Source organism: Neopsephotus bourkii, unplaced genomic scaffold (genome assembly GCF_033783945.1).
Source record: "Neopsephotus bourkii isolate Nb327-2 ecotype Australia unplaced genomic scaffold, CSIRO-AGI_Nbou_v1 NB_940, whole genome shotgun sequence".
Lineage (NCBI taxonomy): Eukaryota > Metazoa > Chordata > Aves > Psittaciformes > Psittacidae > Neopsephotus > Neopsephotus bourkii.
The window spans coordinates 670,779-814,957 of record NW_026901434.1 but is presented as its reverse complement, the minus strand read 5'-3'; the positions used below and the strand labels follow the sequence as shown (position 1 = coordinate 814,957).

General features: G+C 41.1%; 3 protein-coding genes across 17 annotated transcripts in view; 2 read left to right on the top strand and 1 right to left on the bottom strand.

Annotated features, from left to right (window-relative positions):
• RBFOX1 (RNA binding fox-1 homolog 1) overlaps positions 1-8,117 on the bottom strand; it is a 1,299,775-nt gene extending 1,291,658 nt beyond the window's left edge. For 3 of the 13 annotated variants that reach the window (XM_061358250.1, XM_061358254.1, XM_061358261.1), the window contains exon 1: positions 7,821-8,116. In XM_061358250.1, coding sequence (XP_061214234.1) covers positions 7,821-8,054 — 234 coding nt within the window. In that variant the 5' untranslated portion in view covers positions 8,055-8,116. Of the gene's footprint in view, positions 1-7,820 lie in introns of all 13 variants that reach the window. The other 10 variants (XM_061358249.1, XM_061358247.1, XM_061358243.1 and 7 more) reach the window with 8 other exon arrangements.
• A 46,721-nt stretch (positions 8,118-54,838) lies between these two features.
• On the top strand, positions 54,839-68,474 carry IL20RB (interleukin 20 receptor subunit beta). Its single transcript, XM_061358305.1, is given in 8 exon segments — positions 54,839-54,919; positions 54,922-54,991; positions 60,343-60,469; positions 61,205-61,395; positions 64,227-64,351; positions 67,043-67,193; positions 67,517-67,662; positions 68,221-68,474. Coding segments are annotated over 8 exon segments (1,026 nt in total). The 3' UTR covers positions 68,356-68,474.
• A 10,992-nt stretch (positions 68,475-79,466) lies between these two features.
• On the top strand, positions 79,467-135,878 carry GSG1L (GSG1 like). 3 transcript variants are annotated; one of them, XM_061358236.1, is made up of 8 exons: positions 79,467-80,448; positions 97,126-97,173; positions 111,957-112,109; positions 116,232-116,343; positions 121,040-121,207; positions 126,765-126,832; positions 127,399-127,482; positions 133,932-134,095. In XM_061358236.1, exons 1-8 carry the CDS (start codon positions 80,148-80,150, stop codon positions 133,952-133,954), a joined length of 957 nt encoding a protein of 318 aa, XP_061214220.1. In that variant the 5' UTR covers positions 79,467-80,147; the 3' UTR covers positions 133,955-134,095. The 3 variants fall into 3 exon arrangements, with proteins under 3 accessions (XP_061214220.1, XP_061214222.1, XP_061214219.1); XM_061358238.1 differs by lacking the exon at positions 127,399-127,482 and having other exon boundaries at positions 79,472-80,448; XM_061358235.1 differs by lacking the exons at positions 121,040-121,207; positions 126,765-126,832; positions 127,399-127,482 and adding an exon at positions 135,043-135,878 and having other exon boundaries at positions 79,479-80,448; positions 133,932-134,534.
• Positions 135,879-144,179: the final 8,301 nt, after the last annotated feature.

The window sequence follows — 144,179 nt, the reverse complement described above, 5'->3', positions numbered from 1 at the left end:
ACTGAGGAAGTAACACACCACAGCCACTCAACTTTGTTCTCCTCTTGCAGTCTTTACTTTCTTGTTTGATGAAGAATAACTAAAGTCCATTTACCAAATACTTAAAGAATAATATTTTTCTTTAAATAAAGGACCAGAGTTGTGTTACTTGCTAGGGATCCTAAGTGATCTGTAATACACGGTAACTTTTGAATCACAGTGATGCACAACAAAGTCTACATTCCCTTGCAGGTACCTGAGACAGCAAAACAAACATTCACATTAACATCAGACACAACTCCATGTAATGTTTAATCAAATACAGCTGAAGTACGTTATACTGTAAGCATGTGGAAAGAAAACAGCAGGTAAAAGACAAATTCATAAGAATTTTTGTGATTAGGAAATTTTTTTCACTTTAAACAATTTTGCTTTTAGGACTAGAATGAAAGTATCCTTTCCAAGGACTCCAGCTACCAACATGTCCTCTCCCGCCACTTCATTGATTTGTGAATCTTAGAATGACCTTTATTAATTAAATCTCAGTACAACTAATTGAGAATTACTTCATTATCTACCACTTACAGTCAATGACATTAGGTTAAGTTACTCAACTGTTGCATTTTCCTACACCAAGCTATTAGAAGATTGCTTCCCAACTGTTGAAGGCGTTAAGTCCGTTTTAACAATAGCTTAAGATGCCAAAAGGAAAGAGTTCAGGACACAAGACAAATATTAAAAGTAAATGTTCTGTATTTTTAATTTAAAATATAAATTTCTTCCTAGTGCAGTCAGGACTATGTATAATTCCTTGGGCTGTTTAAGAACTGCACAGCAGACAAAGCATTAGAACACATTAAGTGCATTCTCCAAGGAGAAATTAAAGGGCTGGCAGTGCATCAGGTAGTAGTCTAGTTTAATGGAACAAAACAGGCAACTTTAGTAATAATGCACTCACAAATTAGTCTGAACATTGAGTATGCCACAGGAAAGGGAAATCTGGTGAATAACCAGCCTGCTTCCATTTTTGATTTTCACACTGCTCCTATGGCATGCTCCCCAACATTGCAATCCAGACTAATGACTAAGACTGCAAGCATTAAAAAAATCCGAAGCACCCAGTAAGTAAATATTTTTTCAATTTCTCAGTCATAGAGACTTGAAATAAAAATATTTTTCATAATGACTGGAATTCATTCAATGCACAGTAACCTATATTGGGTTACAGAAAGACTGTAGCAAGAGCAATGCATACGTACCTTAATTTCACATCTCCATTAATTCAACTGTGTAGACCAGAAATGTTGTCTTTCACACCCCAGAAGACCTTTGGATTTCAATCGCAACTAGTATTCCAGTTACTCTACAAACATCAATATTAGCTAACTGATTATTCAAACTGAGATAAATGCTTCATGCATATTCCTTACCAATGAAATGAAACTTCCAATGGGTAAATACAAAGAGCTTATGATACTCTTGGCTGCAATTGCATATTAAAAGTAGGCAGCCACTCACCGAATATAATTAAATTTCCCCCATGTAAAAACAGTCAGGCAATCCATATGCAGTCCTCAGTTTTGTACACTTACCCCCTGCCATCTAGTGTTCTGCCCCAATAACTACAGTAAAAATGTTAAAATGAGGTCATCCATAAGGGTCTATTTCTGCTGCCTTTAGTTGTCTTAGTCAATTCCTTACTTGCAGTTATTCCTGCTCAAGACCCAGAGACACTGTTTACATACACAGGAGACAACCAGCAGAAGGTTAATAGGGAGATAAATCAGTTTCACGGAGAACATTTTCCATTGACTTGTTCTTGGACATGGAATCAAGTCCAAACCAATTTTTGAAGATCATTTATTTACATATTTCTACAAAAGGCTCCCTTACTAGCATTTATATTAGTAAATATTCCTGTGGAAGTAACTCCAGCAGCTTACATCAATACAGCCATTCACTTCTTCTAAAGAATTATTATCTCCTTTCCGTTTCTAAAGACTAATAATAATGCCAATGTCCTGGATCACATAATTTGATTGTGCTCTGAATCAAAGCAACAAAAAACATTAATTCCAGTTATATTGCAATTTTTGACTAACAAGTAAATCCTTAAGCTAGCCTCTAATTAGGTAACCAGAGCCAAAAATAGGCAAGAGAAGAAAGGCAAACAGATTACTTCATACAACATGTTACAAATGTCATGCTGTTCAAAGCATTACAAATCGACAGCGCCCTCTTAGAAGAAGTCTATTCCCTTCCATAACCTCTGAGGACAAAAGAATTTCAATGGATTAAACATTATTACTAGAAGGAGAGAAAAAAACCTAAACCACAGCCTTGACAGTAGGATGGTTCAATCTGCTTAGGATTTAGAGTCAAAAATCAGCACCTTAAATTCAACTCTCAGTCCAGTATGAACTCACCAATTGAGGTTCTCCTCTGTAAACATGTTTTCCCTTCAGAGTAATATTCATAAATACCACCAAGAGCACAAAGCCATGCACACACAAACAAGTTCTCTTAATAAACCAACTGGAAGGAGCGAATACATTTTCTAAACAAAACAAAACACCTGTATGAGTAATGGCATTAATACAGTGCAAATTTTGTGGCAATGCACAAACTGTCAGGCTTCAGATCCACTTCTTAGATTTGACTCTATGCTGATGCATATATTTCATGAAAAAGAAATTACTGAGCCAAAACACTACTTTTCACATAACCTGTACTAAACATAAAAGATAGTAAATGTGCATTTCATTTACCTATATTAACATCATTTTCATATTCAATGCCTCCTTGTATCTCTGCTACTTCAGTACTTGCATGACAGCAGCTCACAGTGCTAAAGTTACATAAAGTTTCTGCCCAAAGCCAGATGCAGGGCTAAGTTCCTATATCCTCACCTGGTCTTTATAGAATTTTTAATTTGATATCGTGAATCCAGACCTACTCCTCACATGAGGGAATTTCACCTTGAACTGAACATTAGGACTTTTAAGGTCTAAGCCTCCTCTCCTCCTGAGAACTCCTCCTCTTAAATGATCAGCTTTCCAAGGTGGACTTTTTTCAGCTTTCCAAGCTGTGTCTACAATTTGGGAATAGTGGTACACAGCAAAGAGTTGAAGTAAAGCGCTTCTATCAGATGGGCCCAATACAAGTTCAACATGAAGCAGCAGAAGATGTTATGAACAATGAAAGAGGGAAATTTGTCTTACTCCTAACCATAGCTCAGCCAGACCAGGTGCCCAGGATCTAGACAGCACCTGATAGTGCTACTGTGGAGAACAGAAAAAAAGGCCTTACAGCAACTGGAGAGAATCTTTATTCCAAATGTCTCATGCATGCAGTGATGAGCAGAAGAATAGCATGCCAAACATTTAATCAGACATGAAAGGTAGTTTCCCCATAGACTTACAGAATCATTAGGGCTGGAAGAGACCTCTGGAGATCATCTAGTCCAACCCTCAATTTCAACTGACCCAAAATTCTCAACAAATTGGTACCTGCTTTTAAAGATTAAGTCTTTTTAAGGAGCGGATCTTCCAGCACTTGACAAAAAAGTAACAAGGCTCAATTTGTTCTGTATGCAGAGATGAGGACATCACACAGCATGCCACATCTTCCGTTCTAACCTGTATTTAAAATGATAACATCTGATATTTATAAGGCTGAATTTGTCACATGCTACAAGTTTAGTGTAGCCAATTCTTCAGCAAAATCAGTTTTCTCCTCCTACAAAGGTATTAAAGAGTAACTTTTCATATACACTTCTCACTTTCATTTACAATATGACCGTACCACTAAAGACATTACTTTTGACATTAACAAAAAGTTGTGAATTTTCTTCATTGTATTTCTACACTTTCATCGTCACAAAGGCAAAGGTTATTTTTGTAAACATTTGAAGCAGTCTTTTAATTCCCAAATGCATTAAGCCTTTCTGAAAGTTGTTTAAAAGGATAAAAGTTCAAGCTCTCTCCTACACATTCCTGCACAGGTGACATCACATAGAAAAACACAGTTAAAACTATATGAACCACTAGAAAAATCAAACCCAGGAATTTGGTCTTGTTCTATAAATTTTGCACAAATACTTAGAGGAAAATAAGTTTGGTTTTTAACAGAGTAGGCATTATGAATACATAGATATCTTCACATCAAAAGGAGGGATTTAAATTAGATAGGATTAAATTAGATTTAGGAAAAATTCTTCACTGTGAGGGTAGCGAGGCACAAGCATATGTTGCCCAGAGAAGCTGTGGCTGCCCCATTCCTGGAAGTGTTCAAGGCCAGGCTGGATGGGGCTTTGAGCAAACTAGTCTAGCGCAAGGTATCCCTGCCTGTTGTAGGAAGTTGAAACTAGGTGAGCATTAACGTCCCTTCCAAACCAAACCAGTCTGTGATTCTATGAAAATCCACCTGGCCAGATCGACTAACAGTCAGGTAAGGAAACCATACAAGACTGTATCCTGTAAGTAAAAGGATTCCAAGGGTACACATTCTTAATGACCATAACTCATGGATAACTCATATAAGCTAGTCAGTGGGAGAACATGTCTATCAGCCTAGGAAAAAAATCATTACTTGCATGCTTACTTCTCACATGCTTTTTATTTCAGTAAATACTATTTTACACTAAATTAGTGATTTCCATTATGTGCTGGAGCACGTGCAGGGTGACAAATGACCACAGAACATTCTGCAACTGATAGTTATGGTCATCCTCCAGGCATACAAAAGATAGGTTGGATTCTACAGAGACCCTAGTTAAATATTTTTACCCAAACTTTTGATAAAAAGGGTGACTCACCAGCTCTTCCAAATGATAATTCTGCACCATCTGGATCAAATGAGAAATTTCTCAAGTTGAACCTTACTACAAAGACTGCATTCCATTTTGTTTGAACCAAATACTTCATTCTGATGATATGCCAAAAAGAAACATTAGAGGGAAAAATTACATGAGCTTAGACTATGTGATTCATACCTGCTGTGAGCAGTTTCCTTACTATAAATATAAGTAAAGAGGAAGGCAAGAAGCAAATTATTTTAATAGATGTCTAAATTAACAATTACAGTTTTACCCCAGGTTACTGCATTAACTAGATACTAGTAGTATGTGAAGGAATCATTCCACGTACCACTGAAAACTAGTTATTGGCAAAAGCAGCCCTTCATTCCCATGGCAAACAAAGCAGCTCTGTCCAGTGAAGCTAGCAGCAGAAACATCCTTCTGCAACCAACTTCTGCACAGCAGCAGCTACTGTTATAAATACACAATGCCAAGTAAATGCCCAGAAGTATTCTGCATCATTTCGCAAGCATGAAATATAGATGGTGTTTGCATTCTCTCATTATACAAGATTCCATAAAAAGTGAAGTGATGAGTTGGAGCAGATGACCTAGGTAGATCTCTTTCTTCTAAACCTAAGAATGGATGCTGAATCAGGCACATAGCAGTGGAATAAATAAAGAAATAACACACTTACTGTGCTGATTTTTTTATTACTAGTCCAAAAATGAGTCAAAGCCTATAAATTTTTTTAATATCCTTCTTTAAAATAGAAGACATAATGGACTATTAGGAAATGTTCTTCCAGTGCATGCATTGATTACCCATACCACTATGCCTATTAAAATATTCTTCTAAGCACAGAAATGAAGTCATTCCAGTGTTTCCTAAGGGCACACAGTCCATCTTTTCCAGCAGCTTGCTCTCTACAAAGTGACAGACACTTAACAGTGATTGTTGAACAAGGTTTTTTATTGGTTTTAGAAGTTCTATGTTAACAGAATTTCAAATGTCACATAATTTATTTCTAATAATGTCTCTAGTGACACTGCTTTAAATGGGAAGGGGAAAAATTACTGGAACTTTATACAAAATGTAGTGCAACATCCCAATGGAGAGTCTATTGAAGTGAGTGGAAAGAGTAATCTCAGTGAGCTTCAATGAATTTTGAATCAAACTCCATTTAAGAATTGCTATAAGAAACGTCGTTTTATCATAAAAGTATTTATGAATATTCTGGGAGAGACAAACAGTGAAATAATTGCTCATTATCACATTTGCTTTGTTAAGGAAAAAGAAAAATAAAAAAATTGACAGATATTCATCACAAGAGAATTTCCTGTAGTGGTAGATGAGTGGTGGAACAATAAGAGCAAACCAAGCCCTACAAATGGGGCAGTGCCCAGTGATTTAGGTATGCATCATTCTATATATTCTACATTCTAAAATTGATCCCGCAAAAGAGAAAGTAAACCTACTCAATTCAGGCTCTTTTTCAACAACTGCCTAGTTAAATATATAGTAACATATACTAGCAAAAAGACACTGCACAACCTGTAGTGGTAGTCAGGGATACTTATCCTGAAATGGAATGGATTTAAAGCCTTTTTCTCTGAAAAGAGAAAAAGTAAAATCAACCCAAACAAACAAAAACTAAACCAGACAAAAGCAGGGTTATGATCCGATCAACTGACTTGCTCATGTATTGTATAGCTTAAATCAGCAGGGAGAAGAGTCTTTGTAGCGGAAGTGGTATCAGAACAAGAACACTACTTTGATGCCCGAGAGTTAAAACGTGTGCCTTCATAAGCTTTTGAAGCCCAAAATGCAGACTTGGAACAAAATGCAATTACATGCAGTTACATGGACTGATTAAAAATGTACTTTTACTTGTATAAGCTGATGCCTTAGACATTTCCTGGCTCTCGTGAGTCAGGAAAACTGTTGCATTTAGAGATGATGCATTAGAGATGCCCTTCTGACAGAATGAGCTGAGTAAATTAACCTTTCAAATTATTTGAAAAATGTAAATCCTACTGAAATTTGGAACATATACTTGACTCCTTATTTGAGAGGAATTTCTTAATTCAGGACATTAATTCCAGAAAAGAAAGAAAAATACATATTTTGGAAAACTTCTAGTAAAATATGTATGCTAAAATTTCCAGCAGCTCTTATGTAAATTGTACAAACTATACTCTCACCTTATGACCACTCAAACAGGAAATATGTACACACAAGACACTGTTCCCCCTCCACTTATGATTGAGGGAAGCAGCCTGTATGCGTCCAGAAAAGTACTGGCCAAAACAGCACCACAGAAGGAAAAGCTTCAACTGGGTGAGAATCCATATGTTCACCCCTCTTCTCCCCAGTTTTCTGCTAAGCTTCAGAAACCTGCCAACAGGCACAGCAGCTGAGCTAAACAACTAGTTAAGAAACGCTGACAGAGTTAACCTCATACAAAGATCTGGTAACAGTATATTTCTATAGACAACTGTTCAGCAGCTCTTTTTTTGTTACATCTCAACAGATGAGATTTGCTCTGTCACCAGATGAGATCTCTAACCACCAACTCTCCTCTTCCCTGCAGGCACTACCCTCACCCCCAGCTGTAAAATAGTATTCCACAACATAAATGCAGTTGAAAATCTGAATGGACTGATAAACAATCCATGATGTCCAATTCAGTGTATCAACCATTACCCAATATAAGAAGCTGAAAAACAAGCTTCAGCAATTAGTATCCCTTCTGACCTCCCCCCCCCCAAAAAAAAAAATCACTTCTGACATACACATTTTGCAAGCAGCCAACAGTGAGAGCCAGATTAAAATACACAGTCCTGCACTAAAAAGCATGTAGCCAAGATAAGAAACTAAAGAGTAACATTCTTATAATCTCAGTGAGACGGGACACTTGATCACATTTGTCTTGCACTTCTTGATGCCAGATTAACAACTTCAGGGTGACAAATAATTTCAAAGGCAAACTCATGGCCCTTCCCCCTTTCCCAGCTTGGAGCCACTAAAGATTCTCACTTACACTTTTGCCTTCACCACCTCCTTCAGGCACAGGCTCTTCTCTGTCTAAACAAGGCATTATTTCTTCTGCTGCTGCTACTGCCGTTCCTCTGCCCTTCCCAATGTTTCCTCCTTCATTCGCCAGCTTCAACCTCTTCCCCTCAGGTTGAGAATCATCCACGTCTTCCCTTCTCATCTTGCCATCTCTGCCTCGTTGCTTCACCACGTCTTCTGGGCTGCCACCGGAATTCGACATTTTTAAAGTGTTATGGACTTTTGCTAAAGATTGATGAAGCTGCGTTTTTGAAGGGGATATAGCTTCTGAGAGCTCCGATGTGCTCTCGCTCCTCTTAAAAATTTCAGTGGTGTTTCGAAGCCTTTGCAGGAACTGCACATAGCACTTTTGTTTCTCTGCCGCCCTCTCCTGATCACTGGGTAGCACTGTGCCCGAGGACAGCTTCCAGTGCACGGCTACAGACAAGCTTCTTTCTATACTCCATCCTCTGCACCTAATAAAAAGTAATAACTTTTCCTATATTGATTGTATGCACAATCCTACTGCTTACATTACCAAAACCCTTGTATTCCTGTTCTAACTGATCCACAGTAATAGCTTTTCCTTAAAGCACAAAATATTTTCTGCACCTTCTTTAAATCCAAATTTATCTCTGCCCAAGGGACACAGTAAGTTTTTTTTTTTTTTGTTATTATACTGTTACTGATCTCCCAAGAATGATTAACCATTAAAAGGTAAAGATTGCTTTAGTTCCAAATAGCTTCTTTCAAAATAATTTCATTATAGGTTTTTTCTTTTAAAGGGTGCCATTACTTCATAAATTACCATTGTATCTTCTGAATTCACATTATCACATCAGTTTTGCACAATGTGCTCTGGTCCTACAGCTGCAGGAATGAGATTAAAATGAGATTAGAACAATCCAATATGACCTTTTGAGATCCTTTCTGCTCTCAACCAATTTATGAAAAGCACCAACACATATCAAAGGACTGGTGTAACATCTGGGCTTTAAGAAAAAAGTAACCTACTGCTCTCACATATAGACTACAATATGCTGCTTTACCTCATTTTTTCCAATGATCTTTCAAGATGATGCATGTCACATTAAATACCCTCAGCAGGCCAATCACAAGATAAGGCAGAAGAACATGGTTCTGAAGCTGGCTAACCAAAAAAAACAAGTTGTTGAAGGACATTTTTCCACAAAAGAAGGCAATATAAAGTAGAGTTAAAAAAATGTAGTATTTCTGTTTTCTCCTGCTTAAGGGCTTGTAGGTTTAACTGAGATTCTTAATAACTTGTAGAGTGAAATAAATCCCTAAGGAGCCCTCCACAAATATCTAGATATGCTCCTGTCAAGGGCTTAGGATTAGGCTTCAGAAGTGGTGACCAGTCAATTGTGGATGAATGAATACCATCAAACTGCCCGGTATTTCCAGTGTTCAACAAAGTACGACTTCCAAGGGCATTTCTCACTTTTCCCTCTGGCTTGGAGCCCTTTCAAGAGTTCTGCAACTGTTCAGATCTCCCCCACACTGGAAGGTGCAGCTCTACACAGAAGGAGTGATCAAACTGCAAAAGCCTGAAGCTTTCCTTTTTCACCATTCGCACCTGCTTTTTCCATTACACTTGTCCCACCACATCCTCTAATCCTGTCTTCTATTTCCATTTAGTTTATCATTTCTACATAGTCCCCAGCCTTACTTGAAACTAAAATGTCAGCTTAACTATTATACTATTCAGGCAGATAGCAGTAAATTGCATCAATTTTGCTTGGATCAGTTCTCCATCCAAAAGCTTTGATTTCACAGAATCCAAGTGCTTTGCGAGGACTTGCCAGTTCTACCAGTATTTTATTTGTTTTTGAAGCAGAACCAGGCAGCCACACAGGCAGGACCATTCCAGCCACATTCCTGCCAGTGTGCTTGCCAGGCAGCTGCCTGGCTCCTTGCACGCTTCTGTCTCCAGGCCTGTCTCGATCATAGGCAGAGTCTGCTTCTTCCAAATTAAAACAAAATATCCAGTTCCTTGTTTCTACAGCATAGCTTCTGGTTTTGAAGCAATTAAAATTTACAGAGACAGATACTCTATTTTTATTTCTAATTAAAACCAAATATTTTTTTCAATGTCAACATTTTCAAAATGTCAACATTTTCATACAAAGAAAAGGAGAAACGATGAGACAACAAATGAATTCTCTGTTGGTATTCAGGGAAGGGAGACTGACCAGGACTTTGCTTCCTGTTACTTAGCATGCAAATACTGCCTGGCAAGAATAATTAGTAATCATATTTTATGTTTCTACAGCATGTTGAACTAAAAGGATCCCTGATATAAGGCAGGTCTGCAATACATTAGAGTACCCTGAAAGTTTGTTGGAGCTCCAGGCTTTATGCATGGAGCTCACTTCAGGAACGTGGTTTAAATCTTTCAGATCATTATAAACTTCCTAAGATGATAAAGCAATCAACCTGGGAGAAGAGTCAGTGCTACAGACATACCTAGCTGCCTTCATTACTCTGTACTGCTGCATCTCCTGCTTTACGTCAGCCTGATTTACTGTTTCACTTTCCAACTTGACCAGCTAGCACCTGGGCCATATTCACTCTCTTCCTTTCTTTCAAGATAAGTCACTTTACATCTAATAAGCATTTTTAGATTCCAAGTCTCATGTTGGTTCCTCACAAAACCCTTTACAAAACTGATCATGAGCCAAAGAGAGCAATTAGCACAACTCACTAAAATCTAAGAGACCATTAACAAAGAAGGTATGCCAAACTGAGTAACAAAGTGCTTTGAGCCCTTGGGAGATTTCGCACAAGCTGCTTTCAAGACATTTCTGCTTGGAATCATTGCCAAAATATGCCAAAATGTCAACAACAAAACAGAAGGGCCAGACTTCCACAGGTATCATATGCCATACAATACACAGCAGTCAGTCCAACTCTGCTATCTCTTTCTGGACTGTATAAGCATGTTAAGTACAACAAGTACATTGAGCATCCTATAGCACCGTACTGAGACAGCAGTGCGCCAACTGAGAGAGAGATAAACACATTCCAGGATGCAGGTTGTCAAAAGTAACTCTAAAATTCCATTGCATCTTTGTTTCTCCCTTGTTTACTTTCTCACAGAGGTGTCCACTCTTAATATCAAAGAAAATATAAGATCAATGCTTACCTAGAACGAAACGGGGAGCAGCGGCTTGGAGGAACATGAGGGATAGCAGCTATTCTATTTATGTTATGCTCTGGATACTCGTGCACATGTTTGCATGGTCTACGACACTGCCAAAGAAACTTGCACTTCTCTGCCTCCACCTTTCATTCAACAGCAAAACACACCAAGCTATGTGGCAGCCGGAGGCATGACAGAACTGTGTTGTCTCCTGCTGCGAAGCCTGGACTCCACCAAGCACCACAGGATTTGGATGCAAGTAACCAAGGAGTAGATAGGGGTTTGGGCAGAGGTAGAAAGAGAAAAAACCCTGCTGACTGAGTCTCATCACACTCAGATGTAAAGATTTATTTTACCACATCTACCCTACAAATAAGCAACTGAAATACCAGGAATCATTCAGGGGGTGAACTTCATCTCCTGTAGAATGCCAGGTTTCTACAGGATGTGTCATTTTCATCCTACTTAATGTCTCAGAGCTCAAATGTGGCAAAGATCCCTTTGTTGAACTCTTCTAGAAAAAACAGTGAATTTTGGGTTTCAAGGACAGCTCAGCCAAGAGATTACATTTTCACCTAACTGTACTCCCACTGAAAGCAGGCAGGTTCAGCCTAAGCAGAGTTAGACCATTCCAAAGTGCTTCTGCAATTCAGCTCTATCAGTTTACAACCACCATGACGTAGAATTTTGGAATATTCACATATTTCAGTGTCTTAGTGAGTAAAATGATGGTTATTACCTCAGAATGACATTTATATCAGAGCACTATAATGTTTAATGGAATACTTGTTGCATTCCCTTAGCTCGCCCTCACTTGCAAGCCAACGTAAGACTAATACTCTGATTTAAAGCCCTCTAATATATGCCTTGTTTTCAATGAAAACACAGGCTCTGTAAGTCTATTCATGTTCCAAGAGAACATAAAATGCCAGTCCTGCCAATGAAAGGCAATATAATCAGCAGTAAAAGCTCAGATCTCTTTTCATATGTAATCTGATAAATGAAAACCAACAACAGACAACTTACCCACTTACAAAATTCCATTAATGGGAGGAGAATGGAACTGTACATTTACCTTGATCAGGTAATTTGGCACATTTTACTGTTACAAGGAAGACAAGTTATTTTTTTAATAAGCCTGAAAATGAACCAATAATTATGGAAAATTAATTTTTCATTTATTGTGCTGTTGATTCCAAATTATCCTCCCCATCTCATCTTTGTAATTACTCCTAAAAGCTTATAAATATTTTATTCTTTATTATTATGTTCACTGAGAAATATAAGAGGCACTGACTCCATTGTTTATAGCACACTGTTTATAGCTTCAGGTTTCCCTATACACTTCTCTGTTCTGTACTAGGAGCAGAGAGAGAAATAATCTTTTTACATAGTGGCTTCTGTATTCCACATGCCCTCATATAAATCAAAGTGATATCTTTGTCTAGAACTGTTGGGACACTTGAGTTTCTAGGGGCATGATTCCAAACTTTCGCAAAGTTCTTCAAAAAGTACAGGAACAGGCTGTAGGTATTTGCAAAGGCCTCTATATCTTTCACGAGTGCTTTGGAACTAGATTCATGCCAAATATGGCAACTTCAAAATAGCCCCTTGCAGATGACACGTAATAGGTTAGATCTGGCAAAAGGCAGAACTGTAGAAATCACCAAGTCATAAAATGGTTAGGGTTGGAAAGGATCATCTAGTTCCAATCCCCTTGCCATAGGCAGGGACACCTCACATTAGAGCAGGTTGCTCCAAGCTCCATCCAACCTGGCCTTGAACACTTCCAAGGATGGGACAGCCACAGCTTCCCTGTGCAACCTGTGCCAGTGTCTCACCACCTTCAGAGAGAACTTTCTGCTACATCTAATCTAATCCTATCTTATCTAAATCTCCCCTTCTGGTGCAAAGACATTTACGTATTCATAATGCCTGCTTTGTTATAAATCAAACTTCTCCCTTTTCAAATCATCCTTCCTAATTAACAGTCCCTGCATGCTATTTGCAGTTTAGGTAGAACACTTGAAGGCAACAGCTATATCTGCTATGGTGGCTATATGATAAAACAAAATAGAACATGTTGCTCACTATTAAATCCTTCAGAACAGATCAAACATCAAAATATCCCTACCAAACTTCACCACAAATGTGCCAGGACTTCAGTAAGTATTTAAAGATGCATGGTTACCCACAGACAGCGAAGTCTTGCATCTCCAATCGGGGATCAAATGATATGGTTTCTACCATCTGCCCTGGTGGATCAAAACAGGCCAGTATTTGCACCCTCAAGTTTCTCTTGAAAGCCACAAGCTGCATTCTGCGCAGGGTAACATATCAATTTAAATTCCCACTGCAACCATACTTAATTGATGACAAGACAATGTTCTACCTTCAGGATCATTATGCAAGACAAGCACAGCTATGGCTGATATATACATGCACATTTTAATCCACTTTCCAAAACTCTTTTCTTAAGCCAAAGGAGATTAGAAACAAAGACACTTTGTTTCTACAGTTCAACAAATTTAAGTCAAACAAAAATTGTACTTATCATTAAATACAGTTATTAAGACAGTTCTTCCCTTTGTTGACCCAGTACTTTTCTTGCTACAAAACCATTATATGTGTGGGAGTTCTCTCTCCATTACCCTTACCATGCCACGAACTCTGCAGGTAGAGAGCGGACATGAAATCTCTCATTAGAAAGTAGATTATTCCTGTATAATTTTCTGTAGCACTTTGAAATCCTTAACTAAACATCTTGCCTATCACTAGTCAGCACTATGGACTTTAATTAAACAATGTTTAACATCCAAGTCCTGAGCATCACATTATTAATAACCTTGAGCCTTAATAATGTTGAATAAGAGTAGAGAATGTAAGCATTCAACTGGAAGAGCTGGTTTATTTTAATGTCACTTATCTGCCTATAGGACAGAATATGGTATTTAATTGAACAATAGCATTAATTTTTAACCAAAGCAATTACTGTTTTCCCTGTGGCTACATAAGGCATACAAGATGTATTGCATGATCCACCTCCATCCTTCACATCAGTTTCAGCACACCCAAACCTATTCATCCTTTGAATATGCTTGTCAAACATCCATTCAAGTGGGCAGTTATTGGTAGGAACTACCGATACATGTCACCTACTGCCCTGCTTGAATTTTTCAGCTCAAATTTCAGTCTCCCATTTAATTGATAACAGCACCTAAAATGTTTTGAGGAATTTGGTCATCCAGTTCTCAAGCTGCTGCAGTGAACAGTCAGTCTTTGGAGAGGAGAGTAAGAACATTATCACTTATGTGGCTCATATTAAAACACAGGCCAGGAAAAGGCATTTCAATTTTTACAAGAAGCCATCTCAAATTATCTAGTTTCATCCGGAGATTCATGGATTCATCATGGATTCACACCTGCTGAGTACAAAGTAGATGATGCCATTATCAGCATTACCCTCCCTACCATAACATTCCATCTGCGTAACCCTTAAAAAACTAAGTTTATAAACAGAACCTCTTAAAAGGCAGCCTATTACTATAGGCTTATTGAACACAGTCTATCATATTTAAAATTATATAGAAAACATCAAAATCCCAGGTCTTTCCTATCTTTGTTGGTTTGGCGTTCATTATTTTTTTGTTTGGGTTTTTTTGTTTGTTTGTTTTTAAGAGAATCTTAAATTGCCAGAATGCAACAAACCATTACTGAAAGACTGCAAGCACAACAGGTGATTTTTTTTTTTTCCTGAAAAACATCTTTTCTTCTGAAAAAAACATTGTATAGAATTTTTGGGGGTTTTTGGTTTGTGAGTTTCCTTTTTAGTGATTATACTTATTGTTTCAGAAGCCCAGGATAATGAGTCAGGTAGAAAAATATATAATATTATACTATAGCTGACATGACACAAGACCATATTCAAGTGGCATCCCAGACTTACACAGATCAGAAGGTCAGAATTCATTTTGGCACAACTATACCTTGTAAACTCACTGCATAGATTTACAGTCTCCTAAGTGACAGACTGGCTGGCAGAATTACATGCGACCAAACGTGTTGGTGCAGCATGCATGAACCCCCTCAGCAAAGCCTACCCAATCAACAGGATGGGGTTACATAAAGCCTGAAAACATTGCTTCCAACTAATTTAAATCCCTTCAACAAACAGAAAAATCATGAGTAGATAACAAAAAAATTATGTTTTCTCTCATGCTGTTTTAAGTCCTCTGGAGGAAAGTTTTTCTTAGCCATTTGCACAAGCCTAAGTGCTTTGATGTCAGCTTACTGAAAGGACCCTGGCTGTGACAGAATACTGCTTACATGATCACATTAAACATACCTAAGCACAAAATTAATTTTTAGTTTACATGCCCTAAAACTGTAATATTTCTCAAAAGATTATTTTGAAGTATCTGGACTACCCATTTGAAAACAAAGAGAAACAGTAGAACCTGAGAAGCATCTCTGCATTCTCAGTTACTAACCATTTGTGTTGGCTAGTCCTGTACTTCTGTTGTGCAATTAAGACTAGACAAGGGTGCAAAATATGCCATTCACAGTTTAATAAGGAATTCCTAATTTGCAAGAAGTTTGGACTTGATATATCAGAATGATAGCAGTTTAATACAAGTTTCAAAGTAACCTTCATTTCACAGCTCTAACAACATGCTTCCTGAGGCACCAATTTTGTGCCAATTAGCCAAAGTTATTAAAACCACTTTCTGCAGGTTTTAGTCCTTGAAGGAAGTACAGGCCATGTGCTAAGCATTCTTAAGGGTGATTCTGCATTTTCAGCAGATCTCAGGTTGGCTCAAAATTTAAAACCCTTACAGCCTGCATTTTGCATTCCAAAGAAAAGCTTGAAGCTGGTTCACACTTTTCTTCAGCAAGTTGTTGCTTCTAAGAAAATCAAGTTACTACAAGAAACACCCTACCCCAATTCAGGGAAACCAGACCTGTTTTTCTAAATTAATAGAGAGGAAGTTCAGACACTATCATGCCGTAAAACTGCTTGGCAAAACAACTCTACAGCTGTGTCACAGTAACCTCTATGTCCCCTGACCAACCAAACACTGCAATGCAAGTCATTGATAGTAGCAGCCTCAAGGATACACATCTCTGGATAAATCATCCAGAGTACCTTTCTGAGTATAGAAACCAGGCAAAAGGTACCTCACCCAAAGAATGCAAGTAATAGATGCTAATCAGGAAACTTGTTACCTTGAAATACCTCTCAAAAATGAAATATGCTAAATGCTCTGCAAACATTGTAGGGAACTAGCAAGCTTTTGCAATTGGTGAATTTCTGGAATCTCTATATCATCCTGACAAATTAATAAGACTGTCTCAGAACCACCTGTACACCATCCAGCAGGCAGGAGGAGGACAGCTGAGACTGCTCAGTGCAGTTAAGGCCCACTACTGCTCACTCAGGGCCCTGATGCTTCCTTGCTGGAGTCAAAACAGATTGGACAATGACATATTTACATCTGATTTACTTTTTATGACCAGCACAGGAAGTGATTAGGTTCTTCCTTCAGCATCCTAGGTCATAAAATGAACAGCTTCTGCGCAAGATCCTAGTAGACTGTATAGTTAATCTACAGATCTGCTTATATTACCACATGACTAAGCCTCAGGCAAGAGGACACCTAACTTCTGAGTTCTCCACCTTCTTCTATTCCCTCGCTGTATTTTAATACAGGTGAAGTAACACTCCCAGAGAAATAACACTTTTCTCCTCCCTGACAGCTTGCCTCACTTGTTTCAAACTGGCTTCCAATTAGTTGTCCCCCATCCTATCCAGGCAAGTGCAGAAGAGAAAAGCAGAGAGAAGATACTGAAAGGTAGTTTTATTTTCTCTTTTCCACTTCAGCATCCTTGTAAAGTTTCAAATAAACAGTATAAGCAGGAACATGCAGAAATATGGACCAGCAGAGAGCAGCTTCATGAAACTGCCAGGTTTAAAGGTCAGGTTTTCCTGCATAGTACCATCAAGAAAACTGTTTTCCACAAAACTCTTTTTCCCTTAATGATTTCTGGTTTGTAGTGTTTTCTATCCCACCATCTGTGTCTGAGGCCTAATACTGTACTGGCAGTTCCAAAGCCTTAATTTCATTCACCATTAGGTTTCAAGCTAGGAACAAACTTCAGAGTTTTGGCAGCAACAGCTGTCATGCATTGAAATACACTTATTTGTATTACCAAGGCATGTGTCTGAAGGAGCTCAGACATACAAAGCTGCCCTTTGCTCGTTTCTCCTCAGTCTTTGAACAAAAATTCACTTTGCAACTCTTACGTATCTCCCAAATTCACTGGCACATCTGTGAACAGTGATAAAGCACAGGACTGAAAGGCAGTAACTGACAAATCAGAACAAGCAGCTTGAAAAATGTAGCAACTGGTTCTCACTAAACTCATGGGGGGGTTTTGGGGGGGTTGGTTTTGGTGTGTTTTTTTTTGTTCCTCCTTGCAGTATTACTCCAGTTTACAGTAAGATTTTGATCAGAAGTCAAGAGAATCAGTGGTTTTTGAGATAGTCAGCTCAAAAGCTAAGATTATTATCATAATACTAGAAATGCTACTTACTATAGGAGCAGGAGAAGACAAAGGCATAAATTAGAGGGCTGGAAGGGATGAAGTAACTGCTGTAACATTCAGCCACCATTCAGGCATGGTGACTGTCATCTGAATATTCTTTCAGTCCACCTAGCATCTTCATCTTACAACCACTGCTGTCTTCAGTGCCGCCTCCTCCTTCCATACCCTCCTCCGATCTGCACAGCCTCGTTAAATCCTCCTTCAAAAAGCTTTGTTTCCCTCACACAGACTGTAGCTCTTGCTTTGCTTGTACATCACATCCCATTTGTCTCTGCTTTGTATCTTTCTGAAGAAGTGGTGTCATGCTTCATGCTTTAAAATGTTTAAAGCAACAATTCCTTGATCATAACTAGGGCCAACAGATAACTACCATAATCCAGGTACATGATAAATGGACTCTATCAGTCAAAAGCAATACTCTTTGTCTATACTTACAGGAGTAAAGGGGAAGTCAGGTCAAAACCAAACATGCTAAAATCCAATAGCCAGTTTAACCAAATGAAGACCTATTAGAGTCTGAAAAACAGGTCAGTTTAGGTCAACCTGGAAGCAACAGAAGTAGAAATAACTGAGCTATAGCATTTCTCCATAGAAGATACCAATCTTCTCATCACAGCCAAAGGAAGAAAAAGTATAGCTTTGGGTGTCTGTTACCATCTGAGCCACAGGAAAAAAGATGAAGATCCAAAGCAGGAGGTGAACCTTACTGCCGTCTATGCAGGTAAGTTACTATCACAGATAATCTAGTGGAAAAGAAAGCATATGATCCCAACTGGTTTTCAGCAAGTTCACTTTCCTCCAAGCATCAGTCCTGAAAGAAAGAGATCCCATTTCCTTCAGAAACAGAAAGATGCAGTCTCTGCCTTTTGTGAAAGTCTCTCATGATTGATGAGGGTTCAGCTTTATATGGGATTGAAAGATATCTCCTGATTCATCAGAGCCTTTTATGACACAGTTACAGAAACCCACCTAGTGTCTAGCAAACATAGCTAGATTATTTGCCTCCTCCTGCTCCTATTATCAAACAGCAAAGGCAAGGCTACTATCTAGTTTCCTTTATTCATGCTTTATCTCATGTGCCCAAGTGCTGTATAATCAATTCACATTAGAGAGGAGAAATTTCAAGGAAACACTACAGGCAGTCTCTAATACAAGGAATAGGCCACAACTAACATCTGACTATCTGCTATTACGTACAGCAGGCTGACGGTGGTCAGTAGTTATAAAGCTGCCTGAAGGCAATAGAAAAGATAAATCCATATCTGCTCATATCAGCCTCAAAATGAGTCTGGTATTTCAGGTAAAAGACTCCTAACCACTTAAGCATCTATTGTTCATTCTTAGTATCACTTATTTCATAGACTCATAGAATCATAGAATAGCTAGGGTTGGAAAGGACCTTAAGATCATCAAGTTCCAATTTCATAAATAGGTTATATTTGCAATGTAGCCATGATGAAATAAATATTTTGAAAGGCACACCAAAGTAGAGGGTGAGATGGTCCAGTGCAGAAACCAAACCTGGAATGCAAAGAAAGACATTTCACACCTACATACGTTCCCTCTCTCTCATGCAAGTACTGGTGCTGTGCAATCACTAGGCTTCATTTAGATGGTGCCTTGAACTTCCAGAATGTATTTTTTTAAGCAAGAGAATTATCATTTCTCATATTCACCTTTATGGAAATAAATAAGTCTAACACCCTCTACAAAACAGGACCAAGGGAAGGAGTACCTTATTCCTTTTCTTTAAAAAGGGAAAAAAACAATACCAAAATACCAAAACAACCAAGAACCCTAAGATAACTGCTGTGCCTCCACAGAACTAGAACTAAAAGAAGCATATTTAATTTAGAGTTAGGCCTAAAGTAGAACAAGCTCTATAAGGTACTCGACACATCAATGACAACGCATCAGATAAGTTCCTGGACAACATATGTGTCCTACAAGAAGAAATTTGCCATGGGAGTTAAGACACTAAGAAATTACAAATATTAAATTATGAGATTATGCCAGTCTTTACAAAGTTCAGATTAATTCACTAGGTCTAGCCTGATTTTACCCTAGGACCTATACACCTCTGCAATAAGGCTGTCCCTTAGGGCAGAAGAGGAAGAATACTTTAGAATTCAAAGAATGTGGCTATATTAAAACAGGGAACTGCTAACTATTTTTATGACTGACAGAAACCCATTGGACATGTAATTTTTATCCCTTACGTTGGTTCTTCAAACCACGGTAAGGAGCAAGTGTTTGATCAGCAGCAGATTTCCCCAGAGCTCGCTCAACCCACCAGAAGCCACACATAAGCAAGAGCCATTTGAGGGGAGCACCATGACTCTTAACATGACAAGGGCACCAATGGCACTGAAAAGCATTAGCTGGGCAAGAGCTCAACCAGGACTTCAGAGCCCAGGGATATCAACTGACCAGGAAAGCGGCCCCAGGGATCATTCTCCATCTTGCCAGTCAGACCTGAGAAGGTGCAGGTCAAGGTGTCATGCAGACCAAAGCCTCACTTCATGGCTGATGTTATTGTAAGGCAATTAGATTATATTATATGATAATAGGACCTTCTTCAAAGAATGCAGATAAAGGGGGAGAGATGGGATCCAATTTAGAAGAAATCCAAATCTTTGCTGGCAGACTGTCTGACTTGGCAAATCATGCTTTAAACAAACAAACTTGGGTGGTAGGGTCTAAAGCCATGACACTTGTGAACTCACAAGCAACAGCATATATGTGCATACCTACCAGAGTAGTGATAAATACCTGCAACTCTCCAAAAACCTCTCCCCAAATGCTACCTGGTCCCAGGAGGCTGCAACCATGCTCTGAGGACCCACACCAGCACCCAGGTTTCATAACACAGAAATGTGCTTTGCTGGCATCTGCCAGCATGCTCTACAATAAGGACAGTTTTATTTATTGCATTTTAATGAGACCTGAATGATCTGTTTTAAATTGAGACATAGCCTCTACATCTCAACGGTTTTAAAGGTCTCCTCTTTATTTATCAACAGCGTTTAAACAGCTGTACCTTTGCAGTGCAAACCACACAAGGAAGTAATTAAATGCCATAGAATATGAAGTCCTGGAGGGAAGCCATTAAATTTAATAATGATGTCAGCTTCTACAGCACCTAGAATAACACATGCAGTGTTAGCTATTATGTTCTGATTGATCATTTCTGCTCCACCTAGGCAAAGCATTACGTTTAGGTATCTAGCTGAAAGCTATTACTCAAAATCTTTTAAGAAAAAATGAATGCTCCACATTTCAGCTTTTACAGTTTCATAGTTGTTGGATGGTTTTCTTTTTTTCATTTAAGTATTTAATACAACTATAATGCCTATGTGATTGAAGAGATGGATTTCACCGTACTTGCTCTCACTATATATCTCCTTCTTGCATGATTTTCCTCAAGGATCATCTGGGAGACTACAAATGTATATATCACAGTATCACAGTATGCTAGAGATTGGAAGGGACCTCAAAAGATTACCTAGTCCAATCAATATCCGCTATAGCTTCACTCTTCACTCTACCTTCAGTGCTCTTGAAGATAAAGCCCAGCAGATCTGCAAAAACCAGATGAAAATATTTCAGCATTTCATACTGGTGACTCAGTTAATATCATAGTTGTGTGCAAACACAGTCCACCAAGTTACACTACAGTGCATTCACCTCTGGATATTTTTTGTGAATTTCTGCTTTTATTTTATCTATGATTTTCTTACATAGTAATCTTTGCTTTTAACTTATTCAATGCCTGTTTTCCTGTATCAATAGAAACATGAGAATATCATGTAGCAATAGAAACACATGGACTCTTGAAACCCATCTGCAATTCCTCTGGATATTTGTACCTAGAAAAACTGCAGCATAAATTAACAGACTGACATGCTAGTCACTTCAGATAAAGGCCAGTGCAAAGAACAGAAGTCTCAAAAAATCAGTTTTCTACATAGACAAAGTGTGTAAGCTTATATTAAATAAATGCTACAAAACCGGGTCACTCAAGGCTCAGTCCAATCTGGCCTTGAACACCACCAGGGATGAAGCATTCACAACTTCCCTGGGCAACCTATTCCAGTGCCTCACTACCCTAACAGGAAAGAATTTCCTCCTTATATCCAATCTAAACTTCCCCTGTTTAAGTTTTAACCCATTACCCCTTGTCCTGTCACTACAGTCCCTATTGAAGAGTCCCCTCCCAGTATCCCTATAGCCCCCCTTCAGATACTAGGATCATAGAATCATAGAATCATAGAATAGTTAAGGTTGGAAAGGACCTTTAGATCATCAAGTTCCAACCCCCTGCCATGGGCAGGGACACCTCGCTCTAAACCATATCACCCAAGGCCTCGTCCAACCTGGCCTTGAACACTGCCAGGGATGGAGCATTCACAAACTCTCTGGGCAACCTATTCCAGTGCCTCACCACCCTTACAGGAAAGAATTTACTCCTTATATCCAATCTAAACTTCCCCTGTTTAAGTTTTAAACGATTACCCTTTGTCCTATCACTACAGTCCCTAACGAAGAGTCCCTCCCCTGCATCCCTATAGGCCCCCTTCAGATACTGGAAGGCTGCTATGAGGTCTCCACGCAGCCTTCTCTTCTCCAGGCTCAACAGCCCCAACTTTCTCAGCCGATCTTCATATGGGAGGTGCTCCAGTCCCCTGACCATTCTCGTGGCCCTTCTCTGGACTTGTTCCAACAGTTCCATGTCCTTTTTATGCTGAGGACACCAGAACTGCGCACAATATTCCAAGTGAGGTCTCACGAGAGCAGAATAAAGGGGCAGGATCGCCTCTTTTGACCTGCTGGTCACGCTCCTTTTGATGCAGCCCAGGATACGGTTGGCTTTCTGGGCTGCAAGCACACACTGCCAGCTCATGTTCATTTTCTCATTGACCAGCACCCCCAAGTCCTTCTCCCCAGGGCTTCTCTGAATCTCTTCTCTGCCCAACCTGTAGCTGTGCCTGGGTTTGCTCCGACCCAAGTGTAGGACCTTGCACTTGGCATAGTTAAACTTCCTAAGGCTGGCATCAGCCCACCTCACAAGCGTGTCAAGGTCCCTCTGGATGGCATTCCTTCCCTCCAGGGTATCAACTGAACCACACATCTTGGTGTCATCGGCAAACTTGCTGAGGGCGCACTCAATTCCACTGTCCATGTTACCAACAAAGATGCTAAACAAGATTGGCCCCAACACCGATCCCTCAGGGACACCACTTGTTACTGGTCTCCAGCTGGACATTGAGCCATTGACCACTGGCCATCCAGACAGTTCTTTATCCACCAAGTGGTCCACCTATCAAATTGATGTCTCTTCAATTCAGAGACAAGGATGTCGTGTGGGACAGTATCGAACACTTTAGACAAGTCCAGGTAGATTACATCAACTGCTCTACCCCTGTCCATCAGTTCCATAGCTCCATCATAGAAGGTCAACAAATGGGTCAGGCAGGATTTCCCCTTAGTGAAGCCATGCTGGCTGTCACCAAGCATCTTGTTGTTTTCCATGTGCCTTAGCATACCTTCCAGGGGAATCTGCTATTTTCCCCTATTTTTAAACATTATTTTATTATAGATATGCAAAAAAAAATAAAGTTCTGAGTGATATCAGTTCAATTGATTCAGTTGTGATTAAAAAAAAAACAAACAAACAAACAAACAACCAAAAAATCAAACCCAAACCCAACCAAACAACAACAGAAATGAACACCCCACAACCAAAAAAAAGCCCACACCTGTTCTAAAGGTTGTTGAAAAGGAGCCCTGGCGTCACCTAACCCAATCTCTCACTTGAATATGAGCTTTTTCAAGCAGTGTATCATATTACCAAGCATGAAATTATATTCCTAAAGCCCAGAGTTTTGTAATAGAACTGCATGTTTCTTCTCTTGTTGCAAATCTGTCCCTAGCACGAGGCACCCTGACCAGTAAGAGGTTTAAACCATTTCAAGTACTAATTGTGTAACACAGCACAAGCTATTGCCATTGTAGTGCACACTGCTAATTCTCCACCACCACACAAGCAGCTGCTTCTTTTCAGCCACAAAAATCTAGTTCTATTTGGTTTTATATATTAAACAAATTCATATACAACTACCTAAAAGGACATTTTAGAGAGGTGAAGGTCGGTCTCTTCACCCAAGTAACTAGCAATAGAACAAGAACTAATGGCCTCAAGCTGTGCCAGGAGAGGTTTAGAGTGGATATTAAGAAAAACTTCTTCACAGAGAGGTCGATCAGGCATTGGAACAGGCTGGCCAGGGAAGTGGTGGTATCACCATCCCCGGAAGCGTTCAAAAAACACACAGATGAGGCCATTAGTGACATGGTTTAGTTGTGGTCTTGGCAGTCTGGGGTAATGGTTGGACTTGATGATCTTAAAGGTCTTTTCCAACCTGGATGATTCTATGATTCAATAATACTACTGCAAGGAAAAAGCGTTTTTTAAATGGAAATTGAGGTACTTCATTCTTATTTCTCTCCTAAAAACATGCATGCTTTGCATAAACTAGCTCTGGAAACTGATTTCTGATAGACTGAGTAAGAGGAAGAAATAATCCCTCAGGTTTCAAGAGATGCTTGTCTAATTCTCATTCCTGTTACCATGCATGTTCTACAGCTACTTGTGATAACAGTATGTTAAGCTATGGCTCTTTAAATAAAGAATGAACTACCAACAGATCTTGGACAACTATAACGTTCCTAACCACTTTGCACACCACTTAGCCTTGCCTGTTTCTCCCTTACATCTGTTCTGCAGGATTAAGCTAGTAGAGATTTAACTCGTCATAGCTTGCTACCAGACACTTCAGATGCTGTTAGTCTACAGGCACTTCACCAGGGCACAGACCAAGTCAGGCTAGGTAGTCCCAGTAGCTGTACTAACCAGTGCAAAATTCATTTTACACATCAAAATCTGAAGAAAAGTTACTCCTTACCAATTAACCTCACTTTTATATTATAGACTTGATTATTACATTGATGAGTGGCCAAGAGCCAGACTGTCAACTACATCTGACATTGAGTTTTTCAGTGGAATAAAGATGGCCATTTTGCAGTATAGTTGTCTATCTGGAAGTCCACATCCTTCCACTATGTAAAAAATTAGTATGCTTCTCTTTTATCTAGTGGCATTAAATCATTATTTTGCAGTCCTTTTCCAGGGGCTTACCTTTTCACAGGATAAGAATAACAAAAAAGTAGTCAGTGGCACCACTCAGCATGATGACAGCAGCCAAGGTTTTTACCATGAAAATAAGGCCAAAAAAAAATTGTGAAAGACCAGCAGGTAGTTGCTGAACCTAGACAACATTAATGCTAAGAAGAAACCTAGCATAAACACTTGAAAGCTAGCCTGTTGATTTAAAGCTTGTTTACCTAGCAGTAATATCATCCATTTGTACTGAAGATGCACTTTGGTCAATAAGCACAAATGCTTAAGCCACAAATGGGGCTAAAGGGATTTCTTCAGAGAAACAATTAAAGACTTACTGTGTAATACCTTGACTAAATAATCACATAGGGGAACAATAACCTTACTGAAATACATGGAGGATCAACACACGTGGGGGGGAAGGGATACGACTCTTCAGGGATTGAGCTAATAGGATTAAAATTTAGAATATCATAAACTTTGTTAGTGTAACCTATTAGCCCATGGAATAACTGGGATCACCAGAGCAAAGAGGCATTTCATTAATATTATATAGACAACATACAGTGGGACTGTGGAGAAAAGCAACAAGACCTTAAAGGGGGGTTTTTGTGGCATCATTTTTAAATAGATTTATGAGTCTATTATTACATTATTTAAAATATTTTTGAATAATTAATTTCAAATAATTGCTGGCATTTTAAAATGAAAGTAAGAGAAGACTTTTATCCAATCTTCCTATAGGGAAAAACTTCTTCAACAGAAGATTTTCCTCACTCTGGTCTGTAGGCAAAGAAACTCCCACTTTGAAGGCAGCTGTATTTTCCCCACACACACATGACCTAAACTTTAAGCTTCAGCTAACACAGGCCATATCATCTTTCATTTCTCAATGAAAAGTAGTGTCTGCATCATTTCCAGAACATGCCCAGTTACATGCAATGATGGGAATGCTAAACTGAGTGGTTTTGATTTGGTTTGGTTGGTTGGGTTTGTTTGGGGCTTGTTGTTTTTTTTTTTTTTAAGATCAAAATCTTTGTTGCCCCATAAAACTCTGAGAGACTAGTAAAATGCAGTTTCCAAGCTCCAGGGAAGATTTGATTACTCCTAGCAGGAACTTCCACTCCTAATATATAGCTGCCCTGCATCAGATTTATATACCTTTAATTCAAACAAACTAAGTTTCCTACTCTCTTCACACTTGATTACACTCAGTACATAAATCCCCCAAATCAATAGTTAATTAAAAAGAGGTGGCAATTTCTACACACAAAATTAGCTCCTATGTGGGATTCTACATTCTCTGTTCCAGGTATGTGTATGCTACTGGAAGAAAGAAAACTGGAATCAAAATGCCTATTACATTTTAGGAGGCTGCATTTGTTTTGGGGAAAAATAAACGCCCAACAACAAAAAACAGCCAAACAAAACAAAACCCTGAAAAATTCTTATTAATGAAGAACTTCAAAGAACAGATCACTGCTGGGGGGGGGGGGGGGGGAAAGGGGACAACACAAAAAAAACTGGAATAAAAAAAAACCCTGGAAAAAAATCCCAACCAAACAGATCAAGACTGACAATAGGAGGGCTCCACAAGCTGTTCAAGTTTTGACAAGCCTACACAAAATAGACATATAACTGTAAAAAAAATAAAAACAACACACCAAAACACACAGGGAAGGAAAAAACAACCTTTGCCAACATGTCAACCTATATGCAACTCAGTGCCACCTTATTCTTAGATTTCATAAAGAAGACTACATGGGTACAACAGGGATTTTATAAACCATGGTAATACTTTGGTGTTGTACAGCCAGGACAATAAAGCTAATAAAAACTGTCCTGAATTCTTTCTTCTTCTAGTAGACCTGTGTAGTTGACTTTTAATTGGAGCCATTCCTTTCTCATTTCTTTTCCTTCCTATGCCCAACTCAAAGCAAGTATCAGACATTTCTCTCCTCTTCAGGAGTTTCAGAACATTGCCACATATGGCAACTCATTTTGTTCTTATAGCCCAGCAACCCAAGGGGACTGACTAGTCTCTATTGCACATGAAACTAGTCAGCCCGAAGTTGCTCTACTGTACTCTGTGGGATTCCTTCACATGAAGCACAAAAAACAAAAACAACCCACAAAACACAAAAAAACACACCAACACAAAAAAAAAAACAACCAAAACAAAAAAACAACACACAAAAAAACACAACCCAAACAAAAACCACAACAAAAAAACCACCCCACAAAACACCACCCAAACCAAAACACACCCCAAACACCACAAACCCCCCCACCCCCAAAAAACAACACAGTCTTTGCCAGCTATCAGAAACTAGCAGATACAGTTGGTTTCAGCTAATTTGTGATTACTGGGGCATCCAACTTTGCAAAAGGTGAAAAGTGCACCATGAGGAAGACCACTTACTGCATCTTGAAGACCCCTGCCCACGACCATCAGAGGGCAGTGCGTAAGTGCCAAAAAGGAGGAGACTTATCATAATGAGTACCTCAACAAATTGTAATAACCCCACCGAACTCTCAGAAACCTAATGAATATGCTTGTTTGTGTATAATAAATATCTTCTTGCTTAACCCCTTGGTGTGCAAGTTAGGAGAATCGATCCCCCTTGCACCTGGTGCTGTAATAAACATACATGCTTTATAACTCTCTTTGAGTTGTAGACTCTGATTTCGTGCTTCACAAGTGAAATACAGCCAGCTACTTGAACTTGCCAGCAGAATGCCTTCATCCTGTTAGGATATTTCTGCAACTTTATTAGTTTAAATATCTTTAACTGTTTTAACCTGAAGAAAATAACCATTAAGTATACCAATCTGGAGCTAGCAGATGTAGGGACACAACTTGTTATTTGCATTATGATAATGTAAAGCAGTTCAAAATACACAGTTAAATTGCAAGTTCAGTAGGCATGTTAAGTTTGTGTATGCCACCTACCCCATTAGGTCTCTCTCGCCTGACTAAGCCTCAAGAACATTTGCAATTCAAATACATATGTCTTCTGCTCCCTGCAGAATTTAATCCAATTTGAAGAAAGGCAACACCTGAGTAAGACAAGAAAGAAATAAGAGGCTAGGACTGTTCACATGTTGCCTTCAACAATGTATTTCCTCGTAAGTATCAAATCAGTAGAATCTCTGTATTCTGCAAAAAAACAGTTACCATGGAAGCTGGAAGAGCTGACAGCATAGCTAGCTAGTACTCCTGACCTGCCTCCTTGCCTGTGCACCCTACTCAGTTTACATGAGTGAGCTGTTAGATTTACAGATTGCCCAGATCATTCTTCAAACAAATGTTTAATTTGTAACAAGTGTAAAGGCAAATCTGAAATATGTTCTCTCACAGCGGGACTGTGGAGAAAAGCAACAAGACCTTAAAGGTTTTTTTTTTGTGGCACCATTTTTAAATAGACTTAAGAGACTATTACTAGATTTTAGATATCTAGTCCAGAAACGACCCATCAGTATTCTTCATGACAGGTTTTGCATAACTCAATAAGATATTTTGTTTCAAACTCAAGCTCTCTTTGACACTTGAATGTGATGGGGGGGAGCTGTGTTTTGTGGGTTTGGAAGGCAGGTTTCTTGTTTGTTTGTTTTTCCCTTTTAACTGTACATAGAATGAATTTTATGCACCACACAGCTCTTTCAATCTGTTCTTGACTACCAACAATAACACAAGCCAAGTCTGGCTTCATTCCTCTACAAACCAGCAGTACTGTGACTAATTCCCAACAGATGCTCTTCCTCCAGCTTTGCTACCCTAAAAAAATGTTATTATTTTCCAGAGGGCCTTTTCCAGTTCTCTTGTATGATCTTGCAAGACACATCCTCCTTTATAGTAACTTCCCCACAGATTACAGATGTTTTGTTACTGTAGAAGCAGACTTTGCTACTTCTCTGCCATGATCTCTTGCAGTCTTGTGATAAAGGGAAGCAAAATCAGGGGTTGGAACAATATGATCTCTAGTCCTTCCACTTTATGCCAGCAGTGTGACAGTCATTCCAGAAGGAATCAGGTATTACACCTTGGTGCTATTAGTCCCATTGTCTCCTCACTAACATATGCTCACCTTTGAATTATGTATTTCCCCAATACGTTCATAAAGCATTTTTAAGGTAACAGAAAATGTATTTCATATCAGAGAACAAAAAATAAGAGAAATTAATTTGTTTCTTTGAATTGATCTTACATGGTAAGGACAAGGATAAGATGGCAGATTGATTTGTCTACCGAAATGGTTTAATAGTTTTGAGTTTCTCTGGAAGTATCATCAAACCCTTTTTCATGAATACACTTCACAATATATTCTATTTGTGGGTTGTTTTTTTGGATTTTAATAATAAAATTATCAGCTCTTACCCTGTGATATCCTTAAGCTATATATTTTTTCATCTCTCCTAACTGACCCAAAGAATTAATACTAAAAATCATTTTTCCAAGATTTCTCATGTATTTTACTTTCACTTGAAGGTGAGTTTAATAATTAAGTTACCCTAAATATATTCACACACAATTCAGACGAGGGAAAAATTATTCAAAAAAGTATCACTATTTTTTCTACTATTGTTAAATTGTGCCTTTGCAACACATGGCCAGTTCTCATTAGCCCAATGAAAGACTTCTAAATATAATCAATTAATGGATGAATAGATCCAGAAACACAGTTTCATAGTTGTGCAAAGAATAATATGTATCACATCACTGAAGAATACATGGGTCTGAAAAGGCAGAGTAAGAGAATTGCAAAGGCTGGAGACCTGAACAAGAGAGATACAGTTAGAAAATCAGCTCAGAGGGAACAGATTTGTTCCATTTTCTTCATGGCATGAACTTTAAGAAAAGTATTTTCCACAGGACTGTTCCAGAGGAACTGTAGTAAACAGAAAATGGCAAACAGGAAATGGTTCCAGTCAGATCAATATACATGATGTGGGCCAAATATATTGACCAATTATGTTAGTTTACCTATTTGTCACCAAATAATTGCAATAAAAATTAGAAAACACTGATCCCAAATCAAGTAAACCCATGACTTACCTGATCTGAAGTTAAAAAGCACATGATAGGATCTTGTGGTTTTCTCTCAGGAACATCTGGGGTGTAATCCAGATTTCATCCATACTGGTAATCCTGGAACAGATGGATTTACTGGTTGAAATGGTTATTGGTTGGAGAAGGTAAGAATAGAGTGGCCCCTTTAAAAGGACTGCAATTTGTAATTTTTCACAGGTAATATAGCTTAAAAAACAGATTAGAACCTAATAATATTAACATTAACCACTGTTACTCTGTTAGAAGCACCTTCCTTATGTTCTGCAGGAAGCACACCAAAGGTCACCAGGCCCTAAATGTTTATTAAAATAAACGATGAATTTAGTATATGAGCTCTATACTATGAATGATCTCTTTACTACCTCTTTACTTAGCACTAAGTTTTGAAACAGAATTAATGAGATTTTAAAACAACTTTCTCTTATGCCTATTTTTCTCTGTCAAAGATGTATCCTTTACTTCAGCCTGCCTTTCTGCACCCATAGCTTTCAGGCTTTTCAAATTCAGTACGCTCTTAGGTATTTCCCAGACATGAAAAGTCTTCCCATTGCTCCTGAAGCAGTTACTGACATGTTTTGCAGTCAAAGGAGCTTGCCTGCCACTCTGGTACATCCCCATGCCAGATCCTGTCCTTCTTCCCCCTCCTTGCCTGGCTGCCTGCAGGAAGCACCACACTTCAGAAAGGAAATGTCATCCAGGGGCATGTAGGAACCTGCTCCTTCCAGGATGTCTAACTTGATTCAGAGCACTCCTAGGACCTGTATACCAGAAAATCTTCCTGAACATACTTTTTTTAACTACACAGTAACACACATTGAAGAGCTTATAGTACCTTTCACATTTGTATGACAACTGTCACTCACACAACTATCCCCTATCCCTGCAGGGGTTGCAAATAATTTGAAGGGATAGTAGTAATTAGTTTTTCTCAGTCAGTAAAATACAGGCAGCCCCTTCACCTAACTTCACCAGACTTTCAATTGTTTTTTGTATAGAGCTATATCGTGTGGCTATACAAGGGGCTTTTACATATCATAGAGCTAGGAAACACAACTTAACAAATAGAATTGTCAAAAAACCTTGGATTTCAAGAGGATTAAAACTGTAGTCAAGCTTGGTAAATAGCTCAACAAGAAGGGAGAAAGCTTCTGAGATACTGAAATGTTTCGAAATTTATAAATTTCACACTCTTTTGTCTGCTGAAAACCTTTTTTATTTTTCCTTTCCCATACTAGTTTTGTTTTTCACACAGAAATTTTAGTAGTCAATTACAATTTAGATATCAAAGTTGAAAATAAAAATTGAGGCATGGCTGGTTTTGAAAACATCTGGGATTTGATCACTGTTTGTAGGACAAGTAAAAACGCTTCCCATATGTTCAACAGTTGCTGCCATGAGCTTTACAAGACTTCTCCAGCATTTCCTTTACACGCTTCCCTCTCACATTGACTAAATGCTGCATAACGTTTCACAGAATCATAGAAACAGCCAGGTTGGAAAAGACCTTTAAGATCATCAAGTCCAACCATTAGCCTAGAGCTGCCAAGACCACTACTAAAGCATGTCACCAATGGTCTCATCTATATGTTTTTTGAGCACTTCCAGGGACGATGATTCCATCACTTCACTAGGCAACCTGTTCCAAAGCCTGATCACCCTCACTGTGAAGAATGCTTTCTTAACCCCCAATCTAAACTTCCCCTTGCACAGCTTAAGGCCGTTTCCTCTCATCCTATTGCTTGTTACTTGGGAGAAGATATCAACCCCCATCTTACTGCAACATCCTTTCAAGTAGTTGAGGATGCAGTAAGATCCCCACTCAGCCTTCTTCAGGATAAACAACTCCAGCTGTCTCAGCTGCTCCTCATCAGACTTGATCATCAGACTCTTCACCAAGTTCATCACCCTTCTCCAGACCCCCACCAAAAAATGCTTTCATGCCTCAAAAACTTCCTAACTGTAGGTCGTACCCTGCTCTCCTCAAGGCATCAGCAGCACCTCTCTGACACGCAGATACTGATCCTGAGGGAGAGGGAAAAAAAACACAAGGCGTGCGAGAGGGTCCCACCACTCCCATCAGGCACACACCAAGGTTGGAAGGGCAGTACATCTCACAAGACTTGTGCGGCACGAGAGGGACGGGACAGTCTCGCCGGCGATTTGAAAGGCCGGAAGCGGAGGAGCTGTGAGGTATTTGAGGTGTGGGAACGTTTCTTCTGGGAAGCTGCTTTAATTACGGGTGGAGAAGGTTTATAAGAAGCTAGAATTGAATGGAAAGCATAATGCAACAAAACGGTGAATGCTGCTGTGTTACTCAGTGACAGCTTGCAGGAGAGCTCTACAATGTTACATTTGTGAAAAACGTGCTCACTTCTAAAAAAAATTATTAGGGACAAAGTCAATGGATCAAAGAAAACAGCGCTGGGCGCATGACCATAGCCAGAGGTGCACCGTTATACCCGTACACAAGCTTTTTATCCATTCCATATTGCATCAGCCAAATGCATATTGATAGTTATCCCAAGAACAGGGTGGAATTATTAAAATTGTTTCTCCAAAAGGATTTCCGTAAGTCCGCCCTGGTCTCCTCCTTTTGGCACATGCTCTCTGCCTCCTGGTGGTCGTCTCAGGGGTCTTTGGGGATGAAGTAAGACGCCTTCCTCTAAGGTGAACTTAGAGACACCCTGGGTCTTGAGCCAGTCCTGACCAGTCCTGTGGGGTGTTAGTTCTTTCTGTTTCTTTCACTGGTGTTACATTACAGGATGGTCATGTTTGATAAGCCTTTATTTTGTGCAGGCCACATATGCTTGGCAAAAGCAAAATTTCATTAACACTTTATTACCTCCCACACATTTGTCAGAACCCTTAAAAATGTTTGATCTTTTCACCTAGATGCACAGAGGGACAGAAGAAGTTCATAGTAAGGACAGGAGAAGACCTGCCTCCTGAAGCAAACTTCAATATTTTATATCTATTTAAATAATTCTTAGCCTGTTTCCAAAGCTCAATTTTAATATCGGGTTGAGTTGCTCTCATTTTTTTCATTGCTTCTTCCTCCACTCTCCATCACTGTCTGAGAACCCTCATTTGTTCTTGTTGTGGGTCTTCTTTGTAAGCACTTGTTCTCTGAAGGCTTGCTAGAGAATGGGAAGGGGGGGAAGAGAATTCTACTTTGTTCTTTATGTGCTCCTAAGTTATAGCTCCCAGAGACACTTGTGTGGTATGAATTAACACTGATGGGAATTATGGGGCTGTAGTCTTCCACAAGTTTTGAGAGCTTAATGCTTAACATATATTTTATTCTGAGTTTTGGTGCTTATTTTATTGTTTTCCCTTGACATCAAAGCTTAGATAATGCAAATCTAATAAAATATATTTCACCTCAGTTTTACAGGCTAACTCCCATAAATTGTATATACCTGAGAGTGGAAAAGAGAATAGAGGAATTTCAGGTAAGCTTAGAAATTAGAAATAAACCAAAGGGGAAAAAGAATGTTTTTTTCCCAGTGGCCTCAAAATAAAGCAACCCAATGAAGTACTTGATGGCTATAAAGCAGTAGTTATAGAAGTTCTAATAACTGATTTGTAGACTCCTCTAGCTCCACTGAAATAAAAATTCTCTCTTAAAAATACTCCTCTGTGTCAGGTTCTTTCTAACTGCATGTGAACTCATACAGAAGTCCTGCTATTTATTCCTCCATTGTTTCCTGGGTAAATGCCATTAGGGTTGGGACTGTTAAAGACTGAGACATCTCAAAGATAGTGTCAGCGAACAGCAAGGGCAGCTTCTTCTAGTGGAGGAGCACAAGGGATGGTGCACAGTATCACTACAGAGGCAATAGCTGCAGTAACACATTAGAAGATTTGATTTCTGGATGTTTGAGACACAAGATCCCAGTTAAAGCTTAGGGCCTGTAAGGTTGCCTAATAGCGGGTGACGAAACAATCCTGAGACTGTTTGTTCAGATTGTCTCAGGTCAGCTGAAAGAAGCAGCTTAAGATCTGTCCTAACTGGCTGCAAGTCCCAAAATTCCACTCCTAGAGGTTGCTTGCAGTAAGATACTATGACTAAAATATAGTGCGTCCAGGAGTAGTAAGGTAGACTGCTAGTATCAGTTAAAAAATCTGAAGGAAACATATTACTGCTTTGCTCATCGTTATGCACTGTTTTGTCTAAAATCAGTTTAATTACTGAAATGGTGCTTAAGAGAAAGATTAATATGGTTTAGTCAGCTATGCCTGTATTTAAAAAGTAATACAGGTGCACCATGTATAAATACCAAAGTAATGAAAAAAAAAAACACAGTTGACAAAAGGTCACATGAAATGAAGTATTAATAGCTATGGAACAGGGGAAAACGTAAATATAACATGCAAACCTTATGTCCTGATTTTTGAGACTTACACTAGTGTTGGTACTCAAAGCTAAAGCTAGTCTAAGAAATGGGCCTTTATCATCTGCTACAGGTGGAACCTCAAGTTTGTTAAAATAAGCCTTTTCAACAGTTCATTAGTAATTCTTACAAATATATCACCTTTCGCTGACATTTGCTTTAGTTTAAACTGGGAATCAAGCTTTCAGAACAAAATGGCTGTTGAGGTTTAAGCCCTGTCTGCCAGCCAGCCACACAGTCTCTCTCTAACCCCCCCCCCACACACACACACACACACTTCTTGCCCTCCCCCTGCTCCCAGAGGGATGAGGAGGAGAATCAAAAGAATGCAACTCCCACGGGTTGAGATAAGAACAGTTTAGTAACTAAGGTATAACACAAGTCACTACTGCTACCACCAATAATAGTAATGATAAGGGAAATAACAAGATAACAAGGGAAGAGAATACAACACCTCACCACCTGCCAACCGATAACTCGCCCCACCCTGCCCCACCAAGCAGCAACCCATACCTAGTCCAACCCTGCAGTGCCCTAGCCCTTCCGGGTAACTCTCAGTTACCTCCTGGGCATGACGTGCTGTGGTATGGAATACCCCTTTGGTCAGTTTGGGTCAGGTGTCCTGTCTCTGCTTCCTCCCAGCTTTCCCTCCTCCCTGGCAGAGCATGAGGCTCAGAAAGTCCTTGGTCAGACTAAACATTTGAGCAGTAACTGAAAACATCGGTGTTATCAGCCATGTTCCCAGGCCGAAAGTCAACAACACAGCGCTGCACCAGCTACTGAGAAGCAGAAAAAATGACTGCTACTGCTGCACCCAGGGCAATGGCAAACAAAATTGCTCTGATACGAATTGTTAAATAAAGAAAGGCATCTACCTCTTCACATGGTTTTGGATTGTCATGTCCAGAGTGGATGTCATACATGACTATGTGTATGTATCAAAGGGATTCCTCTCTTCCAGGAGACCTTAAATAACAGAATAATTTAAATATTTCTAGGTAAATAAAAGGGAATTGCACACCATGATTTATGGAGAAGAAGCAGGTTGGTTTAATCACTGGAGTTTTTAAAACTCATTACACTTCCTGCGATCCACTGAGCAAATCTATTTGCATAACTAGGTTTTAAATGCAAATCAGATAGAGTTTTACTAAGTGGATGATTTGTGCAATACAGCCTCTAGGTCTCTTGTGGAATTACTTTAATGTGGGAATGTTTCTTTAATTATGCTGAAGGCCGATTACCCCATTATAGCCACATTGTTTTGTGGATTGCATATAATTTTGCTGTTTCCAAAGATTCCCTGCCATAATTCTGAAGAAAATGCAAACAGCAAGCAGACACTTGAGACACATTAGGCAAGTGATGAAGATGCTTTAGTGAATTCAATTTAAGCTGCAACATTGAAGTGATTTTGTTGAATAAAACATAATGCAATAATGAGTCTGTGTATGTCAACTCTGCGGAGAAGATAATAGCTTGAGAGCTGGCTTTCCTTTCCTCCTTTCTAGACTCTTCTTTTCTTAGACTCATTAGTCAGAGACAATGCTGCAAACAGAAACCTTTTTTGTATATGCTTTATTTCAGTTGAAATATATTTCCCTACACTTGTATTTTAGAGTTGCATTTTACAGTTCAATCACGTGTTAAAGGAATTAATTTGTCAGCTTCAGAGCAGCACTAATGAGATTACATGCTGCATATTTTTTTACCCTTTTATGCCTGATGTTAGTGATAATGATGTATAGATCACTTGAGATCACTTGGTGATGTTTGCTGCCTTTTTTGAGAAAGAATATTTACAAGTTTATGCAATTAAAGGAAAATAAAAACCTCAGTTCTACTCTGTACACTTTTTCCTCATTCTACTTTCTTACATCCTTCTCTTTATAGATAACTACACTGCTGCAACAAGGCCATGAGCTCATAATGTCAAGAGTAAGGAATGCAAATGACACTTAGAAGGCTTGAAGTCTGGACCTTCTTCGCTCTTCTTGGAGGGGCTCAAATCTGAATTACATACAGGTAGGTCTTTTGTGACTGCAAGGACATTCATCTTTACCAGGAACAAAAGAAATATAGAATGTTAATATAAAAGTTCAGTTAAGTATAGCACAGCTATCATGTTGGGGATTTTTAAAACTTACCAAACATCTATAATCTGATATTTGTAAATAGAGAAGCAACTCCTAATCCTTGTCTCTGCACCGTTTTTTCAGTTATTTCTAGCCTGAGATTTTATAGAACAGTTTTAGAAAGAACTACTGTCTTCTTTGATGGCACAAAACCCTTTGCTACAGAAAACTTCCTGGACTCTATAATTGTAGTATACTGGCAGTATTTCAGCTTCAAGGGAAGTCCATTCATTTATTCATGAAGTCATCATTTTCTATGGAAAAGAATGTTAATAAATCAAAATCTTAGCCATTCATAATTTAGAGGGGTGCCTCACCTTGCAAATTCAAATGGTTTTAATGGTCTGGCACCATTTTGTTTAGTCTCCATTGAATGAAGAATAGCTAAGAACAGCCAAGCTCATACATCATTACATTTGTGAATCAAGGGAGAAAACAAGAATGAAATCTTTCATAAAGACAAAGCAGCAAAAGGAACTAAAATATTATTTATAGGAAAAAAGAGGCAGACGACCTTTTTTGGTTTAATTAAGATGTTTGAAAATACTGTGCCCTTGGAAGATAATAAAATTCTTAGGATCTGCAGGATGCTGAGAGTTCAGTTTGGAAGTTGGTTTACCCCAGAGGTCTCTGGCATATCTGTCCATGGCAAAGTTAATATCCATTTGCCTTTGGGGTAGGCTGATGAATTTGGGTGCATTGGTGACACAGACAATGTATTTGCCATTGTTGCAGTGTAATGGCCACACTCTTGCAAAATGTGTGCAGGGACTCCAGGAGAGCAGCAACTACACAAGAGTTTTAGAGCTGGTCAAAGCTGTCCTTGCAGTCTTGTTTGCTCTCATCTCTGTTTCTGTTCTCACAAGCCTCATTTCTTTGCTGTTTGAGTCTGCAGAATTTAATTTAAAAATCGGAACAATCTGAATTCAGAGTTACTGAGAGCAACTTTATAATTTAGGTGGGGCAATAGGAAAGATGTTATGAATTCCAGGGGAGTTCTTAGCTTGTGCTAATTAAAAGAATGAAGATCCATCACAGGAAAGAATATGCACTATTAAGAGAAGATTGTAGGAACTACAAATGATAGTGTACATGTTATTTCAGCAGAGGAATAAATAAATGAGTGCACATTCTCCTATTTCTGTATCTTACTGCTCAGCCCTTAGTAAGGAACAGATCATGCTGACTGCAATCAGATGGAAAGTATCCACTCCCATCTCTTGAGTCAGAAACGTACTACATTTTCAAAAGGTAAAGAAAGAAGCAATTTTCAAACAGATGTTTGCCACAGGAAGGTTAACTCTAAACTTGTTTATGTCATCACATCTACTGTGCTCATTACCTCAGATGGTAGCAGAAATGAAACTTCAGCAATGGCATAATAAATGGATGAGATCTGGCTATTAACCCCTTCTAAAAAAATACTGGAAATGCTGATCTGTTTTCTGCTTGGTACCATTTTGTATCCCCTGACTCTTCTCATTGACCTGTTCTGAAAATCCTCCTCGTGTCACTGATGTTCAGAACAGTGAATCTGTGCTTGTTACACATGTAGAGGCTGAAGTTGCAGACAGAAAAATGTATTGGGATATGAACATGGCTCAGTAGCTGCAGGACAGGACATCTATTCAATCCTCAAATTGTTTGTGCATGACCCCTGTTAGCTGTGTCATTTGTGAACTTGTTTTATTGTGGTAGCCCCAAGGCAAGGATTATTGCTTGCACTTTGGTGACAGATGGTGTAGATCTTGTGGGGAGTTGTAAAGTAATCAATTTTTTTCTTCTTCTAGCTGTGCAAATAATAGTGCCTTTTACCTTGTACTTGCTCCTGCTTCATTTTATTGTATTTTTAGACCATTTCTTCAAAATTCAAGATAGTTCTAACCTGCTAAATCTTTGCAGCTTTAATGAACATCTCTGATATCTAGGTCCCAACATGTAGACCAGGAATGAAAACACAGTATAGAATCAAGGATGCTTGAGTGGCCATCCTTCTGATGAAAGACATACAGAATGGAATCTGCACTAATAAAGTATCAGCGGACTGGAGTACTTTTTCACAACATACACAAATTCACATTTCTCTTTCTCTTAGTTCATTCACTTTAATGAAAATGTGGTTGTAATGACATCAGCATGTATGGATATCTTTGATTCAAGTTTTTGTGGGCTTTGCTGTTTCACCTGTGCTTCAGAGTGTCTGTTATTCATCAATAACAACAAAAAATAAAGTGTTTATAAGAATTAAAAGATCCAGTATTATAAAAAAAAAGCCCCATGTTCAACAGAAATCAATCGCATCTAGTAAAGTATAAAATGGTCTGCTAAATAATATTTAGCAGCACATTTTTTGTAGAAGTGGACCTTCAAACTCAAGGGATGCAATGGTGGTTAGTATCCTACAACAATCTGCAGAACTTGGCAAAATGTAAAGAACTTTTAGAGACTGATTATGTGTTCTTTTTTGTTGGTGACATGTTTGTAATATTTGTTTGTCCCTGGCTGATGCCACAGTACGTGATATAAAAAGACATATGAATAATTTATAAAAGTCAGCAGTCATCAAAGAGCATGGCTCCCATGATGTAGTATGCATGAAGGCATTAGATAATAGATTACAGTGCAAGACACTGGAAGATGCATTTTGGTTTGTGTTATTGTACTTCTAGAAGTACAGGCACTTTAGTCGTCTTTAGCTACAAACAGAAATTTTTCAAGTAAAAGCAGTTTAGGTCTCCAGTTTCTCTAAGTCCTTAAAACAATGAACTTGATGATAAAAAAAGATCACTGAAATTATATTGGTTTTCCTTAGCAGGTTCACTTAGATGTCATGACGCCTTTCCTCAGAAAGATGTAAATTCTGATCATACATCAGTATAATCTATAGATGCTTATTCGTAATTAGCAGGATTAATTTTTTTAAATCCATACTATTACTCTAACTTTAAAAGGGACGTAAAATACTAAGGTGGTTTCAGTTCCACAGAACCAGCTGCTGCTGTCACTCAGCACAATAAAGATGAGAAGGGATTTCTCTTTTGGACCATTGAATGCAATAGAATTATTTTTTGAGATGAGAATCTGCCACATGTAAAAGACCTTCTGTTGGGACAAAAGCTGAAGCAACCCCTCCCGGTTCTTCCCCTTCTGAACCATAGGAAAGAGGTGTGACACAATCAAAGGCAATAGTTCAGAAATTCTGATATATGCTAAGCATAAGATGACCAGAAATACAAAACTTTAAGAGGTGTCTAGCTTAAATTTATTGAGAGAATGTTGAAGCATTTCTCTGTGCCAGCACTGTTTCCTGTACCTTCAGAGAAAAAAATGTGATCCTTTCATTAATGATTCAAAGTGGCTAAAGCTATTTTGAAATAGATCAATGATCTGTGAAAACTGACACTTTGGCCCTTAGAAATTCAGGCTTTCCTCAAAGTTATGGTTGCTTTAACTTCTCTTCCATGCAAATGTTAAGAAAATAGGCAGGTTTCTTGAACAAAAGCATGAGACAGAACTGTATTTTAAATCTTATTAAGGTCATTTCTGCTAACTTGAAGATAATAATTCAGTACATACTCCTGGTGCTCATTCAACCTTATGCTCATGTGAAGTATTAAGAAATCATGAAGTTTATACTAATGGCATATTAGCTGTTTCCAAAGTTTGTGATTGTAGCATAGTTTTAAAAGAGGCTAAGTCTCCTTATCCCTATAGGCCCTTGTCTCTCTTACCCTTCCTTTTTCACTTCTGTACCCATTTATTTAATGTGTGGTGTCTCGCTGTAAGTCAGGACTGCAGACACATGTCAGCAGATGGTGGTGGACCTGCATAGGTAAGTGAGTTCACCTCCTGTGTACAGTCAAGAACAAGAGGTATCAAGTAAGTGGGCTGAACCTCAGGCATTACCACATGGCAGAGAGCTTTGTCCAAGCTATTAATGCCAGGCAGAGGTCAGAGAATCCTTCTGAAGTTTCTTCTCAAACTTCACATGGTGTAGAGCAAAATGGCCTTCCAGGAACTTTGGGAACTTTTGTGACTGAAGTCAATAAACAGCAACAGCAGAAACTCCAAGCCAGTATTTTTTGAGCAACAAGTATTACAGGATAAGGGATTTAGGAGTCTACTGCCTCAGTAGCAGTTGCACCATGTTATGGAATAGAAACTTTTCTAAGGGAAGAACTTCATGATCTAAACAGCCTGTGATGATCAGAAGAGAAACATATGAGCCTATGTATTGGGCTGAAGTAGAAAATGTAATTCTGAGCTGATTTGGTAGAATTAATGGGCTTGCATTTAAGCTGTCCAGAATACAATTTTTGAATACCAGGTGGATTATTTTCACTGGTCACAGATACGATAGCAGACATCTTTTTTCTCTTAATTTTAATTCCTGAAGACATCTTCAACACAAACGGGGTTCTCTTTAAAAATTCTTATATTCTTATCCTTAGTCCCAATGGCAGGCTGAGTGAGAAGTATATTCTGAGTTTATTTCCATATTTTTCTACCAATATCTGACCATCAGGCCAAATATGGATGGTGTCTCATAAACTGACGAACAGTGAGAATCAGACATCTGTATGCAAACTCCTGCACCTGCCCAGACTATTCAGTATGGATGATCTTGCAAACCTCTACAGGCAGTTACTGAGGCCATACAGAGATGGCTTTGGAGTCTTTTTAAATTAAAAGGAGATGAGTAAGAAAAGAAACATGATTTAAAATAAGAATTGTCCCTTAGCTGAATGGTTACATATATAATTTGAACTCTACGGGGCTTTTAATACTGCAGTTTGGCTCCTACACCTGCATAAATATTTCAAACCATGTTTGCTTCTTTCCTATTAACTCATTTTTTCTCAAAATCCTTCTAGGTTACATTTCTTTCAGCCTACACTCTCTTCCCTTATTTTCTTACTTCTGGAAAATCTAGGATGGTATTATTAAAAAAGTGTAACTGCTGTATACACAGCAAAACTCTCAAAACCATCTAATTATTAACCATGTTAATTGTAGCTCTGTGTCTTGCAAGATTCTTGTCACCTGTGCTTGGGTGTCTTGGACCAGTTTGAATTATTTAAACGTTAATCCAACCCAGAGATACTTTCCTCAAAAAGGAAAATATTAATCCTCACTAGAATATACATTAAGCTTGTTCCCAAAGTCAGTACTCCCAGATCACCTTTTGCCAGTGAATTGCTGGACGTATCTTTTAGAGCTTTCCATAATCCATTCTACCATTTTTTTCTTATAAAAATGTGCCTTATTTTGCTTCTCTTGGACTGAATTTTGGAAAAAAAAAATTATGTACTAGGTTTCTTCTATTTATAATTTCAGATAACATACCAGAAATTAAAGGGGGAGGGGGGGGGGGGGCAGGGAAGGCTCCTTGGCTCCTTTCTTATTTAATCTTGTGGACAGGTTTAACATAGTGCCTGCTTTATCAAAATTAATATTTTTTTCTTAGCTGATTAGTTGGGGATAGGTCTTATCCAGAAGTCAAGTTATCTTTGACAAAATAAGTTTCCTGCAGCCTTTTGTGGAACAACAGTGACATTTAGTGGCCATTGAAGCAATTCCTAAATCCTGTTGGCCCTTTATTGTCTTTTTGACCCCAGCAACACGTAATGTACACTGTCATCTTCCCTGTGATTCACAGTTAACTTCCCCTTCCTTCTATCACTGTGCTTTTCTATATTGCAATATAGTATTTGTAAAGGATTAAAAAGCTATTTTCTCTAATAGATTACCACAGGCTTTTTGACAACATAGATTTGTTTTGAGGGTCTTCCTTGGAAGTCAGCTCTTCCCCATATCACAATAAAACACTTAAGAAAAATTAAATAAATTCCAACTTGTTTAGGAATTAGACCAAAGCAGTTCATTGTCCAAAACAACTTGCACGGAGTAGATAGAACCATTATTTCCCTTCATTTTTCTACTCGTCATATCAGCATTCTGGTATTAAACTCAGATCGTTCATTTATGGTTTTGATTTGAACCTTGAGGAAGAGGTACTTGCTCCTTCAGAGTCCCTGCTTCCTGCTTCACTTCATAAGAGTTGCCCCTTTTTCCAGATGTCTGTACCCCTGCTGATACAATTTTAAGCTATGGCTGCAGAACTTGGCAAACTAAACTGGAAGAGGATCAGAGCTAAAACTCTTCTAGCTGGCATGCTATAACACCACAACCATCTCCATTCTTGACCTTAGACCCACAGGATTAGGAATATAAGGCTTCGGTTACTCTGCTGCACATTCCAAGCCATGGTCTATCATCACAGAGTAAACAACCAGGTCTAACGTCCAGTACAATATTTTGAAGTTATTTTCCTTTAAAATAAGCATAGGTTCTTCCTGATGCAGGTTTTAGGAAAACTTCTGCAGAGCACCAACAGAAGAAATGACCCACACTGAGCATGTGCAGCCTAATGCATTACAATGAATCACAGACTCATAGAATGGATAGGGTTGGAAAGGACCTTTAGATCACCTAGTTCCAACCCCCCTGCCATGGGCAGGGACACCTCGCTCTGAACCATATCACCCAAGGCCTCGTCCAACCTGGCCTTGAACACTGCCAGGGATGGAGCATTCACAACCTCCCTGGGCAACCTATTCCAGTGCCTCACCACCCTAACAGGAAAGAATTTACTCCTTATATCCAATCTAAACTTCCCCTGTTTAAGTTTTAACCCATTACCCTTTGTCCTGTCACTACAGTCCCTAATGAAGAGTCCCTCCCCAGCAACCCCATAGCCCCCCTTCAGATACTGGAAGGATGCTATGAGATCTCCACGCAGCCTTCTCTTCTCCAGGCTGAACAGTCCCAACTTTCTCAGCCGATCTTCATATGGGAGGTACTCCAGTCCCCTGATCATTCTCGTGGCCCTTCTCTGGGCTTGTTCCAACAGTTCCATGTCCTTTTTATGCTGAGGACACCAGAACTGCACACAATAATGCAAATGAGGTCTCACAAGAGCAGACTAGAGGGGCCGGATCACCTCCTTCGACCTGCTGGTCATGCTCCTTTTAATGCAGCCCAGGATACGGTTGGCTTTCTGGGCTGCAAGCACACACTGCCAGTTCATGTTCATTTTCTCATCTACCAGCACCCCCAAGTCCTTCTCCGCAGGGCTGCTCTGAATCTCTTCCTGTAGCTGTGCCTGGGATTGCCCCTACCCAGGTGTAGGACCTTGCACGTGGCATGGTTAAATTTCATGAGCTTGGCATCAGCCCACCTCACAAGCGTGTGAAGGTCCCTCTGGATGGCATTCCTTCCCTCCAGCGTATCAACTGAACCACACAGCTTGGTGTCATCGGCAAACTTGCTGAGGGCGCACTCAATCCCACTGTCCATGTCAGCGACGAAGATGTTAAACAAGACTGATCCCAACACCGATCCCTGATCATAAGAGCAACTCCCCCTCCCCGCCTGCCAGGCCTGTCTTTTCTAAAAAGCCTGTAACGTTCCATTCAAACACTCCAGTCATAGGAGCCATCCCACCATGTTTCTGTGATGCCTATTATATCATACCCCCATAGACGTGCACACATCTCTAATTCCTCTTGTTTGTTCCACATAGGACTTGTTACTGGTCCCTGTGTGTGGCCATCCAGCCAGTTCTTTATCCACCAAGTGGTCCACATATCAAACTGATGTCTCTCCAATTTAAAGACAAAAATGTCGTGTGGGACAGTGTCAAACGCTTTACACAAGTCCAGGTAGATGACATCAACTGCTCTACCCCTGTCCATCAGTTTTGTAGCCCCATCATAGAAGGCACTCAAATTAGTCAGGCAGGATTTCCCCTTAGTGAAGCCATGCTGGCTTCACCAAGCACCTTGTTGATTTTCATGTGCCTTAGCATGCCTTCCAGGAGAATCTGCTCCAAGATTTTGCCAAGCACGGAGGTGAGACTGGTCTGTAATTCCCCAGGTCATCCATTTTCCCCTTCTTGAAAATGGGGGTTATATTTCCCTTTTTCCAGTCGTCAGAAACTTCACCTGACTGCCATGATTTTTCAAATATGATGGCCAGCGGCTTAGCAACTTCATTCACCAGCTCCTTCAGGACCTGCGGATGGATTTCATCAGGACCCATGGACTTGTGCATGTTCAGATTTTTAAGATGGTCTCGAACCAGTTCCCCTCCTACAGTGGGCCCAAGGTCTTCATTCTCACAGTCCCTGCATCTGCCTTCCAAGACTTGGGTGGTGTGGTCAGAGCCTTTGCCAGTGAAGACCGAGGCGAAGAAGTCATTCAGAACCTCATCCTTCTCCAAATCCTGTGTAGCTAGTTCTCCCGAGAGCTTCCTGAGGGGGCCTACGTTGTCCCTAATCTGTTTTTTATTTGCTATGTACCTGTAGAATCCCTTCCTGTTATCCTTAATATCCCTAGCCAAATTTAATTCTAACTGGTCCTTGTCTTTCCTAACCTGGTCCCTAGCTTCCCGGACAACATCCCTGTACTTTCCCAGGCCACCTGTCCTTACTTCCACTTTTTATAAGCCTCTTTCTTCATTTGAATTTTCCTCAGCAGTTCCTATCCATCCAAGGAGGTCTCCTGGCCCTCTTGCTGCACTTCCTTCTAGCTGGGATGCAACACTACTGAGCTTATAGCAGATGACCCTTCAATATCAACCAAGAGTCTTGGGTCCCCCTGCCCTCTAGGTCTATATCCCGTAGAACGTTCCTGAAGAGGCCAAAGTCTGCTCTTTTGAAGTCCAGGGCAGTGAGCTTGCTGCATGTTCTTCTCACCGTTCTGAGGATCTCAAATTCAACCATCTCGTGATTGCTGCATCCAAGGCTGCCCTGGAGCGTCACATTTCCAACGAGCCCTTCACTGTTGGTGAGCACGAGGTCAAGCATGGCACCTCTCCTTGTCGACTCCTCTATTACTTGCAGGAGGAAGTTGTCTTCCACACAATCGAGGAACCTCCTGGATTGCTTGTGCCGGGCTGTACTGTCACTCCAACAGATGTCAGGCTGGTTGAAGTCACTCATGATCACAAGGGCCTGTAAGCGTGAGGCTTTTCCTATCTGCCTATAGAGTGCTTCATCTGCAGGTTCTCCTTGATCAGGCGCTCTGTAACAGATCCCCACAGTAATGTCTCCCATAGCTATTTTCCTTTTAACCCTGACCCACAAACTCTCTGTTAACTGCTCACCTGTCCCCAGACAGAGTTCCATACTCTCCAGCCCTAACATAAAGAGCAACTCCCCGTCCGTGCCTGCCAGGCCTGTCTTTTCTAAAAAGCCTGTAACCTTCCATTCCAACACTCCAGTCATAGGAGCCATCCCACCATGTTTCTGCGATGCCTATTATATCATACCCCCATAGACATGCACACATCTCTAATTCACAGTATCACAGTATCACAGTATGTTAGAGATTGGAAGGGACCTCAAAAGATCATCTAGTCCAATCCCCCTGCCGGAGCAGGAACACCTAGATAAGGTTACACAGGAACGTGTCCAGGTGGGCTTTGAATGTCTCCAAAGAAGGAGATTCCACAACCTCCCTGGGCAGCCTGTTCCAGTGTTCCGTCACCCTCACTGAGAAGAAGTTTCTTCTCAGGTTTAAGTGGAACCTCTTGTGTTCCAATTTATACCCATTTCCCCTTGTCCTTTCATTGTTTGCCACTGAGAAGAGCCTGGCTCCATCCTCGTGACACTCCCCCTTTATATATTTATATACACTAATAAGGTCACCCCTCAATCTCCTCTTCTCCAAACTATAGAGACCCAGCTCCCTCAGTCTTTCCTCATAAGGGAGATGCTCCACTCCCTTAATCATCTTAGTTGCCCTGCGCTGGACTCTCTCCAGCAGGTCCCTGTCCTTCTTAAACTGAGGGGCCCAGAACTGGACACAATATTCCAGATGCGGTCTCACCAGGGCAGAGTAGAGGGGAAGGAGAACCTCTCTCGACCTACTAACCACCCCCCTTCTAATACACCCCAGGATGCCATTGGCCTTCTTGGCCACAAGGGCACAGTGTCGGCTCATGGTCATCCTGTCGTCCACCAGGACCCCCAGGTCCCTCTCCCCTACACTGCTCTCTAACAGGTCGTTCCCCAGCCTATACTGGAACCTGGGGTTGTTCCTGCCCAGATGCAGGACTCTACACTTTCCCTTGTTATATTTCATCAAGTTATTCCCCGCCCAACCCTCCAGCCTGTCCAGGTCCCTCTGGATGGCAGCACAGCCTTCTGGCGTGTCGGCCACCCCTCCCAGCTTAGTGTCATCAGCAAACTTGCTGATAGTACACTCAATTCCCTCATCTAAATCGTTGATGAATATATTAAATAATACTGGTCCCAGTACCGACCCTTGAGGCACTCCACTAGATACAGGCCTCCAACTAGACTCCGCCCCATAGACTACAACTCTCTGGCTTCTCTCCTTCAGCCAGTTCACAGTCCAGAAGTTCATGAACAGTCTAGTTCATGAACATTTGATAGAAATAGTAGTAGATTGGGAAAATGAATTCCTCTTGTTTGTTCCCCATTCTACAGGCATTTGTAGAGGCATCTGAGCCGAGCTCCAAATGAAGCCACCTCATTGGCTGGAGCGGCTGGAATATATATTGCTCCAAGCATTTATTATAGGTGCTGGCAACTGACTGGGAGTGTTGGGATGGAATGATGCCCCCCTCCCCCAACTCATCTACTTTAAAGCCTCCTTGACCAGTCTGGCAAGCCTCCTACCAAAACTGCTTAAGGCCAGCTCCACAAGCCCCCACTAGACCTGGCATACAAACTTGGGTCCCCTGTTCAAGAAACCCAAACCCCTGACTCTGACACCACCCTTTTAACCATTTATTAACCTGGCTAATCCTCCCAGCTTTTTGTAGGTCCTCCCCTGTATCCTGGAGAATTGACAAAAAGACTTTCTGAGCTGCAGAGCCCCTAACCACCTCTCCCAGGGCTCTGTAGTCTTTATGTTCCCCAGTCTACTACTATCTATATCCCTAGCACGCACATTTATCACCAGAAGTGGGTAATAGTCCGTGGGCCTTACTAGCGCAGCCTCTCTGCAACATCGCTGATCCGTGCCCCTGGTAGGCAATACACCTTCCTTGAGACCAGGTCAGGCCAACAGACAAGTGCTTCTGTCCCTTTCAAAGTAAAGTATCCTTTTTCCTGGCAGCACCGGTAGAGATCTTCCTTGCAAGTGCATCAGCCGGCTGTTTCTGGTGCGAGTGAGTTTCCTCATTAGCCTCCTGCAGGACAGCAAAGCAGTTCTGCATGGGGACAACAGATTTAGGAGGAAGCCCCTTGCTTTTAATTATCCTTTTCCTCCTTTTTTTGTTGGTTTTATTTGTCACTAACTCCCAGCTTACCAAGTTAACGGCTTCCTTCTTTCCTCCATGAGCTAGAGGGGAAGCTTGAGGCCCCTGCACAGTTTGGGCCTGGAGCAAGCATTCCTGCTTCCTCTCAGCTTCTCTGACACCTTTCACCCTATTGACAGCGCCCCGCAGGTCAGCCCCTGCTGCAGGAGGACCTCACCAAGGGAGCACCGAGTGCACCCCTGCTCATTCTGCACCTTTCCCTCACCAGACCAGTGCAGGCACTGTCTACACTGCGAGCTCTGCACTGCAGCTGCCCCTCTCATCGGCTCTGTCTGGATGCCTACACCATCCACATAGGGGCAGCCAGAGCAGAGCTCCCAGACCGGGCCCTGGTGATCCGACGAGTGCTCACCATCCCATGCAAACTGCCTCACTGCGCTCCCTGGGGCAGGTTTTTACCCAGTCAGGGCTGGTGCCGCTCCTCCTGGCTCCACCACCTGTGAGTCCCTGCTCGCGTCAGCGGAGCTGCCGGCTCCGGGGCAGGTCCTGCCGAGGACTTGGGGCTCCCTCCGTGGCTCTTGTCGCTCGGAGTTGAGGCTCCTGGACGCTGAGCTTCCCCCCGCTCAGGTGTTGAAGATGTCCTCTGGCGAGCTACTCACTTCAGCAAATTAATACCAGAACATCAAAGTGCAGTCTTGAACCTACACACTATTCCTCATTTCTTTCTGGAAGTTACAGCCTGTCCAAATTCAGTGTCTACCAGAAGTTTCAATCCCTCATACATACTCGTGTGCACATTACTATATATAGACTTCACTACACATATAGAAACAGCTTCAGCAAAGGGTTAGTAGACCATTGCATGTGAATTTAAGTTTATGAGCTGCTTTGGGACTGCAAGCATTAAATAAATGAGTGATTGTGCTGTTTTGTTTCACTCTGATTTCAGGGGTGCCATATATTAACAGTGGAGATCAGGTGTTTGATAATGACCATATGAATACAAAAATGACATTCAGAGCTTTGGCACTGTTTTTAAACAGAATTATTTAGCTCAGCCTGATGACAGGATTCACATAACTACTGACGAGTAAACTCCTGAGAGTCCATCCTGTGTCCCGTTCTGTGTCTCTAACATTCATAAAGAAAATGCTTGCTGAAAGACCAAAGGACAAAGTCAGACATTCAGCTACTGTCATTTTGAGTTCCACAGCAGCAGTTCTTGTACTGATCTTGTCTGTGTTATACACTGCTATTTAATGGAAGGAGTAAATTAATACCTACCCAATTGGAAGCATTGACAGACGTGAGGATCTTAGGAGAGAGTTGGATGGGTAAACCAGATATTTTTGCTATTTGACAAATTATAGGAAAGCAGGACATGACTACCTCTTCCTCAGTCTGCTCATTTCACCGAGCACTTAATTCCTTCATTTTCCATTTAAGGCAGTATTTGTACCAGTTTGGAGAAAGCTTCGTATTACCTGTATGCTCAAGCAGCTCTGAAAGCACAGCACTGCAGTTTTTCCAGCTATGTACTAAAGTTATCCTTCAAGACTCCTAAATTTAAAGGGCTATTTCTGGGATGTATTGCCTGTCCTGATCAAACTTCTCCTCTATAAAGAGCTTTGAAAATGTTTTCTAGATTTAACTACAACCAGGACTTTCTTTCAGGTAGTGTTATAATTTCACTTTGAAGAACTTAAAATTATGTTTTAATATAGCACTTCTCTCTCTAGTAATTTATTTTATTCTGTCAGCCTTGTTCCGAGCTCGTAAACAACAACAGTAGTTGGTAAGCCACTGAAGTGCAGTGTGGAGACACTTGATTCAGCCAGACTCATGCAGCTTACTCACCAGCAGCAGGAAGCTCAGTAGCTTATTTATGTTGATGCTTGGCTCTGGTAGTCCATGCTGAGCTTTGCCTTGCCCAATAAAATAGTTGTAGGATCAGGATTACTGTATTCACAACCTGGTCAGCTAACCCTCAGCCTACTTTTCAACAACATTGCAGTCACATCTCCAATAAGAAACTGATTTTGAAATTATGAGGAAGGTGGAGTAAGAGCAGTTGCTAAAAATGTTTCCAATCCTGAGAATGGTAGCCACACACTGCTTCCCAAAGTATGGGTTTCCTCTTCCTCCTATCCCTTGTAATGGTTTTGCAATGTTTGTAAATGCTTAAACAAATGTTCTTCAATAACAAAGTCCTGCAGAAGTCTACAGAAGCCAGTCTATAAACGTATTGGTCAGTTTTGCAAGGATTCATGTCTTCTAATCAGAGTGAATTTCTTCCTCAGTGATTGGGTCCAGATAAACTACTTTTCTAAACTACTCACATTTATTTAGGTTCTAGCACAGGTAGGCAGCTTAACCTTATCACAACATTATTCAAGTGTTTTAATATCTACCAGGAAATCCAATAAGAGGCTGTGATAGGTCCTGTCCACTTGCTTTTCAAATATGACCAAAAGCTTTCTTTTCAAATTGCCATCTGGGTCTTCTCTTTTCCCTTCCTTCAACCTTTGCAAATAACCACATGTGAATAACCCAAATTGAATTGCGTATGGCTTCCAGAGTATATTGCTTATTTGCAGTATGCGATAAGAGCCATAAATAAATTTCAAATAATTTCTTATAGTTCATATGAGAACCAATGTAGCTATGTATTTTTTATCTAAATTTATGTTCTAGGACTAAGTTCTTCATGCATTTCTTCATATGTTTTCTCTTCTGTCTTTTCTGCTGATAAGTGGTGAGAATGCTACTTAATCTTGTATCCTGCAGTATCAATCATACACTCCACCGGGGTAGTACAACCTGCTCTGTATATGAGAACAGGTTTCTAGGCAGACCGCTCTACTTCCTGACATTGCAGCAACTTGAGTTTTCAGTTTTGTGTCTCAACAAACCCAGAAGGCATTCTGGAAGAACATGTTCATCTGGTTTTCTCTTAAACTTACTTGGCAAGTGTTAACAAGGCCCTCCAGTTCATGTTCTGATACTATGCCTTTTTACTGTTTGCATCTCATTCAAAAAAGGCCAAGCAAAGCCAACAGGTCTCCAATATTGTTGCTTTAGATGCAGAAGAGGTTTGCCTGAGGCTGCAACTTATATACAATCTATTCCTCTTTATCCTTTGCTGGAACACTATTCTTGGCTATCACACTGGCAATGGTCCCAGAAGTCTGTCCCCAGATGCAGGATCATTCATCACTGAACAGTCTTGTCAACTTCTTGTTTGACCTGATGCACATTTTTAAAAAGATTTTCCTCGGAAATAATTTATAAGATACCAGCTGTGCCTTTATGTATGTTTGTTATCATAAAGAAACTTAAGCAAGTATTCTTAGCAGGTATTTCTTGATATTTCTTCTTAAGTTCTAGCAGTGCACATTTCAAATCCATTTCTGAGTAAATTCCTATTTCATATATATTTTCTCTTCCTTCACTAAATCCTAGTGTTATGCAAGAATTAGTGTAACTAATTCTTCCTCAGCACACTTTGTTTTTCTCAAGCTTTCTTAACCCATTCTGTGATTTCTGCTCACCTAGCAAATGTTACAAATACTCGCTAGCCTCACAGCTAAACTTGCTGTGATTTGCCAAGAATGTAAACATGTCAATCAGATTTACATATTTTGCTTCGATATCCTTGTAAATTGGGTATTCACTTAGGATATGTTGACATATCCAGCAGCAAGCCTTATGTCTGTAAATGTCTTTCTGGGTTTTGAGCTTTTTTTATTTTTTTTTCTCCAGAATACTATCAAATAATTGAAATGTTTTCCTTACCTTTTGCATTACTGCTGATTTCCTGTGTTTTAAAAACTGACAATTGTTCCAGACATGTCTGGCAAATGTCATCACCTACTTTAGAATTGCCCTGTTCAGTCAGATGTTTTAGAAACAGAACTATACTCATAGGTCATAGGGCGGTCAATTTGTCCATTTCCTGGTCTCGGCAGCTTTTTTTTCCTCATGAGCTGTTACAAAAATTGTTAAAACTCTATGGCAAATTCCACAGTTTCTGAGTATGTCTTTGTCTTTCTTTTGCTGATTTTCACTTCAGTTTACCCAAGTATTAATAAATAAATTTATTGCCAATTTATTTTAGGAGTCTTCATTTGTATCACACATGCCAAAAGCTCAACTTTTTACATGTTCTACCTATTTCTTTTCTGTCCAGGATCTTCTGGCAAGGTCAGGCTGGTGGCTGTCTTCTAACAGCCTGTACAGTCTCTTTTCTGGATGTAGATTTTGAGTATCTGCAAAATTATATGAGTCAAATTTGATGCAACAGATAGATACATATTTCTGTCTATCTCCTGAGCCAGTGATTGTGATACTGACGCTAAACTGTACTAAACTGGCCATCCAAACAATATTACAACATTTTGCGTTGATTTGTATGAGCAGAAATGACTCAAAATACCTTCAAAGTAGGCAACTCTTGGAAATTACCTGTAGTTTCTTATTGTTCCAGTTGTAACTGACTTCTACTGAGCTGTGAATTTTTAATCTTTCTCAGTGTTTTTGTTTGTCTCCTTAAGTCATTGTTTTAACTAACTTCACTGCTTTGTTGTGTGATGAAAAACCAGGTTGCTTATTCAAGATCTGCAAGTGACGGTCAGACAGATATTTATCTTTGGAAATGCGTATGTTTAATAGCATAAAAATATTTCAGAGAAATGTTCTTGTAAGCATAATTGTGAAGAAAAAGTAATCAAAACATTTGTTTCAAGTTCAAAATGTCTTGTAAAACTGATAAAATTCTGAAGGCAAAACAGTAAAATTGAGTAAGTACTTTTATTTCTTTCAAGCCAAGTATTTCTATACAACATTTAAAAAAAAAGGGAAAATCTCGGAAGGTATTTTGTCACTGTTTTTCTATTGTAGCTATAATCTGAATAATCACTTCTATCCCAAGCTTCTTGTTTTGCAAAACTTAGTCCTGTATATGCAGTAGCTTGGCTTCTACCTCAAGTTTTCTTTATATGCCCCACAATCCATTTCTATGTTTATGTTGTGCTTTAGGTGTCTATAATCAAGGAATGAAACATAGTATAATACTACTGCAGTTTTCATTTTAGAGTCTTGCTGTTAACTCAGGGCAGATGCAATCATTATTATGGCAGACTTACTTTACCACTTCAATTGCTCATAACTAATAAACTGTGATATGGGGCCGTATTCATTTTCCTTACCTTTGGAAAGGAGACTGCCTGGCTCACAGACAGCAAGAAGTCTTTGGAAAGGAAAACTAGCTATGTACCTAATCCAAATAAATTTCCTACAAACTGAATGCAAACTTTTCTGTGCATCTGTTCCAGTAATAAAGTGAATGGTATGAGACATAATTCACTAGATCATGTGGGTTTTGAGATACCTCTCAACTCATGTCTGAATTTTTAATCAGAGTATATAAATCCACATGTTTATGGCAACACAAAATATTAAGCAGTGAAAAAACAGATACACTACCCAGGCTGAATTGAATAATTCAAAACTCATGATTGTCTTATTTACATCTTGGTACAACAAAAGAACAGATTTTTTTCATCTGATGATCAAATTTTGCCTTTCTTCTGCAAATACTCATTTTCCCTCCCAGCAAAGGCATGGTATCTTATTGCTAATACTGTTAAACACATCCATATTTCCCTCTTGGACACTGCATACATTCCACAACAATACCCACCTTCTAGTTCATGAACATTTGATAGAAATAGTAGTAGATTGGGAAAATGAAGAAGATAAAAGTTTACCTGAAACCCATTAAATACTTTCAGAGAACATCTTTCTAGCATGGAAGGATAACATGTACGTTTGGGAAACATACAGAAGCATGTGCCTTTCACTATGTCCCAAAGATGGAGGGAAGAAAGAAAAGGAAGGATGGAAGGAAGGCAGGGAGAAATGGAAGAAGGAATTTCAAGGAAAGATGGAAAGAAAAAGGACAGAAAGAACAAAAAAGCTGAGAAAGGGAAGTGAAGGCAAAGAAAGCAAAGGAAGGAAGAAATTAAAAGGAAGGGAAAAGATGGAGGGAAGGAAAAACCTTTGGGGTGTAGTTGCTTGTGCTGTTCTGCGTGTCTGGGAACCTGGAGACCTGTGATTAAGTGAATACTAATTTTATTCTTTCATAAATAAACAAAAGATCCTTTCCTCAGAAAATACGAGCTACACATGTTTTGACAGATCCCTTTAATTCACTACTGAAAACAGCAGCCATGTATTTGCTATTAAAAGGTATCAGAAAGGAAATGTTTTTAAGACACAAAAGCCCTTTCTATAGTGACAAATTGTAGTCAAGTCAATGTAGTGCAGAATAAGAGGTTTTAGAGGAGAGGTTTTAATACTCACTTTTATCAGACCTGAAAACATTTGGTAGGATTTGGCATTATTTCCTCCATTATCTGTATGGTCAGAATTTTATTTAATTTAAATAGCTCTTTGCATAACATAGAAGAACATGTCTCACTTGGCCTCTGAAGAAGCCAGCCTCACAAACACAAAGCTTGCTGCTGCTGCAGCCTGGGAACCAGCTGGCAGTTTGGGTTTCTAAAAAGGTCTCGGGGCTGAGTCCAGCTGAAGAGCTTGCCGTTGCTCAAGAGGCAAGATGGAGAGCTGTGGACCTTGGAAGATGGATAAACTTTTGGAGACGTGTGCCTGCACCAAATCAAATCTGAAAGCAGAATGTCTTCCTCAGTACGCACCCAACATAACTGCCATGAGAAGTGTTATTTGAAAACAAATTGGAGCACACAAATCCCTTCTGCCATCCCAGGGGCACACAGTCCTCCATACAAGGTCTGTGGCTACAGGCATGCCTTAGTAAGAGAGGGGAACTTTCCTGGTTCCTAGTTTTGAGGTTGAGCAGAAAAAGTGAGTACTTAGAGCTATATAAATTACATGGAAATATCCGCTGAATACTGTTTCCTCCTTACAGTGTCTTTGTCTACCTATAATTGCCAACAATGTGAAACAAAGTTATGCCATCTTGTTCAGCAGTTGCACAGACCTGTCAAGAAACATTGGCACCAGCTTACCTGGGCACTCCCTGTAACGACGCCCTTGCAAACAACATAGGTATGTCTTGGACACTGGCGCAGACAGGCAGAAAAGTGGTGTTTGCAATACTCCCCTGGAGTCTCCACTTTGCTGGCATCATGGCTCGCTCAGATGGGGCTCCCGGGCTAGAAGAGAAGTACCTGATCTGCACAACAGGGTATGAATGTGGGAGAATGTGACAAGTCTGAGCAAAATGTTACTAAATCTCATCTGCTTCTTCCTCTATGCTCTGATTGCACCAAATTTCACAGGTAAATGGCTAAAATATCTTCTGTTGACTTAAGTTGGAAGATGAAGGGGCTGTGAGAAACAAAGTCTTTTGTCCTTTTGTTAAACATACCGCTACAAAACTGAAGTCAAATAGTATGAGGTCAGGTACTGAATTTTAATTCTTTATCTAAAGTTACTACTAGAATAAGCAAATGAAAAAGGCAATAAGCAAATTCTGCATTCTGCAAGTCAATTCTGAAACCTAAAGGGGAGTTTCAGTTTGAAGGATATTCATAATATTGTAGCTGTGTCTGCTTTTTTGCTGTTCTGTGAGAAGCTGAACTTTCAAGTCCTCTTAATGCTGATCAGTTTGAGCACAGGGGATGCCCCACCTGTGGAGTAGATGTAGGGTCAGAGAGGAAGGGTATAAAGTGTTAATAGCTCAAAAATGTTCATTGAAGATCTCTTTACCCTGGAATGAGGCTGTGCAATTTGTGTTCTGCTTCTCCAAGTAAATGCTAAGCTCCAAACCCACCCCCTAAAAGGAGTTTGGCCTTGGATCTCCTGACTATACTTCAGCGTTTTTATGATGGTCAGTCCTCCAGAAAACAAACGTGGCTGGCCAGTGTGCTTAGATTTTGCTCAGTTCCATCTTTCTAAATGTGCTATCTTAGCTTTCGAATTAAGGTTGTGTCTTGCTCCATTTTGTTCTCTGCCTCAGAAAAAAAAAGAATAGTTTTAAAGTTTTCTTGGCCAACAAAACACAACAAACATCATTATTTATAGTTCCTTGTTGCTGGGTATTGAAACCACTGACTCAGCACCAAGTTACTTATGCTCTCAGTTTCTTCTGTGGAATACAGATGATTATGACAAATGCTTTTTAAAAGCTGTCAAAGCAGGGCTGCTATTCTTTAAAGAAGTTTAGGTTTGTTTTTATTGTGTTTTTCTGTAAGACCTGGCTAGCTGTGTGATGTTTCTGTACAGGAGCCATGTTGCCTCTGTACGTAGTGACTGCCAGCCTGGCTCAGCTGCTTACTCATTCAATTTTGTCTTCTACACTGTGACAGACAGTAGGAGAAAAAGATGGGATAACTTACACTGTGTCCCCCATTCTTTTGGCCTTGACCTGAAACATGAAAGTCTGTGTTGTAGTCTGCTTGTTGTGCAAACATTTTGACTGAATGTTTATGTCTAAACCTGCCACTGTGGTTGCATAGAGGTTGCGACAGGTCAGGAGATGCCGTGTTCGTGTCCAAGCCTAGGAGTCCAGGCTTTGTATCCCATGTGATGGGAAGAAAAACAGGCAAGGGGGTAGGTACTGACATTTTGCAGTCCGTTTGTGTAATTGGGATATGAGGGAGGGGATGTTCCCAGATTTGTCAGGTTAGAGGTACATCCAAAGATATTGTTTGGCATGATTTACTGTTGTTGTCTAAAATGCTTTCATTTTCATCACTTAGATTGCATAGAAATTTCTTTACCTTCATGGGGTGTTACAGACATTTTTTTCTCATCACCAATATTTAGAGTTCAGAATTCCCTTTTCAGATTCCCCTTCACTGAAGTTTCCTCATATGCAGAGGCAGACCATGCTTGATGATACAAGAAGCTGGTGACATTGTTGTCCTCCAGATTCAGAAAAGGAGATTAAATGCTTGGAAGTTAAAAGCTAATGCTTATTAGCACTACAGTAAGGAAGGATTTCTCAGCCCTGTATATAAAATTTTAAGGGGCATGCCAGAAAAACGACAGCTATTGCAAAGCACTTCTGAACACTATGCAGTGCTGATTCTGGAGTAAATTCTTGTGTTTGTTGAGCCCCTGAAAGGAGAATAAAGAGGTAATTTTCTTAATATTTTGCAGTGTTTATTGACATTGAACAATAAGTAGTGGTGATAGTAGTGAACAGTAAACTAACAGAAAGAAATGATGGAGTAGTAGAGATGAAATATTATTGCATTCTATATTCACAGAAAAAGAAGGGCATAAGACTCTATCCCAGAGCAATGGAATTTTATCAGGGTTTATTTAAGGCATTTTTAACTGAAAAGTAAATCAGACAAATGTATTGGACTTGATAATGAATTTTAATTTTTTTTTTAATTTTAGATTCTGTAAGTTTAACGCAAAGGGGAAAAATATTAAACAAGAAGTCATCACCAGTCTAAATGGAAATCCATTCTTAGCGTAGCAAAGAAAATGTAGTATATTCCTGATAGCTTGGGAGGCAGAAATGCTATTTACAGAGAAAATCTGGACATGTCTTTTCTTTGGCATGATTGGAGATGTTAGGGGAAGAGTCAGTACCCTGACTTGAAAGATGAGCTTGGCTTTTCCTGTGAGGCTATTTACATATTGCTTGTGAATCCAAAATCAAATGGAAGTTGCACACAGCCCTAGGCTAACAGCCTTCTGGGTCCTGCCTGCTCTCTCTGTCCATTTGTCTCCTGCACTTTGTATATTATTTCTTTTTCCTTCAAAATGCATAGACCACAGATAATGGAGTATTTCAGTACTAGGAAACATCCTTCATTGTTTGTGCTTTCCCTGTTTGTATAACCTCAAATTGTCTTTTCTCCCTGTGTTAAACACGTTTGCTTACAATTGCCTTGTGGGCTTTTGCAACAGACGGATTGGAGAAATGATGAATGTAATTTGTTTCGCTACAACACAGGATATGCTATGTCTAGATCAACATCATTTTGGAAGAGCATAAACTTCTCTTCCAAACTACAGCCTTCAGTATGGCTCTGGCTCCCAGGCAGAGTGCAGGGAAGTGCATCGTTGCTTTTATTGCTCAGGAACCCCATTTAATTTGTGTACTGGATGAAAAGATCTCAAGTTTTAGCTTTACATCTTTATGATTTACTCCTGAGGGCTGCCCACTGTATTTGGAGTAGGGCATGGTTATGCAGTTACAAACATTCTTATACAAACAGTCAAGTAAGACATACTAAAGCTGAATTGCACATTTCACTTTAGTGTATTTGTCATTTAATTTGTCATTTAATTATTTAACTTTATGAGCACAAAATCGTATACTGTTTACATGTAACAGCTGCACACACATGCAGGTATATGTATACTTATGCCCATACAGATATCTGCTTCTGTATTCTTTAATTATGAAGGGTAAATACTACATTTCTCCAGAGATACATTTCCCTTCATCTGAAGGGAGATGTTCAAATTAGTGTACCCTTCATGTGAACCATACATCCATAACACTATACCTCACCACCTGCATCTATATCTCACCTGCAGTGCTGGAGACTTTGCTTTCTCATACTAAAGTGCAAACACTCCAATAGCTCTGTGTGATCTGGCTTTGCCACAGTAGATATGTGGCCCTGTACAAATCAAGAAATATGCTCTGTAGATAGCATACATGGATATTAGGTTTTTATTTACCTTATTTTTCATGGAAAAGCATTCTTACAAGTAGCAGAATTTGTGCTTATCCTGAATCTATTAATACCAAACAGAAACTTAAATCAGTGAACTTTTTTTCATAGAGACATATACACTGTAATTAGGCCCAGTTTTTCCTAATGAAAGGAAGAAAGAAACCTTAGTGCCTGTATAAAATCTTTGTGGTTGAGCTGAAGTGAGGTGAAAGGTCTCACTGTGCCAGTAGAAGACTCACTGGTTTTGCCAGCAAACCAGGGTTCAGTACTTCTGAATAAAAGAAAAATACATACCCAAAAAGTCCTAAATCAAGGACTTAAAATATTCTGAAACACTCCAGCACAGCTCAGCCCTGTTCAGACATGATCACTGTGCGTGCTGAGTCATGGAAAAACTATTGTCTGATCACATAACTGAAGTCTGTTATGTAAGTCACACACTTAGGTATGCCAACTCCCAAAGCATACAAGAAAAAGTGATGGCAAACAATCTAAATGTTGGGAAGCATAGACAATACTAGAGACCAAATGGGTAGTTAAGCTGCAGAGTGAAGGTCAATAAAGACAAAAAATGCGTTGAAACTGGTATGGACCCCAACAAGCCAGAAGTGCTGGTATGGCCACCAGCGACTCTTCCGCTATCTAAATTGCAAGGAAAGCTCCTCATCCTAGAGATAGCTGACATTTAAAGAATAGCTAAGCATTGTGCCAACAGATCCATATAACATGCCAAAGAATCATAAAGCATTGGCATCAAGGTACTCCACATCATTACTGATTTTATAATGATATAAACACAGGGAATATTCTAAAAGCATAAAGAATGCCAATGTTCTTATGCTCTAAAATAACCACCATGAAAATGTTGCTCATGGACTTGTCAACCTGGTTTTGATCCTGAGTAGAAAACTGACATTAACTGTTTAACTTTGTAAGCACTGTTTAAAAGAAGACACCTTCTTTTAATGGCAGTTAAAAACTAATGAAAGGTAGGCCTTGTTAAATGAAATAGATGTCATTAAAAAATAATTAGGAAATAATCCTTGGTAACAGGTATTGTCATAGAAAGGTTACCTTGTTTCTGGGAAAGTGTCAAAATGACCACTGCTGCACGGCACTGGTTGAAACTGCTCCATCCATTCCTCCCTTCCAATGGTTCCCTGAGAGCCATTCCCTGCTGAACAGAGAGAACATACTTTACTTGTGACTGGAAAGTAGCAGAACAGAGATAAGTCTGTTCCCACAGTGTAGTGCAGGGCATACTCATTGGAATTCCTGCCTTCTATGAGCTGGTCCAAACATCTCTAAGGATATTACATCAAGATGCCATAGAACAAAATTACGTATATTGTAGGTACCATCCCACATGCTTTGATTATTACATCAAGATGCCATAGAAAAAAATTACCTATATTGTAGGTACCATCCCATATGCTTTGATAACCTCAGAATAATGTAATGATTTCATTTATAGTCCATTAAATAAATCAAAGAGGTACTTTGATTACAGTCTACAAGCACTTAGATTATTACAATCCTGCAACATGAAAAAAGCTGCACAAGAGCTAAGATCTTCTACAGTGTCCAGTCGAGTCAAGTCTGGAAAGACATAACACATTTCCAACCATGACATTGGAAAAGTCTATAGAGTGCAATAGAATATCTGTTACTTGACTTCATTAAATCAAATTGAACGGCTTTATAAAAGCTTGACTTGTTTTACTGATACAGTGAAAAGCTGAAATAATGAAAAGGTGTGCTTTGCCTTTCTGTAAGCCTAATTACTCTATCATTTACACTTTGGTTATCATTTCTTCTCTAAAAAAAAATTTCAAATGCTGAAGTGACAGTAGTGAAATAAAGAGTGTGTATTTCTAATACAAACCATGGTTTTGTGGTACTGTAAGCTTTTTCCTAGTACATTCATATACATTCATACATCTTGGTTTGTTTGGTTTTTTTCTTTTTTCTGGGAATTTTAGGTGAAGATGCTTTGCTGCCAGCACCTCAGAATATCTCTATTCATTCTACCAACATGAAACACTTCTTATCTTGGAGTCCTGTGATTGTCCAGGGAGAAACTGTGAGATACTCCGTTGAGTTTCAGGGGTAACTTCTGTTGTCCTTCTTTGTTCTTTGAACACTGTTTACTTAGACTTAAAATTTGGCTTTTTTGGGCGTCTTTAGCACTATTCAGTTCTTAGACATAGGAGAAGTTTTATACTCTACACGTTAGTTCATTACATGTGGGGGAAAAAAGTCCTTTTGCTCAAGTTCTGAGACTGCTTACAGGTTAATAGATACCAGAGTAATCCAAGCTGTGCATTAAGCCCAAATATTAAAATATCTGGGCATTAAGCCCAAACATAAAAACTACCTCTGTCCAGAAAATTCAAAAGTTAGGAGGATTAGCAACAGTTTATTTAGAAAAGGAAAGAGATTTATTCAGTGATCATCTTTTAAACATCTAACACACGTTATAAGAGGTTTCTGATCCATCTTGAGTTATGACTTGTATTACAGTATATCTTTGGAATTCTGGTTTACCAGGGATAATCAAGTGAAGTGAGTGGGCAGGATCTGAGGCATCAACACTGTGTTGGCTATCCCCACCTCCTACATTATCATGCTCCATTTGACTCATGAATGAGGTGGCTCTGGGAGATTTTGTCTAGATAGGATCTAAACCACACCTATACTGGTTTCATACACTCCTGGTATTCCAGCTCTGAAGCACCCCAGTACTGGTTTTACCTGGAAAGAACGAGCAAGCAGCCTTTGACTATGTTACAGATATTCATCCTACCAGACTGTTGCCTGTTTGCTTTCTTTTCCTCTCCTCAGGGAGTATGAACGAGACTATGCCGATGAGAGCTGGATTCCCATCTGTGAATGTTCACTCACCACAGCCACGGTGTGCAACATCACAGAGGATATCTCAGCCACTGTGGCCTATAACCTGCGTGTAAGAGCAGACATTGGCACTAGAAGATCAGAGTGGGGCACCCTGAAAGGTTTCTTCAATCGCATTACAAGTGAGTCCTGCTGTTTGGCTTAGCTACATTGTGTTAGTTTCTCAGTCTGGTGTTGAGGGATTGCTCATGCATATGTTTATGTACTGTGCATGTCACACAAAGCCAATGAATGCACAAAGCACATCCTGCTTCTCAGTTTCTCTCATTTTGGGTTGGGATATTTCACTCTTAGTTATACTGTGTTCATGGACATAAGTTCCTCCTGAGGCAAGGCCAGATTTACAGGGCTTGAATCTCCAGGGCTTCTAAGATCAGTAAGAAAACATTTCTTTTGGCAAGTTGGCTACTCCTGCCTCTGATTTCAAAAGATTCGGATCAACCAGGGTTGCTGTCAGTGCTCCATCTAATCCATGTCTTCTAGTCACTCCCGAGAGTACAGAACCTGACCCTATGGAAGCACTTACTCTAGAAAACAGCCATGTCACCCTCCATCTGCTTCATGCTGTCCTGAAAATCCCAGTTCCTTCCAGACATGATTCCCTCCTCCCATGTTGTCAGATATATGAAGTGACCTCAGAAGAGGAAAATAAAAAGTAAACTGTAACATTGCTGCAGTTCTAGCCATGCAGGTATTTTGTCCATATCCTTCCAATCCCTGCAAAGTTTGAGGTCTAGCTCAACCTAAGGGTCATGTTGCAGCCTAAAATTAGCATGCTGTTTCCAGTGTTCCTCTGGAATCATTGCCTATGTTCTCTGCCTATGTTCTCTGCTGTGTAGTAAACTGATTGCAGCGATAAAAAGGGGTGGAAAACCCCTGTCAAGGTCACTATTGGAGTGCAAGTCTCAGTCTGGGATGGGCAGCAGTAATCAGTTTTAGCCAGAAAAGAAATTGCCTGTCCAAGATCAGAGCTGACCCAATCTTAAACCTTCATCAGTCGTTGGAAATTATATACTACTTCATAAGTCAGCAGTCCTCACTCATACAGACCACTTAATCAAAGCAGCACCATGAGAAGTGCCACCTAAGATGGTAAGCATGTCTCTTGGTGTGGAAGTGTTTTCTAGATAGTGCTTTAGATGAAAACTCCTTCCCTTTCCTGAGATCTCTGGTGACATAGAGTTGAGCCATGGACCACACCATCAGGCATTTATATGGAAGGGTATTCCTTAGCTTGATCGTCTTCATTAAGAAAAGCAGCAACTTTCTTATGGTATGGTGATGTATTTGACAGCTTAGTCTTGTGTCTAAGAGACCTCAATACAATCTTCTCTCTCTAAGCTGTGAAAGTTCAGAGGATACAGCTTGCAATGGGCTGTAGTATGAATGTGCATATATGGACAAGTATTTAAAGGAGAAAGAAAAGTCACTGTACGTTCTTGTCCTTCTGCATTTTTACTGCTCACTTTTCCTTGCCTCTGCTATTGCCTCTCTTAGGAAATGTGAAATTACATCTGAGAGGACCTAAGGAATTCAAAGCACAGCCCACAGGTTCTGTATGTAGCTCATAGACAGGGAATCAGCACAGCCCACATTACTTGTGGTCTAAATAGCTCCAGTGTCAAAGCCTTAGATGTAGATACACATAATGGTGACACATGGAAGACACTTTTAAAAGACCTTCCTAAAACTAACAATTTAGTTATGTCTCTCTTCTTTTATCAAAATTGCAAGAGTTAGTTGGTATCCAGTGTGCCAACATAGAGATAAATCTAAATGCTTCTGTTTGGTAAGTAGTAGCATCTTGCAATATTCATTTGTTAAAACATTATTCCAATATTTGTTTTTAACCTCCAAATAATCTTAAGACTTTTTGTTTGTTTTTGTTTTGAGACATTGTTAAGCAGATTCTCACCTTTCAATTCAAAAGTATAAAGTAGTTTTCCAGGTGTCTCGTTTGTGGCATGCTCATTATGAACATATTTGTATTTTATCTTTTCATACTGCTCAGTATTAATGGCAATTCACGGGATGTAAGAGCAAATTCTATTAAGAACATCTCTTCTGTATGTGGCTATACATTGCTCTCCTTCCTTTCTTAAAAGCAAGGAAGTTAAAACCAGCTTCAGCCACAATGGAGTGATAAAGAATGTCATATATAAGTAGTGCAGACATGATCTTTGTACTGCCTTGATTCCCAGTTCACGAATGTTCAGTATGTAGTTTCATTCATGCTTGATTGACTCTGATTGTTTCACTAATACTCCTCACAGCAGAATCCCAATCTGAACCAATCTTTGAATATCAAAGTAAGCATGAAGCAAATAATCTGCAGATTTACTTGCATACATTTACAAAAACTTAGTCACAGCAGGTCATCAGCCCAAGTCTATCTAAAACCATATAGACACTAGAAGAAAATCAGCATTCATGTGAACTGCCAGAGTTACAGAGTTCCACTGCCAGAGGATCATACTGCTTTTTCCTTTACATTTGAGTAACTGCCAAAATTCCCATGAAAAAGCAATGGTTTCACAGCTCCTGCCCTGTATGTTAGTGCTAAACTAACGCCCAGGAGCAGAACTGGTCTGATCTGGTGTCTTCTGGTTATCCAGCTGGTTCTGCTGCTGTTGTTCACACGGGACTCTTAGGCCAGATGCTTCCTCTACTGGAGAAAATTCAGAAGCTTTCAAGTTCTGTGCAACTCAGCTTTTGCCAAACTCCCATTTGCAATGCCAGCCATGGTCACCCTGTTCAAACTCTGCTAGTGTATCTAGTCATAGTGGGAGGCAGAACAGAGAGAAGCTTTTGCCCCACTGAAGCAGCTGCCTATTATTCCAGAGTAATGTTACTGTGCTCATGATGGCACCTTCTTTCCCTCTCCTAGCTGTGAACAGGACTATTTTTAAGGATTGCCTCAGATGTGATAATGGTGCTCTCTCTGTGTTGGCAGCTTCCCTGACCCCACCTCTGATGAAGGTCATAGCAGATGGCTATCATTTATTAGTGGAGCTGGAAGACATGGGGCCAGCCTTTCAGTTCTGTGTTCTCTATTGGAAGAAGGGCCAAGAGAGTAGGGTGAGTTTTATCCTCGGGTTTTGGGCAACAGCAGAGAGCCTACATACTTAAAGTGAAAGCATACATACATTGCCAGGGCCTCTTTGCCAGTCCAAACTCCTGCTGTGAGGCTGGGGGACATGTCTGGAGTCAATGTGTGCCATATTCCTCTGCACATACCAGTGCATTGGTCTTACCTTTGTGGAGAAGCTTGTGTCTTCTTTCCACATTTCCTTCTCTGGGAAGAGGAATCTCCTCAGGGACCTCAATCATTGAAAGAAACCAGAAGTCAGGAACTGAAGGTGTTTGTGCTGACTTTCTTCTCTAAACATTATTTGGATTACTCAGACAAGATTAACTTGTCACACCGAGGTGCCAGCATTTTTCTCAGGATTTTTTTTTTTGTAAAACAGCTTGTCTGTGACAGTGAGCTGCCAGTTGCTTAGCTGAGAGCATTGCTTATACCTGAAGCAGTGACAATTTATGTTCCATTGAGGTCCTTCTGTTTTCACTAGATATCAACATTTTTTTTTCTCCTGGGAACTTGTGCTTCCACAGCACCTAAGAACATAAAAGCATGAAATTTCAGCAGCTGTATAAAGTCAGACCATGAGACCATCAAACCCAGCGTTTTCTCTCTGCCAGTGGGCAATAGAGATAACCAAGGAAATTAATGAGGAGAAAGCCTGTGTGTAATTACGCTCAGGTTATTTTCTGAGATTTCACAGACACAGCTCCAGGAAATTCCTGAACCAGAAATGGTATCATTATAATAGTCCTTGATGATTTTTTGTTCCATTAATTTCTCTGTTGTCGTTTTCAAGTTATGTAAACTTTTAGCACATACATCCTGTACTCAGGAATTCTGCAGCTTAACTGTTGTGCAGTCTCAATCTTGGTTTAGGGGAGAGAGAGAGAGAAGAGAGAACAGTTATTCCCTAGTCACTTTCCCTGCCACTCTGAGTAGTTTCATATTGTGTATCTTCTTCCAGGCCAAGGACTCCCAGGCTACTTAGTTGTTCCCTGTGGAAGCCTTTCCAGCTACTTTTGTTTTTACCAAGGTGGTTAGGGAGTAAACCTGCACAGTTGAAGGTGCAGAAGCATTACACAAGTCTCCACATTCCTTTATGTCCCCAGCAGTTGTTAACAAGGATGACTACCACAGAGCTGACTGTTCCAGAAAACCTGAACCCCAAGTTCTTGTTTCTGATGAGGGATGCTCAATTCAGGGAACACTCGCTGGCTGTAAAAATGAAGGGGAAAAATTCTCATGGGCACAATTTAACCAGGTTGGAAAAAGCCTTGGGTGACCTGGTCTATGAAGCGTCCCAGGCCATGGCAAGGGGGTTAGAACTGGATGATCTTAAGGTCCTTTCCAACCTTAACCATTCTATGATTCGATGACAGGCACAACTCCAGCATAGCTCAGACTGTGACTGAAGGTTCTGGGCTGAGCTTAATGGTGCTTCTGGGCCATGGAGAGGAGGGTGAAGATGGGGGAGCCAGACAGGACTGGTCAGGGCCATTGCGGCCTGGTTAGTGCAGTCCCATGCCTTTTGATCCCATGGCTGTTGGCTTAGCAGGCTTTTGAAGTAGATCTTGACTATCTTTCGGAAATTGAAGTAAACAAGATCAACCGTGTTCATGGGCTTAACAAAATGTTAACTCTTCTTCGATGTATGATATTAATCACCTGAACATTAATTCCAGACTTCAGAATAGTTTCTAACTACTGGGCTGTCCCAAGCACCAGGTTTGCTGGTTGCTACCTGTCCAGTTCTCTGCTGGGACTCTTTTAATTATTTATTTTTTTTAATTGTCACATTTGGCATGTCTGATTTGAGGTTGTTGCAAGAGGTTACACACCACACATAGTCACTGACCTTATTTCACCCTTGAAATCTTTACAAACTAGTGGGCCTCAAGATCACCTTTCTGTGGAGAGGGATATTTTGATGGAGAGAAGGACTTGCCCTACAAGAGAAGCCCTACTGGCTTGTTGGAAGTATCCATATGTGCGTGTAATGCTGGAGGCTGATCAGGCCTTCTGTGAGTGCAGGCTCTGCATCTGAAACTCAGAAAGAATTAATTAATTGATTAATTAATTAGTTAATTGTTACCTGTCCTCTCTTGACTGGGGAGACTGGAAATATTGACTGCTTTTTGCTAGCAGTTAATGGAGTCCTATTTATTGCAGGAAAATTATGTACTGGTGTTGATATGCTGTTTAAGAGTTGCTGAAGTGTGTTGAGTTGCACACACTAAATTCACTTGCTCCTCATAAGCATGGTCTATCCCCTCTCAGTGCTCTAGAGTTACAGCAGAGCTCTCACACCCCTGTCACAGCATGGTTCTGGCAGTCCTATCATACCACACTAACACAGGCATGATTTTCTTATCCCAGCAAAAACTTGGATCAGTCAAGATCTTAGTCATCAAGTCCTTACACCAGGTCATAGCATTGTGGCCCAACATCACCATTATACCTCTTAGGCTCACTGCTCTGTTTTTCCATCCCCTTCAACAATGTGCGTGGTCTCATTCTGCACTCCACTGTGCTTCCTTGTTTGCTGTTTTTCTCCCTCTCTTACACCTCCTGCTGTTCCTTCCCCTTCTCCCAGTAAAGTCTGGGCTAGCATCATATCAGCAATCCTGTTCACAATTAGGTCCTTGCCCTGTCTTCTGATGCTCTCTCCCCTGGGCTTGTGGCAGATGCAGCGGAAGATGGTGAAGGAGGTCAGCTCTGTGGTTCACCTGGACACCATGGAGGCAGGACCTGATTACTGTGTAAAAGCTCAGACATACGTTGAGGTGATCAACAGAAGCAGCAGCTTCAGCCAGACACAGTGTGTGAGGGCACAAGGTAACAGCCACCCTTCCTTCCTATTCCCCTGGTTTAGTCATGTCCAAGGACACCCCAGCAGCTCTTCCTTTCATTTCCACCCAGTACCTCCTGTCTTATTTGCAAATGTGCTGCCCATTTGTTCCTTGGGGAAGGAAAAAAGAAAGACTCTGGAGAGCAGCCGCCTACACTGGCACAAGTATCCTTCCCTGGAGTGTGCCAACAAAGGATCTCACCAGGGTGGATGGAAAGATAAGCCACAGAGAGTGCAGGCTGACTGCATTGAGTGGTTTATCCTCAAAAGGTTTGCCTCTCAGAAGTTTTGCTGCTTCTATTATTTCTAGGTGATACATCCATGTGGCTGGTCACTGCCCTCCTCATCTCTGCTGGCTTTGCCGTGGTTGCTTTGACCCTGCTTTTCGTTACCTGGAAAACAAGCAAAATCCTTCAGTATTCCTGCTGCCCTGTTGCAGTCCTGCCAGACACACTGGTAACTTTTTTTACTGTGTTTTATTGTTTTTTAGGGTGTTGGATATTCACAGGAGCATGAGGCAGGCAGAAAAAGCAGACACATGCACAGGATGCCTTGCTCATTACAGTATGATGAGCTGAGCAGCCCACTTGAGTTGGCTGCATGGCTGTCACTGCCTTTGGCCTACAGCCCTGATTAGGGAAGATGCTCCTGATGCTTGTGGGGAAGCAGCTTGGGAGGCATGGACTGTCCCTGCTGACCAGCTGCTCCCTGAACAAAACAGCTGTGTCATTGGCAGCACTGCTCCATGTCCCCTGCTATCAACACTGAGCTTCTCAACAGCTTGGTAAGGAGAAACAAATCAAAAGCAGCCTCTTTTCTTGCTCAGAAGTATGTTTGAGTCAGGAGCTGACATGTACTGTGCAGTTCAAGAGAGAATGAAGGAAGCAGCTTTTGTGGCTGTGGGTTCCTGAGCACTGGGTCTGTGGGCAGTTGTGGCAGGAAGGATGAGAGGAACAGTCTGTGGGGAAAAGTGGAAGCCTTGAGGGTGTTTGAGCGAACACATTTGTTTTGCAGAAAATATCAGAACCCCCAGCCCAGCTGATACTGTGTGGCAGTGAAGAAGCTGAGCAATGTGATCTGATGGTGCATGTGATACCCTCAGAAGAAGTTCTCCAACTGTGGATTCAAGAAACACTTCAGATCTCATAAAAAACCAGCCTGGGGAAACAGATCTTGTAAGCAGAGCTGGCAGATGGTACCCCAGCCACTTTCCTCACAGTGCCAATAAGTAGCATTTGTGTCTAAAACCTCTGTGTCTAAAAACTGCTGCAAACCAAGTGATACGAGTGTGTGGCCTGATCTGTTCCTCTGTGTAGCATCTTCATCCATCTGCATAAAAAGCAAGTAAAGGTCACAGGTGACAATCGCTATCTTCTATAGTTTATCTTCATACCCATACCCATGACCAAGTGTGAGTTAACTCACGTTCACTTTACTTCTGTCAGTCACATCGACAGTTCCAGGGCAGAGACCACCCTTCGCCACCAGGATTTCACCAGAGCAATGAATGCAGAGACCAGTCCCTTTGTTCCAAACCATTTCAGCCTCAGTATTTTTGCCTTGGTATTTTAAAAAGAAATTAAGCAGCCAGTAAGAGCTTGGTTAAATCAGCTGGAAAGAGCAGGGAAAAAATTGCTTTAGGACTGCAGGCCCTGACCTGAGGTTACACTCATTTAAAAGGATGCTGACAGAGACTGGACACAACATAACAATTTGCTGCTTGTGGCAGATAGCCATGTATGGTGCCAACAAAACACAGAGACAGACCATGAGGGGCAGCTGGGTTTTACCGGTGCTTGGTGGTGATGGATGTAAGAAATAACCAGACTTCAAAGATGGGTGGAAGGATCTTTGAAAACCATTTTGGGGAGCAGAGCTTTGCAAGACCAGAAGCACTGCTAATATTATGTAGGTGCAAGATCACCTAGTCAGGGTGTCAAAACCATGAATTCATACGGGCAACGGATGCCTCTGCACCGGGAGGCACTGAGCGCCACATGTATGGATCAAGCATCACAGCATTACCATATTAGTGACAATTACAGGCCTGATGACATCATTATCTTCCAGATATCTTGTCCTTTTAAGGGACAAAATTGTTCCTTTAAAAAACAAATTCCTTTTAAATAAGAATAAAATATTTTTGTTGCGTATATTGCAATTATGGCTGTCACTTTGAAGAAAAATAACTTATTACCTGTGAAGTGAAGACTTGTGTTAGGAGGGCATGAAAAGACTTTGAGCTGAAAAGGTTGAAATGGTTTTTTTAAAGCTAACAACGAATCTGATGAAATGCAAGACCTTCCTCACAATATGCCAATCTGGTTCATTCTTGCAATCTTCCATCAAGCCATCAGGTGGCAACAAAACACCGTGAAAGAGTTAGAAGTGACTCAGGGTGGCTCATACCTCTCTTCTCTGTAGGCAGTCCACGCCCTGGTTCCTGGCTAGCATCACACTTCGGTATTGTAGCCCAGTGGTTTGTTTTATTCCTGTCCCACTAACATCTGCCTGGACAGTATTAGGATATAGTTCTCACGTGTTAAACAGTAAGATTGGTACTGCTCAATATGAGGCAAATTACAGGGTGAGAAAATCTGTGAAAATTTGAGCATTGAAGATTTGGGGTTGGTTTTAGGTTGACAGCTAACTAGGAATACCTATATGATGGTGGGCCCTGACAAGGAGATCTGGGAATAGAGAGGAGGAGGGCATGTACACGGGCTGATACAAGTCTTGAGGGATCCAGCAGGTCTTGTGCCCTCCCTGAACTGAGCTGGGGTGGCAGCAGGAGGCAACCAGTGGCTGACTGATTCTGGCAGCAGGCACTAGTGAGGACCAGTTTTGCTAAGGACAGTCAGCACAGAAGAGCGCTCCCTTGCAGGGCTGTGGGCTCTTGGTTAAACATCCCCTTAGCTTTGCCCAGTGCTTGAATTTTCAAGGCATAGCTCCTCATTACAGAAGCCTTGGTAGTAAAGCTGGTTTAGAGAGCCCCTGTGTCTTGCATTTATGCTTATTTTATTCCCTATTGATTTGGATGAGTTCAGTGTCTTGCTTTCTAGTGTGCCCACAGGGGTGTCCCATACAGGAAAATGTCCTGTTACTTCTCCATTCCATGGCTATAGGTCTGAAAAGCCTTAGTAGTTCCTCCAATCTCTTCTCCCTGACATAGTTTCATCATGGCAGTACCAATTGTTTAGGGATACAGAGTAAAGCAGGGAAAGAAAAGGCCCTTGAATATGAAGGGCTTTTAAGAATTGTTCTACTGCATATTTTCCAGCTGCATACTAAGTATACGGCATATGTTTGTTTCTCACTTGCAACAACAGATTTTATGCCCTTCCTTATTGCCAATAAAGCAGTTAAACAGTTGTACAAAACCGCACAGACAACGTTAAACAAAAGAAATACCTGAAAAAAATTCTTAAAATAGGGAGATGAAATGGAATTAAGTGCTGCTGCTGTCATAGCAAGATCATATTCAATTTGCATCAGGATATTCCAGTTTATGTCTGTGGAGACTTGGAGCTAAATTTTGGATGCTGATTGAAAGTCCCTGGAAACCACCTCACTTTGAAGTACGTACTGCATTTTGTTAGGCCTGAAAATCATGGTATACAACAAGAGCAATTCCTTTGCTATCTGTGTACATAGTAGCACGGTAGCATTGGCATAAGCAGCTGCTCTCAGCCACTCTTTTTAGTTCATTTCTGTGCATTCCAAGAGTTAACCATGCCTTAGCAATCATGGCAACAGCTGTCTTTCTTTGATAACTGATTGTGCTCCTACAACCATGATACGACATGTCAAAAAAGGACCAAAGAAGAAAAAGCAGGGAAGAGCAAGGTGTGCTGATGAACTTTGCTCCGTTTCTTTCTCTTGATGTGGTCGTGAGTGGCTATATTTCTTTTGAAAATGCACTACTTGGTTACTTTCCTCAAAAAATGTTGCATGAAAATAAAGCACAAACCTGCATCACCTTTCTAGTGAGTTTTATTTCTGTGCTGCATGTAACCCGTCAGATGTGACTCTGAAAAAAACAACTTATTCCTGAAGACTTTGTAAGAACAGAAGAAAAGCTGATAAGACTGGTTTGCAAAGAAAAAAATGATTCAGTCTATTAAATGCAGACCAGCATAAAGACTGTTGATTACATGAACATTTAAAAAGAGTTATGTGATACTACTGGCTTAATAAAAAAGCAAGGAATTCAATTATCTGTTCCATGACACTAAATGGCTGGAATAGAGCCTAATTCTTCCTGTGAAGTATATTTTTTAGAAGTACATTAAAGTTTGTAATTTTTACAGACTGATATTAATATACAGTCCAATTAAAACTGAGATCTTTAACTGGATAAATTACCATTTAAAGTGTTTTCTGCATTATTGCAGTATGTTTTGTCTCTTTAAAAGTTGTCTTTTTTCCTTACAAAATCAAAAAGTAAGCTAAATAACTACTTTGACTACAAATCGATTCAGTTTCTTGTGAAGGCAGTACTGTGTCCTGAAAACAAACTGCTACGAATGTATTAAACATCTAAATCACTGCAGATAAAGGTATTTATTGTTTAAAGAGTTTATGTGCAGATGATTCTGTTATTACTGACGTACAAAGTTGCAGAAATAGAAATTACTCAGTTCAGGTCTCTTGTGTTCTTCTCAATAAGAAGAACTATAAAAAAAATCAAAAATTACTAAATTGAGGTGTAAAAGGAATTAAAAGATGGCAAGGTTAAGTGAAATTGCCCACATAAATACTGCTCACAGAGCCCTAGTTTAGTTTCATTCAGTGTAAGGGCTATAATTTAGCTATTACTACAGCAATGGCTCCTTCTGGGGAGTTTAATGTCCGTGGTTCACTCAGGATCAAACTCAGACCTTCATTAACAGCTGAGGACATGCTCTCACAGTGCAGGCCAGCAGACAGCGAGCCTACCCCAAAGGCATCCTGTTCACCCCTTCAGCTGCAGAGAGAGGTTTGACAGGAGCTTGCACTTTCTTTACAGATCTTCAGCATCGGAATAGAAGAATGAGGAAACTGCCAGTCTGGACTTCCCTGATGTTAGCGACTTACTTTGCCTACACGAAAGTCTCCTGTGCTACCCCAGAGTCTGTCATTCCTCACTACGGACCCAAGAGGAGAGCAGCGGCACTGCAAGGTGTGGCTGCGGGCAGCAAGGTGGGGAAGGGTTGCTATCACCCAGCATTGGAGCAGCTCCCCCAGTGACTGGTGTTGGGACCAATTGCTGAACAACCTTGCAGTAATGAGGCTGGTGAGTCAGGACTGGAGCATCAAACGTGGCCAGGGCTACAGCAGAGCTGTAAAAACAACCAAGCTAGAGTATGGCTCTGGCAGTGAGTGCCAGAGCTCGAAGTCAGCTCCCAACAGAGGGCGGGTCCTGGTAAGAATTTCCACTATCCTCTCCCACAGCGGTCTGACCATGGGTGACATGGGTGTACCGTATCAGAGCTGGTCTTGGGCACAGGCCCTCCAGCCACTGACCCCGGGGGGTTTACCAACCAGGCAACTACAAGCAAGCTGAAGGACCTTTGTCTTCATTGTCCCTTGGGACCATAACAATATTTGATTATCTTTTTTTATTTTTACATTATCCTGTATTTTTTATCAGACATTTGAATCAAGAGCATGAGGCCTATTTAAAGACACAGCAGAGGATTAAAGTAAATACATTTCACCTGTCAAAAAAAGACTTTAGAAAGAGCAGAGAAGTGTTGGCATGGTGAAACAGCAAGGTGAGGGATAATAGTGTGAGCAATAAGGCATCCTTCAAAACCCTGAAGTCATAGCCAAATGAGAAAAAAAAAAAAAAGAGGGAATCACAATTTCTATCTATCTGATTAAATGTAAATGCACAGTAAATCAGGGCAAAAAGATTTTGGGATACAACTTCCTACGAGCATCTAAAATAATAATAGATCCTAGAAACGGGACACTTGCCAGGGAGTCTTCAGGGCCACATGATCAAGTATCAAAGGAGCTCTCAACAAAGTTCGAGCAATGGCAGAAAACCAAACTGAATTTGTAACAACTCTGCTTACTGCGAAGGAGTTTCTGAAGGTTCCAATGCTGAATCTTTATGTCTGAAAGCATAGGATTGCATTTCACAAGTGGATGTGCTTGAAATGTTTGTACATTAGGACCAAAATGGATAAATTACTCCAAAATTAAGCCTGGAGTTCCTGCATGTGGGTGGGAGATTTGAATACTAGCTGTTGGTTCATAGGTCCTCATAGGATCCTAGGATAATCCAGGCTGGAAGAGATCTCAGGAGTTCTCTAGTCCAACCTCCTGCTCAAAGCAGGGTCAGATCAGGCTGCTCAGGGCTTTATCCAGTCTGGGTTTGGAAATCTCCAAAACCAGAAACTGCACAACCTCTCTCAGCAATCTGCTCACCCTCTTGGCTGTCCTTAGGGAGAAAAACATGTCTCCTCAAATCTGGACAGAAGCACTCTTGCATTATACAGGGCATAATACTGAACCTGTCAAAGGTCCCCAGTAGTTATGATCTAGGTTTGAAGTTAGCTTGGAGTGAGGTGGTGGATCGAAAGAACTCCAGACAGCACACCCAACCCCAAATATTCTATAGTTCATGTTTGGCAAAATTATTTTAACTGAGTGCTCTATATCTACATCAAATTATGCAGTCCATTTTGTTATGGGGGTTTTACCCATATATGCAGAATAACAGAATTCTATGAAACCTGAATGATTTGGAGACTGACTACCAGTAGAGCACATGGCAGAGAAAAGGGGGATCTCTTCAAAGATGCCCACAACTTTAGAGGCCAAGTGGAGAGGTGAAGTGCTCCCTACCTGAGACCTTGTAAGAAACTGAGAATAAAAAGGACTTTTCCCCATCCAAAAGTCAGTCAAGGAATGGGTTGGAAAGAGTAAATATTCATGATCAGCTCTGAGCCTGGAAATACAACCCCAGGCTCCTGAGCTGAGCAGGCAGTCCTTATGCTACTGCTGAACTTTTTCCCTCTTGCAACTTCATTCCCATTTAAGTTCCCAGATTTATTGCATTTTTTCCTTTAAACAATTGCTCTTTTATTTTGGCATCCCTGCTGAGACCAGGCAGTTCACATAGTCCTGTGAAAGTGGTCTTTGATACAAATCAGCTGCAGCTCTATATTTCTTAACATATTGTGGTCTTCAAACCAACCTCCCACTGTATAATCCCTATCCCTTCACTGCTGTGCTTTCATTCTGTTAAGCAGCGTCCTGCTTGTCCTCCAGGTTGCTCATATATCTCATCTCTCCTGCTGTTATCCAGACAGGCTCATGGCTAACATTTTCCTTCTTTTTGCCAAGTCCTGGCCTTGAATTCCTTTTCTGCCATCTGGTACAACTTCATTGTTAATTTTGACATTGCTCCTATCGCTCTGCTGAGTTTGGTGCTACCTCAAATGTCCTGAAGTTTGGAGGATGTCTCTCACCATGACACTGTGTGTTATTATAGAATAGTCTTATTCAGGCATTCTCAGCTTCTTGTATTGCCCATAGAGTTTGGCATTTTCTTTGCCACTTCTGCATAATCATTCATTTTTCTGCCAATGCTCTGTGAAATATTGTCCCCTACTAGGCACAAGCTTTCTGTGCACCAGTCTGTCATCTGCCTGTTGACCTTTTCTCTTCTACTTGGAATGGTTATGCAATTACCTAGCTGTGCCATGAAGAGATATATTTTCCTCTCCATTTTGCTTTTACTATTGATCTCTTGATTTTTACTTTTGTTGCTTTGTCTTCTACCATCTTCCCAGGGCAAAGGAATTCTGCTCGAAGTGTGATTTGGTACCAAAAGTTAAAAAATCTCCTTGCTGAATGTAAAAATTTGCATGTATTTTGCGCAGTACTTTGTAAGGTTCAGCTTCTAGAGCCAACCTGACTATCCTGCCTTCCTGTAGTTGCCAAACATTGCACTCACCTTCAGGATCAGTACCTTGTTTCCATTTGTCTCTGAGTCAGCAAGACTACTTGAAATCATGAGCACAGCCTAGGGACTCTTGATGCATTGGAATATGTCTTCAGTGACAGAATGTATGCTCAGTCTCTGCCAGTCATACCAGCCCCATGAAAAAGCCATCCCTGTACATAAGCAGCCTCTCCTGCTCTGCTCTGGTAGTCTATTTTCCAAATGCATTTTGTACAGGGTACAGTTTGTGCAGAGAGCATACAGAAATGTAAAACCCAGGGTACAGAACTTGCTCAAGTAGATCTGACTGGCCACCCCTTTCTACACTAAAATCTCATTGCCAAATCATATTCTACTACTTACAATGGCTCAGCATATGGATGAATTCTAATTATGACAATAAAATGCATGGATATATAAGTATACAACATTATTCTTCACATAAAAGACACCAAATGTACACAGTTTCCTCCTTTGCCAGGCAGAAACTGAAAACTGCAGTATTTTAAACATTCTAGCTTCTGCCCCTAAAATATATTGCTAATAGAAAGGAAAAATATCTTAATAAAAAAAAAATAATAAAAAAAGAAAAAAGAGGGGGAGAGCAAGGTGATACCTGACAGAAGTCAAAATAGTATTTTAGGTCTCTGGGTCTATTTTGAGGAAGAAGTCCAATTTTCATGAAACCTGTCTCAAATTTGGTTGCTTTGCCACAAGGGCTAGAATGCAGTGTTTCCGAGATATGTAAGATTTCAAAAGATTTTGATCAACTGTCAGTGATCAACTAGCGTCAGTGTAACCCTAGCAATGTGTCAAAAAATGGAAATGAGATAAATTCATCTGTAGTTAGCAGATTAGGCACATCCAACAGCACAGTGGGATATGGCAATATAGAACTATATGTGAATATGGAAATCAGATGCCTGGGTTATAAAAGAGCATGTTTGTGTAACAGGCCCTTTGACATTTCCCAACATTGCTGTTTCTTGTGGCTACCTTTGCTCTGGGGCTACTATTTTGCCAAGCCAAGGAGTCTACAAATACTGAAAGGCTCAGAAGCTGCCATTAAAGCTCTGCTGTACAATAATGCTTCTCTAATTGTAGGTGACTAATATATGTGGTAATGATCTGAGAAAAGTATATAGAGCATTTCCATCCTAACCCTATTCTCCAAATATAGAAGTCAAACCCACTATGTGACTGACATAATGAAAAAATTGCCATTTTGCTGGACAGAATGAGGATGGGGTAATATATTGGGGCATACCAAGAAGTTGTTATTTGACACAAGAAAAAGGTGAGCTATGCAGATCTCTATGTCAAAGAAGGAAAATTCTGACTAGAAAAGGAGATTCTGAACCATTCACAAGACTAATTGATTGAACAAGTGGATTCTGTGGCTTTGTAGTGCTGAGGAAAAGCAAAGGTGAGCTACCAGGAGAGGTCCAACCCAAGTGGCAGAAGCTGGACAGTCCAGTGGTCAGCTGAAAAAGACAATGCAAAGACATAAGAAAGCCCAGGAGGACAGACCTGTAAGAAATAAGAGTTTAAAGAAAAGCTATAGGGGTTTTTAAATGTTGATTTAAAACCAGCATACAATCCCATGCAGTTGACCCTGCTGGTATCAGATAAACAACCAGGCTAAGCTCACCATGACCTCATCATCACTAGAGGACCTAAAAGTAGGGCTTCCCCTCATTTTAGTGAATGTTGTTTCTGTTTCCCACTAGTGAAAAACACAGCCTGATTGAAAATGTTTCTTTGCAAATGCTATCATTATTTTAAACCTTCTGCGTCAAATTCTTTTTGTACTCAAGTAAATACTGAGTAATAACAATTTACTCTGATCCTATAAGAAATAGTGAAGGAAAAGAGGTTTAGCTATAACTCATGAAGGTAGTTTATCTCATAGAATCAGTGAAAAGCTATTGCTGCAAAAAGGATTTTAAAGGTTCTTGTAGCCACATTATGAAACCTATTCCTCCATAGCAATCAAACCCTTCTGCTTTACTAGTAAAGATAATACCGCATAAATACAACTTAATCCAGGCATCTGAACTTCCTTCTGCAACATATGTATGATCTTTCCATTTTTATACACAACAAATCTGATAAACAGAGATTATATAAAGATAAATCATTGGAGCATTACAGCATGAGTATAGCACAGACTAGTTTCCTTCTTTTCAAGTAATCCCAACATATACAAACAGAGGAGTCTAATAATTAGAAAAAGAAATACTTGTTAGAAAAAAGAAAACAATGTTAAAAAATTCCCTGACTTTGAACATACTTTACTTTGTGCTGAATATTTTTAAATGCTTACATTTCTAAAAGCTCTTTATCACTAAAGAAACCAAATTTGTGCTTTATTTTGCTGCCTTTTTTTTTTTTAATACACACTGCCACCATCTCTTTCTCAACAACCCTTTCAGCTCAAAAAAAAACCAAACAACTAAGAGTAAAGAAGGTAAGGGGGAACAGAAATAGCAATATTTGTTAGGATTAGGAGTAAAAACAAAATCCAAAAAGTATTTGGGACAAAATAATCACAGATAACCAAACTCTTGAATGCCCACTACTCAGAGACATAGGCACAGGGAGAAACAGGGTGCAGACATTGATGCTGGTACCAGAAAACACAAGCCACAGAGCAGTAGAGATTCGTCAGTAAAGACCTTTAGAGACCTGTGATGAGTCAGATATTACAGCCTCTTGAAACATAATCCTGAGGAAGAGCACTAGCTTTCTTGTGAATGCATTCTGACAAAGTTTAAAGTGCATTGTTTATTCCTCTAAGCACATATTGTTTATTCCTCTAAGCCTGAGAAACACAGGAACATACAAATGCATTACTAAGTAAGTGGAATGCCCTGAAACATAAAAATAATTGAACTAATAATCCTGTGGTCCTCTAAATGGCTATCATCTGTATTTCTTACATGTAATTAAAACCAAGCAAATAATGCTGATTATTTTGCTGCAAGATGTAATGCGGAAAGGACTGTAACAGGGAAAGGTGTGGTGCAATTCCAGCAGGAGAAGGAAGACTGCACAGAGGCACTCTGCTAGCCTTGCCCACTGGAAAAATCTGGCTCTGAGGAGATGTAGCAATCATGAATACAGGCAGAAGTGGCCAAAATGAAGGGCACTTAGGAAGGGAAGTATCTGTAGTTCAAAGCTATTTCACTAACCTTGCAAAGTTGCCATCACAGTTGTTCTCCCAGAGCAGAATTTTCTAGTAACCTTCTAGTTTAGTTATAACACAAAATGGCTAAAGCCAAGTGACTCTGCATAAAGAATGAAAAATCTCATAAAGAGTTGGGACCAGACATTCAGGGCAGGCACGAGCAAGAGGCATAATACAGAGCCCTATGGGTACCTGTAAGGGGGACATGATGGTCCCTGAAGTCTTGTGTGGTGGCTTGCTAAGGATAAACTTCACATGGTGCTTCCCGGCTTTCTTCATGGAGCTGGAGAAACTACCATACCACCACATTTCCTGTCTGCAGGCAGTAAGGCATAGGATGAGCTTTCCATATTGAGTTAATGTGCTGACTTAACAGAATAGAGGGTGTGAGACGAGAACATTGGCCCATCTATTAGTATGAGCCTGTGTAGCTGCATGGTTATTTCCAGGGCTTATTGGAAACCCACTCTGAGAGGCCACAAGCATCCCCATGGCCCTTGCAGAGAGTCCAAACAAGGCTGCAAGGAAATATCAGTCCAAAGCTCAGGAGGTATGTGCAGCTTCTTCACCACAGAAAATTGCACTCATCTACTACGGACACAGAAATGCTGTGTGATGGACGTGGCCAACCTCAGTGCTGGATACAAGGTCTTAGAGATTTTACTACAACCTACATCAGGTGCCACGGTCTCCTTACAGCACTCAATATTTACCAGATAGCTCTAGGCAATATGGAAAGGGGTTATAAGCATTATGAGACAGCCAACCAACTAGACAGGGCAGTACACTTCTCTGGAAACGGGATATTATGCAGTGTTCCCTACTCTTGCAGCATTGCCATCTGCAAGTGAAGGCCAGGGTTTGCTCAAATTAGTTCTCTAGCCAGGATGTACAAAATGTCCTACAGACCCACTTCAAACAAAACATCTCTGAGCACTGTGTCTGGAAACGAAAGCCTGAGAAAGGGGCTCCAGTTAGTATTTTGAATGACGTGGGTTTTACTCATTATACACTTTCAAATCTAAATTCCTCTGGGGCTTTGCTGACTGCCAGAGTAAGCCCCTGAAGATAGAGATTTACACAGGTATTTTGATAGAAGAATCAAACCCCTCTTTACTACTCCTTAGCTCAGAGCAGAAACGCTAAGCTACCACTCCATCCTTCCTCCTCCCGGACAAATCTCTACTCTCCGGCATTGAGAGAATGTGTTTCACAGCTCCAGATAAGGATTCATTTTGGGACTAAGATGTGACGCCTCCCCCCAGCCTAACTGAGCCGCCAGCGCGCTGCAGTGGCCCCTGAGGTCCGCGGAGGAGGGTGGTAGCAGTCAGCAGCTGGCCCTGACGCCTGCCTCCCGCCGAGTTGCTCTTGCTTCATCCTACAAGAGCAGAGGACAGCGCGTCCCGCAGCCTGCAGGTGTCTCCCAGCGGAGACAGCTGCGGAGCCCCTTGGGATCATGTGTGGTACCAGAGCAGATGTTCACTTGCTCTTGGTGCTCTTTGTGAGACAGACCCTCTCTGATCCTGTCAGCCCGCTGAAGCACACCGACTACAAGAGGACGGCCGCACTCCCGCGCCTGCAGCTGCTCCTTTAACGTACAAAGGCAGGATTTCAAGTGAAGAGAAGAATGGGAGTCTGGCTGCAGCGTTTCTTTCATTGCTACAACAACAGATTGGAAGAAGCTGAGAGTTTTGATGCCTGGACAACTGGATTCTGAATCGTGAGAAGCTTTGACCCCCCTCCCCTCCCCACATAAAACAAGCCCCTTTGACTTCTTCTCTCAGCAGGAGGGGGAGGGAGGGCGGATTTACCATGAAGACAAATCGAAGATGCAGAGCCCTGCTAGCAGTGAGTCTGAATCTGATGGCTCTCCTCTTCTCTACAACAGCTTTTATCACGACCCACTGGTGTGAGGGCACACAGAGGGTCCCCAAGCCGAGCTGTGGGAAAGAGAAGAAGACAAACTGCCTCAACTACAGTGGGAATGAGACTGCAAATGAGACAAACCAGAATGTGGTTCATTACAGCTGGGAGACTGGAGATGACCGCTTCCTTTTCAGGTATTTCCACACTGGGATCTGGTACTCATGTGAGGAAAATATCAATGCTGCTGGTAAGTATAAAACAACTTCCTTCCAGCTTGTGTTGCTTTGTGTTTGGCTCAGTGTGATAAACACACAGGCAAGCTGTTCTGTGTTGTATCTTAAAGCAGATTCACCCTGAAGAGAAAGGCAGGATTTTAACAGTTCTTTGTTGAAAAGCAACCTGTTTCCAACAAGAGCAAAGATTTGCTTGTTTACCTGCTGGCTGATGCAGGGTCTGTGCTCTGAAGCCAGCTGCGCCTCTGATAAGCAGTATGTGCTACCCTCATGGGCACTGCAGCCAGTGTGGTCAGTGCTTCCCTTCTGAGAGCTGCTCCATGGAGCGCACAAAGAACAGTGGCTGGTAGTTGTTAAGGAGGTTCTGACATCGAATTGTAATTGCCCCTGAAATAACCTAGGACAGTGTCTGAATGACAGGGAAAGCACAAAAGTCACAGTTGTTATCATGCCATAGCCTGGACTGCCTCTTTTCTGTTATCTCTTAAACAAATGACCACCCATAATCCCTTCCTGGTGGCTGAATTGCATGCTTATTGAAGGAGAGTAGTGAAATGGCAGTTAAAGGGCACAACCGGGCACAAGAAGGCTCATTCCTGTTCCCCACTCAGCCATTTACTTGCTGAGAACTGCTCAAGAAGATGTCTCTTCAGCTGTTCAGAGCATTCATTTCCTCTGCTGTAGCCTGGCACTTCTACCAGGAGTAAAACACTGGAGGGTGGATGGGAGGTAGCAGCCATGGGACTGATTTAAGTCTTATAAGATGCAAACTGACAATCCCTACTCCCAGAGCTGTCTCGTAGAGCTAACATCCAAGCTCTGCTTTTGAAAGCTTTTTTACTAGATTATGTGATTGGAAAATAAAGTTTACAAATGTGACACAGTGTAAAATGGTGATGGCTTGTGGCATTGCCCAAAGAGCAGACTGGGGAGTTGATACTTTACCACTGTTGAGAGAGAAAAACAGTTAATCATCCTACATGTTGTGTCTCTGAGGACATAACCTCCCTGATAATGAGAAGTTTATGAGATCATGGTAAAACTTCTCTGTAAGGATGTACTATAAAGTGAGGCAAACTTGGGGAGAAGCTCACAGTCCATTTCATCACAAGGTGCTGTGTATCTTCACTGTTATTTTTGTGGATAATGCTTAAGAATTAGTTGGTCATTAAAACCCATTTTAATGTATGGAAACGCAAGTTGATGAACTTCAGCCTTGGGACTGTCAATAAACACTACCATGCTGAAATGAGGGCACCAAAGTAACCCTCTTGATGTTAGAAAAAAACTACAGAAAACAAAGATGATTTGTCTCACTGCTTTAGAAATAAACATAGGCCACAGCAGCCTGAGTGAGCAGCTTAATGCTCTGACTTCTTGAGCATCTTAGCTGGTATTGGGACAATCAAGCATGCCCAAATTTCTGGCAGATATTGAAAGCTTTCCAAGCCAAGATGTATGTGTGAGATAAGTTGTAACTGTGTGACTCTAGCCCACTCAGAAAACTGAGTTATATGTGGGAGAAGAGAAAAACAGTGATCTATTCTGCACTAGGTAAACAAAGCTGTGCTGTAGTGGGTGATTTCAGGAGATAGCTGGAAGCCAGCTTTAGAAAGTTATGGTGAAAGCAAGAGTGAAGGCGTTGTTTCTCCCTCCTCACTCCACCACAGCAGGCACATGTGTGTTTCCTCTTATTTGAAATACTAAGTTCGTGAAAAGTACTCTTCAGTTAGCAGACCAGAAGTGACCAGCCTTTGGAAAGAATCCAGCGAGCTACAGGAATGTATCGGCTTAAACAGTCAGCTGCCTCATTCAGGATTTACCACAGTTATTTTCTGCTAAGGAACAATGTAATGGGCACAGAGGTAAATTTGTCCCTGAGACTGCCAGCATAAAATAACCATGAAAGGTCTTAATTCAGACTTATGGGTTTGTAATACCAGACTGTCAGTTCATTATTATGGCCTTTTGCAAACTGACTGGTGATCACTTTACCTGACTTCCAGGGTAAGGAGGCACCAGGCAGCCTCAACCAGCAGCACTGAGATCAAGCTTATACATACACTCTGATGCTCAATATATCTGTTTGTAATCTGTCCCATGGGCTCATCACATTGTCCACAGCACACTTACTGATCACAGTCTTGTAGGTATCGCAAGTCATAGTCATCATGTTGGTAATTAATACCCAGGATGCCAAGAGAACATCCAGAAAACACCACGAAGCACGCAAGTACTCATGTGTTAAACTAATCAAAATCCCTAGTTTGAATGCACACTATACTTTCAATGTCATCTTTCTCAAAGCTTTACCAGTAGCATACTGAAAGTGACAGCAACAGCCTTCTTCCAGGAAAAGTCCTTCTGAAAGCCACTCCATAGCCTCACACCTGTCAGTAGAACCTGTGGCTACAGCCTATAGTCAGCAGCATTCCTCCAGCTCCTGACCTATCCATGATTTCTCACTGCCAATGTCTGAAGCTAAGCAACGTGAATCCCACCAGGAACACATGAATGCCAGTAACACTCTCTGTGATTCCAGTGCTGTCAAAACCTTCTAGAGACTCATAACTTTCCCAGCTGTAAGCTGCATTCTTCATCTACCCATCAAGCATTTGACTTCTCTCTCCCTATAGTGACAGTGCTGTCAAAACTTTCTGCTCCCTCCACTGGTGCAGCTGCAACCCAGCTGATCTTGTAGTGCAGACACAAGAGGACCAGTTCCCAGAGGGATGATACTGCAAGAGCCAGCACTGCAGGGCTTCCAGTTGTTTGGAGTGGCTGGGAGTCAGTCACACTTTAAAGTGACATTTAGGCTGCAATCAAATGAATTTTGAGTGCCCTCTCCTCCTGCTCTTTATCTGAAATGTCCATTTAGATTCCAGATGTTGAGGTGCAAAAAGCATGCCATCCACTCTGTGCAGAGACTAGCAAAGTGGGACTTCATCTTGAGGCAGGTTTCTAGTTTTCACTGACATCTCTAAAAGGGATTGAATGCTATGATTAGTTTTGAAATAATTTGCAAATCTAAAGTTTATTTTTTATTCAGCATGTCTAGGAAGATAAAGAATCCAAAAAGCATTTACTACCTGAGAAATAGAATTGTGAATACCCTCTGGGAATAGAGGGACTGGAGCATATTCATTTAATTAGTGGGTATGTCCTGCAATTATTTAGCACAATTTCTAACTCAAAAGTATGCTGAATCCCAGTCTGTCAAACAGAGGATGAAGGCTCTCCTTTTCAGAGTAGGTTCATGCTTTGGATCCCACACAGGTGGAGGCACCTTCTATACAAGCAATGAACCTGAGCTCTGAAGGGGCATGAAGCTAGAGCATGTGCTATGAGCTTTGTAGATTGTGGTTATGAGTCCTGTTCTGCAGTCACACACTGCACAGGGCACTTGATGCTTCCTCGTGGCTCATGAATTCCTTGTCTATGGCCAACCGTCTCCGAGCTGAGTTCTCTATAATTTAATTTATTTTTGAGTATGACTTTGAGTGCAAATATTGTTTCACACCTGCAGCCTAGGTCTGTGCTTGTGTCAGTCCTGGACACCCCACAAGATACCAGACAAGTGAGGTGCCACAAGAGTGGCAGTGGTAAACTATAGTTTCTGTGACTCAAGAACGTATATGTGAAGAAAAAATAAACACATGAAGTAGGTAATGTGGCATATCTTCTCCTAACACGTAGAGGAGTTTCAGAGCTGGGAAACAGTAACAGTAACAAGTTAGCTGAGTTTTCTCAATAGTGTGTTTGCTTTGATTTTAATAGAAAAAAACTATGAACTCAGATCTTGTTTAAACAAGATCTTGTTTAAACTTAAGTTACTAATGATCAGTCTCAGCAATAACATCCACATTCAGAGGGAAAAGCAGTTGCCTAGGTGCCTTTTAAAAGTACTATCCAGTTGAATAAAAACCAAGCCTTTCCCTCTTGCTCACCATGCTCCATAGAAGCCAGGGAGATCAGAAATGGGTACACATAGGCTTGTTTTGTATTCTTGGAATAATGCTTTGAGGCTAAGGGGTCTGTCTGTATGCTCTGTATTACATATTCCTTAGCACTCTTCAAGAAGTAAATGGTAGAGTAGAATTTAGATGGTATGTAAGGATGCATCAAGATGTGTCATAAATACGGATATTAAATGCACATTTGAGAAGGAGCCAGAGAACAAGAGAGGTGTATCTTGCAGGAATGAATAAATCTGTGACATAGAAAGACAAGAAGTAGCCATACATTGTCACAAATGCAGAGCGGTACTGCATAACCCTTCTTCCTGGCCACCATGGGATAATAAGCATATGTGATTCACCATAGGCTTCTGTCCAGAGAGAGAGACCAGGGAGAAGCACCTTGTGAGTATATAATTAAAAGCAAGAGGAATTGGGAATTCTTGCTAGATTATGAGAAATACAATATAATTGGCATGACTGAAACCTGGCGGGTTTATTTGCATGACTGGAATGCAAAAATTGCTACTTATAAATTGTGTAAGAAGGAAAAAGTGGTAAAAGGAATTGAGTAGGTAGAGCTCTATATTAAAGGTAAAATTTCCAGTGATAGAGGAACTGAACCCAGGGGGCCTGGATAATCTCCATCTGAGGATGTTGAAATAATTGGCACATGAAAATACAGGGCTAGTAGCAAGAATCTGCACATTGCTGTCTTCAAAGAAGACTGGAAAAAAATGATACAGGCGACTTGAAGCAGCAACCTTAGAACAGTTTTCGGGGTCAACACAACAAATGGGTTTTATCAAAGGCATAGTTTTATTAAAGGTAAACCTTTTAACAAGATGAATCACTTCTTAGACAAGGGTAATAAACTAGGTCCAGTCTGTACGGATTTACAGAAAAGCATTTGATGGAATGTCCCACTGAAAATTTTTTTTACAGAACTACAGAGAGTGGAGTGAATGGTAACAATGTGGTGATAGATATAGATATGCTTCACATCAGAGAATGCTGAAGAGCCTGAGCCTCATCAGGCTGGAAGGAAGGCACAAGGTACAGAGAACTGTGATATTGGTGGGGATCAAATGGGAATGACAGAGATCAGACAAAAAACATCACTGATTGCTTGTGTGATTTAAGAACAATAAGGCATAATATACAAAAAGAAATACTCCTTCCTACAGAGCTCCCTACCAGGGAATGTTGTGAAGGCCAAAGCTGGGGATTGCATGGACCCAGGAAGCAAACATCCATTTGTGTTACTGATATGAGAGCAACCTCTGGCCAGGAAGTCCCCAAACTACTGATGCAGTACTGATATTACAAAGGGAGTACATGAGCAGAATCACCCTATATCCATCCCTTTGTTCTTCCTTAAATATCTATCATTAGATGATACAAAGATAGTGAAGTAGGTAGACCTTTTGCTTGAATCTGTGATGCAGATTTTACTTTATTACATGGGGATAAATAGAAAGGCTGTCAATTGACTAAAAAATAATATTAGAAGGAGGCTGTGGCAAGTAATATAAAACCAGAAACAGTCACACTGGAGATCAGGTATTTCTAGTTATCACCTATTTTGGGTTTGGGACTGGTTCTGTTATTGCTGAGATTAGCAATCTAGGAAAAAGAAAGAATTAGGGATAGAATTCATGTAGCCTAAAAACGCAAGATGAATCCTACAGCAAACCTGTGGACATTATCAAATGCAGATGTCTGTTACTAAATTGATCAACATCATAACTGCAATCAGTAGAGAGTAGTGAGTACTTCCTGGGGAGATTAAATTCCTCCTCAAACAAGGTGAACTGAGCCCTGGGATTATGTATTTTCCTCATTGGCCAAAAAGGAATCTAAGAAGTTGCCATTTCTAACACAGAAGCCTTAATTTGAAGAGAATAATCCTACTTTAAATGCACTCCTCACATATGCTATGGCACAAAGTCTGGGAATATTGGCGTTACAGAGGAGACATTTTTCTGCATAACTCAAAATGTGAATTGGTCTGATAGAGTTATAAGAATAGTTTAAAAATTTAAAAAAGGTTAACAGCAGCAATCACTAAGGCATAAAATTCTGTGAAGTCACAGGCAGTTATCAATTGCAGGTAAAAGGTAGGAAATAAGTTGTGGGGCAATATTTGTCTCTGGGGTGACTGTGAACTGCTAAGTGCTGTGATACAAAGGAAAGGTATTCTTCTAGGAAAGAGTCAGCACCACTTTGCAAGGCACAGGTAACACCTGTGCGTTTTGTTAAAGCCATCATGCAGAGTTATGGTAGGAAAAAGAGGGAGGTGAAATAGATGCAGACTGGAATTTCCAAGGTTATTAAGGAAAAGAGAATCTCTTTTGAGAAAAGAAAAACTGGTCCTCTTTAGTATAATGTATCAAAGACCTAGATGTGATGGTACCTTATATATATATATATAATATATATAAATATCGATAAAATATTTATATATATTTCTTTATGTATATTTTTATATTTTATATATAAATATATATATGGGAAATATTAAAATAATATGACTTAAGTAACTTATCATTGAGAAAAAAAGTGAAAATCCAAGGAGGGGCTCCCAGAAAGTACATCACTGGACTTCACCTCCACAGAGGGCAGTGTGGGCAAAGGAAATTCATAGGCTGAAGTGGGTACTTCTTAAAGTCACAGAAAGAAGTGTAGGAGGGGAAAAGAATGTTTCTGGCATGAGGAAGCTTGGAGTGAGTCCTGCATAGATGATTTGTTGGTATCTTAAGGAGATCTGAAATGAGCCATCTTGGTTTGACTGCCTTGCTCATACCATGTCTCTATTCTGTTACATGACATCCATGCTTTGGGGTTGCTACTGGTCACCAGTGAGAGCCAAGAAAAAAACAGTTGCTGACTTAATGCATATCGCATTTTCTGAAGGGTTTTATGTCTTCTCCAAAGCATCAGAAATTGGCTACAGGTGGAGACAGTATATGAGGAGGTTGCTTTGCTGCCATTGACATTATTACAGCTTCTCAGTATCTAATTGATATGTCTGCTCATGCACTGAACATTAAACTGAGGATCTAATTTGGGATCAGAAATCTCCTTCAGGCTATATAACAGCGATAGTAATAAGTTTTTGCCTTCATTTACAACATGGGGAAAGGTCCGTTTCAGAAAAGCACTTATGAACTCCTCCTAACAAATCCCCCTTTTTTTTTTTTTTGCAACAGGAAAAAAATGGCTTGGCCATAGTAATTTAAGCTGTAGGAGTCTTCAGATCTGTTCATGTTCCTCACAATATTCCTGCTCTCTTCCTGTTGGTACATGATAGCTGTGGTTACTGCGGCGGTGGTTCTTTATTATACACATTCAGTTTTTTATAGGGTGTTGGGGATATTTTGTGCCTGCAGTGCCCTGGGAATTTTGGATTTTAGGTCCTCCTGATTCTGCTAGACAGACTATGCTATTCTGCTAGCTCTATGAACATCTATCATACATAAAATGTGGACATAAAGTCCCTGCAGGCTGAGACCCATAAGAGAGGAAAGTAAGGGAGTAGGCGATGAACAACCCCTTATATGAGAAATTACACACTACATCATGAGCAAAAACTGTTCCTTTCTCTTTGGAAGTGTCTGTCCTCAACCATTTAATCCAGTAACCTTAAAGGAGCCATCTGAGAGGTTCTAGTAGTTCTTTGTAAATTGAATAAACTTCAAAGTTCTAGAAGACTAACACCCAAGACTAAGCCCCCATATTACAAACAGAATAAAGATGTTTACCCCAAAATCAGTTAGTGAAAAATATTAATAGATGCATTTAGGACTACAGAAATAGATGCAAGATGGAATATCATCATGGTATCACTATGGTTTTTAAATTACACCAGACACAACCCTGATTTTAAAACTTTCTTTGTATAGATTAACAGAACTTGCTTAATGACAGATCTCAAAATGAGGACTTACCAGGGAATAGGGTTGCTTATAGCAGGATCCTCTGTTAATCGTCAATTGGTGTAATGTTACTCAATATGCTTGTCTGTAAACAAAATAGCAATATAAATCTTTGCTAATCTAGCTTACAAATGACTACAGAAGACAGTAAATACAAGAAGCAGATGCCGTTATTATGGAATAACATGGTTTCTAGAAGAGTCACAGGCAAACAAAATTCAGTGTAAGGTATTCCACCTTGAACTGGCTGCATTTGTTGTGGAAAAGGGCACAAACCATGCTTACAGTGAGGGAAATTAACTGAGAAAAAGAGCCATTCCACCATTTCTAGAGTCACTAGATCCAGAGAGACCAAAAACCACATCATAATATCATTCAGACTGATTTCACTGTGCATCATCTGGCCAGAAAAAAGAAAACTAAATGAGAATTTATTGCAAAGTTATTAGGTAGAAGCTTGAAATTAAGGTTTACAAGAATAAATGCAAGCACAACTTTTTTTTTCACTTGATTTTAAAAACTGGATATTATATTTAACCTCTTCGTCTGTGGCTGAAAGGTTAAAGTTATCTCAGTTTCCACACTCCAAGTCAGGTGTGCCTGCCTGGAAAAACAGGACTCCTCAACCCAAAAAAGCATCTTTGCTTAGGGAAGGTGTGAGAAGTTTCTGGACTTCACTTTGAAACAGGCAACCTAAATTACCATGGCTAAAAGGAACAGGTTGCAGATAGATGGGCAAACCAGGGAAGAAATACTGTTATAGTGTTAACTGTGGAGAAGAAATACAGGTTGATGTAGTACAGGCTCTGACATTCAAGGTTGCCTCTCCTCCAGCAATCCCTTTTCCTCTTACCTACAGTCACTTGTGCATGTTTCAAGCCACAAACTGAGGACCTGTGTTCATAGCAATGTGCCATGCCATCAGAGGAATGCTCTGTCCTGAATCTGTCTTTTCCTCCATTTTGGCACACATCAGCTTTTGATGTTTCCATTGTCTACAGTAATCCCAGTGAAAAAGAGTTTTCTTCTTTGTTGTCAGTGACTTTCATCTCAGCCTGCCTGGCTCATGTATCTCTGGAGCTAGGGAACAGATCCAATGCAAATACTCTGCTTGAGCATTATCTGAAAAGAAGCACTTGGCATGTTTAAAAGAGAATCTACATTGATCCACAGCTAGTAAGTGGAAGGAGTGGGAGCTGTTGAACCACATTTCTTCTACAATCAGGACTTTAGGGTTTTATTGGCTATTTAATCCTTTGATCTTTGCTAATCACCAGCGTAAATGCACCTGCTAATGCAGTCACCTGGGAGTGTAGAAAGCATGACATACATCATAAAATGATGTAGTTCATACAACAACGTACATACAATAAGTACTTCATACAAATACATTATCAGCTACATCTTCTGTTAAGAACGTCCTTTCTAATTTTTCTCAGTTTTCTCGGGAGACCTGATAGTCCCGCAGATACTGGACTGCAGATAACTAGTTTATTTTGGCACATTTACAATTAGCAGAGTAAGCACAGTGTGGCAGATGGTCACCTGTGGGATGAAGAGGTGAAAACTCTCGTCTTCCCATTCTGTGACTTGAAATGCTAAGAGCACCTCAGAACTCTGTTGATTTAATGTTTTCTAGATTATAAAGTCAGGTCAAATTTGACACCAGAATAATCAAAAGCCTCCCTCAGCACCACTATTTCCTTGGTTCTCCCAATCATTTAGAAATCTGAACTACTTTCCAGCTCTCCAAGTGGTAGATGTGTGTACACCTCCATCAGGTCTTACCAAGATAATCAGATGAGTCTTATGACTTGGATGTGTTTCAGTCAGACATGATTTGAGAGCAGCCTGTGGAGATGTTTGCTTTCAGATACTGTGCAAGATTTTTCACATCAGGAAGAGTTTAGCACAGAAAATGCAGTTTCCATGGCACTTAGTCCCAGTTAGCACAGGCGTGCTAGGCATTGCCTGCTCTTCCCACACCTCCTGCCCTCTACATAGCTCTCTACTGCTCCAACGAACCAAAGAGGAAACTCCACAGTGGATTACACCTCCCAACAGAATTATTACCATTTCTTTGCAAATATGTGAATTGAGGAAATTTTCATTTCATGCCTGAAATGAAAAAGTGGAAATCTTTAAATTTTTCCCCTTTAAAGGGTAGAAAGTTTTAAGACTGAAGTTTGCTGAAAGAGAACAGTAGTGTAGCAGTCAGATTTAGAAACAATCCCAAAAGGGAAGAAGATTGTGAATTGTTTCAGCAGAGGCTGAGAAATTGAACAAATTCTCAGGTTATTTGAAAGTAAGAGAAATGTTGATGGGCAGTAGCTAGAAATGAGAGCTATGAGAGTGAGATGAAGCCAATTGTTTTCATAGTTCAAAACATATTTTAGTGTAATTCTGTATGAACTTTACTTTCCAGCAGAAAATATTGCTCCAGCCAAATCAACACAGTCAACTGGAAAATGTTGATTTTGCAGCTGAATACTCAATTTTTCATTAGAAAAAATTCAATTAAATACTCTGTCTGGGATCAGTTTAATCAAAAGTGTAATATTTCAGTCATTATTTAATCTGATACGGCTCAGTTTGAGTGACCTCATTAACCTGTATTTTCCCTGATGTAGTACTTTATTTCACTGAAGTTGTGTTGGAGTCCTCAGTCTCGTCTAGGCTGGGATCCCTTGGGGGTTATATCTTTTTTTAGACAAATACAATGATTTTACTCTCGGTAGATGATGTTGGATTGCATCAAAATTACATGACTCCAGATATAATTGGAGAGATAAAGATTTGTTAGGGCCTGTTGGGAAAAAAGGGGACCTTGTCTTTCATAGGCTGGGAGCCAGAGTGTTACTAAAAGGGAATGCTGTTCAAATGAAATGTAATCATTTAAATTTTCATCAGAACTGTACTTTTGAACTCATAAAATTTTATGCAGAGTAAGTGAATACAGACAGCTTTTTCTTTTTACTGCAAGATGAAAAGCAGAGTTATAACAGAGATCCTTCTTTCAGTCAGAACTACCAGAATTCTTTTAAGTCAAACTATTTAACTAGAATGTTTTGAACCAGTGTAGTTGGAAGACATACAAACCAGGATTTTTCAGAGTTGTTTTTATTTTGCTGCCCTGGTTATTAATGAGGCATTTATCACTGGTTCAGAGAGGAAAGGCCCAATATATGTAATCCAGGATATCAACTTCTGTCCTTATTATTGCAACAGCCATGTTGTAAATTTAGATTTTTGTCTTGAAGCCTATGCGTTTTGCTGTGTTTTCTGCCCTTTTCCCCCTTTCCAGTCCAAACCACCAGTTTATTAAGGTATACTCTGGACAAGTCCAGCCACTGCTGTGCAGTGAGGGGTCCTAAAGTCAGGAGCAAGCAAACCACATAGTTCAGACAACTGGTGGAAGAAACAGTAGAATACATTTGGGTCTCACAAAGGCAGTCATTCCAGTGTGCACCCTGGGCTTGGAAGTATACCTGTGCTCTGTAATTTAGACCTAATCTATGTGCGCCTAGACCTGTCTTTCCAGCTTCCCTATGTAGCTCTCTAATTGCTCCCTAGTATCTTCCATAGACCCACAGAAGAATATCAGCCTGCATCCACTTTGCAAGCTGCAGCTAGGCACATCTGGTCTGTTGCAATGTAGTTTCAATGCCCACAGGGTGTGCAGAGCTTAATGGGGCAAGTGGCCTAGAGCCCTGGGGCCAGTATATCATGCAGACTTGATGGCTCTATGGGATCCATTTGTCTTAACTTTCTGGCAGGATTGAATTTGGAGGATTTGGAAAAGCCACTTTTCTTTCTTAGCCTTTGCTTTCAAATTATTGTTCAGGCTAGGGAGGTACAGATGCCTCTGAACTCTGCCTGAGAAAAGTAAAAGGAACAAGCATTTGCTTCCAGCACAGAGTCGCAGCTGTACAAAGTGTGTCTGACACCGTGAACTAGGACCTTTCAGTGGAGAAGGTAAGAAAGCAAACCCCCCTATCTCCACATGCTAGAGAAAGGGAGGTGTCTGGGTCTACCTGTTTGAGGTGACAGGACACATTGGTAACCACCCCACCATATGTGACTGCTCATTAGCAGTGTTCTGCAGTGCCTCTTTGCCATCCCTGAAGCAGCCTTACTCTTACCAGCTCATTTACTTTCTCCAGAACACAGCTCAGTCAGATTAGTGCCTGCTTTTCACACAGCACCCTACTTTTTCTTGAAGCAATTTGGTTTTGCAGACATGAGACAATTTCCATGAGAAGTATCTGCCAAAGACAAGGAAGGGCAGGAAGCTCAGGACTTCCCACCATGCTGTGAGCAGCAGAAAGAGAAAAAAGAGTATGAGCCTCATGCTGGAAGCAAGACAGAGAGACCATCTCATTATGCTGCCACAACTTTCTCTGTTTTCCTGGCACTGACACATAATAAAATCCACATCTTCACTGTTTCCTAAGAATATACAGAACTCAAAGCCAAGCTTTCTTCAGTAGAAACTACTGAGGAGCTTGAAAGCATTTGACCTCCAGTGCTGCAGAGCCATGAAATGAGAAAATTCTCGATGAGCCTGGCTGAGGAATTGTTGTGCATGCTCCTGGGAAACTGAGCCCAGGGAACTTTAAGACCCAGGAATTTCTCCTCCCCTGATGGTTTGCTGTTGGTATCCTTCCCAGTTCAGGCTAGCCACATATTCAAGATGCAGATGCACGCATGTGCATGAGCACACACGCTCGCGCATGTATACACATGCATGACACTAATGTGTCCACACAGACCAACCTAGAGAGAGCTGTGCCAAACAGCACCCACGGAAACACAACATCACTTTCAGCAAGCTCATTCCTCTTCCTCCTTTCTGGCTGAGTAGGTTTGCAAATCACTACTGATACGTGCACACCCGTTCTGTCTGTTGATACACAAGCACATCACACTAATGATCCCTTAGATGTTACCATGGGCTCTAAGTCTATCATCCATACCGAGACCTCAATCATCCATACCGAGACCTCAAGACTCTTACCCAGCTCAGACCTTGGGGCTTTTCAGATCTCTCCTCCCACTCTCTGGCTGGTTCAGTTTGAGGTTCCCCAGCAAATTACAAATAAACTTACCCATACACATATCCAGGATTAGATTAATCAATGAAGATTGGAGAAAAACACAAGCAAATTTTGGGCTGTTGCTGGTACCCAGTCCTAGAAGTCCCTATGACCCATGCCCCCTTCTCTGGTAGCCCAGAAAACTCAACCGAGCCCATGTAGAGCCAGCCTGGTTATAAATGAATGCATTTGCAAGGGCTTGCATAGACAATGTTTCTACCTCACCCTTGGGAAGCCGTAGAAGAAGCTCTTATTGGTGTTTAGGTGGTTGGTCAGTCCTCCTACTCAGCCTCCAGCAGCTCTCTAGCACTGCTGAGCTCCAGAATGCTTCATATGCACTGTACATGGCCATTGTTCCTTCATGGAAGTGAAGAGCATTCAAACCAGGTTGGTGCTTTCTAACTCAGTTATGTGCAAGAGAGAGCACTCCTTGGCTTTCTCCTCTGTCAGAATTGCTGCCACAAAAGGGTGGCAGGACTATAGGTGGATGAAACCTAAATGTTATTCTTGTTGCTTCTCTAAACAGCCTTTTCTGTATTCTCTAAAGACTCTCCAGGAACATGGTTATGAGGAGAAGATGCATCTGGAAAAGGGCAGCACAGCAGGATAAACTCTTGCCAAGTCTAAAATTAAACTTAAGAGGGCTTAAGAGATCAGTTATACAAGATACCCAAAAATAACTTAGAATAAATCCTAAGAGGAACAGTGAAAGCACTGCTGACATCTTCAGTTCTCAGTGAGATGCATGTCTGCATGTTGAAGTATGAATGTGGTCTATAAATACCACCAGTGGTTACCACTGAAATGAAGGAGAGGTTTCCAGTGCTCCAGCAATAGGAACAATGATGGGAAGTGCCCTTCATCGGGAACTGCTTGTGCAGTTCATACCACAACCTTTAGTAGTAACCCAGGCACAATCCAGACATCAGCTGCTTAAAATGATGTGACCTCTTTCCGCGCTTTTGTGTCTCCCATCTACAGTCATTCTTTGTGCTATGGCACCAAAAGGACATTTTCTGGACACTCCAGAATTTTATGGCCATATTATTTAAATTGGAGGCCTCAGCCACAGCCAGCTCTCCTGGGAGAGATGTTGTTCTGGTCAAGGTGATTTAAGGGAGGATGAGGATGCACATTCCTCCAAATAGCACATGATTACACTCTCTACATCTGTCCTGCAGACAAGGCACCTGCAGGCAAACACTGTGGTACCATCAGTTTCCTCAGTACCCATGTGTGTTAAAGAGGCTTTATACCTTGCCATGTATCTGAAAGGTACCATTTATCTCCAGCTCTCAGAACAGCTGTGCAGTTCTGTGTAGTAGCGAATGCCATTCCCCTTTGGCTGTCTTGGGATAACATGATATTTATTAAAGGTTTTGAATAACATGGCTTCAGATTCACTGGAACCACAGGTGAGAGATGACTCAATGCTACCCAGTTAGTTTAAAGTCAGGTTAAAACAAAACTGTGATAAAAGTAGTAATTTCCGTATGAAAAAAACACAAACCAAACCGTAAAACCAAACCCAAAACACAAATCCATATGGCTAGAATGAAAAAATGTGCTTAATCTGCTTATATCAAGTCCAAATTTAAAGGTTACTCTCCCTGTATTCCCTTAATTTTAAGTCAATGCATTCCTGACACACCTCATGCCCTAAGACATGGAGTCTCTGGATGAGACTGATTCATGCTTACAGCACAAAATCTTTTATAGTCCACCTATTTCTTTTTATTTCTTGGTCAGGGACCTAAAGTACACCACATGTGCAAAGACAAATAGGGACAAGATGTTCTTGTCCCTACAAATAAAGAAAGGATGACCACATAGATGACAGAACAGCTAGAGAAGTTGGGTATAAGGAAACACTTCTTCGGAAGGGTGGTGAAGCCCTGGGACCAGAGCAGGAGAGAAACCCCGTCCTTGGTGTCACCAAATAATGGGTATCACCATCCTTGAAGTATTTCAAGGTTTGGCTGGGAAAAGTCACGGCTGACCTGATCAGGTGTTAGCAATAGTCCTGCTCTGAACAGGAGGCTGAACAGGAGACCTGCAGGGTCCTGTCAACACAACGCCGCTATGATGATGTGATTTCTGTCATCCATCAGGTATCTTTAGTCTGTTTGCCCCAAAACTTAATAACTTACTCATCTGACATTCCTTCTGCTCAGTTATAGACTGCCCTACCTACTGTTTTGGAAACAGAGTTGGTGCTTTGATAAGTCAAGTGTCACTTGCTTTTCTTGACTGTCCTCTTGGCAGTGCCTGGACGCAGAGTAGAAATCCTACCCCCTGCCACGGAGATACTGAAATGTTCGTTTCAATGTCAAGTGAACCTTTTCTGTTATAGGAACTCATACACACACAAACAGGCTACAGACTATGTACTCAACACTTCTCAGCATATTTAGCATAGGTTTAAAACTGCAAAAAGTAAATAAAAAGTGGTAGTAATAGCATTATAATAATAGATTGTTATTTCAGCTATCATTTGAATGGTTATGTTTATCTAAATCCTGGCAACAAAGACACCAGAAAGATTAACATTTTATATTGGTTTGTACATATAATTAATTACAGCCAAGAAGAAATTACACACTGATTTCAACATCACTACAGCATTTCACTGTTTATTCTTTTTTAATGGCTCACATTTCCTAAATCAGCCTTTTGACTGTGCAATTAAAATTGAGCAAAACTACTAAAAAATCCTACTGCTATATCTTTGCATTAATTAAAGTCATGAAGTGCAAAGTGGATTCTTCTCCATTACCTCTGTCAGGCATGCTGGGCTCTGATTCCTCAGGGCAGGCAGGATATTGGTCACTTTGGAACATATCATGTTGAAGAAAATACATACACTTGGTGAACAGATGCACCTAAAGCAGAGGACTTTTTTTATAATCTCTGATTGCCTGAAGAAGTAAAAAAGAAAGGTCAAAACATCAACCCTTAAGACATATTTCCTGCTCAGAAGCAATAGGCTTTTCAAGAAAGCCTGCAAAAATGGAGGTGGAGACCTAAACAGTGAAAAGTTAATTTTACAGTGATAAATGGATGCAGCAGCCACAAAGCAGAGGGAGTGGCTCAGGGCTGTGATGGTCATAGCAAGGCATTTGCTTGCCTTTTAAACAGGGTTTTTTAAATGCTGTGCAGTTGCTTAGATTGCTTTGTGCTTTGTGATCCAGGTTTGTCTGTTCTAGTCACATGTGTCATATCTATCTATGGAGATGTCTGTGCCCATGGCAGTGCTCCCTGGCACTGGGAGGTTGGGTCACACCCTGGTGGGGCACAGGGATAGTCCTGACAATAAGGAGGAGGGCCAAAGTGTTCATGAAAGAGGCCAGTGCCCTCCCAGTGCGAACCCCTGCAGTGCTTTGCACTGTGTTACTCCATTTGGAGTGAACATTGCTCCCAGCCTTGGGAAGGAGCATTGCTGACCCAGCAGGGTTCAACTAGCAGAACTCACTTTTTTCTTCACTAACTGTATTTCATACTCTCGGCAAAGGAGCTGTAATCCTTAGGGAGAGTCCAGCCTTGTGAGCATTGTGGTTTTGGTCCAGGATGGAGGCACAGGTAGATGTCTGCTCTCTGTGCGGTACTACAGAGACTCAGGTGGCAGAAACACCAGTCAGACAGAGGAGACAGAGCAAAACCGATCCACTTCTCTGTCCTAAAATAATCCTTTTCTTTTGAAGGTGAAAAATGTCGAAGTTTTATCGACCTTGCCCCGGCTTCTGAAAAAGGTAAGACAAAACAGTCAAGACTTCCCATTTCAGAAATTGTATCAGTATTGTTACTTTTGCTTGAGTGCCAGGGGAAACATTACTTCCTAAGCACACAAGGACATACCTGTCAACCAGGTTACATACAGCCACGTGAAACAAATGCTGCAGGTTTAACACTGCTATTTACTCAGTATATTCAGATCTGTCATTTCTCTGATGTGTTTTCATTCAGCTGTTATTTTTCAAGAAAATAAAAATCTATATTGCAATACAGACTTTCCCCTTCTTCGTCTAGTGAGGAAGGACATGCTACATGGTTTCCCCAGGCCATCAAGACATTTATGGTCAGAAAACTGCAGTCACAGTACCAAAAGTCTTTTTGTGAGAAGGAATCACCTAGATGAGTGTTTGCTTGATTTACCTTTAAAAATATATATAAATACAAGGGCACAGAGACAGCTGCGAAGATCATCTTTAACCTGGTACTGGAGCTGTAAATTCCCAATCGCAGTTTAACCCTTATTTCAATTTAGTATTTATCAGGAAAAAAATTGGGTAGAATTCAATTAATGAACCAGGCAACTGAGCCCATCCTGTTCCTGCTCAAGACAGAGCACTCTGCCCACAGCTGGAGAGGTGCACAAGCCTCTCGGTGTCCTTCACACTAACAATGGGCTTCTGGAGAATCCAGAGGACAGATGGAAATTCATGTTTGTACAAAGAAGTGATGTATTTTGTTAAATCATTTGAGAAAACCACAAAACCTTTTGGGCATACGGTACCTTCCTCAGGTCTGACAGAGAGGCAGCAAGTGGTGTAAGCAACAATTGTACTTTGTCTGAATTGCCGATCTGCTGGACAAATTGGAAGAGAAGGGCAATTACCATTAATAAAGCAGTAGGGTATTTCAGTGCAAGAAATAGTAACAGAGACCGTCTCTGTGAAATTCATTGTAAATAAACCTAAATAAATTATGCACATAAGTGAAGAACAATCCTGGGATTACTGCCACTAATGGGCTCTGAGTTAAATCTTACACACACAGATGTGACCTTGGGGCATAACTGTTCTTGTGAAAGTACTAGCTCAATACTCGGCAGCAGTCAGAAAACAAACTACCTGTTAGAAAGCATTAGCAAAGGACTTGAGGACAGAGCAGAGAGTATTCTGTCTCATGAGGAGTGTATACATCTGAAAACTTCGCCTTTATATAAAATATAGTGGGGTATTTTGTCCTTTTTAGTCCAGCTCACAGAATGGAAGCAAGAATAATCAGAGTCCTGGAAGGTTCTGTACAAGGGCGAGACTAAGACTCTTCAGCCCAAAAGAGAGACATGTCAGAGGAGATATGATGTCCATTGATAAAGACGTAAAAGGAACTGAAAAGGAAACCTGGGTTATGGTAGATCTCTGCTTTTCCCAGTACTAGGCCTAGCGGGCACTGCATGACACTTTTAGTAGACAGACCCAAAACAAGCATCATGTGTCTGTTAGAAAGACAATGGGATGTTTTTGTGCTTTATCCATTTTTTGTGAAAGTTCATTATGGTACATAATGCTTGGTGTCATTACCCACGCACTTTCCAAAACGGCATCTAGTGCTTCACTTTAAGTATTTTTTTTAGTTGTGTGAAATGCTGTCAGCAACTTTTTTAGAGTTGCTGCATGGCATCAGTATGTATTTCTAGACTCTTCTATTTTTTCCATTTTAAGGAAGGAATACTTTTTTTGTCTGCTCACATAAAGAAAATTATATCTATTTCTGAAGTCTTTCCATGGAGTTGTAAGGCATTTTGACAGAAAGAGAAGAGAATGCTCTTTCAGAGATGGAAAGTGCTGACCTCTGACTCATAAAACCAGGATAAATTCCACAACTGTAGATCAAGTTGGACACTGCAGCATAGTTAATCTGAATTTTTCACCATCAGTCTTGAACTGTCCAGAGATCCTTTCACCACATCTGAAGAGAAAATTGTGAGTCAATGATGCCCGACTTGTATTCACTGTAGAATTCCTTTTTTAATTAATCTGCTCTTTTCCAGTTAGAAGAAACTGCCCACTCTTTTCATTTCTTGATCCCCTCACTGGCATTGACTTTAATGGTCAGAGGTTTGTGAACTACTCAGTTACACACAGTGACAACATTGGGACAGTTTCTTGATTCTTCTTCTAAGTAAATGAGAGATGATAAAATGCAGTGAGTACCAAAATTTGAGTTCAGTTATACAAACATCTTTGTGGTTTCCACAGTCCATTGTGTAACTGGAGATTTTTGGACTGCACTCATATTCACAATGAGACTTCAGCTTATTCGGTTTCTGTATATATTCTTGGCATTACTTACTACTGAAAAGTTGTTCATGGTTTCGATTACCTAAAATGTCTCTGTGAATACATGCTCTGCTACTACAATGGAGCACTGAGGCTCTCCAAGGTTTTCTTCTGAGTTGGTTTTCCCTGATCTAGAAACAACATCTGTCTGATCATCAGGAAAAACTTTTTTTACTGTGAGAGTGACAGAGCACTGGAACAGGTTGCCCAGGGGGGTTGTGTAGTCTCCTATGCTGGAGATATTCAAGGCTCGCCTGGACAAGTTCCTGTGTGATGTACTCTAGGTTGCCCTGCTCTTGCAGGGGGGTTGGACTAGATGATCTTTTGAGGTCCCTTCCAACCCTTGGGATTCTGTGATCAACTTCTACGCTGTTGCAGCTTATGCCTACTTCTCAGCACATCATTTTCCATTTATAAGACATGCTAAAATGAAGCCTAAGAACTTAGTCTAGCTGTACAGACAGTCTCTTCTACACCAATAAACACAAATAAACAGCAAGTTTATATTAAACGCCTGAATAATATTTAAAACCTCCTTAGCATAGAAAAGCTAATCACCAAAACTCAAAGTAAAATAAAACTGTCTATGGTGGGGCCTTACTACATCCTTGCCACAAATCTTGCATTCATAAATGAAAAGGTTTCTTACTGTAAAAATGTGATACTTGAGCTAACTATCTTTAAACCATATGTGCTGATCTCTAGTGTAGCTGGATACTACATCTCTGATCAGTTATTATACCCTTTGAACCAATGACATCTACTAAAAGGAGACAGCAAAATTTGGGGGAAACAGACCCACAGTGTGGTATAAATAAGCATTTCCAACCCACACTAGGAGAGCTCTTCCGTGCATTTAAGGCAGCTGCCAGCAATCTGTCAGAACCCTGTAAGCCTAACATTGAATTTATTAGCTATTGGTGGTTGTTAGTGCCAAATTTGCTTAACAAAATGAGCTTGGTGATGGTACATAACAACTAAAAAAAACCCAAATTTCTATGTCCACAAATATTTCTTCTGACAGTTGCCATTCACTGTCAACAAAGGATGATGGATCAATAGCTGGTTACATTGGGCATCATCAGGAATTTTAGTGGGCTGTCACAGAGCAGATGTTGTTGGGTCCCAAAAACTGCTATTTTCTAGTTTTCATTACAGTTGTGAGTGGTAAGATAGCAAGTATTTCCAAAATGACTTGGAAGTAAACTGTCACAGTAGGCTGAACCTGATCTTTCAGTTCTGAATTGCTCCTGGGATCTTCTCCACAAAACTTAATCAAAGTTTTATTCCTGTTGAATATTTGGATCACAGAATCATAGAATTGTTTGTCTCAGAAAGGACCTAAAGGATCATCCTGTTCCACCCCCTTCTGCCATGGGAAGGGATACCTTCCACAAGGCCAGGTTGCCCCGTCCAACCTGGCCTTGAACTCTGCATACCGCAGCTTCTCTGGGCAACCTGTGCTAGTGCCTCACCACTCTGTCCAAAGAATAAAAGGATAACCTACCTAGTGAGGGACACTTACATGTTCTGCTGAAAAGTACACTCAGTTTTCAGCTACTTGGTCTATTTTTGAATACAGCTTGTGGCCTCTCCTCTCCTTTGGGCTGCTGTAAACCTTGCTAAAAATATCTTTCTGACAAGCTCCCTGATGTAGCACCCAATGAGAACACTGAGGCTGGGGCACACTCCACCACTCTCCTCGTCCCATCACACCTTTTGATATACCTTTTAGCTCCCCTTTCCCACTGTTTCAAATCTGTGCCCAAGAAGACTTTCAAGAGGCCATAGAGGATACATTCAAAGGAAGAAACCAAGGCCAAATATTATGTCTGGAAACTGTGGTGGCATAATAGAAGGCAAAAGATAGCAGTATGTCCCATCAAATGATCTGATAAATGACTTCACAGACCAGCATAACATCACAGCTATACACATGTACATACAGGTCTGTTCCTCCCCCTGCCTAGGACTGTGTGGGGATTCAAACGCCCTTCTATAAATGCATAAATGTCAGCTGCCAACCACAGTGACACAGAGACAGGAATCATGATCTGCCAAAATCCTGTGTAAGTGAATGCTGGGATATATCCAGTGGAAAACAGTTGGAAACAGCATTTGCACTGGAAGAACTTTGCTGGGGAAGAGTGAGGGTTTGTAGGAATTGCGATACCCTCGGGAGTTTTTGGGACAGGTTCAACAGTGGCTGTGACTCAAGCACAAACTGACATGAGGTTTCCTATTGGAAGTTGTCTCAGGAACAGGCTCAAAGGTCAGTCTTGGTTCAAAATTTAGAGATGGTCACACCAACATAGGAGAGGATTCACAGAATAAACTCCTTACTGGTTCGGTACAATATGATCTAAGTTACTCCAGTGCTCTGTAGGGCATCACTTGCCTCAGCTGTGATATCTATGGAATACCCCTAATGAATGGCAAAGCAGGAGGTCATCATCAACTGCCTATCTTGCAGTGCTCTCCACCTACTTGTAGGGAAATTCACATGCATAAAATAAACAAAACTTTTTAGAGACTATGGTGGTTGAGACAAGACAAAACCTTGCAGAAGGAAAATGCTCATTGCTAGTGAGCATTTAACAACCCAAAATGTTACAGGGGACTTTTTAAATTGGAAACTGTACTGGCAGAGGCAGGAGATGCCTTCTGCATGTCCTCTGCACAGGTCATGATTACGCATCCTGCAGAGATGAAGCAATAAAAATTCTGTATTGTCTAAAGAGTAGCTGGCAAAGCTAAAGCAGCACATGGCAAACGGCAAATGAATAAAGTCTCACCTAAACAGAGCACAGAAAAAGAAAAAGCTGAGCCAAATATATGCATGCTCCTGAGCCAGCTCTACAACAGCAGTTAACGAGAAGAGAAACTAGATGCCTGATTTTAATAGATACTGACATAATAGGTGTAACAGAAATTTGATGGGAGGAAGATAATTAGTAGGACAATAACATCTTGGTACTGATGACACTGAAAGACAAAGCAGATGTCATGTACTAAAGCTGAATCAGAATAACAGGGTAATGTCATTTATGAGCAACACAATCCCTATGGACGGATTCAGTGCCCAGACAAAAAATACAGAATTACATTAGTGATCACCCACTGGGATGGCTTACACTAGCAGTGTTAAAGTTGATGTCAGAGAAGGTATAAGTACAGAAAACAAAACTGTAGGAGCAGACTTCAAAACCCCATGTTTAGACTGAGAAAATGTCGTGCTCAGTATGATGGAGAGGCTAAAATTTGGACAAACTTTATGAGCATGGAGAAATTAGTTGGGAAACTTGTAACTCTTATTCCTGAGTGGCCTGGTGAACTTGATTCAGAATGTTAGCAAGACATCCCTTCTATCTGTGGCTAACAGAGTGAGACATTCGGCATCATTGCAGAAGCAATATAAGTTTAAAAAAACCCAAAACTTGTGAAGAAGGGAATGCAAGAAAAACGAGAGCTGATTAAAAGGAATTAAAAGGTTTATATAAAAAAGACAAGTGGAGCTTGAAAACTGTAAAGATACTAGGTATACTACAGGCATCTAACTGTCCACAAATCTTTCTCAATCACCGAGTGAATGAGAGAAAATGGGAGATAATATTCAGTGTTGATAAACGCAAAGTGGTGAACATGAAGAGTAATCCTACCTTTACATATATAGTGATGGGTTCTGAATTAGCTTTTTCCCCTTAGGATAGAGTTCTTGAAATGGTGACAGACACTTCTATGAAAACATTAATTCCCTGCTCTGTAGAGATTAAGAAAAGATGAAAAGAAAAATTAACAACATTGTAGGAAATAAAGAACAAAACAAAAAGTCATCATGCCACCACATATATTCCTGATGTACCCATCCGCAGCACTTTGTGTGCACCTCTCATCCCTCCCCTGCCAGCCCCAGCTCAGAAAAGTTGTGATAAAAGTTAAAGATATAGAAAGAAGAGTTTGAGAGATATAGTCAAAGATTGGGGATACTTTTTGTATGAGAAGCACAACACAGAACAGATTTCAGGCTGGAAAAGAGAAAAATGAAACTTGTAACAGAAAACTAAAAAAAAAAAAAAAAACAAGCAAAACCAAAAAAACACCTTTTTTTGTGAGCTGGATAGCTGTTCCTGAGAGGAAAAAGAGAGGATAGATTCTCTAAAAGGACCGGAGACCTGCATCCAATGAAAAGAAATGTAACTGGGTCTTCCACAAGAATTATACACCTTCCAAGACAGTCCAGTAGTCCAATTCTACTGTCTTCTTGAATATTTTGTATTCTGCTTGCACTTTTCTTGCTGTATCTGCAATAGGGTATATACATACCCAGACAGACAAGTACCTAGGCACTTGTATTAGGAGAGTTATGATTAAATATACAGGAAAAAAATGTGTTAGTAACATTTTATTTGTGTTTTCTTACACATCTGTTAAGAATCATTAAAGTTCTTTTTAAAAAATAATTAGATATACAAAGATAAAACCATGCTCAAGAGCAGAATTCAAGCTAAATTCTGAAAAGAAAGCAGGAGTCATGCTTCTCATGCTGGTGATGCCAGAGACATGGAGAACATTGGTTCTGTGGGCAATACTAGCCACAAGGTCTGAACATAATTTACTACTAAGCCTAGTGCTGAGGATTGAAGTACAGGACTACAAACCCTGCACTGTAGGTCTTCAAAGGGAAGCATTTAATTCAAATATATTGATTAAAGCGTATGAGATAGTCCTGATTTACTCTTTTCCACTATATTACTCTACTCACTATATTACTACTACACCAGGAAAAAGAGAATATAGGCACAAAGATGTTCCACAGTCTAATGAGTGTCCTACATATGATTAAATTAAGAACCAAGCTCAGTGGCAGAACCATAAAAAGTCATAGAAAACACATCATCATGTAGAAAAGAATCATTTTATGATTCACAGCTCCACCTCATCTTTCAAAATAAATAAACTAATGAAGAACTAAAGCTAAACAAAACCAAAACAGCTGGCATTTCTCCTGTCACCTAAGCAGTTTCAGGTATTAATCATACAGTCACAGACAGTGTGATTGAGCGCACCCTCAGCAAGTTTGCTGATGACACCAAGCTGTGTGGTTCGGTTGATACACTGGAGGGAAGGAATGCCATCCAGAGGGACCTTGACACGCTTGTGAGGTGGGCTGATGCCAGCCACATGAAGTTTAACCATGACAAGTGCAAGGTCCTACACCTGGGTGGGAGCAATCCCAAACACAGCTACAGGTTGGGCAGAGAAGATATTCAGAGCAGCCCTGTGGAAAAGGACTTAGGGCTGTTGGTTGATGAGAAACTGAACATGAGCTGGCTTCAGTGTGCGCTTGCAGCCCAGAAAGCCAACCATATCCTGGGCTGTGTTGAAAGGAGCATGACCAGCAGGTCGAAGGAGGTGATCCTGCCCCTTTATTCTGCTCTTGTGAGAGCTCACTTGGAATATTGTGTGGAGTTCTGGTGTCCTCAGCATAAAAAGGACATGGAACTGTTGGACCAAGTCCAGAGGAGGGCCACAAGAATGATCAGGGGACTGGAGCACCTTGCAGTCTCTTTATCTATCAGATTGTCTCATTTATTTTACAGTAACCGGTAGTTTTGGGTATCTGATGGCTTTTAGGATCATGAAGCTTACTTTGCTTTGGTGAAATGTCTTTCATAGATCTGTGATCTACTTCGACCAGGTTTTTTACACTGCAGCACAGGAGGAGCAGGCAGACAGTCTGATATTATGAGACTGCATTAACCAACAGACGGGCTGACTGCTCAGAGCTGAGTCCCTATGCCCGGCACAACAGCATGCTCAGTGTTTATTCCTTTCACCATTTCTTACTGGTCACTCCAATATTTCTGACTTTTAATACCCAATATTGGAGCAGCTGAGCAGCAAATGACTGAAATCATCAGAAGGAAAAGTGTGAGATTTACATGGCCCTTTCAAGCTTACTTTAATGCTTTTCCTCCCCCCAAAACACACACTTCTCAGTGTGGATCCATTTGTTTATTGTTTTCCTATTTTCTCTCTTCACTCTTGTACTGAGCTTGAACAGAAGAGATTCAAGTGAGATTCAGGTGTCAGTTCCAACATAGCGGGTAAGTATGGAAGAGCAGAACAGTGGCAGTCAGGGTTAAGAAACATAGGGACAGCAATATAGACCAGGAGGAACAAAGCAGACAGGTCCAAAAATGCAGAGGAAATACCTTTCTGCTTAGGTAAACAGAACATCTTAAAAATTATTAGTGCAAAACCAGACACCCATTAGGTCTACGAAACCAGCACCTGCTACATGTTTTGCGGCTGCCAAGTGTGCTCTCAGCATCACACTGCTAGCTCTGGAACTGAGCATTAAAGAAATAACAGAATTTTCCCTGATGTGGCAGACCACTGTGTGGGTGCAAAAGACTATGGATGGTCAGCATCTTTCTGAGAATTAGATCTTGATAAGGAATAAGAAAGTGCAAGAGGACCTCTGGGGTCACTCTTTCCACAGCAATCATCTCTGCTCCCTTTCACTTCCGTTTTCAGGAAGGGTGACAACAAGGCCTGCCCCCAGTTTTTCAGTTCCTAAGTTCTGGGTCCCTCACACTGTTTAAGTCTAATACAGTACCTTACAGAGAGGACTTTCCTCATCGAAAAATAAACTAAGGAGGACTCATTCCCAGGTACTCTCTCCCATCTCCAATGCAAGTGTTAAATTCATAAAGCAGGACACACAGACCTGAGGTTCTCAAAGCCAAGTGAGCATAAGTTGCTGGTAACATGAACAAGGGTAACAACTCCCCCATCTCCCCTCCTGCCTATGCTGCATGTAACATTGTCAACATGACTCAGCAATCTCCTTCAGAAATAGCAGTATTTTCCCAGAAGAGATCCTTTACATGCAAACAAGCTCATGTTTATGGATTAAAAATGCTTTGAACTCCAACAGCAATTTCTCTGTTGGCCACCTCTTCAGTGTTGCCTTGAGAACATGTACTAATAACTGGATCTTTGACAGTCATTTTCATGACCTGACCAGCCTGGAGAAGCAGCCAGGAGGGGATTTCAATATCGTTATTTCATCTGGAGACAAAGCCTCACAAACTGGCTTCAGAAGCTGTTAGGATAGTGAGCTGGCATCAAAAATCAACTTTTCCGATTTGCCAACAAGTATGCATAAAACTCTATGGCTGCATGTGAACGTAGCAGGCATAGATGTGTATTTGAGCTCTCTCGAACTGGTTTGTCAGCTGTATTAATCTCAAAAGCTCAACAGTAATTGGAATTATGGAGCTTTGTAGTTCCAGAAACAGCAGCAACTGCTTCTTTATCATCCTGCAAATAATCCCATTTAGATGGTATCCAAGTTCTTGGTATTTCAGTCCAAATTGCTAATGAGTCTGCAAATGGCTTTAATAATGCAACACAAAACAACTAAGAGTCACCTTTACATGTTATGGAGAAAAAACACAGAAGAGCATGTCAGTAACTTCTTGACATTCATGAGGTCAGTTTAACAAGGGCTCTCTCTCAGAAAAGTTGGAATCAGCAACTGTTGCCTTTTTGTGACACGAAATCACAGTGGATTTGAACAAAGAATACTTGATGCTTTGATATGTATTTTCGCTCCAGGTACTGTGAATGGTTCCCTAATGTTTCTTACTCCAAAGAAAAAAGTCCAGATACCGACAGAATAACCTATGACAACAACAGCAGTTATCCCAGTTTCATATTTATACTTCTTAACTTGGGTACCAACCAGTCAAAATCAGCTCAAAACTCCTGGAAGTCATTAACCACACCATGCGTTGGGTTTCTTAATCAGGAATTCACTGAAGTGTGGCCTGATGCCTTGAGTTCTCAGCAGAATTTCTATGGCTTTTTTCAGAATTCCTATTTCAAAGGAAACTCAGCACTGGGGGTTCCTGACTCAGAGTGCTCCTTGGTGAGAGGTAATAGCGTGTTCACTTACAGTGTCTTCGCTGGTGATCAGGGCTGACCTGACACAAATTCACATTTTGTGAAGAACTTTTGAGCCCCAAGAGTCATTGCAGGCTGAGGTAAAGCTTCCTTACCTCACTGTCAAACAAATACCGGTTTGTTTCATTCACATGAAACATCCTTTTGTTACCACGCTGTCTCTGGCAGCTGTACTTAACATGATCACCAGATTTGCAGAAATGCATTCAGTATCTATGAATCTTCTTTCAAAATGTTGATGCTGCCCTCCACTGTCTGACAGAAATGCAAGGGACTGATCTTGTCAGATGGTTCATGATGTACTTGAGTTCCTAAAATTTCAGCAATCATATGGGTAACAGTTATCTTTTCATTCACAATGAAGAGTATGTTCATTTCACTTGGGGTTGCTGGAAAATCAATTTCCTTGACATGTAACAGTGCTGATGCAGTGGCTAAGTCTATAGGGAGGTGGCACAGATGCTTTGCACCATGAACTCCGTAGAGAAAACAATTCCTTGGTATATTGTTAGGGAAATAACAATCACTCAGAGACATAAAGAAGTTTAGTAGTGTCGTTACTAGTTTACTGATCTTACAAAATCACAATCTCTGGACAATGACTGAAGCACAGACAAAAAAAAATTGCTTTCAGCAGGACAATGTTTTCTTTTAGGCAAAGCTAGTGATCATAGAGTGCAGTCTGTCTTGAGATAGATGATATGAAGGTGATATCACTCCTTCTGAGGTAAAAGTCCTATAATGTAAGTTGACTTACATGAAATTTTTCAGGAAGGCCCAGCTTTGCCATCTGAATTTCCAGGCGAGCAGCTCAGCCCAGGTCCTGGACTTCCAGTGCTTTTGCTCCACAAGGATATTGTCCTGAAGATGGTGACCCTTCTACATCCAGAAATAACTTCACATTCTGTGGTGTTTAGCTTCAGGACAATCCCACCTGTGACCCACAGCACCTTCCCTGCACAAATAACAGTTAGTTTGGTGAACAGGCAAGGAAAAAATCATAAAAGGGACAAAGACCAAAAAATGAGGGAAAGCCAGTGATCTATAAGGATACAGACCCTCAGATACAAGACATCCAGTTGGAAGTCTCCAAATGAACAAAGTTGTGACTCTTCTGAAGGAAAGATTTTTCACAAAAGCTAAGTTAAGCCAGACAAATCACTGGAGCAGGGGACACAGGCTGGTTGGAAATAAGACAGACAGAAAAGGTGACAGCAGAGAAGATAAAGAAAGAGAAAAATCCTCTGGAGAATTTCTTCCCTGTCACCTGGCATGACTGAGGTCTCCTCAAGAGAAGGAGCTCTCTACTTTGCAGGCAGGAGGCTGTAAGAGATTGTAAGTGGAAGTAAGTGATGCCAAGTGACTGCCTCATGAATCTCATGTCGAGAGAAGAGCTGTGGGAGATCACTTCACCATCAGCACAGAACAGAAAGACACTGTCTCCTGAATTAATAACCTGAATCAACTGTTCTGCTTCTGGCAGCTACAGGAAGATGCAAAATCCAGATATAGCTTGCACTTTCTGGGAGTTATTATTTCAGATTAAAACTCAAAATCAAAGGAGTCAGGACAGGACATACTCATAACCATGCAAGCACGGCATGTGTGACTTACTTTCCCCACACTAAATGTATTTTAAAAAGTCACAGAGCAGATACTCAGTGTACATAGACATAGAGAAAGATAGAGTTAGACATATTCTTTCCAGATATAATCAGGGCCCCCTAAAACATGGTTTGGGGTGGAAGGGACCTCTGGAAACTTGAGTCCAAGTCCCTGCTGAAAGTATCTTCATCAGATCGAGCTGATCAGGGCCAAATTTTGTCTTATACTACCCTGTTCAACTCTAGGAGTCTGACTCTGTTATCTATATCCTTCTGTGAGGCAGCTGTAGACAGCAGGACCTTCACCTTCTCTTCTACAGGATGAGAAGGTGAAGCTCTCTCTTTCTTGCCTTGTATGTCACTCTGAAGGTGCATAAAGCTGCCTCTAGCAGTATCCCCTCACTTGCCTTCTGGACGTGTTAACCTGGAATCTTCCTTAGAGACATGTGCTTCAGCTTCCTGTAATTTCTCAAGCATACTACCCTTGTGTCTACAGCATCCAGCTTCAAGCACTGTTTCATAGGTGGGCAATAGATAAAACTTGTATACAGCTGATGTACATCAACTGAACCCCAAGCCATCAGCCAAACTCACAGATCCCTTTCTGCAGGGTTGCACTTCAGCATCATGTTCCCCAATCCATATATCCATCAAGGATTACACTGTTCCAGCAGCAGAATCCAGCATTTTTCCTTGTTATATTTCATATTGTTGCTGATTTCTCAGCATTCAAATCTACCAAGATCTCTCTCTAAGGCCTATCTACTCTCGAGGGACTAAATGTATCCTCCTAAGTACGTATCCCTCAAACTGTCTGGGTGTGCACTCAACTCCTGTGATCAGGTCATTGATAGAAACATTGAAGAGCACTGACCTTAAAATTGAGCCTGAGGAACACCACATAGTGACTGGCCACCAGTCTGAGGTTACCCCTTGACTACAACTGAGCCTGACCCTTTAGCCAGTTGTTCACCCAAGGAAGTAGAGGACATAGCCACACCACAGCCTGGAGCTGCAGTCACTACTACAGCACTGCTCTTGTGTGTAGATACCAGCAGTGAGTATCCTCAAGAACTGAAGCAGGGTAATAAATATCTGGGCAGATATGTTGTATATTACTCTTTCAAGTTTGGGCTGAAACATTTATGAATTAGAAATTATTAGTTAGAGCTCTCGCCTGCCTCAGTTTATAGGCCAGGTTTACACAATCTAATTCTTTCCAACTCAAACCATTTCATCATTCTCTTGTTATAGAAACTTCTGTTCGCAATAAAATAAGACAAAATCCCTTTTTAATCCTGCTGAACAGAACAACACCCTTACTGTTTCTCACTTTTACTTCTCTTTGGAAGAGTGTGCCAGTTGCCCTAATACCAAATTGACTGTGAGGTAAACAGCTGTATGCTGTTGATGCAACATTACCCATAAAAATGTATACAGCCACTGTAAGAAATTAAAAGGTTGATTTATTACTGTCTCTATAGTACTGTTTAAAACCTCAAAAGGTCAGATTCAGTGGCAACAACAAATAGTACATATTAATTAGATGCAATTACAGAGATGAGTTCCCAGACAAAATGAGAGCTGGGATCAATATGGTCACTAAGAGGGCACTCCAATATTTGACATAAGTGAGACTGCATATCTGGTTTGATAAGCTCAACTATAGGCATTATCACACATATGTTCTTACAGTGATGAGAGAATGTATTAATATAAGTGAAGCCTGTAGCAGTCTCTATGGTTACAGCTAACGTTTTCTAATATAAGCCATTGTCTTCAGATGCTTAACTTTCCATGTTTCAGCTGCTTAGGCTGAAATTTTCCATCACGGCTCATTGTTTCCAGGTGAATTCTCTAGCAATCAGGTTAGCAAATGCAGTGAAGAATTCTAGCAGATTCTCATGCTGAAACAGTGATCAAAAATTTGGCAGGGACTTGATATTATCATCTGCTCCCATCCTCTCAAATTTATTCCATGGTTTGGTGACTTTAAAAGACTCAGCAGATCCTGCTAGAGGCTTTGTGCTCAAATTTCCAAATGTGACACCTACAGAGGATGAATCAGTCTCAGCCAGACACTACCAAGTGTTGCCAGACTCACCTGTGCACAACCTCAAAGTCCTGCCGAACGTGCAGTACAAACAGGACATGTCAACTCTGCCCTTCCTCCGAAGGATTGTACATAGGGGCTGAGAAAACAGAAGGCAGTTCAAATTTTGTATCTGCAGCTCTTCAGCTGAGTTATAAATAGCTGGCTCCACCCTACCTGCCTTCTGGCTGTAGTTCTATTGCTCCCAACAGCAGAGACCTGTGCAGTGGATCCAAACACCACAAGTCAGAACAGCCATTCTGCAGGACACCAGTTTCTGTTAAACAGTTTCTAATAACATGCCCCAATGCTAAGCTATAATAGGTATCTTGAAACTTGGACTGAAAATATTATCTTTGAATGGCGTCACGAAGAAAGAGATATCCAAGCCTGTTCACCTGCCACCAGCCCACATCCTGTAAGGTATTACATGCCATCACCACCAGTAAATTTTGCTCATCCATGACACAGGGAGGGAAAATAAATTCTGTGTCCTGTGCTTTGAGTTAGAGGAGTCAAGAGGTTCTAGAAATACCCAAAGAGGTTCTTTAGCCAAACTGGGATCTTAGGCAACAGCTTATTCTTTCTTCAGTATCTTTACCACCCTGCCGCAGTTCGCATCTTCATTCACCACTTTTTCTATTTTTCAGAATTTGGGTGGTGGTTTATTTTTAATTTAAACTTTCTGAATACACGATTACTCCTAGATAGTCCTGATTTCATAATCAATTTTTAAAAACTTTAACCTCTTGCAAGTATTTACCAACTAAGTGACCAGTTGCTGCTCTTGTGCATTACAGGTGTCCTGTGGTTATCAGTAGTATCCGAGGTGTTATACATCATGCTGTTAGTCGTCGGATTCAGCCTTATGTGCCTCGAGCTCTTTCATTCAAGCAGTGTGATAGATGGGCTCAAGTTAAATGCCTTTGCTGCTGTCTTCACTGTGCTTTCAGGTATGAACCTTCCCTTTCCCTTTTGCCCAAGGAGCCACTATGAAACAGAACTCTAAAACTTTGGCAGAATAAAAGCCAGGGGCTGCAAGAATCTCTCATCCGCATTTAGCTACTGCATTTTTGACTATAATTATTTGTTACTTTGCAACAAGGACTGCATGATAAATTTGCCTCTTGTCAGCAAAAATACATATTCCTGATTTCACAATGGCAATGCAGCCTTCACCCAGCCAGCACAGCCAAAAGTATTATGGCCAAAGCCTGAGCTTCCTTTTTTTCAGCATCATCACACTGATTATCCAACAGAAAATGAAAAAACAGATAATGTTGAAAATTTCTTTTTTCCATGTTAATCCTGAAAGTAGGTAAAGGTTTGATGCTTCAAACCAAAGAAAGGAGTCATCTTGATAATTAGGAGAATAGAGAATGAAAAGAGTTCTAGTAATCACACATAGGAACAAGCCCAATAGTAATGTGGGGACGTGTACATCTCTTGGAACAACTGTTTCAGCCTATTTTCATGCTCTGTCTGTACTTGCAACCTTTCAGCATATGAACTTGAGGAATTCACTTCTCTGAAAGAAGTTATCAAATCTAACCATGTAACCAAGTGACCCTTCACATCTCTGCTGGCAAAAAAAACCCCACTTCCCCAGATTTATACAAGCAACCAGCCATAGCTGGCTTTTGTGAGCACTCCTGCATGGACTTCTCTGGCAGAAAGAACTTCTGCAATAAAAGTTCATTTTATTCTGCTGTATTTCAAGCTGAAGGAGATTATAACAGGCAGCATACATTCTGTAAAGGAGTTTGTATCTTCAGGGGTAGCTTGAAATTGTGAAATACTGGTAGTGGTATAAAATTTAGATCAGATGTAGAGCTGAGAGAACACCAAAAAAAAAAATATGGTAAAAAACTACCAAAGCATATTTTTGATCTTTGGATGCAATTTGGATTTTTAAAAAAGTTGTTTCCATTTTCAATATCAAACTGTATGGAATTCTCCAGCATTCAAGCTATTGTTTCCATGCTGTTCTCTTTCTCTTTACCATTAATCACAGTTTTAAAGTTTTGTAAGAATTATGAAATTTTCTTTCCTACACATCTTTCTATTTTTATTTTTATCCTTCCCTTTTTATAAGTACATTGTCATGCTGTTCCAAATACAAATTTCAAAATTTCACAGAGAAAAAGGATAGAAAAAGAAGCAAAAAAGCCCAAAACCCCAAAAGAATGCTAGCTGTTCTTTTCAGTGACACAGTTACCTAAGGAAAGAAGAAGAGCATCTTTATTTAAACTTAGCATATTTATAATGACATAGCTTAGTAGAAATTAGGTAACAAAGAAGACTTTGCCTTGGAGCAACAGACCTCTCATAAAATTAATGCTAGAATTTACTCCTAAAAGTGCAATGGGATCTTCATATCCTCATAGCTCAATATCTAAAGGTGAGGAAAAATTATGCTTACAGTGTGGCCACCTTTTGTTGTTTCTTTACCTTTTATGAGTCATTAATAGAACCCCAAAACATCATCGTTTTTGTATCCCTCTAAACCTCATACAAATTAAAAACCTTATATACATCTCTCATGTAATCTTGATAACAAAGCATTTTAATTAATGTGGTATATTGTATAAATAATATTTTTGATAAAGATACCTGAAAATTCTTTCAAATATGTTGTATTTTCCAAATTTAGTTCCTTAAGCTGTCCCATTACTGACATCTAGGAACAGCTCTGTTCTGCAAGGCCAATGATCTCAAGCCAGCAATAAACGGTCAGTGTTTCTGCACTCCCATCACTTCAGTACACCATATTATCAGGACCTGTTGCCCTAGACCTTGTAGGTGGGCATATAGGCATTTTGTCCTCTTTGCAGCATTTTGTCCTCTTTGCAGCCTTTTGTCCTCAAGCAGCCAGTTGGAAGAAGAGCTGATCTTGTAAATGCAGCATTTGTTTATTTGTTATAGGCAGTTCATTTTATCCAAATGTGACCATTAAAAAATATTATAGGATATCCCAATGGTGAACTTGTCAAAGCAAATCTAAAATAGACCAAACCAATGGCTGGTATCAGGAACAAACCAAACCAAAAGTGCATGAAGCAGCACAATGGAAGAAGGACTTGTATTGTTTTGCTATAGATTATACATGATATAAAGTCACTGACAGCACAGCCAGGTACACATCTGCCCCTGACCCTCCACACCTGAGGCAGATAAAGCAATGAATGCCAAGTTTTAGCTGTGGTCCCTGTGTTACATATAGCAGGACCTGCTGATGACCTCCTACTCAGCTGTACCAGTGGACTGTCACCCTGGTCTCCCACACAGCAGAAGGTTTGAACATTGCTGAAACCCCATTAAGGTTTTGCATGAACAGATCAGCTTTTCCCTGATGGCTCTGAGTGACTATGACATATCTCAGGGCAGTCTGTAATATTTTATTAAGGTTGAAAAATGACTGACAGTAGTTACAGGAACAGCAAACCGCAAACTTTAAGATCAATGCAATAACTGTAGCTGGAGAAAATCCACCTGAAAGTACAGCAAGCTCCCAGTGGTTTCTTTAAATTAAATATAGCCAGAAATCAAGGTGTGTACCAGTTTGCTGTGCTCCCATTAGGCCACCCACCCTGCTGAAATATTTCTTCTCTTGTGAATTGCTCTTTCCACCTCCTAACTTTGCAGTGTGTCACACCAACATGAAGCAGCAAATCACCACAGCTTCTTTTAATAAAATGCCTTTGTTCAGCCTCTGCAGTTGTCTGTATCAAATACAACATTCATCTTGCTGAAGGTCCTGCTTAACATACCCACAACACAAACATGACATTCCCCATCTTTCCTCCCACAGAACTGCCCTGAATCATCAGCATGTCTGGTGAGACAAATGAAATGCTTTAGCCCTGAAAGTAAGGGGGAAAGAAGAACCAAAATTTGGTCTGGGGAGGGAAAACCAGGATCTTCCACATGGAGGAAGGGCAACTATGAAAAAAATTAAATGGTCAGAGACAATAGTAAATGGCAACTTCAGTTAAGGTGCAAAGTGAGATGTATGGGACTGCGTTGTACCCCACCATGGCAGAACATCAGTCCTTCTAAGTGCCTTGAACTGTCATTACAGCACAAGGGGGTTTTTGACACCTGTAGGTGCAAGGTCTCTTTGGGATATGATGACTCTGCCCTACTCTAGCTAACTGCCTGAACCCATGCTTTTCATGAGCTCAGCTGGGAGCATCATTCTGCACTATCGAGGTACGAAAGCAGACACACTCCAAGTTATAGTAGTTAGAAAAAATTTCCAAGCATAAGAGCTGCTCCTGGCCACCACTTCCTGAAAAGTGGGGTTTGACTTTTCTCAAAGAGACATCTAAATGTAAAGTTCAGGCAGTTTTTTTTCTGCTTAAGTTGAAGAACCATGCTGGCCAGCTAAGTGTCAAACTCAGGCTACCCTCTGATTTAACTACAACCCTGTTCTTCAGCATCATGGTGAGTAGAGTGTCTAATCTTCAACCAGCTGTAGTTATCAGCAAAATATAAAAGCAAGCATCACCACCATTGTACCATCAAAAGTATTCCTAGAGTGTCCTCTTACCACACATCATCAGGAGCACTGAGTTCACTGAACTTCCCTGGGTAACTTCAAAGCGTTTTATAAGTGTTCAAATTTATAAATCTTGGCAGCTGTTCAGATAAAATATCATTGTTTGGCATTAACACATTCAAACTTGCATTGCCTACAGAAGCCTGTCTCGTTATTCTCTTACCTGAGGCCTGTCTGCAATGGGCTAAGTGAGATAACTTGTGGGTGGCATACCCCTGTTTTGCAGCAGCAAGGTTGGTGGTGATGCTAATTGTGCAGCATTTTCTTCAACGGTTTTCTTTCTTTAACTCTTCTCTTATTGAGAATTCAGTACGATGTAAAATAATGAGCTTTCAGTCACACCTTTCCTCTGCCCATGCAACTCCCTCCTCCACAGTAGAATAGGAGGCATGAAAGTACAACAAAGACTCTTCTGGAGCTCTCAAAGCACTTCCAGCAGCAGCTATCTCACAAATTATAAAAAAAAAAAAAAAACATTAGCACAGAAAATCCTAATATCATCTCTGCTTCTCAGGTCTCTTGGGGATGGTGGCACACATGATGTATACTCAAGTTTTCCAAGTGACAGTCAGCCTTGGACCAGAGGACTGGCGACCCCATTCATGGGACTATGGATGGTCCTTCTGGTAAGTGTCACTACCAGTTAATACCTTTCCATTTCCAAAAGTCTGTTGGGAGATGGTGCATACACCTCAAATTTTCAGGAACATGCATATTCATTCCCAGCTGCCAAAATGCTAAGAGAAAAAAAACACCATGGCCGTGCAATTGCTGAGGTGTAGAGGACAGTTATCAGTGACTGTGCAGCAGCAGCTGTGCGTATCAGCAGGTACATAGCATTTGTAAATAAACAGCACCCACAATTACCAACACAGATTGAGCACTCTCATTAAAGTTCAATTTAGGTACATAATTACCATGGCATTTCAGAGACTTTTAGCTTCTTTTTTTTTTTTCTGTTTTTGTTTTTAATTGATGTGTCAGTTGAACCTTAGAATGCAACTTTTAACACAACCGGAGAGGAAGGCATGGCGCTCCTGGCACCATGCTACTTCCCTGTGGATCATGGAGAGAAGGATTACAAAAACAGGCATATTTTAGAGACTGTTTTTTAAATTTTTTTTATCTTTCCCATTTATCTTCTAAGAATCACATGAAACTAATCTGGCCAAGATATGTCAACTGGGTTATATTGCTTGCAAGTTTGTAAGAAGTTCAACGAGCACTGGAGACTGGAGAACAAAAATACCTGCAAACAACATTCACATCCCTCTAGAGGCATGAGACTCTTCGGATGGCTAGGCAAAATACATTCTTTTTTTTCATTTCTAAATATAGAGCTTTATTTTTGTTCCATCTCAAAGCAGATACAACAACCTTTGCTAATGTCAGTAAAAACACAAATACTTCTTATGCACAGTGCTGCAGGGCATTATCAGCCTTTCCTTCTCCCCTCACTGTGCTGTGCTTCGCAGGAGGAGTTACTAACATTTTAGTAACTTGTTGCGAAATATAAATCGCATTATATTTAATGTATAGCTTATTTTGTATCTCAATGATGAATATTTACTGCATATGAACATGAACTTATAAATACACTGTGCTCATATATTCATAATATTTCTATAAACATTTATAACAATGATGCCATAACAATTGCATATTTATTAATATATTTAAATAATAAGGCACATTTTCTATTAATTTGTCTTAGTAATCTGTTTTGTTATTTACTCCAATACTCAAAATTCAGACTGTTGTTAAATGCCCAGCATGATAAAGCACTCATTAGATTATTCTCCTTCATCTTGTGCAAGACAAGAAACCTCTTGTTTCATGGCTCCCATAGGGCATTATGAGCCCTCCCTGGGCCCTCTCATCCTACCCATGCTCCAAACAAGCTGTTCAGAGCTCAGCATTCCATCCTGCAGTGGATGGCAGCTCACAGCGCTGTCTGCTATCCTAATCTGCTATCCTTTGTCCCAGAACAGATGTGCCTGTAGCTCTGACAGCCACCCATAGCCACAGCAGGCTTCTGTTTAAGGACTGACCCTAGGTTAGGCCTCACTGTGGAGGATGATTCCCACAAGCAGGGAAATGCGTGGGAGCAACCTCAGCTCTTCCCAGATTCCTGATACAGGACCTCAGCTTCACTCCATGCAGTGACTGTAGGTTCACCCTAGATAAAGCTGAGCTCACTCAAGCCATTGCTGTCATGATGCAGCGTCTCAGATTTGGTAATCTCTCTTCCTCCCCAATACTTCCCAAGGAAGCATACTTACCTATGCAGGATATTGGGCAAGGTGCAAACCTCAGCTCAGGCACATCTCCCCTGGGACAGGTGTGAACAGCAGCAGCATTTTCAGCCTGCAGTGGTGCTCAGCAGCCTCAGGGAAGCCATGGAGCTCCTCATGCCATGCCAGTGACAGATAGCAGACCTAGCAAAGGAAAGTCTGAAAATCCAATGCAGCAAAAACCATTAGTTTCCTTCCAGCTAACACTGAACCACCCCTGCTGAATAGACAAGAGAGGTACAACCTCCCCTGGCATCACCCAGACTTGATCGTCTTCTTTAAGAAGGGTTAAAAACAAATGCCCACCAAACTTGGTGGAGTTTGGAAGCTCTGCACATACAGGAATTTCCTACTGTTCCATCTGGGTTCAGGTGATGGCCTAAAGCATGAGCCTTAAATACCCTTGAAGCAGCAGTGCAAACATCAGCATTATTTACCTCCTTCTCTAAAAAGTAACACTGCAGCATCCCACCAGACAACTTGTCAGGGCACAGGGAATTGTAACACCACTGAAAAGTGGGGCTAGGAAACATTCTCCACATGGCCAAGAGGCAAAGCGTATAAGTGGAGATCCAAACTGACATTTGTTTCCTAAGTTCCAATGAGAAAACTTCTTTTATTTCTGATTGTATTTCCTCTCCATCGAAAACAAATCAAAAATCCCTTTCCTCAAAATGAGTAAGGGCTGCTTCTGATCTGCTCAGATGTCCCAGGGTTGAAAATGAACCTGTTATCTTACTGCGTTCCTAAGCCATTGTCAAAGCCTGGAGGTTGGTCTGTGCCCTGGCACAAGCCAGGAGTGGGTCAGGAGGTTCTCTAGGTAGGGGGTTTCAGTGGCTCTGAGGAGCTGCAGGTGTTCACACTCAGCCTTCCTAGGAAGGAAACAAATACTCAAACCTGAGATGCTTGGGCTAGAGCACAGCCCTGAGCTCACCTACCAGAGGCACAATAGGTACAGCTCCATCACAGGTGGGACACAGCTGGTATTGCTGTTAAACAGGTCTTCACCTAAGGTCGGATGTAACTCTTACAGGTAGGAGAACCACTCTTTACACTTAAAAATAAATAATACTTAACTGAAGTCCATAAAACCTAGAACATATCAGTAGTAGCTGTCTCATTATTACGATTTACCAAATGCCAGACCTGAGGTCACACTGATGGTCTTCATTCTGTATTTCCTTCTCCAAACCTTTCAGCATTTCTGAGTCAATGATTAGAAATTATCAGAGATTTTCAAGAGAATCTTTTCTCTATATGTCATTCCCCACGCAACAACCAGGCACAGTGAAGCATGTGGTTTCAGCTGGCTTTTTCCTTGATATTGTTTAGGAGCCCAGCTGGAAACATTTGGAGCTGCTGGAGCTTTTCCACACACTCTGTGTAGGACAAAGACACTTGCCAGGCTTCCCTGTGCCTGGATGCTCACATGTAGCACGAGTTTTCTTTCCACATCTCCACCCAACTGTGGAAATACTAAAGAAATTTCATCACCCCAGGGTTCTTTCTTGTTTGATTGCATCTGGCAAACAGGTTCCAAAATGACTAGGAAAGGGCTGCCTCCACACACGTCATTGCCATGGGAGTCCCTAGAGGACTTGTTATGCACTGAATTTTGAAATCACTGAAATGTGCCATTTCTGTTTACTTGAACCATTTTTTTCCCCCAGATTTTTCAGTTCATGAATATGTGTTCTTCTTCAAGTTTTGCCTAATTTGAAATGAGAGATTGTTTCCTTGTCTGCAGAACCTGTGCAGAATGGGAAAACAGCTCATGCTGAGGGCTCCGTTGATAATGCGTATTTATAAGATAATGCTGCTCTGGCTATATGCTTTCCATTCTGCATAATTTATATCAATGTTCAATTTGGTTATAAAACAGGTGAAAGCAAGAAGCAAGTAAAGTATGTAGCTGCCACAGACACTTAAGTTAATCCAAATTAGTTAGGAAGCCACTGCAAACGATATGTGGCTGGAGCTGATGGGCTTAATGTAAAGTCAGGACAAGCCTGAAGGCAGGTAAGTTCTGCAGACAAAATGAGGAATCCAGTGCCTTTTCTGAGCCCCATTTCATGCTCAAATAACATCTAAAGTTCTTGGGGCCATGAGTTCAGCCCACCCCCACCCCCAGCCACATCTGAACTTGAGATCAGCAAGGTAAAGGCTGGAGGGGAGATGTGCAGGGAGGGCAGAAGGCACTCAGGGGAAACCCAGTCCACAAGCAGGGAGCAGTGTAGCTCCTAGCTGAGCTCTCCTTGCCGGGACACCCAGGACAACACTTGCTGCTGTTCCAGCCTGGCACTGAGGCAGTCACTTTTTTATCTCCACTTTCTTTCTCCCTTTGTCTCCCTGTGCTCCTGGTTGGTACTTCCATGTATCCCACCACTGGCTGACCAAGATTGTACACTTGGAGCACTGCCCTCAGATTGGATCTCTGGACGAAATGGAAGTGCTGTCTTCTATTGTGGTCAGGCTTTCAGAGGCCACATACAAGCCAGGAATGCTAGAAATGTCCATGAGCCAGGAAAGAAGGAAATACAGTAGTGTGATGAAGGCATAAAAAATGTAATAAAAACCATCCCTGCAGTAGTGTTGTGCAGAGTCAGTCTCCCATGGATGCTGGAGAACTTGCCCTGGTCCAAAAGATGTGCTCTCTGGGGCATTACTCTTTCCAGGAGTTCATTACTGGTCTATAGTTTTTAGCATTTGTCTGTGAGGCTCTGAACCATTTCAAAGGGTAATCAAGAAGCATTGGACTCTTCTGTCAGAGTATAGTGAGTATTCATGTTAGCACTCTGTCATATAGTTCTCTATGGGATGAAAACTGTGCCCAGCCCCTGACCCAACATCCTTCCTGCATGCCTAAGCACCTGCCACTGGTCCTTTGAGGTAAGATGAGAAGAGCCGGTTTGTCACCACTGACTTACCTGCCTAGTAGCATCCTGTGTATGTGTGTCTCTTAGCATCAGAAATATACCATGAGCTGCTGTCTTAACCCAGCTCTGTTTGCTGGTTTCTCTCTTCACAGTCTGGCATGGGGCTCTTTCACCTGCTGCATGGCGGCCTCCGTTACTACCTTGAACTCTTACACTAAGACTGTCATTGAGTTCAGACACAAGCGCAAAATCTTTGAGCAGGGCTTTCGAGAAGAGCAGAACTTCCTAGACCAGGAAGCCATCAAGTACTTCAGAGAAAGGTCAGTGCAGTCAGTTGCTCAATCAGTGGAGGTTTTCATGGACTCTGCTAGTCTCAGAAAATCCAAGCTCTCACCCATTCTGGCACATGTGGGTGAAGAAGCCTCTGGGATACTTGGAGAAGATGTGCGTTAAAGACAAACACAAAAGGTCCTCCTTGGTTTGTTTTTTCTTAAATTTTGTGATGTCCCAGTGCCTGCCTTTTCTTACATACTCATTAAAACACGAGACTGACAAGTCCTTACAGTATGCATGTGATTCATAGGAATTCATAAGAAGCTATGCTGCTAATGCAAGCTAATTTTCCCTCTCTGGAAAGGTAAAATTGTGGGGATATAACAAATGTTATAGCTATCCTTTCTCAGCATGTATAATAGGAACCTCCCAATAATCCACAGCTGCCAAGACATTTTCCAGCCACCACTTGGTCACTTTGGTGTTGCCATCTTCCATAGTCACATGCCCACAACCTGTCCTAGTCTTCCACACAACCCATTCTCCTGAACAACTCCACACAAATCTACCCCATACTTTATATCCACACAGTGCCACACACACTGCTACCAGGGTCTTAGATGAACTCTAAGTCCTGTCTGAGCTAAAAAGGTCCAGAGACACTCCTTTATTCTGCCTGTTACAGCACATTGCCCACCCACCACACTGCTGGTCCCATGCACTCTTGGTTGGCCCATGTGGCTGCACTGGGATACTTGCTGCCTTCATTCTTCCATGAGAAGGTTAAGGCTTTGCTTAAAATTGCAGAATGTGAACACACACAAATATTGACCTCACACAGCCAGGAAGGTGTGATGGACTCCATAGGGGTACCTTTACAGAACGAGGAACTGATAGCTACAGAGGATGTTCACCAAAAGCCTATTGTTGGAAGTAACATAAAGATATTCGGGGAACAGGAAACATAAAGAGGATTAATTCCTGTTCTTCTGACCAATTTGGCAGTTTTTCAGTGGTGTAAGAGAATAGTTGGGAAGCACTAAGGAGACAGAAGATTTGAAATGATCAGAAATTTCAGTAGCAAATTGAGGAGCTCTCCTGAGCAGGAAGAACTAGAGAACTTCCATGCTTATATTTTGCTTTGGTTACCCAGCCTTAACTAATAGACTGTTGTTCCAGTCCAAATTCCAAGTTTTCACTCTATCTTTCAGACAATCTGCAAGGATGAGAGAAATTATTCAAACAACCATGATTTTCCTAATTTTGCATTTAGAGATGACAGTGAATTTAAAAAAAATCTGTATGTGAGAAAAAAACCCAAACAGTGAAGAGGAAGTGGTCAGCAAGAGAAATCAACACTCAGTGAGGGAAAACAGACGACCGCATTACTGAAGTGAGAATTGCAGAACTGTAAGCAACAATATGTTGAGTTATATTGGGGAATGCTAAGAAAATTTGATAAAGTACTGGAACAATAAATAGCAAAAAACATTAACAGCAGAGAGGACAGTAATCCTCTTTTATCTCACACAGGTATTGTCTGGTTTTATTTTGATTCCTCTTGCACTCACCATATTACACATGCCCCATTTCTACATACATGTAAATCAGTACCACACAACACACAATCAAATCCATGTTGGACTCGTCATGTGAGAGACCTTCACCTTCACATACACTAGATTAACGGGTGAAGGGCCTCAAAGAATGGCAACAGGCCAAATGCAGCATCAAGGCTTTTTCAAGTCTCTTGGAAGGAAGGTTTGAACTTACCTAGGCAGCTAGCAGGGTATTTAACACACACATGCCCAAGGCAAGTGAGAAGTGCCACCTTGGCCAGCACAAACCAATGGGGTTTTAATCCTTATTTTATATGTATTATTCAAAACAAGCTCCATACTAGGCAATGTGCATACAGGACAGCCTGTTCCTTTATACTGGTCAGAGCCACCTTGACCAGTATGCAGAGACAGTGCTTTGTCTCTACCACTTGCTTTATGACCGGACTGCATATTTTGTTCTGTCCTTCCAGTTTCTTTCCTCATTTTGAATGAGTGTGAACAGTTCACTTGTTGGTCACATCCTCCAAACCCCTCCACATGCACTTGGCAAACACAGCTGAAGCATGTGGTGTTCCCAAACTTCATGATTATGACTTTCTTTTTTTATATCAGATTATTTTAATTGTTGTAACTGAATACATAAGAAGCCCAGAGTCAGTGTTACCATGGGATCATTCCAAGATTTAAAGCTGTGCAGCATTACATCCTTTCTTTTTTTTGCTTTCATTTAGTGCATTCGTGATTGGCTTCACTGCTGTGACCTGGGGATACTCTGAGACTGGGGGGTCCAGGGGTCATTAATTATCGACACAGTGTTGCTACACTCTGTGGGTGCCAGCAGTCCCAGCAAGCACACAACTTCCCCGAGCTCTGAACTTCTTAGCACAAATAGAAAATAACTTAATTTTTTTTCCTTCCTGTGCATATACCCTGGGATACTTCACATTCCCTCCTACTCCTACACCTCCGTGTTCCTTTTCATATCTCATAAATAAAACCCTCCAGCCTGCCTTCCTTCCAGTTACTTTGTACATACCAGTACCCTCTTTGCATGTTCCTTTGCCTCATCACACATCCAGCACCCACTGTACACACACATCTAGCCTCTGTGTTGAATAGACTTTGTGCAATAGGCAGCTTTCTTAGATCAATATATTTCTAGTGAAAGTTAAAGCTTTATCATTATTCCCAACAGCTGCAGTTTAACTTCCAGGTGACAGGGAAGAAAAGCATTAGCCCATTTTGCCTGATAAAAGTTTTTTGTTGGAATATTCTTCTCCAGGCCCCTTCTCCCAGAGATTTGCTTTATGAAAAATACTGACAGTAAAATACTGCTAACCTTGCAAGTACTTTCTCAAATATTGTATCATTTTATTTCACTTGATTTTAATCACATGGAACTGCATGTAACAAGGGACACATTAGATGAAAAGGCTGAAATGCTCCCTTGAGAGTTCCCAGTTCAACAAGTGTATATATACCATGTTCACCACCCAGTGCAGGGGATGCAGCAGACAAGCCACATCAATGCACAGCTTGCTGTCCTTCCCCTCCCACACACACACTTCTCCACCAGCTCACCCCATCCCCTCCCCTTGTATGTCAGCCTCGCACAGCCTGCAGTACTGCTGCTTCCTAACTGCCTCTGCTGTGAATAACATAGGAAAGACCTTTAAAGCTACATGAATGCATGTGTACACCCCCAGATGCTGCTCCACTGCCTGGTTTGACTCCACCTTAAGCAGTGCATAGTTACCCAAGCCTAAGTCCACACAGCCTATATAGAGACAGTTAAATTCTCTGACTACCTGCAACTGCAAAGACACAGACTTTGCCTCTCAACAACTAAGCATCTTTCTGTTTCCATCACTGGGAAAACATTTAAAGCGCTGCTGATAAATCAAAGAGTCGTGGTGTTATTCAACAACTATTTCCTTCCCAGACATGAGATACTTTGAAAAGTCCAGACAACATAGATTCTGTACTTCACACCATAAAATCAAAAGATTATAGCTCTTCAAATATAAAAAATATGATAGCCCTCAGAGTAACTCTAAGTAGAACAGGTAAATGATACAGGCTTGGAGGTATTATTCATGTACTAAGTGTTCTATAAAATTAGCAGTAGAATTATCTGTAACATGTCAGCTTTCAGTCTTTGTCCTCCCTTTTTCTCTGGTTTTCCTTTTGACTTAGTATTTGGCCATAATTTTTGCTCATCTTTCTTATTTTTTCAGTTTATTAAGTGTCAGTTCATAATAGGCACCTGTCTTCCTTCCCTCTCAGTTTCTCTTTCTGCTCTGTTTCATATGAATACTCTTGCTCCATATAACCTTAAGCATAGTCCATTGTCTGCAGTTTACCCCAGCTAGCAGTGGAGGAACCCTCCACATACCTTTCTTCTTCCTTTGCTCTGAGGATACATCCAGATAAGTCAAAGGGACAGGGATTCTTTATTGTCCCTATATAGTTTTATAAGCTATGGTTGTAGCTATGGGAAGGAAGATCTGGAGCAGTGGAACATAGAGCCTTGAGTAAGAGTACGTAAGGATTGAAGCCTGGGGTTAGGGATAGAGAGGATGAAAGGGTGGAAATTAAATCCAGGTGAACTTGTGGAGAGCTAATCACTGCCCTGAGCAAGGAATAAACAGTTAGTGAAGTGATACAAAAAAACTTGTATTGCCCACTGCCATCTTTTAGGGGCAGCTTTTGAAAATATGCCCTTGCCTGGTCAGGCTGTCTGTGGCAAGAAGTGTTGAATCCCATTGGAACTAAAGGCCCTGCAGACAGGGGTAAGGAGGTTAGCCCACCCTGGTACCAGTGGGAGAGGAGAGCCAAGAGATCAGCAAAGCCCTGTCTCCAGTCTGATATCCATCCTTTTGGTAACTGTGAAGCAAATCTCACTTATCAGGTGCTGTTAAACCAACATACAAATTTAGCAAGTAAATCTGGAGGAATCAGCCTTCCACTGCTCACTCATCCATAGCACAGCACTTGCCAACTTGCAGCTGTCCATCAACACCCATTGTGGCTTTGCAGCTGATTTCACAACATTTTTCTTGCTGACTGAGCCCTTACTCTGATCAGCAAAACCAACCCAACATCAGACAGATGCTACTGGTGAAATTCTAGAATGAACTGTGTTCAAACTGCCATTGACACCCATGCAGACAAAATGTCTCTGCAGGGATAAAAGATGTAATTTTGAAGTGCTAGGAGCAGCTTGAAACAGACGGCAGGACCGGAGCTATTGCAGAAAGAATAAATTAGGACTATTCCCAAGACTAGGAGAATTAGAACTTTTTGGATCATCATTCATATGCTATTTTTCATTTCTCTGCTGTATGTTACTCACAGCTTGCTTTCTCTAACTCCATTGTACTCATATCTGTTGTGCAGATCATATCAATGCTCTCCAAAGACATGCCAACCTTTTGCTCTGATTTCCTCCTTGGTCACCTAGATATCTAAACAGGTTTTAAGCTACTGATCAACCATACCTCCCATTTACAGAGTCAGTATCTTTTCATATGAACATCAGTGAGAATTTCCAATCTGACTATTTACCCTTCATTAGCACACAGGGATAAGTGTAACATTCTGCCTTGGATTTATTCTGCACTTTGTTCTGCAACACAGGAAGGTTTATCTGCAGAGCTGTTCCCTCTGAAAAATTACATGGACTGGCACTTAAATGGTGTAGCACATACACACTTCCAACACACGCGTACTTTACAACGCTGTTAGTTCCTGATGCTTAGATTCATCCTGAAGGGTAAAAGAGTGGGAGAGCCGCAGCCCTGAGCCCTTCATTTCTATTCCCCATGCCCTCTTTACATGAGCTTTCCCCTGAGAGGAGCAAAGCCAATGAAACAGAGTCCTTTGTGAGACCATTACAATCTCCATAATGGGCCTGGCTGGCTATAGATGGAGGAGCCCCAGTATGTTGTACCTTTATTGATTTTGACCCTTCCATTTCTGTACATTTTGGGAGCAGCCTTTGTTTCTGTTAAAGGTGCTACTTCTATATTCTCTTTTCCAGGACTGAGGAGGAGAGGGCTGAGGCTGGGGACCTGAGGTTACAGTGCCTCCATAGCTGCTCCCCAAATAGTAAGTGACCGTGGCTTGAATATGTCCAATGATACACAATGGCTTGCACCATCCGCACACTGGCTCCTTGGGGTTAAGAATAAGGTTTGCAGTAGGAGGCTACAGAAATGGAGGTTTTGTAACTTTCCCAGACAGTGTTGCTCAAATGATAATCAACTAGCATATGAACAGTACAAAATTCTCCAGAATTCAATTTAGCATGTGCACATATCCTATAATTTTATGTTATCTCAAGAAGCTGTGACTTCATAGTAGTTTAAAAATATGTTCTAATTTACACCTGTATAACTTTCATTATCACTACCTTTTATTCATCTATATTTATCACCAATTCATGATGATGCATGCTATTGAATATAAAGTGATTGAAAGCAGCTTTGGTAGACAATAATGTTAGTATAATTAATGCCATTTCTTGCACTTATTCAGAAAATTGCTATGCTTTTATTCAGCATTTGCAAAAATTCTTACTTTAAGCTATGGAATCAGTGGTTCAATGTACGGAGCAGTATTGGAGCATGGCTCCTGCCCTGCTCTGAATACTATACTTTTCCTTTACTCTCCAGGAAAGATGTGTGCAGTTTCATGCATCTATTTCCGTGCAAAGAAAGCAAGTGATTCTTCATTCAGCAGGAGGGAGACTTGGGAAGGTGACTTGCTGTCTCTGCGCTATTAAAATTTGGAAACCTCATAGCATTTTGCTGCCTCTGTCTTGCTGAGATGCACATCTCAGCCACGTACTTATGGAAGCTTGGTGTTCATAACCCTAATAATTGAGGGTCCCAATCCCTCATCAGACCTGCTGGAACAGCTCTCCAGTCCCACGTCACTGCAGGTGGTCTCCCTACAGGCATGATAGTGCTAGAATTGGTCTGCAGCTTGGTTTGTCATCAGCTCACTTGGTAACTCCTGCTCCTTGAAAATGTCATGTCAGTTGTGGATGTTTCCACAGGTAGATCCACATCCTTCATTTTCACAGGCCTGAAAATGTTTATTAGTACAAAATTGATATGGGTCATATTTCCCCAGAAAATTCCCTACCTGCCAAGCTACTGGCTGGTGCTCACATGTGCTTATTTCATTATGAAGACTGTCCAAAGCTCTTTGTTTCAAAGAACAAATCCCAATTCTTGACACTTAGTGTTCAAAGGAATAGAAACAAGGCTTTATTGATCCTATGCCCAGCCCTGCCCCAGTGCTTCAATTTAAAGAACATATAGCTTACCTCCATAGGCGTGCTGACAGTGCTGTAAAAGCCAACTGCAAATGACAAGTCCAGTATCAGGTTAAAGAACAGTGGCCATTCTTCAATATTACATCAGTGTCAGCTTCACATCAGTTACCTACTGTAATGAAATCAGATCAATATTAATAAAGTGACATGAGTGAAGTTCTGCTTTCAGTTCATAGTTTACTTATGAATCCAGATTAAACATCAGAATCTTCATTATTTATGTTTCTTAGGTAGGAAAACACAAAGCCTCACAACCTTCAGAGGGAAGTCTCCTTCCTGGAACTAGCCCATCAGGCTGTAACTGTCCTGTCCCTGATCAGAGGTTTCTGTTTGAAGTTCTTTGTAGCTTCATAGACTCCCAGTCTTCTTGTCACATTACATATGCAATGGGCTCATGGCCAGCAAAGAACTGTTAATGGCAAGACAACGACATGAAGTCAGAGCAGCCACAAAGGTTACACTGGTCCTTTGGTTATCCAGGGGCCTGCTTGTGTGAAAGAAGGCAGCACATCACCTAGGACAGCCCAAGTCCTCACCATTGCTTGGTCAGCTCACCACCTGCATTGCACTAGCAGAGTAAATGCCAGCAGATCGTTTGAGCTCTTTCTGAACTCTTCACACAGAGGTGGTCCTTTACCAGTAGGACACGTGGATGCATTACCAGAAGTTATTCCTGCTGCTCACTTCAACCAGCATTCCCTGAAGGACTTGTCAGTTGCCTTCACTTAGAAATGCCTTGAGGCTGTTTTAATTTGAACCAAACAGCATATAAGGACTGTTCACTCACCCCGAGACATCATGATTTTTCCTATCCTTCCACAAAGACAAAACAGGGCATTGAGTCCCTGTTGAGAGGCAAGGATTTTTAGAGAGTGCTGCTGTAAAGTGAAACGGTAAAAATTTCAAATAAAAGAAGACGACTGAGCACTCATAGAAGACAAACACCAACTGGCCAGGTGATTTCAGAACAGAGAATATGAAAGGATTGCAACTAGCCCAGGAGCACTGTGAGAGCACAGGTAGCACAAAGAGCCTTATGCCAGGTCAGGACCAGGGCAGGATCCTGGGTTCCTCTCTTGGTGAGACTAAGCTGTACATTCTGAGAAGTGGACTTAAATTATAAATTTCATCAGAAGCTTGACTCCAGAGGAGTCTTGATTGAGGCAATGCAATATTCATCCCTGATAATTCTATATTAAACAATTTAATGTCCAATAATAGACTATAATTTTCCTTTAACAGGGTTTAAACTTGCCTGAGACAGGCTAATAACAGCATCAGGGAGCTCTAGCTATACATTGGCATCCTCTGCTTTCACCAAGCTGCCTTGCTGTGCAAACATATGGTGCTGGCCCCTATACATCTGATATCATGTCATGTTTTGTTGATACCAAATTTAGCATTGTCATTGCAAAGCTCTAAACACTCTTAATACTCTATTGGCTGTCATTTTTGACCTTCAAGGTCTCAACATTTTTACTCAGAAGTGCAGGGCTGGGATGTCCCAATGCACTGGCTGTGCAGTCACTACACAAAAATGATAGAGGGTGAAGTTTCATAGCAGGGTCTTGTTGTTGCACAGCTATTTATTACCAAGAAATGCTCACTGTTATTAGGCTCCGGATAGCAATTGCTCCTGATTTCAGACATCTGTATGTCCACGCCACTTCCACCCTCTCCTCCGGTCTTCTCTATACTTGGCATTAATATGATGAGTCTGCTGCTCAGATCAGTGCGCCTGGGACCCACAGGGCACATGGGAGAGGTATGAATGATAGATGTAGAACAAGGGGCAAAAGAGAAGTGAGAGAGCTGTCATGAAGGACGAGGAGGAACAGGTAGAATGGCAAAGCCAAAGAGGGAATGGGTAGCTCAGAAGAGCCAAGAGCTGAGCAGGAAACAGCATGTTCTTACTGTGTGTGGCTAAAAGCCTCAGTTGCTATTTGAGGCAGATAAACCCAGGGTCCAGGATACCAGCTTTTCTTGTAGAAAACTGAAAGGATATTCAAAATTAATTCAGCATTTAAAAACTAATATAGTCACTGTTTTGGCAGTGTGGGCAATTTAGGAGGGTCACCTGACAAAGAGGAGGCCTTGAAAAAAGTAATTTTATTCTCATATCATCACCCTGCAGGCATTTCCCCTGGGTCCATCCCACAGCTCTTCTACCATCCTCCCACCCCTGGCTGTCTACAGTAAGATTTATTCAACCAGGCCCTCAGTGCTTCACTGAAAAGCATGTTGTCATTTTCTTCTGTTCAGACAAGCTCATCAGAAGAACTCTAGTTTTAAAACATGGTGGAAATGATTCATAAAAAAAGAATATCCACTGTTTTTTCATGGTTGCAAGTGCCACAGAAGTAAAGTAGTGCTGTATTTGCAAGCAACTTTCAAATGTCTCCAAATTCAGTGCTACAAAGACTCTGTTGCACAAGCTCAGCTGGAGAGGGCAAGGCACAGACGGCAGACAAGGTCACTCTGACAACGGGGAACATGCTTTATATGCTGAGCAGCACCGGGCTGGAAGGAGGCAGACAACAAGGGCTTGACGCATTTGAAGTGTTGCTCAAAGTTGAGTCAAGGTTTCTCCTTGTGGAGGTACCTGACAGCTGCAATCACCTTCCTGTTTCATGTCAGCATTGATTTCAACTCCAGGTCTTGCAATTCTTCCTGTAATTTATTCAGTTCATAATCATTCACTACATAGAAACAGGTGGAAAAAATCACCTCTGATGGAGCATCATGGGTAGAGATCTGAGATCCAGCCTTGCTATATTGAAAGCAAAGGGGATTTCATTCCTGTCTTCAGGCAACCTCTTGTCCACTAGGAAAGTCCAAAGTTACAGGTCTCAGCTCTGTCCTCATTTACCTCTGCTAAAATCCAGACTGACATTTCACGTTTACAGGCTTCAGATTACTCCTTAAGCAACCAGCTCCTCTGCTTCTGCGATCAGCATGAGGATAAAAGTAAATGCAGTGCCATGTTGAGCACTGCAGACAGTGAAAATTGGAGGGTGGAAAAGGAAAGCAAAATAAAGTGTTAGTTTAGAGTACTTTTCTGTTTCCTCCAGTGCACAGGTGAATTGGAAATGTATCTTATATAAATTTCAGTAAGATTAGTTACGAAACGTGTTCTCTGTCACTCTTAAATTGCATCTTTCAATAAATGTCCCATCTCCTTCAGCTAATCCTGGATTTATGAAAAAAAACAAGCCAAGCCAACAAACCCAAACACAGAACAAACAAACACAGAAACGCCAAAACCCAAAAAAAGCCAGCTGGGTCCAACACTGTTAAAGACATGGAACATTTCCGACTGTATATGCACCAAAGAAGCCCTTCAGTTACTGTGCATATTATATTACCCCTCTCAGAATGTAGGCAGGAATTAGCTCAGTTAATGTTCAGATAGTTTTACACTGTGAGATATTGGAGGATAAATACATATATTTTTAACAAAAAAAAAAAACAACAAAGTTACAATATGCGTTTTTATTTTAGTTGCCTTAAAATGGGCTTTGCTCATCAGAGTAGGTTTCTTACCCTTTGCTACAGCAAAAAGTATTTCCTGAATGTGGGATTTTGTAGTGAAGATTAAGGAATGACTGCAGTTCAGCTCTGATTTAAGTAACCAGCAATTTTGTGTCCTTTGTGCTGGAAGATCCCACTTTTCCACTCCTCCTCTCAGTCCCAGAGTAGCCTAGGCACCAACAGACAGCTCTCCTTCCATCTGCCTGCTCCTTGGGGCATGGGGATGCAGTCCTTGAACCAGAAGCTCTGGCTTTTGATCCTCACAAGTTTACCAGGCTTCTGAGTCTCTCTGGCAATAAATGAACAACCAGATTCACTTGTGCCAAATTTCAGCTTTCTGAACACCTCCACAGCATGACCAAGCACGCTACGAGCCATCATTCCTGCACTCGGAGAGACTGAGAGCCAGCAACTCAATTTACAAAGGCAACACAACACAGATGCCCAGCTCCAGGCTACCCTCGCTTGCACAGCCCGCTCTTCCACTGACTACTGACTCCAACTAATGCAACGAAAGGGTAGCAATCCATCCAAGCCAGAGGGCTGCAAGTAACACCATTTTTCCTTTAAAAAACCTTTTATTTAGGAGGGACTCTTCTGCAACAGGCACTATAAACTTAGTACAGAAGGGGACAGTCCAGAGGCTTCAGTGGAAGAGAAGGATGGTGAGGTGGAACTCAAAGCAGAGAAAGGGGAAAGGAGAAAGGGAAACTGAGAGCAAGTAAGTTACGTGGAATCACTGACTCACAGAATGACATGGGTGGACAGGGCCTCTTGCTCACAGCATGTCACTTAGACCAGGCTGAATCAGGATGCTTAGTTCCTTGTCCAGCTAATTCCTGAATACCTCTAAGGATGGAGATCCCAATACATCTCTTGGCCTCTGTCCCAGTGAACAGCCTCAGGATGAAAAAGCTTTTCCTTTTATCTAGTTGGAAATTCTTGTCTCCCACTCCAGTTCAGCTAGTTTACGAAAGCAAGGCACTTAAGGAGAAGGATGCTCCCTCTGACTTGTGTGTTCCTTGTTTTCTCTCCTGCCTTTTACATAAGTCATTTAATGCTTCCTTTGGCTCTGTTTTTATGCAGTAGCTCTGTTACTGTCTACTTTTCCAATTAGCAAATATCTAATTTTGATTTAAACCTGATAATTATGCTGTGTTCTAGCAAAGGCCTTAATTAACCCTACTGAAGTCAATAGGTGTGAGGCATACTCTTTAGGACCTTAAAAATCTGGTGTTTAATTGCATCCAATATTGAGAAAGGTGCAAGGAGCTGAAGAAGTGAAAATGTAGCTAATTTAAGCCACTGGTACTAACAGGACAGGACTTCATGTGCTGGATCTCATATATGCCATCCAGACCAGGATTTTCTGCTGTCTTCCACCACAAGAGAAATACAAATATACTAGATACACAAGAAGACTCAGTTGGTCACTGCTACTGCTACAAAAGTTTGTCATGTTCTTTGGCTGTTAGAAATCCTGAATCTGCACAATGGGTATGTTTGTGTGTAGCCCTTCAAGGTCAAGGATTTCTAGCTGCATTCGGTACCCATCAGCACAATTCCAGTCTCCAGAGGTACATCTTCCTCTCTTGCCATCAGTCTTGCCAAACTAAGTAAAATTTAGCCATAGAAAAAAAAGCATTGGTATCTCCTCTGCCTGTACATAGTCTAGAGCTTGGGGGAGGGAGGGGAAGAGATGTCCTTTACATATTAAGCTATATAAAGGAAATGACCTACAATGTCACCACAGGAGCACTGATGTCAGCCTGTGCTGCCCTTCTGTTTTTATCTTGCCTGTTTATTCATCTCCTAATTCATCAGGTGAACGTGAAGAGCTACCAGGAGACTGAAGTACGTGGGTCCAAATTGAAGGCAGGTCTTCATACTTTTCAGGAACGATCAAGGGCAGGTGCTGTGGCAACCTGCAAGCCAGGTTTTATTCTTTTGCATTCTTACTGGAATTTATCACAGTCAATACGCCAGTAGTTTTCTTCTCTTTCGTGTCCCTCCCCAGCACCAAATCCTTGGTTCTTGCAGAGCTGTATGACTTTTGGGAAGAACACTGATGTGCCAGTGATTATCACACTGATGATAGCTGCTTAGATGGCACCAGGGAGAAACTGCTCCTGAATTTATGTGCCTTATTCTCAAGCACTTTTTCCTTGTTCATGAGAAGCAGAGGGTTTTATACAGGCATGAGAAGCAAAGCAGCCTATGGGGAAATGCAGCTGTGGGAAACAGGCTTAAAATTGTCCCAAAAATAGGCCTAAAATTGTCTTACAAACCTTCAGCCCAGTCCAGAGGACAAAGTGTGTGTTTGTCTTTCTTTAGGGCTTCACAACACCCAGCTCTAAATGTCACTAGCACGCAGAGGAACAGGAGTGACCATAATGCTCAGAAAATTCCCCCATTCGCTACGTCAAACTCTTCCAGCGACACATCAAGCAGCTCTTCACTTTCATCAGAACCAACCAGCCAGATATCCATGGTTCAGGATCAAACCCTGCTGGACATTGCCTCCATCACTAGATTGGCCCCAGGAGAATCACCAAACCCTCAGCCATTTGAGCAAAGAGATAAACATTTAGCAATATCGTGTCCCAGACCACTCGGAGCAAGGACTGTTCCAGCATCTTGCCCAGCCAGCCCCAGGCTCAGTGTAACACCCAGCTCAGCCAAGCCACAGCAATACTCTGACTCTTCTCCAGTCAGTCCAGGGATCAATGCAGCTTCCTTCTATACCTTTTGTCCTCACACAGCACAAAACGTACAAGCTTCAGCATCAGATCACACACTGACCCCAACAAGGAAAAGCACAAGGCCTCCAGCAACAACTCCTGAAGATAGTTCCCAGTCTCCTGGCTATTCTAAAACTGGATTAAAGAATACAGGAAAGGGTTTTGAATCAGATCTGGAAGATCCTGGTCATGAAAGGTATGTATCCAGACCATACACAGGTTTAAGTCCTCCAGTGACTCAAACTGGTATAGGGTCATTAAGAGCCCCTCACAAAAAAAATTAAATATCCTTTATAATTTAGATGCTCCCAGTGGCTTTTTATCCAGTAAGTACCCTGTGCTCCCAATAAACCCGGTTACCTAAGAAGCAAAATACTGTATTTTCCATACATCCATTTAGCTCTCCAGCCCTGATTACAGACCATTCCTGGGCCAGACTGTCAATCTCAGTTCTTCCAGCAGGACACAGTTTTAAGGTGCCTCATTTCCTTCCAGATGAGAAAGCACATGTCTCCCTATGCTAGCAGAGAGAAACTCTGCTGTGACTATGAAGCCTGACAGATAAGAGCTGGGGATGGTACTCAGTGACATAGCCAGTGTCTCCCTTCCCAAACCTCAGGCTCTGTGATTCCAACCCTGGGCAAGCTGGGTGGATTTCACCCCTCTGAACTCCACACTGTGTCTGCCACTTCTTTCCTTGGCAGGACATTTGTAACCGTGAAGGAATTCCAAGCCATGGAGGAAGAACTAGAGGATGTAAAAGAAGAATTGAAATGCCTGAAGTGGAAAGTGAGACACATTGGTGAGACTGTGCAGCCCTTGGCTGAAGACAGCAAGCGTTACAATGGCTATACCCTGACAGAGCTCAAGGCAATGGTGCAGTTTGAGGATGACCCTTACAAGGCTGCACACAAGATCCTAACTGCGCTCTTCAGTGATGTCTACTTGCTACAGCACTCGGTCACTGAACAGGCCTCCAACTCCCGATCTCTGCCCAAGCCCAAAATAGACCCAGAGCTGTACACAGTGTACTGTGACATTCTGAGGAGCATATTCCCTGGAATTAGCAGCCAGACCTTGAGGGAGGAGACACAACACATGCAGAAAAGCACCCAGAAAGAACTGCAATAGCACCAGAACCCCCAACATGTTCTGCAAAGTTAAGAAGTGTCTGATGATTTTAGAGGATTAACTGTGGTAGGTACCATCAGTTGAGTCTATCCCTGCTAGGTATGAAGCATCTCTAAAGACACTGGTGAGCTCTGAGCCCTTCATGCCACTTGCCCAGTGAGACAGGGTGGGAAGGCATTCTGCATACTTCTGACATTCTAGGAAAAAAATGCCCCTTAGTGTCTTTTTCAACATATGGACACTTCCTTGTTTCCAGCAACTACAAATGCTGACAAAAAGATCTAGAGAAGGTATTATATGTCCACACAAGGGCATTCTCCCAGCCCCAAACAGACCAACAAACCAGCATCTGGGTAGTTTCTATTTTCTAGAGTATATCATTCATTAAATGACATTACTTGTTAGAAAATTGTGCCTGGGTTGTTTTGTTCTAGGTTTGGGTTTGGTTTGTTTTTTTTTTTTGTTCTGTTTTGGGTTGGGTTCTTTGTTTGTCTCACAATGCTTTGCACATCAACTCAACCAATAATCATAACTTGGATACACACTGGGATGTGACTTGGGCATGGAGCAAACCACCCTCCTCTGCCCAGCTGTATCCTGGGTTACATGGGAAGAGCACCAGGCACAGAGGTCAGGGGCAGCAGCACACCCAAGCTGGTCTCCATTGTGGGTAACTGGGGCATGGGGCATAACAGTGTGCAACATGCCCCTAAATCACCTACACACCAGTGACACAGGTAAAGGTCTGTGACCTCCATCTCTCCCAGCCTCTGACACGTGGGTTGACAGACCAGCTGTGCCTTCCTGTGACAATGGTGCTGAACGGCTGGGCCATTGCGAACACCCTGGAGCTCCTTCCTCTGTGTCTGGGACCAGCAAAGTGCAATGAATGAGCCGCAGTTTGTCCACCAGGTTTTGCTCACAGGCCTTGCAGCTCATTTTGTAAAGATCAGGTGAGGGTGGAAGGTTGGAGAGATGTCCTTGTGCCATTTTGCTCACTACCAATGGAAGATGCTGCTTCCCTACCCTATTGGATCCCGCACCCATTTCAGACAGTCATTGACATTTCTTGGAAGCAGTCACATTCCTGGTCTCGATGTGACAGGTACATCAAAATCCAGAACATGTCCATCCTGCACACTGCTGCTGCTCCCTGCCAGTCCACTGAGGATAGCAAGGTGAGCCAAAGGTAACCTGTGAGTTCAGCCTACCTTTCCCTCTGCTGAGACATAATCAAATTCTTAAGCTTATTCCAAAAACAACAGGTAGGAGGAGGTAAAAAAAAAAAAAGAAAAAAATAAAAGCAGCTCATTCCTTGTGTCACCACAGCTCCAGATATCATTGGAGATAGGAGGGAGCAGGACACTTCAAGGACATGCTCTGTACCTTCTGTATAAGGATGTTCTGACATTTGTATGAGAGATCCTACCTGTCTTTCAGCATGATGTACCTATACTGTTCTCTGCTGGGCTTACATATACAGTTTTTTAAGCTCTTTACTATTAGCAATTTATTTTACTTATGCTCCGATGTGCAGACACAGGCACAGCACTTTGCCCATGCAGTCTTTCTGTACCAACTACAGCTAAGATGCACAGCCACATCCTGCACATTACCAGGTAGCTACAGTGTCCTGGGTTCAGCAGTAGAAATCATTTTTCTCCTTCTTAGTAGCTGGTGCAGTGCTGTGGTTTTGACTTTCAGCCTGGGAACAGCGCTGATAACACCGATGGTTTTAGTTGCTGCTCAGCAATGTTTACTCTGGTCAAAGACTTTTCTGAGTCTCATGCTCTGCCAGGGAGGAGGGGAAGCCAGGAGGAAGCAGAGACAGGACACCTGACCCAAACCAACCAAAGAGGTATTCCATACCACAGCACGTCATGCCCAGTATAGAAACTAGGGGCAGTTACACGGAAGGCCCAGATCACTGCTCTGGTTGGGCTGGGTATTGGTCGATGGGTGGTGAACAGTTGTATTCTCTTCCCTTGTTATTTCCCTTATCATTATTATTATTGGTGGTAGCAGCAGTGGTTTGTGTTACACCTTAGTTACTGGACTGCTCTTGTCTCAACCCATGGGATTCACATTCTTTTGATTCTCCTCCCCATCCCTCCAGGAGTGGGGAGGAAAAAAAGGGGGAAATGAGCAAGCAGCTGCATGGTTCTGAGTTACTGGCTGGGCTTAAATCATGACATACAGCAACACACAGGGTTGTGCACAGCATACACCCTTGGGGCAGTCACAGTACCAAAGGAAGGGACAGGTAAAGGATGCTCTCCCCAGCCTGCCAGCTCCCTTGACAGCTGGGCACAAGGGTGAGGAGGGATGGAGCTGCTGGAGATGCAGTGTCACCTCAGAGCAAATCACACATGCCAGTGAACACCAGGGTGGATTGTGAGAAATGGTCTGGAAGGCTCCATGCACCATGGAGGAGATGACTGTCTCACAAAAGCACCCCGTCTTTCAAGCATTTATGTCCTGCTTTCATAGTTCTTTCTTTTGCAGAAAATGCATCCCTTCCTTTGGTTCAGATGGGTGGAAATAGGCTGGCCCTCCTCTCAAAGAACTCACACAGGTACTGCTGCTCCAGCTTGGTTTTATATGGCAGACCAGACCCCCAGCTCCCAGAGGTCTCTCTTCAGAGCTCACTATAATCCTCATCGGGCAAAGAACTAAGGAAAATGCAATATCAGTCTTCATAATTTCTGTTGCTTGCCCTCTCTGTCTGTAAAATCTGACAGTTGTTCCTGTGAGAACAGACTCTGTGGCAGCTCATGTTCATGAGGCCAGACAATATGCTCAGATTATTTCTTTTAGCCTTGTCCTCCTCATGTCAACTACTAATAAGGTCCTGCACAGATATATGAATTATTTTTATTAGCATTGCATCATCGAGCAATGAGTCCCTTTCAGGTTTCAGTGTCATCTTTCTTCTGGATCAGTTGTGGTATGGATCGCTTCTGCCCATTTTAGAGATGTGCATTAGGTCTTTCACCCTGATAGTTCTGTCTTTTAGCTATACCAGTGGAGCTTCCAGGTTATTTATATCAACGTAGAGTTGGCCAGTCTTCCCAACATTATTATTAGGTTATCTCCAACTTCTGAGTCCTACAGACTGTCCCCAATGCCTTACCTGCCACAGCAGCCCAACTGATCGGCTGCAGGGAACCTGTGAAAAAAAGATCAGGGCATACCCATGACATTTGTCCTTTAGACTCCTTGTTTCCTTCTTTCCTGCGTCCATACCTTGAAGGCAGTTCTGTCTCTGTGAAGACTGTTTGCTCTCCAGTTACTACACCTGCAGTTTCTGTCTGCCCCTCTGTGACCATCTCCAATACTTGAGCCACTTCTCTGATTTTTCTACAGGGAGAAAAATCCACTAATTTTCTACTCAATTCCCCGAGAGCTTTTTGTTGTTTGTATTCCTGTGCATTCCCAAATCCTTTCATCCTTTTACCAGGCTTAGCTTTCCTTGCTAGCTTTGCTTACCTAGCTCTGCTGGGGAGAGCAGCACAGCTGTCTTCCCACAGTTCTGAAGAGCTTTTCTGTGCACAGTCTATTTTTTCTGCAGTCACCCACTCCTAACACAACAGGAGGATGAGGGCTGAACGCCTACACCAGCAGAAAGAGCCCTCCTCCTTGGAGGGTAAGAGAACTGAGTCAGCATAACAGAAGTAAAACAACAGGATCTTAAATACACAGGCCTGAAAGGAATTTTTTTGCTTTCACTTTCAGCACCCTGCACTTGCCAGAAATGTGTCCTGTTACAAGCATGCTCTGTCTTAAGACATTAGGTCTTGCTGCCTGGTATTCAGACAGAAAGGCAATTACATTATTTGACAGTTAAAAAGATTCAGCAATTGTTCTTGGACAATCCATGCTGATTTGCACTGTGCTTGTGTTGCTCCTTAGCCTAAACAAGCCTTCTCTCCAAAACATTATCACCATCCCTTATATAGAGACAGAGAGAGAATGCAATCAGACACATAGTGGAAAATTAGTCTATAAATCCATGCTGCATTCCATCTATACTCCATTCAAATATATAAATCTATTTTTTTCCTTGAACGTGTATTTTCTAGTCTGAAGACCCCATAGCAGACCAAATGATTTTTTTGTTTCTTAACTACGGGCATTACATTTGCTATTCTCCAGTCATACCCAAATGCAGAGACTCATTAAGTATTACACTTATTCAAGTAACATGCACAATCTGTTATGTATTCATTCCTGCATGTAACCTGAGGACCCAAGAGCCACGGCACAGGTTGTCTTCCCTTGTGTCATCTCTAGGAGCAGATGTCTAGTCAGAAGTGTGAGGACATGAATACTTTTTCCAGCCTTAGGTGATCTGTAGTTTGTACTGACTGATTGCATTAAATAAGCAGCTTTTTAATATCCACCACGCTGTGGCTCTGTAGGCTTCAGTTGGCGAACAGTCTACAGCAGATAAGTTATGTTAAGCAGAGGGTCTTCATCCATACTGGTCATAGAATTGCAAAATAATTTAGGCTGAAAAGAGCCTCTGGTCCATCCCCTCTGATCAGAGAGCATTCAAGGAAAAGAAACTAAATAATAAAATATGTGCTGCAAAAACTAAGCCACTGCAATACAACAAACAGCTGGCAACACACACATCCCAGAAAAAAAGAGAAGCCATACAAACAACCTGCACTGGAATCACTTGCAGACCACATCCACCATGGGAAAATGTGGGGAGTTTCCTTCCCCCAGAAGCACTGTGCTGGGAGATTATCTGGACAGGAGCTCTCCACAGGCTATTCACATCTGCATCGCTGCTGGCAAAGTTTCTGTGGCACTGTTTTGGAGGCCCCTTTACCGTGGTTACATCTACATGCTTTGCCAATCCATTTTTCAGACTTCTCATTAATATCTCTAATGCATAATTGCAGTCAAAATCAGTCACTGAATCATACATTTTATGAGCTCATGCTTACCCGTTCATACTGTTAATAATAATATCTCTGCATAATGTGAACACTTGCTGCAAAACAAGTCCACCAGCCCTTCTGGTTTACGACTTAAAATATAGCGGAGCTAGTTTTAGGCACCTGTCAACTACTTTATATTAATTATCAACACCATCTATACTGAAATCTGAGTCATCGGAGTTTGGGCAGGACCATTAATTACCATGAATATCTTCTCAACTCCTCCTACCCGAATGCCTCCTTCTTATGACGTGTTCTCTATACATTTATATACCTAGCTCCTCTTTGCACACTGCTGCTCAACTTGACTTCAGGAATTTTCACATTAAATCTACAATATTTGTTTCCCAAGGTGAAACTGATTCTGGAGACTCTTTTCTATTTCTTGTATCCATATCCTTCTACAAGTGGTTCCTCTTTCACTATAAGCCCTCCCCCATGGACCTCTCCTCCCATTGCAGTTTGACAGGCAGACCAGTGTCCAAGAAGTCATCCCCCAACCCTCATTCCCAAGCAGATGACCAAGGTGCAAATCTCCCTTGGGCCTTAATGCTACTGTCCCAGAAAAAAGTGGCACTGGGGGGATCCCAAAGGACTTCAGATGAAATGCATAAGGACAGAACACACACTGATTTGCCCAAGTACTTTCCTGAGAAACACAGATCTTAGCTTCTTGCACATTTACTGGAAAGAATGTATTTTCTCAATGCCACAAAGACAGTGATGAAATTACATACCAGTGTCGTGCTGGGTCAGTTGGGTTTGATCAGATCTCCCATTTTGTGTTAATACTCAGATACATGACCATCCCAGAGAGATGAATGATAGAATCATAGAATAGTTAGGGTTGGAAAGGACCTTAAGATCATCAAGTTCCAACCCCCCTGCCATGGGCAGGGACACCTCGCTCTAAACCATATCACCCAATAATAGGATCTATTTCATTTCTCTGACAATATTAAACATAATAAAAAGTCTTGCTATTATCCCACATCTTTCTCCATGAACTCTGGCCACAGACAGATCTCCTGTTGGTAATGGAAATGTCAGTTTGATTCATCTGTTCACCAGTTAATCCTTACCAAACAACTTCCAATATATAGCAAGCCATCCAAAAACATTCCTTTGGAAACAAGCCAGAACCAACATTCACTATAGATTAGTTTTTACCTCTGTTTAGGCTTACAGCATTTCAGGTAGCTTTCCTACTTACTCTATTTTTAGCAGTGCCTCCAGCAGACCAGGAAAGAGGCAGATCATGAGACTTCTGCTAATCTGCAAATCTGAACTTATCGTTGGGAGACCAAATTTATTATTATTATACAGCTAGATGACGACAGCAGAGATGACCTTTCTGCAATGCCAGAAGTCTCATCCACACTGATCTAGGCATTTAATCAGGAGGGAGAAGCATAGATTATTATGTGTCAAAGGAAAAACTTTTTCCCTATTCAGGCAGTCAACTATTAAAACAGATTGCAGAGAGGGGTCATGCAGCCTCCAGCCCTAGAGGTTTTCCAGGATAAACTGGATGAAGCCCTCTGTGTAACCTGGTCTGACTTTAGTAAGGTAAAAAACAAAGTGTACACACAAGCGTAGAAAGCAGCCACGAACACCTTTGATGAATGGGAGCACAGAGCCATGAACAGCAACAGGCACAGCCCCATCAGTGTTTCACACTTGCCGAGGTACACTTGTAAGCAAGCAGATTGACAGTTCCCAGTGTCCCAGCTCAGCTCGCTGGGCTGACTGGCTCGTTTTCCTGCCAACGGCTCTGTGCACCCTGTAAAGCTGATGCCACGGTGCTGCCTCAGTCCTCGCCCTTTTGATGGAAGATGAAAGCTCTCTCTTGCTCAAGATGAAAGTTCTTTCCCCAGCTTGTTATAGACAGAAATGTCTTTTCTGGCAGCCACCTTATGCTGCCGTCTGGCAGCAGAGAAATCATAATGGAAAAGATGAAAGAGCTCAGCTGCTCCCAGTTCATAACCTTTAACACGGGGCCCATCTCCTCTCCCAAGCACAGCGCTCCCCTTGGGTGAAGAGTCATTTCCCTGAGAAACCTTCACAGCCATAGCTGCTTCTTCTGCATTTCCCTACCCTTTATGCCTACAATGCTTGGTTTCCATCCAAGCCTTTGACCAACATCTGTTTCAGCTCCAGCCATACTGTCTGGGGCATGGTTTGGAGATCAGTTCAGTCCATGATCCTCATCTGGCCTCACATTCTCAGGAGGCAGCAGCTGAGTACAAGGCTCCTTCTGGCCCTTACAATAGCTCTGATATGCAGTGTCCAGATCTACAACTTCTTTTTAGCACTGCACCCACCCCCTGCCTCCTCCAGGGCCAGAAGACTTTCATATAGCAACTGCCTTCTTTGCCAAGAAGATGGAGACTTGGCTTTTTCTAAGTTCCTTTAGCATTCTTCAGCATTCACCTCAACATGCTTAGCCCAGCTTGATGAACTGCCAAAAACCTTTTCCAGTTATGTTCAGATAAACTAAGGAACACAAGCAACAGAGCTCTGAAACAATAGATCTGTCTGCTATATGTCCTTAGGTTTATGGTTCCCCAGAATGCACATCCTCTAGGAAAATCTCCACAAAATCTGTACAATCTGACATTTTTGGAAGTCCCATGAGCAATAGAGCAAAGATGCCCACTAAGTCAAGTTGATTTTAATCCCAACAAAGAGACCTTTGAGAGTTGAAAGCTAAAATCGGGATTTCACTGTGGTCTCCCTGTATAATTGGACCCTTCCAGAAATAAACAGCACACCTGGGGAAGGCTGCTAGCAGATCATAAGTGGTGGCTTTCCTTTCCTAATTAGAGCCAGAGCAGTGAGCTATGGGTGGAGGACCATGAAGTGTTGGGAGCAACAGTCCAGGCTGGGAAGCTCTGACCCTGCTGATCATCAGGGTGGTCAGTTCTGTCCTTCAACCAAGAGCTAAGAAAGCAAACACTAGAAAGCCATCAGACAGAAGGTCTGTAGCCTTATTCTCACGTTTTCCAGTAATTCCTAGCTCAGTAAGACACAAATTGCAATTGTTTCCTTTTATGCCTAGTATACAACACTGCAGCACTTCACAGGGTCCTGAGCCAGGGTGATGGGAGCTGATGCTATTAGACAAGGGTGGAAAATGGATCTCTTCCCAGCAAGATTTAGAGGCCAGTCGGACAGGAAATTACTCCAGGTGGGCACTCTGTCCCCATCTCTCAGCTCTCCCTGCAGCTAGGAGATTCACTCTGTAATTGCTTTCTTAGTCCACATTTTATCCTCAGCTGACAGAATTCCATTAGGGTGATAGAAGCTGTGTGATAAAGGGATGTTTGTGTCTCACATGGGCTGTAAGTCATTTCTCAGCAAACAAGCAAATAGTCACAGAAATGGGCAGAGAGACCACTGAGCCAGGAACCCTCCTTGTGCTCTGAACACCAGGACCTCAGCACCCAAATGGAAGCAAACATTTTTCCATTGTGTTATTCTCCCTTCTGCTTCCCCTGGTGCTCTTCAGAGGAGACAATGTCAGTCAGTGCACATCTCCAGACTGAGTATTTTTGAATGGACAATAATCCATCAGGCAGATGTGCAGCACCTGCACCCCTAGAAATGAGGGCCCCATAGAAATAAGAGCCCCTGGCACTGGAACTGGGATTGGTCCCAGAGCTCATTCAGGCTCCCTTACACATTGTTCACATCCTCACATTATCACTGTCAGCGAGTCCCATCTTCGCCTATTCCAGTGTGTTACCTGCTATACA

Bases quoted from the DNA above. Each gene is read 5' to 3' on its own strand.
- GSG1L (XM_061358235.1), top strand. From the start codon at position 80,148: ATGAAGACAAATCGAAGATGCAGAGCCCTGCTAGCAGTGAGTCTGAAT. The intron at 80,449-97,125 runs GTAAGTATAAAA...TTTCTTTTGAAG, and splicing joins GGAAAATATCAATGCTGCTG to GTGAAAAATGTCGAAGTTTT. The intron at 116,344-133,931 runs GTAAGTGTCACT...GTCTTTCTTTAG, and splicing joins GACTATGGATGGTCCTTCTG to GGCTTCACAACACCCAGCTC.